This window comes from Electrona antarctica (assembly GCF_951216825.1).
Source record: "Electrona antarctica genome assembly, contig: scaffold_25, whole genome shotgun sequence".
Taxonomy (NCBI): domain Eukaryota; kingdom Metazoa; phylum Chordata; class Actinopteri; order Myctophiformes; family Myctophidae; genus Electrona; species Electrona antarctica.
The window spans coordinates 596,878-741,056 of NW_027637034.1; the positions used below are offsets into that span (position 1 = coordinate 596,878).

Consider the following 144,179-nt stretch of genomic DNA (forward strand, 5'->3'; position numbering starts at 1 on the left):
AGCCCTTGTACAGGGTTTATTTGACTATGCATGCACCTCCTGGTACCACAGCACCTCAAAAGGCCCTTAAAACCAGGCTCCAGACTTCCCAAAACAAGCTGGTCAGGCTCCTACTTGACCTAGCCCCCCGAACCCACCTCACCCCTGCCCACTTCGACAGGCTGGAATGGCTTAGGGTCGACGACAGAGTACAGCATCTTGCAATGGGTCTGGTCCACAAGATTCGATACACCACCAAGATACCCATGTACCTGTCTAGATACTTCCTTAATGTTAACGAAGTCCACACCCACAACACCAGAGGGAGTGCAACGAACCATGTACAACCCAGATTCGGCACAAACAAGGGACTAAATTCTTTTCGCTCCTATGCCACCAAAATGTGGAACGCCCTACCAACTGTCATTAAGACATGCGAATCCCTTGACTCCTTCAAAACCGCTCTCAAAGGGCACCTACGGACGGCTGCAATTCGAAACTGGCCCCTGTAAAATCGGAATCCCTCAAACACGAACGCAAGGACAACACAAGAGACGGTCGCGGCCACACAGCCAACTCAAGGTATGGCCACTGAGCCGACTTGGGGACCCATCGCAAGGACAACACACGTGACGGTCACGGCCACACAGCCAACTCAAGGTACGGCCACGGAGCCGACTTGGGGACCCAACGCAGCTCCTCCAAGGAAAACAAACAAATAAACGGAGCTGAACGTGAATCCCCCCCACCGCCCACCCCTTTTTTTCCCTCACTGTATATGTTTCTTTTCCCTTTTTACCTCCTTTATGATGAATTCCTGTTCTGTCTATAGAAGTGTCTATTTGTACGTCTCTAAATGTTTTGATGATTTGAACATGGTGGACCCTATTGGAAACAAGTGTAATACCCCCACACGGTAACTCTGTCATTTCTCAACCGTTTTGGACACAGGGTGGCTCGCCGGAACCGGGCCGCCACCCCGGGTGTGTCCCTGGGGTCTGGATGTTCCGGGGACCCCCACACGGTAACTCTGTCATTTCTCAACCGTTTCGGACATGGGGCGGCTCGCCGGAACCGGGCCGCCACCCCGGGTGTGTCCCTGGGGTCTGGATGCTCCGGGGACCCCCACGGGCCCCCCGGGGACCCCCACACGGTAACTGTCATTTCTCAACCGTTTCGGACATGGGGCGGCTCGCCGGAACCGGGCCGGCACCCTGGGCGCGTTCTTGGGGGTCTGGATGTTCCGGGGACCCCCCAGGGAACCCCCGGGGACCCCCACATGGTAACTCTGTCATTTCTCAACCGTTTTGGACACAGGGTGGCTCGCCGGAACCGGGCCGCCACCCCGGGTGTGTCCCTGGGGTCTGGATGTTCCGGGGACCCGCACAGGGTAACTCTGTCATTTCTCAACCGTTTCGGACATGGGGCAGCTCGCCGGAACCGGGCCGGCACCTCGGGCGCATTCCTGGGGGTCTGGATGCTCCGGGGACCCCCCGGGGACCCTCACAGAAACTAACAAAAGTATAGTTGCACCACTCGATTTTATGGTAAAATAATGTATTTCTATCATTTATAGGCCTGTCAGAGACAGTTTGGTCTGACCAGACGACGGACTGGCATCCAAAGATCCTCCCCTTCACTGCCACTCCCGGGCCTCGTGGTGCTGCTGCTGAGCTCCAGTCGGACAACCCTGCCGACTTCCTGGACCTGTTGCTAACCAATGAGCTGCTCACACACATGTGTATAGAGACCAACCTATATGCTGAACAGAGAACCCCGACAGACCGGCCACATTCCAGACACCACGCATGGGTACCAGTCGAAGTCATGGAACTGAAGCGTTTCTTTGGGCTGCTTTTTCTGACAGGTCTGGTACAGAAGCCAGAACTGGAACTTTACTGGGCAACAGATGAGCCAACAGCCACCCCATATTTCAACAAGACCATGTCCAGGAACAGGTTCCAACTCATCTGGAGCAACCTGCACTTTGCGGACAATACCAATCTGGCACCAAATGACAAATTGTGTAAGATCCGCCCTGTCCTTGACTACCTTCTGGAAAGGTTCAAGGAGATGTTCATGCCAGAAAAGGACATCAGTATTGATGAGGGGACGCTTCTCTGGCGTGGTAGGCTGGGGTTTAAAGTTTACAACCCTCTGAAACCCATTAAATTTGGCATCAAGTCATACATTTTGGCCGACAGCAGGACAGGGTATTGTTGGGCCATGAAGCCATACAGTGGCGGGCCTGTTGTAGCTCTTACTGGGCCTCGTGACGTACCTTTGATTCAGGAGGTAGTTGTCTTCCTGCTGGAAGGGTTGACCGGTTTCGGTTACCGGCTCTGGATGGACAACTATTATAACTCGGTGCGCCTCTGTAAAGTGCTCCTGGGTCTGCAGATCCACAAGTGTGGCACTTTGAGGAAATGGAGAGGGGAACCAGAGGCTATCACAGTCTTGACACCGGCCATGTTGAAGATGGGGGAAACGGTCATGCGCCATGATGACGATGTCATGGTGGTGGCATGGCGTGACAAGAGGGTGGTGAAAATGGTCACTACATTCCACCAGCACGGAATAGTAGAAGTCCTGGAGAAGCAGGCAGGCCAGAGAGACAGGGTGGCAACAACAAAGCCAGTGTGCGTAGCGGAATACAACCTCTGCATGAACGGGGTAGATAAATTGGACCAGAACCTGGCCTACTATTTTTTTATAAGGAGGACCTGCAAGTGGACAAATAAATTTGTGATGTATCTGCTTCAGATTTTGATGTTCAACGCCTTTGTCCTTTACAAGGTGAAGAACCCGGCCAGCAAGAAAGCCCTGTATGGGTTCATTCTGAATGTGGTGACGTCGTGGACCACCCTGAGAGAGAACAGGAGTGAGGAAGAGGAAGGGGAAGGGGAAGGAGAAGGGGAAGGACCGGGGGAAGAGGAAGGAGACGGGGAAGGAGAGTGGGAAGATGAAGGAGAAGATGAAGAAGGAGAAGAGGAAGAGGATGAGCCCGGGCCCCAGTACCAATACTGCCCGAGGGCACCACACTATGACCCACCTTCCAGGCTGGATGGCAACAAACGGCTCCATCAGCTACTTCACATACCAGTGACAAAAAACAAGAAATACCCACAAAAGGCTTGCAGGGTACCCATGAGACAGGGGAAGCGCCGCAGATCCACACGGTTCCAGTGCAGCCAGTGTCAGGTCCCCTTGTGCAGAGGCCTCTGTGACTTGTGGTACCACACCAAAGCCAACTACCAGGACTTTCATGTAGACTAAACTGTTTTTTGTCCCCCCCCCCCCCCCACACACACACACACACACACACACACACACACACACACACACACACACACACACACACACACACACACACACACAGTGTTGATTTTGACCCAGTGTTGTTTTGACTGCAGATTTTGTTTTAGTCATCTGTTTCCATATTTTATTTTATTTATTGTATTTATTTGGGGATCATTGGGGTTGGATTCCACAATTCCATGCTGTATTGTTGGTACTGTATAAATACAGGCTGCAGCCCATATATTATTTATATTATTTATTGTATTTCCATATATTCTTTGCTGTATTGTTGGTACAGTATAAATACAGGCCACAGCCCATATATATTATTTATTGTATTTCCATATATTCTTTTATTTATTTATTGTATTTATATGGGGATCATTGGGGGTTCCATGCTGTATTGTTGGTACTGTATAAATACAGGCCGCAGCAGTGCAGTCTGGTACAGTACAGTACAGTACAGTACAGTACAGTGCACTATGGCACAGTACAGTATGGCACAGTACAGTATGGCACAGTACAGTGCATTATGGCACAGTACAGTATGGCACAGTACGGTACAGTACAGTATGGCACAGTACAGTATGGTACAGTACAGTATGGCACAGTACGGTACAGTACAGTATGGCACAGTACGGTACATTATTGCACAGAACAGCACAGTATGGTACAGTACAGTATGCTACAGTAATAAATAATAAATTATCAATTTGAATGTAAGTATGTATATAGTACAGTAGTTGAAGTGTGATGTGTGATGTGGCTAAAATAAAAAAGGGTCACTGTCAGATCACAGTGCTGTCTATTCTATTCACTATTCCCATGTTATTGATTGGACAAAGCGGTATTCAACTGTGAATTACATAATGGAGCATGGTAGAAACTCACTTTCTTTTGGGATTACAGTAGACATTCTAAAGGCCTATTCATAGTCTGGATTTTCGGTGGTGAGGTGACCACCGCTCCGGTGGTGAGCTGACCACCGGAGCTGAAATAACGTTGAGCGGTGGTGAGTAAAAACAGAGGTGGTTTGCTCTTCACCACGGCTCGTGACGTCATGTTGTAGTTCGGTGGTCACCCCACCACCGAAAATCCAGACTATGTATGAGCCTTAACCTGTCTGCTAAGATATAGCATGTTAACAAAGTCCTAACAGAATGGATGTGAACTGATTTCTGCGAATGCATCCACAGAACATCATCTGCTGGGACTACGTGAACATACCATATCTCAAATGAAAGATTAGGATGTCCACTTGAATACAAAAAAAAAGTGAGTCTCTAGCATTTACCATTGTGAAGTTATAAGATGTCAAAAATAATTCGGTGTCACAGACCTGTCACTCGCTGAAATACCATGCTGCATTCAGAGGCTAATATTTACACAATGGAACATAATGGAATAGATTTCTCTTTTCTACATTAAAGTAGACGAAATTATCTTTAATTTGATATATGGCATGTGTATGTAGCCATAATAGAACCTAGCCTAGCTAACTACAAAACTTCAACTGAATTTATCTCAGAATAGTGTTTTCAGGGCCATGTTTTTTGTGAAACCACAATGTATTCAAGTGTTGATACCTACATAACAGAACATAGTTATCAACTCAGTTTATTTTTTCTATGAAAGCAGACATTATAATTCTTCTTTTGAGATATTCCGCGTCCTTATAGCCCCACCAGAGAATATTCTATAAATTCTAAAAGTATTGGAATTTGCCCCTAATCCCTGGCATTAGAACTACCTATTTTGACAGATCTCTGGCGGCTAATGGGTTAAATAGGCCAAGGCCCTCAAGGTGTTAACTATGGAATCGCACATTTCCCATCAGTTATATATGGTGGTAGGGGTGAGAGAGCGTGTGACATCACATGACATCATCAGGGATGGAGCACGTGACATCAGGGATGGAGCACATTACATCACATGACATCATCAGGGATGGAGATCCCTGATTTCATCAATATTAAGCCCATACTGTAAATGGAGATCCCTGATGTCATCAATATTGGCCAGCAACTCTACATCTGACCTCAAACCCTAAGATCTCTATATATGGAGCTGACCTGTTCTGACATGCCATATGTTGATCCTACATGATCCTTCCTCTTCGATGTCTCCCTTATGACCGATACCTGTCCATTTAAACTCTAGATGGGCCTGCCCCAAAGTTATTAGTGCAGCCACGCCCGGCAGCCAGCGAAAACTAGAGTTCTTAACAGGCCCGAAAATTAAGATCTTTAGATGCCAAAGCGCCAGTGCTCGCCCAGCAATCTGCTGTCACCCAGGTGGATGCGTGCACGTGACCTGAGGTCGCTTCTCGCCCTCAGGCGTCTTACTGGCACTGAAGTAGAATTAACTGGAAAGCTTATGTGAACCCATTAATACTTTTACTGCCGAACCGGCGTCCCATTCATAATACATTTTGATCAAAGCAGGGGTTAATGCATCAACGCATTCACATTGTTAATGCTAAAATCGATAACCGATTCATATCGGTTCATCTTTACACTCTCAGTACCGACCCACTTTCACCAATAAAACAAATAAAGACAAAAAGTTGTGGCTGGAGAACTGATCTTCACCTGCAGACTGGACTCCACACACTGGTCTGGAATGAAGGTGACATTAGTAACAACTTTAATAATAAGGTTGTTCATGTGTTATAAACAGCATAACACTCCTGTAGAAAACTGAACCAGACTAAATTGATTTATATTATGAACCAGAATGATTGACTTAAACAAATATATATAAAATCAGACCCGTCTGAACAGAGTGGCGCTGTACTGTACTCGTGCTGTAGTACTGTACTGTACAAGCCGCCCTCCCTGGTGTGTGTGTGTGTGTTAGGCTGCGCAACAGTGACACTTGGTAGTCAACAAACGCTATAATGTTATTTCCGTGCTTGGACGGACAGACAGACCCAGCCAGGGAGTCAGGGACACACATTGCTGTGCATTGGAGTGGCTGCACCACTTAAAAATGAAAGAACAAAATGAAAGCACATCTAGAAACTAAAGCAGTATTTTTTCGTTGCATAATTGAAACAGCCAATCAGCTTGATAACAGATTAATGATCCTGAAATAGATATGAAATAGATATGACAGAGTAGCAGCATCTCTGCCTCCCAGCCTCCACATCAGTGTCCAAACACACATTTATATTGGCAGGCAATGTCCACAACGCTAACAACATTGATTTCTGCAGGTCTCCGGACATCTCAGCCATTCTCCATCGGAAATGAGGAGGTGGAGAGGGTTTCTAACTTTACGTTTATGGGCGTGACTGTGGCCGACGACCTGTCCTGGAGGACCACCATCACCTCTGCTGTGGGGAATGCACAGCAGAGCCTGTTGATCAACTTCTACCACTGTGCTCACCAACTGGTGTGGTTTTCCAGCTGCACCAGGGCAGAGAAGGAGGGCCTCCACAGAGTGGTCAAGGCTGCAGGGAGGATCATTGGGACCAGCCTCCCAGAGATCTCCACAGTCTTCACCTCCCGCTGCCTACGCTGTGCCAATAACATCCTACAGGACCAGTTCCACCCAGCACACCATCTTATCCAACGTCTGCCCTCTGGTAGGAGATACCGATCTATCCGGTCCAGAACCAGCAGACTGACCAACAGCCTCTACCCACAGGCTGCCAGGGTGCTGAATGAACAACCTGCCCCCCGCCTACCCCATCCCTGACCCTCCTCTATAGTATTATTGTACTGGACTTGGACTATGCATTAAACTTTGCATTGCTGAACTCTATTATTATTACACTGCACTATTACGTTGCACTTTGGGTATTATGTATTACAGTGCGTTTATTTGTATGCCAGTGGTGAAGCTCAACTTGCATTGTTTCGTGCAAGCAATGGCAATAAAGATCTATCTATCTATCTATCTATCTATAGTATGTAAACATCAGGTGAAATTGAAAATTATATTGAAAAAAGTCAAGAACTAACACAAATACCAGATCTACAAGCTGCTCAACGTGTGTGGTATCGTGAGCTAGTAAAACATGGCATAATAGTTTGAAATGTATTTCAAAATGTAAAAGTATTTCTTTAAGCAGTATTTAGTTAAGCAGTATTTTTATTGCGTATTTGAAAACAGTCATTGACCCACCAGCTTCTTCTGGTCTTTGAAGTAGCTCCTCTTGTTCCTTAATCTGTGGAGGTTGTGGTTCCTCCTGGACCAGACTGGAGCTCCTCTCCTCTTCAGGTGAGACCTCCTCTTTACACACAAGAATGTGCAGAAAGTCTAGGAAAAAATACAAAGACTCTATAAAAGGTTTGGATCTTGTACCTCAGTGCGGAGTAGTGGCTGGAAAAAGTATCAACAGATTACTCTTTGGCCACATTTTCCTAAATTGAACTTTGATGGTGCGCTGACTGCGCTTTGTGCTGTATGGCCGTTTGTTTACATTGTAGTGTTCTCATAGAACACTACAGAACACCACAGAACAGATATTCAACCTGAGGATTATCTGCGAGAGATATCTGCAGCATCAACAACACCTTTACCACGTGTTCATAGACTTCAAGAAAGCCTTTGACCGGGTATGGCATGCTGCGCTGTGGGCGACCATGAGGAAGTATAACATCAGTCCTAACCTTGTCAATGTCATTCAACATCTGTACAACAAAGCTACCAGCGCAGTTATCTACAACGGAGCTATCGGAGACTGGTTCAGGACAACAATTGGAGTGCGCCAAGGATGCCTTCTCTCACCCATTATCTTTAACATTTTTCTGGAGCGTATCATGACGGATGCCCTGGCAGACCATGAAGGAACTGTCAGTATTGGAGGCAGACCAATCACCAACCTCCGCTTTGCGGATGACATTGATGGGCTTGCCGGAGAAGAAAACGAACTTGCCAGCCTAGTGGAAAGGCTGGACATCACTTCCCGAGCCTATGGAATGGAAATCCATGCAGAAAAAACAAAAATGATGACCAACAACGTCAGCGGCATACGCTCAGACATCCAAGTAAACGGACAGTCACTGGACACGGTCTCCAGTTTCAAATATCTTGGAGCAATCGTGTCCGATGAAGGATCCAAACGGGAAGTCCTTGCCAGAATTGCGCAAACAACTGCTGCCCTGGCAAAACTCAAGCCCATATGGAAAGACAAAAACATCAGTCTGGCATCAAAGGTGAGACTACTGCGATCACTTGTCATGTCAATCCTTCTTTATGCTTGTGAAACTTGGACCCTTACAGCTGAGCTACAGAGGAGGATACAGAGCATGGAGATGAGATGCTACAGAAGACTCATGGGTATCTCCTACACCCAACATGTCACAAACGAGGAAGTACGGCAAAAGATCAGCCAAGCCATCGGCCCACATGATGACCTTCTGACCACTGTCATCAAGCATAAACTGAGGTGGTATGGACACATCACCAGATCCTCAGGCCTTGCAAAGACCATCCTGCAAGGCACTGTACGAGGTGGCAGGAGAAGAGGGAGACAAAAGAAAAGATGGGAAGATAACATCGGAGAATGGACACACTTGAAACTCAGCGAGGCAATGAGAGCTGCCGAGGACAGAGAGGGATGGAGAGAGCTGGTCAACAGATCGTCTGTGGTGCCCCAACGACCCTCCGGGGTTACGGGATAGGTGAAGGTGAAGGTGTTCTCATAGAAGATGTGAGACAAGCTGAATGTTAGGTCAGTGAGTCTTCTTCAGCAGGTTAGTTAATACTGAAGTAGAATTAACTGCAAAGCTTCAGTGAACCCATTCATACTTTTACTGCCGAACCGTCGTCCCATTTATAATAGGCTACCATCAATGTAGTCACATTGTTAATGCTAAAATCGATAACAGGGTCATATCGGTTCATCTTTACACTCTCAGTACTACCCACTTTCACCAATAAAACAAATAAAGACAGAGTAATTTAAACTTACTGAGAGCCAGGTGGTCTTCAGGTTCCTGTTTGTCTTCAGGTTCCTGTTTAAGGTGGTATTCAGGTTCCTGTTTAAGGTGGTCTTCAGGTTCCTGTTTAATAGAAACAGTCGTGGCTGGAGAACTGATCTTCACCTGCAGACTGGACTCCACACACTGGTCTGGAATAAAGGAATACAATACATAATTGAATAAGGAATTTGATGTGATATTAATAACTTTCATAAAAAGGCTGCCGCTGATCATGTGTCATGAATAAGGACTAATATATTTATGATATTAAACTTTATAAACAGCTCCTGTATAAAACTGAACATGACTAAATTAATTTAAATTATGAATCAGAATGTTTTTTGGTTTGTTTTTAAAAAATGAAAGAACAAAATGAAAGAACATCAGAACAGTATTTTTTCATTGCATATTTGAAACAGCCAATCAGTTTATTAACATATTATTGATCCTGAAATAAATAACACAAGTAGGTATAATATTGTTGCTGTGAGGTGGAAACCTCTTATGTCCAAAACTGTTACTTTTCAGAAAATGAAATGAAAAATAAAAATGAAAAGCTTGTAGATCGGCTATTTTGGTTACTTTTGGGTGACACTGTAGAATGATGATTAGGACATTAATTTACAAAAAAACAGGTTAAAGGTTAAATTATGTGAGAGAGAGCGAGTGCATTTTCTGGCACCAGCGGCAGCATTCTGACACACCCCAGACCCAAACCTCACAGGGAAGACACGGCTGTTTCGGGAGCCACGGGTGAGTTTTAACCAGCGACGCTCACAACCCAAACCCTAACCCTAACCTCACAGGGAAGACACAGGTGATTTTTAACTGGCAACGCATATCGGGAGCCGCGACTGTTGTCGGCAGTTGCTGCGTCGGCCGCGAAACGAACCAACACTGCCACGGAACTCCACTAATCCCCCCACCTTCCCGGGCAGGTGCGTCTGATCGCCGGTGCCGGAGAATGCACTCGCTCCTTCTGAATTATGGAGATACAAGGTTTCTCTGCCCGGCAGCAATGATAAAAAAGTAAACCTAGCTGATATGATAGAACAGTGAGAATCATGTAGATCTCAGGATTCACATGGAAACGGTGAACACAGAACGGAGACCAGATCATTTACGAAATGAGACCCTGTCCCACATTGTGACAATGTGACTGACAGGCATCAATGTTCAAATGCCCTAATATAGTTAGTCCCCTAATAGTTGGCTTTCTGTTGTAAGGCTCTCTCAATGTCTCTTTTCCTGATAGATGCATTTTTAAGCCGTTTTAAGCCTTTAAAATAACATTAGCAATATCTCCTAAGCTACAGTACCAAGTCGGCCACACCACTTATGACCACATTTATTTAAAAAAAAAAAAGAAAACAAAGGTGAGATGCCAGAGGGGTTTAATAACAAAATGATATGCAATATTAGGCCCATCAGGCGCGCGCGCGCACGCACGCACGCACGCACGCACGCACGCACACACACACACAATTGGTGAGGACAATAAGCTACTGGGAAATGTAGTTCAGTTCAGCTAGCTTAATGCTACCTGTAGCTAAGCTGGTGTTGTTCAGAGTTTACTAACCTGCAGTATGTAGTTTGGTGGTGGTGGTGGTGTGTGTGTGTGTGTGTGTGTGTGTGTGTAACACACATACCTGCAGTGTGTAGATCGATGTCCATATCAACATCAATGTCCAGCACTTTGTTTTGTTTCTCCAGCAGAGTTTCTAGTGTCTCCATCTCTCTCTGGAAGAGGTTGACCATGACCTGAGCAGCCAAACTGAGGCGCTCCAACACAAACACTCTGACATCAAGCTTCACACAACAAACATCAGCACCACCACTCTGCTGCTGTTTGTCCAAAACACACAATATGTCCTCTCCCACCGACGTCATGTGTTCATTTATCTTCACCCGTACAGACTCCATTTGACACGTTTTGACGTCCATTATGAGACGTTGTTTTTAGTAGCACTCCCTTTATTTCACACCACGATGAAAAACAACCACAGAGCTAAAGGCTAACAACCACCATGCTGCTACCATGCTGCAGTGCTAAACGCTGCTAGACGCACAACCCTGCTTCCGGGTCAACGTGTTTCACGCATGAGCAATGAACAATCCACATACTGTTGGCTTAATGTCTTTCGCCCCCTGGTGGTGGAGGTTTGTTGCTGTGACTAAATGATAATGATAGATCTAATATGTAAGGTTTGCGTTTTGCAACTGTCTTCAAATCCCACTATGGATTTTCTATGGGGTTCAAGTCAGTAGACTGTGATGACCACTGTGGAATAGTGGAAAATAGACGATCTACAACCTCACAGCGAGTTGTGGTGTGACACACTTTGAGCTTGTAGATCAGCTATTTTCACATTATAGGCCTATATAATTTGGACAATTACATATGAATCCAGCAATGCATTGATATTAAAATGAAAAAGTACTTTGTAATTTGTAAATTTTAATTCTTGAGTATACGTCCTTTTTCCACCACTGATGAAATCAGGGAATCTAAGTTAAAGTGGCCGACATGTGGATTATTGTTATATAATTACCATATGGTTATTGTTATAATAATAATAATAATGTCTAATTAAAGCAGTCATAATCACTATGGATCCTGGTGGATCTCTAGTCTACGGTGACACAGGCGTGGGTTGGGTGTAGGGTTGTTGTTTTTTTGTCTCTGATTAATGTACTGTTAAACTGATAACTATGCTGAGTATCTCAAAGGTTGTGCTGTGAGAAGGATGCAGGGCACTTATAAGCTTTTAGCTTCAGCCCAAGCCTTTTGATCACCTTCACAGGGCTGTTTGTTTTTTCTTTGCTGATGTAAAATGTGTACTTGATTCTGTGAAGATGTTCAAATAAACTAAACTAAACATATATGGTCATGCCTTGTGACATCACGCCTTGTGACACGTACGTCACGCCACCTCATCATCACTGACCTCATCTAACCATGGATAACCATACATGGATAAGTCTGGATCATCACCTAGATCTGCATATATGGAGCCAGCCAGCAACTCTACATCTGACCTCAAACCCTTAGATATCCATATATGGAGCTGACCTGTTCTGACATTCCATATGTTGATCCTCCCCACACATCCTTCCTGTTCTGACATTCCATATGTTGATCTGACCTCATCAAACCCTGTACACTCAAGACACGCTCCATTTATGACCAGTAAAATTACATGACAGGCAGATGTTGGTATGCAGATGCTGGTGCCTAAGCGCCAGCTGTAGCTGAGAGCCATCCTGGCCTTGCCCCTTGCTCACCAGGTAGTGACCCCCAGACTCTGCAGCAAAGGCTGCATGGCAGCCTTTGCTGCCATGAAGCCGATGTCCCTCAAGAAGCGGTTTGTTGAGAGGCCAGCATAGCCACGGCAGCCAACTCCCACTGCATAAGTTGTTGCTCTCCAGCCTTTCTCTTGGCATTCTGCCACTAACTCTGCATACCGAGCCTTTTTCCTCTCGTACGCTTCCTGGATGTTCTGCTCCCAAGGGACCGTAAACTCGACTAACAGGACTCGCTTCTCGGTTGATTACAAACTGAACCAGCTGCCTCTGTTGGGATGTTGACTTCTCGTTGGCCAGGACTCTCATGCTCTGTGTGTTCCACCAGCTTCCTTAGTACCTGGTCATGACGCCACCTGTAACGACCCTGGGCCAAGGCCATCTGGCAGCCACACAGGATGTGGCGGAGATTTCCCTTGCCTGTTTCACAGAGACCACAGTTGTCCTCAGAGCCATACCATCGTGCCAGGTTTGTTGGACTAGGAAGGGTGTCATACGTGGCTCTGATAAGAAAACGTAGTCTTGCCTGAGGCGTCTTCCACAGGTCACTCCATTTCACTGACCTTGGTATGAAGCCCTCCCACTTTGTCCACTGGCCTTGCTGGCATTGGCCAATAGACTTGGCGAAGAACCTGTCTTCCTCCATCCTTGTCACCTCTGTGACCACCATATTTTTCCTTTCTTTCAATTAACTACATAATTAATTGCATATGTTGATCTGACCCCCCATGCCAAAGCGCCAGCGCTCACCCAGCAGTCTGCCGTCTTCCGTCACCCAGGCGGATGCGTGCACGCGACCTCGTCACTTCTCACCCTCAGGGCGTCTTACTGGTTTTTAGTATGTGTCTGTTATTGAGCACTTGTAGAATGTGTGGATTTGTGTGCACCTCCTGTTATTGTTATGTATAAAAATAATAAAGAAGTGAAACATTAATCAGCTGATCAGTCAGTCTATCAAATAAATACAAACTAAAGAGCTCATGCAGCATGATGCTCTGCTTTGTAAACCACAGTACTGTACAGCACTGTAAGCCTATACTTAAACACCTTTTCATGTATTTTACTTAGTATTTCTGATGTTGAATACCTTAACTTCTACTCCAGTACATCTCAGAGGCGCTGTGGGCTTGTAGATCGTCTATTTTCCATTATTCTGACAGTGGTCGTCAGTCTTCTGACTTGAGCCCCGTAGAAAATACAGATATATAGTGGTATTTGATGGGCCGTTGCAAAACACAAGGCCAAGAATATCAGTGAACAAGAGGCCTTTAATTTGAACATGAGTAATGGACTAAACCTAATAAATAATAATATTAATACATTTTATTTATAACGCACTTTACATTTGAAACAAATCTCAAAGTGATACAAAAAATAAAAATAAGAATAAAAACAATTAAAACATTCTGTGAACACCTAAACAGCTAGACGGTTAAAAGAAGCACACAGGGCATCTTAGAAGTCCAACTAGGCAAATGCCTTCCTAAAAAGGAAGGTCTTTAGTCCCTTTTTAAAAGCATCTACGGACTGTGGTGCTCTCAGGTGGTCGGGGAGGGCATTCCACAGCCGAGGAGCAGCTGAGCAGAAGGCCCTTTCCCCCATGGTGCAGAGTTTTGTTTTTGTGGTTTTGAGTGCGTTTGATGTACCAGAGCGGAGGGAGCGGGTGGATGCACTGATGGGTGAGGAGGCAGACCTTGTATTCTATCCTGAAGGAGACGGGAAGCCCGTGAAGGGAATGGAGTATGGGTGTGATGTGTTCATATTTTCGCACTCTCACCAGTATCCTAGCAGCACTGTTCTGGATGTACTGGAGGGATCCCGGTGAGGTGTAATAATGAGGACTAAGACTACATTTACCACATACTTCTTATATTATAATATCATCTCTAAAGCAGGGCAAGCTAAGGCTTTCCTGCCACCTTGTGGTGATAAGGGTTAATAGCAGCAGGCATGTCTACAGTTAAAACATACAATGATGTGACTGTGATGTCAGTATGGAAGTGTTCCCTATAGACCAATTATTTGTTTACAAACATTGGGACTGGGCGCACGGGTGAATGTTTCATGTAATAAATTCCCAACAGATCTCAAAACCTGTTGTTTTGGGTAGCGCTGGTTTCAGTCCATTCAACCTCATCTTGTGTGTTGGCTAGTGAGATGCACCCTAGGAGGCATTTATACTTCAAAGCGCAACAGAATTGCGCACAGAGAACAGCTGATAAAAGCTCACATCGCATCGCGGATGTGACTGCATTTGTGAGCGTGGAGGTCTGCGTGCACGACACCATCGCGGTACGAAGCAGAAATTACACTTGATCGGTTGCAGGTGCGCGTGCAGCCATGGACAAACATGCTCTGCTGCCGTGATCATGAGAGGCAGGGTTCTTGCGCTGCCGGTATGCGTGCGCATGCTGTTACTTATCAGTGTGACGTCGTCTGTTGAGGCGTCTATATGATGTTTAGTTTGCTTACTCATCCTTGTTCACTCTACCTTGTCCTTGTGGCTGGGTTAGTGTGTGTGTGTGTGTGTGTGTGTGCACGTGCGCGCGTGCGTGTGTGTGTGTGTGTGTGTGGGGGGGGGGGGGGTCAACAACGTGGTTCATATAGCATAAAAATTACCATTTACATTTAACCTGTTTTATACATAGGATATTTGAAGATAGGTGCATGGTGTATTGTGAGCTATTTACAAAATAAATACAAAAAAAAATGTGTTTAGATTTGGGAATAATGTAAAATGTTAACATAGACTTTCTTAACCGGCCCTGTATGTCGGACTAAGGGGAATCCTAAAGGTCTATTCATAGTCCAGTTGTCGGTGATGAGGTGACCACCGCTCTCACCGAAAACTACAACATGACGTCACTGAACGGCGGTGAAGAGAAAAACACAGCTCTCCCAGCCCTTCTCTCTGTTTTTACTCACCACCGAAACGGTGGTCACTGAGACAATGTGATTGGTCTAGAAGTTGTTATGGTGTGTGCTGGCTATAGTATACTTTATAATAGTTGAAATGAGAGCTCAGCTCGCAAAACAATCACGGAGCAAAAGCCGGGCAGTGCTGTCCTCTTGGCCATGACGAGTGTGTGTGGGGGGACAGAGGAACGGGGAGGTGGGGTTTGCAGGCTCGCAGTATAGCCAGCAAACGCAAACTAATTTTCCTACACTGCCTCCCGTAGCTCCTCCCATTCCCCCGCCTCCCCGTTCTTCTATCTCCACACACACACAGACATTCGTCACGGCCAGGAGGACACAGGAGTCGACAGCACTGCCCAGTGCAGCTTTGCAGCGAGCTGAGCTCCCGACGTAAAAGCAAACAAACTCCCGAAACTGAGCAGCAGGAGAACGACAGAACAAAGGGCTGAAATAATAGAGACATAGAAAGAGAATAGGAAAGGAATAGAAAAGGACCAGAATGAAATAACAGAGAGGCAGATAGGCAGTAGAGAGAAAGCAGAGGGAAACAATGGGCGGATTTGGAGGGTAGGAGATATGAGCGGCTCCATCAAAGAGGTGGTCACCTCTTCACCTAAATCTGGACTATGAATAGGGCTTTAGGCCCCCTGAACCCCAGAACCTACAGTGAGATCCATAACATATATATCACTGCAGGGCCGTGCAGAGAGCACTGAGGGGACAGGTGCTCAAAGCCCACAAAACGGCACATCTGTCGGTTTTTGGGGTGGTCTTTTTGTGGGGATCCCTCGTGCCATTTCACACCAGAAATGTAGTGCATTGGATGTCTTATTCTAATGGGGAAAGGTGTTTCACTTGGTCCATGTCATTGGACCGTAAAATAAGCAATAGGCCTGCGTTCTCATTACCATGTACAAATGAAAAGGGCCATGTTAGGCAGGCCATTAAAAAAAAAGTTTTTTCTTTTGGCGGGCAAAGGGGCAGGCACCAAGAACCCCCCCCCCCCCTCCCCCCACACACACACACCACTAGGATGTTGGTTATTGTGCTGTAACATATAGTGTGATAAAACACTGCTAGGACATTGGTCTCCCCAAGATCCAGACGTACAAAAACACCCATTATGAACAAACTGATGTGTAATGTATACACTATTTAATAGAGAAAATAGCAGATCTACTTATTGTTTACCTATATATAATAAATGGGTGCCGTTTGTTTTTTCCTTTTTTTCTTGTTTACCTTGAATGTCTGGTTTGGTAATGTGAAATAAGGCTGAAAAAGGCTAAGTTATACTTTTTATTCACGGATATTAAATCATTATGATGATAGTTAAATAGAATTGTTTAACTAAAGATGTAGCAACACCCTGATCTACACAAACCCAGCAGCTTGTGAGCACTTTACTGCACCATCATTTACTTAAGCAATAAGCCACGAGAGGTCTCAGGTTACCGGGTATTTTACAATGGCTGGGGGCGTAGGCAGACCCGACGCGGAGCGGAGGGTCTTCTACCCCCCAGCCATTGTAAAATACCCGGTAAGCTGGGGCCTCGAGTGGCTTATTGCTTTTCTAAAACGGTTACAAACATATAGCAATATTAACCTAAATACAACTATTAAATTCACAAAAGTAGCTACGCTTTGCACCACCAGAGCGAGCCACATCACTTCCTTGTTTTGCTCGGCAAGTAGCCTATGTGACGGGAGAATAGCGCTTGATGTCTTTACGGGGCTGCCTGGAGCCACACATTCACAGTCATATGAGCCGGGCGGCGCTTAGACGCCCGCACGGCATGGGTTTGTAAGGTAATCAAGCGCTCCCCTTCCCCAGTACAGCTACAGAGATGCGGAATCAGGTGCGAATGATATAGTGATTGAAGGTGTGGGTTATCGGTGAAATTTACACCGGTCACGTGACGGTAACCAGCCAATCAGAATCAAGTATTGGGACTAACCGTTTTAGAATGCATATCAATGAACATAATTATTGCATGAATGTTAATGCATAAGACTTGTTAAATACTGACAAATATGGACACACACTGATGCTCATATTGTACTACCAGTAACCTATGAGCTGGAGGGAATAATGCAACCTAAAATAAAAATAAAATTCCATCATGTTGAATAGAAAATAAGATCCATACACAAGATAAAAATTAAACTCCAGCTCAATAAACTATTAATGCGTATTTTATTCAGTCATGTTGATTTTGTCAATATAATTTCTCTGCTTTTGCATCATTGTCATCCTGGATTTGACTGACTGATCATTATGACTTAAACTAAAGGCTTTTTTTCTGTATGAGTCTTCATGTGTCTTTTTAGATTACTTGTGTTAACACAGCCTTTACCACATACTGTACAATAAAATGGCTTTTCGCCTGTATGAGTCATCATGTGTCTTTTTAGATGACCCGTCTGAGTAAAGCCTGTACCGCAAACTGTACAAGAGAATGGCCTTTCGCCTGTATGAGTCATCATGTGTGTTTTTAGACGACTTCTGTTAACACAGCCTTTACCACATACTGTACAAGAAAATGGCTTTTCGCCTGTATGAGTCATCATGTGTGTTTTTAGATTCCGCTTTAGATTAAACATTTTGCCACACTCTGTACAATTAAAACTTTTCTTCCCTGTGTGACTACTCTTGGAGTGAGTTTGTTTCGATGAGTTCAGGTCCTGGGACAGCTTGTGCTGTCCTCCCACATGTGTGTTTTGTGATATCAGTGTGTTTAAAGCTGACTGATCTCCCCTAGTCTCCTCCCAATCATCACTTTCATCTGTGTCAGATTCAGAACAGTGTGAAGAGAGGAGCTGGTTGCCACTAGTTGGTTGTGATAATCCACAGTCCTCTACATCAGCTTGTGCTTTCATGTGTACAGTTGAGGTGCCGGCTACAGGCTCTGTGTCTCTGTTTTCATCATCATCTTCACTTTTCACTGCTAGTAATGTTAACCCTTGTCCACCAGCCTCTTCTGGTGTGTGAAGTAGCTCTACTTGTTCCTCTTTAATTTCTGGAGCTTGTGGTTCCTCCTGGACCAGACTGGAGCTCCTCTCCTCTTCAGGTGGAACCTCCCGTTTACACACAGGGACGTGCAGAAAGTCTACAAAAAAATACAATGTGTTACGACCCTTATGGTCTAGGAGCAAAGGCCCTGCAAATTATTCAAAAATAAGGACAACCAGATTAGCTTGTAGAGCGGCTATTTTCAGTGCAAAGGATACACTTGGCTTTACACTAGGGATGTCGGGGGTTAACCGGCTAGCCGGTTAGCCGACCGTTAAGAAATATCCGGGTATGCTTATCAGCTTTACGGTTAATTTGCATAATAATAAATGCGTGTTCTGATCTTAAATCCCTTTTATTTTAGATCGTTTTTAGTAATAGTACAACATAAACATTACAGAGACTGTAGTTGTCACTGTACAATACTTTAAAACAGTTGTCATGTTGCACACATGCCTAAAATTGCTGTTATTTGCGCCGGCCAGCTTGTCACACTCCAGGCTGCATGAACAGCAGCGCTCGGGCGCTGTTTTCTGCCCCCGCAATGTCGTTGTCCCAAAGTTCTCTGTTGTACTTCAAATGGCTAGTTGGCTACAACGGTAGCTTTGCGGTAGTCAAAACTTAAGCGAGTGACAGCGAGACGAGATTAACACAACATGTCGACCGTATCAATGCAGAGACCTACTTGGCGGACCTCTGTACTGTAGACGCGCAGATGCATGCATGCAGATGCGATGCGTTGTTTATTGATGATTAAGCCTACAACAATTTATTTATATTGTTAAATGTTGCTTTTTTGTTTGTCTTTTTAAAAGGAGCATAAATAAATGTATACCATTTCGTCTACCAACTTTAATTATGTAGCCTATACATGCATATTACATTTGGGGTAGGGTAAAAAAAAAAATCAACCAATTATCCGTTAATGACCCGGTTAATCCTGTCGGCTAACCGGATGGGAAATTATCCGTTACCGACATCCCTACTTTACACATCAGGCATTTATATTTTGCCTTATGGCGGAGTTGCTCGCTGAAAGTACCTGACCTAAAAGCAAGCTCACAGTGCGTTGTGATGAGACACGCTGTGGACTTTCTTTCGGCAGAGCGATATGGGGAGAAATATGTCTCAAAAGTATTCACAAATATTCCATGATTTACAAATGTGTTTCCAAGATTTACAAATGTGTTTCCAAGATTTGCAAATGTTTTTCTATGATTTGCAAATGTTTCTCCATGATTTACAAATGTATTTTGTATTTTTACAAAAAAAGAATAGATTTGTGTGTGCGTTTATCCTAAAATACCATTTGTAAATCCTCAATTGTGCGTGTGAATTGTAAATCTGCATTTGGCATTCCTTTTTCCTGTTGAATCATTTTGAGACAAACGTCACGCTTTTTTATGATAATTTTTACAAATGTATTGTCCTATCCACAAAACAACTTGTAACTTGTAAGTTGGCATTTAAATACATGTGCTATGATTTTTACAAATATATGACAATTTGTAAAAAATATATATATATATACTTGCAGGCGCATTTATCAAAAAATATCATTTGTAAATCATCAACTCTGTGTGTCAATTGTTGCCACTGCATTTGTGGATTTTCTCAATGCATTTGTGACACCAGCCACTTGTGGATTTTCTCAATGCATTTGTGACACCAGCCACTTGTGGATTTTCTCAATGCATTTGTGACACCAGCCACTTGTGGATTTTCTCAAAGCATTTGTGAAACCAGCATGCGGTAAAGATTTCTCAAAAAGGTGATTGGCTGCCTTGTTGCTAGGCTGCCTCTAAGCCAATGGGAGACTTACCATAAATCCTATAGTCTGAAGATCATAAAAACACACAGCAACATGAGCTACAAGCCGAGGGAGGGCGAGGTGAATTTGCCGGTCGGCCCATGGGTCGGCCGGTCAGCCCATGGGTCGGCCGGTGGCTCATGGGTCGGCCGGTCAGCCCATGGGTCGGCCGGTCAGCCCATGGGTCGGGCGGTCAGCCCATGGGTCGGCCGTTCTGCCGCATGGGTTGGCCGGTGGCTTATGGGTCGGCCGGTCAGCCCATGGGTCGGCCGGTCGGCCCATGGGTCGGCCGGTCAGCCCATGGGTCGGCCGGTGGCTCATGGGTCAGCCGGTCGGCCCATGGGTCGGCCGGTGGCTCATGGGTCGTCTATTAAAGGAGCATTCAGTGATTTGGAAAACTCCCCGGTCCGCCCCGGTAACAAGATGGGGTGACACGCGACAGGCCAACAGCACGCACACCAAGGCCCGCCCCCGCTCGATCGGCGGAAGGCCCCTCTCTATCCTGATTGGATGAAGGCTGGGCCACCTAGCCAAAAACGAAACCTACGGTTTTTTGACCCCAGGGGTTAACTGGGGACAGAGAGGAACTCCTTATATGGTCAGCACACTCTATAGTAGGGCGGATTATCACAACAGAACAAAAAAATAAGTGATATTTGAATTAAAGGAGCATTCAGTGATTTAGGTGATTTGGAAAACCACCCAGTCCGCCCCGGTAACAAAATGTGCACATGCACACGCACTACAGTTGGGGGAAGTGCAACAGGCCAACAACATGTGCACCAAGGCCAGCCCCCACTCGATCATGATTGGAGGAAGGCCCCTCTCATCCTGATTGGATGAAGGCTTTGCCACCCGCCACCAAAACTGAAACTAGGGTTTTTAGACCCCAGGGGCTCACTGGGGACAGGGAGGAACTCCTTATATGGTCAGCACACTCTATAGTAGGGAGGATTATCCCAAAAAAAAAGGAAAAAAAAGTGATATTTAAATCACTGAATATACCTTTAAGTGAAATCACTGAATATACCTTTAAGTGTAATAGTGTAATAGGATAACATGTGTAATAGTGTAATAGGATAATGTGTGTAATAGTATAATAGTGTAATAGTATAATAGTGTAATAGGCTAATAAGTGTAATAGGCTAATACGTGTAATAGTGTAATAAGTGTAATAGTGTAATAGGCTAATAAGTGTAATAGTGTAATAGGATAATATGTGTAATAGTGTAATAGGCTAATCAGTGTAATAGTGTAATAGGATAATATGTGTAATAGTGTAATAAGTGTAATAATGTAATATGCTAATACGTGGAATAGTGGAATAAGTGTAATAGTGTAATAGGATAATATGTGTAATAGTGTAATAGTGTAATAAGTGTAATAGTGTAATATGTGCAATAGTGTAAAAGGCTAATAGGTGTGATAGTGTAATAAGTGTAATAGTGTAATAGGGTAATAAGTCAATAGTGTAATAGGCTAATAAGTGTAATAGGGTAATATGTGTAATAGTGGAATATGTGTAATAGGATCATACGTGTAATAGTGAAATAAGTGTAATAGTGTAATAGGCTAATAAGTGTAATAGGGTAATAGGATAATATGTAATAGTGTAATAATGTAATAGTGGAATAAGTGGAATAGTGTGATAGGGTAAAATGTGTAATAGTGTAATAGGATAATTAGTGTAATAATGTAATAAGTGTAATAGGCTTACACTATTAGACTTATTACGCTATTACACTATTGCATTATTATCCTATGACATGTATTAGCCTATTACACTATTAGACTTATTACGCTATTACACTATTACATTATTAGACTTATTACGCTATTACACTATTAAACGTATTACGGTTTTACACTATGACTCTTATTACACTATTACACGTATTAGCCTATTACACTATTACACTATTACACCGGTCGACCCATGCGGCCGACCCATGGGCCGACCGGCTGACCCATGAGCCACCGGCCGACCCATGAGCCACCGGCCAACCCATGCGGCCGACCGGCCGACCCATGGGCTGACCGGCCGACCCATGGGCTGACCGGCCGACCCATGGGCTGACTGGCCGACCCATGGGCCGACCGGCAAATTCACCTCGCCCTCCCTCGCCTTGTAGCTCATGTTGCTGTGTGTTTTTATGATCTTCAGACTATAGGATTTATGGTAAGTCTCCCATTGGCTTAGAGGCAGCCTAGCAACAAGGCAGCCAATCACCTTTTTGAGACATTTTTACCGCATGCTGGTTTCACAAATGCATTGAGAAAATCCACAAGTGGCTGGTGTCACAAATGCATTGAGAAAATCCACAAGTGGCTGGTGTCACAAATGCATTGAGAAAATCCACAAGTGGCTGGTGTCACAAATGCATTGAGAAAATCCACAAGTGGCTGGTGTCACAAATGCATTGAGAAAATCCACAAATGCAGTGGCAACAATTGACACACAGAGTTGATGATTTACAAATGATATTTTTTGATAAATGCGCCTGCAAGTATATATATATATTTTTTTACATTGTCATATATTTGTAAAAATCATAGCACATGTATTTAAATGCCAACTTTTTTTTTGTGGATAGGACAATACATTTGTAAAAGTTATCATAAAAAAGCGTGACGTTTGTCTCAAAATGATTCAACAGGAAAAAGGAATGCCAAATGCAGATTTACAATTCACACGCATAATTGAGGATTTACAAATGTTTTTTTAGGATAAATGCACACACAAATCTAATGTTTTCTTTGTAAAAATACAAAATACATTTGTAAATCATGGAAACACATTTGTGAATCATGGAAACACATTTGTGAATCTTGGAAACACATTAGTAAATTGTGGAATATTTACAATACATTTGTGAAAATTATCATAAAAAAGCGTGACGTTTGTCTCAAAATGATTCAACAGGAAAAAGGAATGCCAAATGCAGATTTACAATTCACACGCACAATTGAGGATTTACAAATGGTATTTTAGGATAAACGCACACACAAATCTATTCTTTTTTTGTAAAAATACAAAATACATTTGTAAATCATGGAGAAACATTTGCAAATCATAGAAAAACATTTGTAAATCTTGGAAACACATTTGTAAATCTTGGAAACACATTTGTAAATCATGGAATATTTGTGAATACTTTTGAGACATATTTCTCCCCATAGAGACACTGTCGTCAGAACTTCAGTTCGGTCATGACTGTCGTTTGAGGTAATGCAACAAAGTTGTAAGAACGAGACAGCATATTATCAATTGTAGCATATTTGTACATATTTAGTACTTAAACACATCGTTTAGAATGGTATGGCGCTGCACTAGTATAGCCTTTGCGTTATTGACATGTTTGCGGCCTAGCGGCTGGAATTTTGTGATGCGTGTTACCTTTCATGACTTATTGACTTTGATGTTTCAAAAACCACTGCTTGCAAATTATGACTCATGATTTCACACCTGATTGTGTTCCTTTAAGTAGCCTACCACAGCCGGAGTGAGTTTTTGGGGGCTTGCGTTCTTGTATACTTGATATCGGATCATACAAACCCTGCCGCGTGGTCAGATCAGTCAACGCAGGGAAGCTGGAAGTACATTCACTAAAGACGCCAAGACAACGCTCCACACAACCCAAACTGTTCTCCCTTATGGCTCCAAAACTATGGAATGGGCCTGAGCTGGCTTAGCGGTCCAGGCACCTTGGCTGGTAATCCAGCATGACAATATGTCGCGGGTTCGAGTCCCGATCTTGACAAACATTACTGTGTGTCTTTTCTGCCCATCTCTCTCCCCGTTTTCTGTCTACCTACAGTAAATCTATCAATAGAGGCAGAAAAGCCCCAACAAATATCTAAAAATAAAAAACAAACAACCTATGGAATGCACTTCCCATTGCAATCAGAACTCCTGACTCACTCCCAATCTTCCGCGGTAGCCACCACTTCAGACTCCATCGTCCGTAGCACTTGCCCTAGCCTCGACGACCTTACAGGCCTATGCAAAGGCTCAATTTACGTAACTTAGATAGCATTTTATGTAGACATTGCACATAGTGTATACACAGTTTCATTATATACATATTCCAATGTTAGGTTCTTAGCTTACGTATGATTCTTGATTTGTATTCATGTATTTGATGTATTACCATGTTTTGTTCTTGCTTACTGTACTCTGGATTAAGAGTGTCTGCTAAATGCCTAAATTGTAAATTGTATTCAACTTTACTACAGGTTTAAACCACAGTAAATAAAACACTACATACCTGTGTTGTACAATTTGACTACAGGTTTTATCCTTGCATCAAACAGTCCATGTCTCTGGTCCATCTCTGGCTGTTCCTCTGACGATGTTGAATGTCTTTTGGAGGCCATCTCTCTAGATACTGTAGACCTCTCCCTGTGGTGCTCTGTGGAAATCACCAGTAGAAAGACCTTTCATTATAATACATATTCAAATCAAACTTTACCAAGTCTATTGTCTTGTTCAGTATAAAGGAGCAGTCACTAGTTGTTTGAGTGCTAAAATAATTATCCCCATCCTGATGTGAACATCAGCTGAAAATAAATTGTATATTGAATTTGTAAAAGGGAAAGAAAAGTCAAAAAGTAACACAAATAGCCAATCTACAAGCTGCTCAAAACGTGTGGCATCATGAGCTTGTAAAACATGGTAAAATATTGGACATAGTTTGAATGCTGATTAATCGTGATTAATACATTTTAAACTAAGATGCATTCGATTAAAATGTTTATTCATTTGACAGCCCTACTCAAAATGTATTTCAAATTGAAAGAAGTATTTCTTTAAGCAGTATTTTTTTTTGCCTATTTGAAAAATGTCAACAGTCATTGACCCACCAGCCTCTTCATGTATTTGAAGTAGCTCCTCTTGTTCATATTTAATCTGTGGAGGTTGTGGTTCCTCCTGGACCAGACTGGAGCTCCTCTCCTCTTCAGGTGGAACCTCCTCTTTACACACAGGAATGTGCAGAAAGACTAGGAAAAATACAAAGAGACTTGTACCTCAGTGCAGAGTAGTGGCTGGAAATAGTATCAACAGATTACTCTTTGGCCACATTTTCCTAAATTGAACTTTGATAGTGCTCTGATTGCGCTCTGTGCTGTATGGCCGTTTGTTTACATTGTAGCGTTCTCATAGAAGATGTGAGATGAGCTGAATGTTAGGTCAGTGAGTCTTCTTCAGCAGGTTAGTTAATACTGAAGTAGAATTAACTGCAAAGCTTCAGTGAACCCATTCATACTTTTACTGCCGAACCGTCGTCCCATTCATAATATGATCAATGTAGTCACATTGTTAATGCTAAAATCGATAACCGGGTCATATCGGTTCATCTTTACACTCTCAGTACTACCCACTTTCACCAATAAAACAAATAAAGACAGAGTGATTTAAACTTACTATGATCCAGGTGGTCTTCAGGTTCCTGTTTAAGGTGGTCTTCAGGTTCCCGTTTAATAGAAACAGTTGTGGCTGGAGAACTGATCTTCACCTGCAGACTGGACTCCACACACTCTGGAATAAAGGAATACTTTAATAAGGAATTTGATGTGATATTAACAACTTTCATAAAAAGGCTTCCACTGTTCATGTAGTGAAGAAGTGGTCCGCACACAGGCTTTGCTCCAGTAGTGTTTTATTGTGTTAAAACACCATAAATTAAGACACAACGTTTCGGTCGTGAACGGCCTTCATCAGGTGATAGTAGTTAGTATGTGACAGCCTCCCTTTTATCATGGTCGTCACGTCAAGTGACTGATGTTGACTGGGCAGGTCATTTGCAAACACCAATGAGTGACATGAAATGTATGAATAACCACCACAGCAAGCAAGTTTACAATAATACAACACAGTTGCCGCTGTATAATTTATCATATTAAACTTTATAAACACCTCCTGTATAAAACTGAACCAGACTAAATAAATGAAAAATGAAACAACAAAATGAAAGAACATCTAGCAAGCAGTATTTTTTCATTGCATATTTGAAACAGCCTGAATCAGTTTATTAACAGATTAATGATCCTGAAATAGATAACACAAGTAGGTATAATATTGTTGCTGTGAGGTGGAAACCTCTTATGTCCAAAACTGTTACTTTTCAGAAAATGAAAATTAAATGAAAAATAAAAATGAAAAGCTTGTAGATCGGCTATTTTGGTTACTTTTGTCATATATTAATGTGATTGTTCATCATAATAATAAACATACAGTCGTTGTCCGCCTCATCGATACATCACAGGTGACACTGTAGAATGATGATTAGGACATTAATTTACAAAAAAACATCAAAGGTTAAATTATGTGAGAGAGAGTGCATTTTCTGGCACCGGCGGCAGCAGTCCGACACCCTACCCGAGACACTAACCTCACAAGGAAGACACAGGTGATTTTTAACTGGCAACGCATATCGGGAGCCGCGACTGTTGTCGGCAGTTGCGGCGTCGGCCGCAAAACGAACCAACACTACCGCGGAACTCCACTAATCCCCCCACCTTCCCGGGGCAGGTGCCGCCCATCCCCCCGGCAGTGCTGCGTCTGATACAAAAGTAAACCCAGCTGCTATAATAGAACAGTGAGAATCATGTAGATCTCAGGATTCACATGGAAACGGTGAGCACAGAACGGAGACCAGATGTCTCCCTTTGCATGGGACAGTCCCTCATTTACAAGACTTTTCAAGCGTCCCACGAAATGAGACCCTGTCCCACATTGTGACTCAGGCACGGATTGGCTAAGAAAATCGGCCCTGGCATCTGTGGTGGTCATGACGTCATTATGTCAAAACCACGCACAAAAATGTTGACATTTCCCATTACTTTTGGACAAATAGTTTTACGGTTTAAATAACAGTGTAAATAGTGTTCTAAATGTATATAAAATGAAACATATCATTGTGTTAGTTACTAGTTAATTGTATTTTGAATATTGCGTTTAAGGCTTAGTTAGCGTATATAATCTGATTGATATAGCTCTGCATGATTGCTGCTTCTGATTAGTTACTAACTTACTAGACAAATTTAAAATAGTATTAGATGTTTCCCGTTAATAATAACCTATGCTAATTATTACTGAACCATTTTAGATATTTATATTTCACCAACAGGCATGATATGAATTTATAGGCCAGTGGCCGCTGGCCGGCTCCATTTTGCGCAGTACGGCGCAATCACAGCTCAGTCCATTTTAATATCATAGCGCTCAGTTATCTATAATCAAATCATCTACTTGTACTCATTAATACTACAGTTTCATACTCTACAGAGAAAAAAAACAACAACTGCTGACTTCATCCAGTCAGCCAGGCACCATACTCCCACTGAGCATGGCTTTACGCATCATCATCAAATAGCCTATAAATAAGGCAAACGGAATAGTTACTCTTTCGCACGCAGACAAAGCGGCAAGAGCATGGCACAGCAGCAGCCAAAAACAAACACTGTAACGCACACACCAACATTGCACTGCGTATTCACACAACAGCTTCTACGTAATTATGATCAGACAACTTCACTAACATTAGGCCGCCTACCTGCTTCTTTTTCAATCACTTCAGCCTTAGCCGTAACATTATTATTCTCGTCCTGACTCAGACTCTCCTCCCCCGGTCCAAGTCCTCGGGCTCGGGGTCCTCGGGGATAACAATGCACGGTGGTGGCGGTGGAACCGGAGCAGCGCTTGGTGAAACACCACCACCGCCACCACCACCACCGTGATGATCCTCCGAAGCAGCGGTGCTGCTAGTGCTAGCCGGCTCCTCTGCAGTTTCGTCGCCGACAACAACACTCTTTTCTTGGCCTTTACCGGCTTTTTTTATCCATAATGTCACTTTGTCTCACCTGTTAATTTTCTTCACCGCGCCAGCCTTTTTTGAATTATCATACGTCAGAGTAAAACGGAGCAAACCACTTCAGCGGCCGAGGGGGAACAGAGGCTCCACCACTCCTCCACCAATGTCACAATCACTTAATTCAACCCCCCTATGAGATTATGGACAGAGTGGACTGGGGCCGGCAGCAGGCCGGTGTTTTTTGTTTTGTTTGTTTGTTTCTTTTTGTTAAGCCTGCGGCCCTTCTGGCAAATGCCAGAATTGCCAGACCGTCCAGTCCGGGCCTAATGTGACTGACAGGCATCAATGTTCAAATGCCCTAATATAGTTAGTCCCCTAATAGTTGGCTTTCTGTTGTAAAGCTCTCTCAATGTCTCTTTTCCTGATAGATGTATTTTTAAGCCTTTAAAATAACATTAGCAATATCTCCTAAGCTACAGTACCAAGTCGGCCATACGACAGAGAGATGCCAGAGGGGTTTAATAACAAAATCGCACGCACGCACGCACGCACGCACGCACGCACACACGCACACACGCACACACACACACACACACACACAGCTACTGGGAAATGTAGTTCAGTTCAGCTAGCTTAATGCTACCTGTAGCTAAGCTGGTGTTGTTCAGAGTTTACTAACCTGCAGTATGTAGTTTGGTGGTGTGTGTGTGTGTGTGTGTGTGTGTGTCTCTACATACCTGCAGTGTGTAGATCGATGTCCATATCAACATCAATGTCCAGCACTTTGTTTTGTTTCTCCAGCAGAGTTTCTAGTGTCTCCATCTCTGTCTGGAAGAGGTTGCACATGACCTGAGCAGCCAAACTGAGGCGCTCCAACACAAACACTCTGACATCAAGCTTCACACAACAAACATCAGCACCACCACTCTGCTGCTGTTTGTCCAAAACACACAATATGTCCTCTCCCACCGACGTCATGTGTTCATGTATCTTCAGCCTTACAGAATCAATTTGACACGTTTTGACGTCCATTATGAGATGTTGTTTTTAGCACCACTCTGAAAAAATATTTCACACCACGATGAAAAACAACCATAGAGCTAAAGGCTAACAACCTCCATGCTGCAGTGCTAACCTTATATAATCTAAGGTGCTAACAGCAACAACAACACGCATTTACTTCCGTTTCTGGATCAACGTGATTCGAGCGCATGCGCAGCAATGGATGATGGATCCTCCAGCCGTTTGCTCAATGCAAAGGCTCTGCCTTTCGCCCCCTGGTGGAGGAGGTGTGTAACTGGACGGACGGATTGAATACTTTATTAACAATAATCTAAAATAATGATCTAAAACCATTATCTAAAAGGATATAACATAAAAGCCCTGAGGGCTTGTTTCCAGACAGACAGACAGACAGACAGACAGACAGACAGACAGACAGACAGACAGACAGACAGACAGACAGACAGACAGACTAGAAATAAATACATACATACATAAATAAAAACACAGATTTAATAATAGGTAATAATAATAATGAATAAACAGAAAACAAGTTTAGATTAGTTTAGAATAATGGAGGAGAGCTCCAAAGGCATAGGTCAGGAAAAACATAGGTTTCAGCACATTTTGATAGTTTTAGTCATAGTATTTTGAATAAAATTCTATTTAGTTTTAGTCACATTTTAGTCACCTGAAATGTTTTTGTTTTAGTCTAGTTAAATATCATAAGATTTTAGTCGACTTATACGTGCCATTGTGCTGAAAATAACCGATCTACAAGCTCACAGCGTGGTCCGATGTGACGCGTTGTGGGCTTGTAGATTATTTTTCCGGACGCCACACCCACGCATAAAATGACTTGTCTTATTACTTCTACTGGATCTCTTATACAATAGTACCCCATAACATTTTTGTCTATAGTTATTTGTTGTCAAAATAGTTAGTTTTTGTATTTAGTTTTTGTCAGTGAAGAAAGAAAGAAAGAAAGAAAGAAAGAAAGAAAGAAAGAAAGAAAGAAAGAAAGAAAGAAAGTGGAAGTTACCCTGGGTAAATATAGTAACTTTGCTTTGCTTTGCTTTGGCTTTGTTTTAGTGGGTCCTACAATGTCTTTCTGATGGCCTGTAGGCCTACTTGAATTTGATTAAGTGATATTTGAAAGATTTGTTATGACTCAATAACAACTGACACATTTAATAATGAGCTACAGAATGGCCTACACAATATAGAATGTGATGGTCTGTTAAGAGTTTGCATTCATCTAATTACTCTGAAACGGAAGCCAACAACTGCCGTTCGCCACTGTCAATGTACTGTCATTACCATTAGTTGTGGTATGATCTCTGCCATAGACAAAATTACAGTTATCGTTCTTGGTGTGGAGGGACAGGCCTCTACACTTTACATCACACTTGTCATTGTGTAAAATGATCGAAAACACAGCATGAGCACCTCTTAGGGCCAGGTTACTTTTGGACGAAGCAGGGGTCAAACTGGCTGCCTTGGTCAAAGCGGGGATTGAACTGGCGACCTTGTGGTCCATACTTCCCCTGACCTTCTCAGAAATGATAAATGATAAAGGATTATACATGAAGCTGAATTAGAAATTAGAATCCATTCACTTGATTTCTCTCCTTTTCTCATTCTTGTCTCCACCAAGCCGAAGGCATGGGGAGAGAGTTTGTTTTGCACTACGTCCGTCCGTCCGTCCGTCCGTCCGTCCGTCCGTGTGTGTGTGTGTGTGTGTGTGTGTGTGTGTGTGTGTGTGTGTGTGTGTGTGTGTGTGTGTGTGTGTGTCCGCTAATCTCTGGCACCGTTGGCTTGATCGCAGCCATACTCTGCACACACACTCCCTGAATGCCAAAGCTGAACCTCTAATATTGTTCTAATATTACTCCTTCAGATTTTATCAAACACACACACACACACACACACACACACACACACACACACACACACACACACACACACACACACACACACACACACACACACACACACACACACACACACACACACACGTAAACATTTTGCCATACATCACACACGCTCCTATCCTCCTGGTGGAGACCTGTGCCCAGAAGGGCACTTTTTCTAGTTTCTTCTCTTTGTCTTCTCCCCCTTCTTCCCCCTCCATTTTTCTTCTACCCCCCTCTTACAGTCCATTGTTCCCCAGCTTCAGCTTGGGCTGAGCCCAGTTGGCAGCTGTTGAGTCGTTTGGTATTCATAGTAACCAATTGAATACACTCAAAGAGTCTGAAAAGGTTTGGGAAATCAGAAGTGGTCTTTCAACAAACCCTACCAATAGTCATTAAGACATGCAAATCCCTTGACTCCTTCAAAACTGCTCTCAAAAGGCACCTACGGACGGCTGCAATTCAAAACTGGCCCCCGTAAAATCTGAAATACTACTTTTGGTCTATAAAGCATGGCTTGGGGCCTCTGATCTTGTGTTATCAACCACCATTCATACCTCTGGTCATTTGGGAAAGGTTTGCTTTATGAACCTAAAAAAAAACATAGCATTCAGTTGAATGTGTAACATATCTGGAACAAACTCCCTGAAAATTGCAGCTCTGCAACAACTCTGTTATTTTAAATCACAGCTAAACACGCATGCATGTTTGCTGCTGCCTTAATTGAGATGGTGTAATTATTATTCTACACTGACATTTAATATAATTTATTTAACTTATTTCATTCATTTCCGTTGATTGTTTTTGTTCTTGTACTATTGCCTTTGCTCTGTGTCCTGAATATGTGATTTATATTATGGCAACATTGTTCAAATCCAGGGTAGAATAGGAAAGTTACACAGTGCAGCTTTAACTTTATATTTTTACTTAATCTAATTGCACTTTATGATTTCATATTTTCTTTTCTTAATGTTTTACATAAAACACATTGAATTGTCTTGTTGTTGTGAGCAGTGATTGGCCAGTTGTGTTCCATTGTTGGTGTGTCACGCCCCCCCCTCACTCTGATTGGATGACCAGGGCCCTCTGTTAGTATTTAACAAGAGTTTGTTCTGCCTTTAACTCTGGTAGTTGTTAAGAGCTGAACTTCTCCTTTCTGAACCAGCTGAAGCGTCTAGTTTTGGTTCTACTTTAGTACTTCGCTCTAGGCCTATTTAAAAATCTATTTGGACAGGTTTTGACTTGAGTTATGGCTTTACTACAAACATTGAAGTCCTTGGTCAACCAGAGACTATCTGCTGCTGCTGAAGAGATATTTGGGGTTGTTGGAAGAATTCTAACAGAGTACGAGGATGAAGCTTTCCACATCAAGCAAGAAACTGACCGCCAACGCAAACTACTGGATATGGTTCTACAACCAATCGTCAAACTACACAGAGCAGGTTGGTAAAACATTTACAGAGAGAGAGAGAGAGACCATTGCTGTTTAATTTTTTAAACAGCAATGGTGACTATTTGTAATGTAAGAGGAACTGGTTGAAACTTTGTGAGTTTGCATTGATAATAGTCAATAGTATTCTAGTTGTAGTTTCCTCCATTCATAAACAAATATTGACAACATAATCAAGTAGTAAGGAAGACTTAAATAAACTGTTGATCGTGTATAATCATAGACTATTTAAGGAAGAAATTAAATAAACGTGTTGCATTCCAAAACAACATCTGATAGCAGTAGGTTGTAGCTACTTACATTTGAGAAACAAGGAGTGTCTTGTTTTGGAAAAAAGGCAGTGTTGAGTTCAAAAACAATCATTTGAAGTTAGGACAGATATTAACTAACAGCAGAAGTTAATTCCTTCCAACCACAACTACATAACTGGTTGAGCACTCCAACTCTTGACTAATACATTACAAATACATATCTATGATAGACTGTAGGTCATGTTCAAACATGTTGTTGTGAATTATCTGCATGCTGTCTGAACGGCAGCCTCTGGTGGACATTCCCCATTCCCTGCATCCATAATGAGACACCTGTTTGCCATCACACCACTCAACTCATTAGCCAATCACAGTTTAGGTGTGCCACATATAAGCAGTCACTCACTCCACAGCCCTCACTCAGTTTCCAGACCTCATCCAAGCCACATGCAGAACATGCACTTCCCACTGAGACCACAGCCATGCGTACTTGACAAAATGTAAGCTCTTGTTTATTGTATTATTTACTTACTATATTATGCTCTGAGTTATGTTTTGAGTTACTTGATTTATTGCATTTACTTGACTTTACTGTTTTAAATGCTGAATATTGATATGCTCCATTTCTCTGTCTTTCTGTGTCAGAACCATGGTTTCTGGAATGTGGAAATAAATACAAACACCAACCTGAAAAGTCAATGTCAAGTCTTTAATCTGAACATTTCTGGGTGGTCAGCAATCTCACCGAACAACGAACTTTAAATGTAAAATATGGTCCTTCAATCCGGAGGCTGACTGCCCAGATAGACATTGACTTTGATACTACACTGAAAACATTGGAATTGAAAATATGCTGCAAGAGAAAGAAAGCGGAGGAACAGTGCCCAAGACCTACCCCGGCAGGGATAGACAGAAACCCCAGAGGTATGGGACGGCACAGCCCCCCGCACAAAAGGCCACACCGGCCATGGAGTCCCTGGCCAACATGGCCGAAGCTCTAAGAAGAGCAGAGATGGAGGGGAAGGAAGAAATGGAGACAATGAGGAAGAAAATGGAGGAGCTTGGCAGGCAAAGCAGAGAGACGTCCAACCTGCTATCTCACATTAGCACCCTGCTAATAAGTGGCAATCAACCAATGGAGGAGCCAGATGACCACCATATCAGAGCCGTAGGGGGAGCACTTCCCACCGGACTCCTTGTTGGAGCACAAGGGGGAGCACCTTCCCCCAACGCAGACGACGACCCTGAGGAGGTAGTGCATTTTAGTGCAAAAGAATACCTCAAATCCCTCAGTCATCAGAGGAGTCCAACACGGCCTGAAGAGAGGGTTGAGCCACAAGGGGGAGCACCTCCCCAGGATTACCACCTAACTGCACAGAAGCAGATGATGATCATATGCCCACCAGTTCAGGTGGTGCATTCACACCCTACTCTTCCCCAGTTGAGCCCAGCCTATTCTCAGCCATTCCTGCCATTCAGCCAGCTTAGTCCTCCACCTGTTCCAGCACCTCCCGACCTGGTGCCTCGTGCTGCACCTCCCGACCTGGTGCCTCGTGCTGCACCTCCAGTCCTGGTGCCTCGTGCTGCACCTCCAGTCCTGGTGCCTCGTGCTGCACCTCCCGTCCTGGTGCCTCGTGCTGCACCTCCCGTCCTGGTGCCTCCTGCTGCACCTCCAGTCCTGGTGCCTCGTGCTGCACCTCCAGTCCTGGTGCCTCGTGCTGCACCTCCCGTCCTGGTGCCTCCTGCTGCACCTCCAGTCCTGGTGCCTCCTGCTGCACCTCCAGTCCTGGTGCCTCGTGCTGCACCTCCAGTCCTGGCGCCTCCAGTCCTGGTGCCTCCAGTCCTGGCGCAAGTGGCGCCATCCAGTCCGGCGTGTGTATCGCCATCCAGTCCGGCTTGTGTATCGCCACCCAGCCCGGCGTGTGTATCGCCATCCAGTCCGGCGTGTGTATCGCCATCCAGTCCGGCGTGTGTATCGCCATCCAGTCCGGCGTTTGTATCGCCATCTAGTCCGGCGTGTGTATCGCCATTCAGTCCGGCGTGTGTATCGCCATCCAGTCCGGCGTGTGTATCACCATCCAGTCCGGCGTGTGTATCGCCACCCAGCCCGGCGTGTGTATCGCCATCCAGTCCGGCGTGTGTATCGCCATCCAGCCCGGCGTGTGTATCGCCATCCAGTCCGGCGTGTGTATCGCCATCCAGTCCGGCGTGTGTATCGCCATCCAGTCCGGCGTTTGTATCGCCATCCAGTCCGGCGTGTGTATCGCCATCCAGTCCGGCGTGTGTATCGCCATCCAGTCCGGCGTGTGTATCGCCACCCAGTCCGGCGTGTGTATCGCCATCCAGCCCGGCGTGTGTATCGCCATCCAGCCCGGCGTGTGTATCGCCATCCAGTCTGGCGTGTGTATCGCCATCCAGCCTGGCGTGTGTATCGCCATCCAGTCCGGCGTTTGTATCGCCATCCAGCCTGGCGTTTGTATCGCCATCCAGCCTGGCGTTTGTATCGCCATCCCGCCTGGCGTGTGTCCGGCCTCCAGTCCCGGCCCCGCCGCAAGCACCGGTCTTCCTCGTGGCTCCACTCCTCAGGGTTTCCTCATGACCCTCCTCCAGTATGGCCTCACCGGCGTCAGCAGTTTCCGGTCTGGCTCCCCTACCATGGTCGTCCGCCAGAGTGGTCGTGCCGACAACCGCAGTCCCCTGGGTGGTCCCAACCACCCAGTCACCATCTGCACCTGCGTCGCCCTTCGTTCCTGACTGGGGCGGCCAGTTCCGTTCCTATCCAGCCTCCAGGCCGTCCGCCTGAGATAACCCCCTGTCACCAGCCCAAATATCTGGTCAACACGGGGCGGCTGAACGCCTCCCTTCACCAACCCCAAGTTTTTGTTCCATGGGGTGGCTGACTGTCCGTCTTCCCAGACAACGTCCGACACTGAACTGACAACTGAACATTTATGTCCATCCCAGTACACTACACTCACTGCCACCCCAACAGCATCAAGACAATTCTCTATATTCACAGTAGCTGAGCTACCGTGGGGGCGGCTGTTGTGAATTATCTGCATGCTGTCTGAACGGCAGCCTCTGGTGGACATTCCCCATTCCCTGCATCCATAATGAGACACCTGTTTGCCATCACACCACTCAACTCATTAGCCAATCACAGTTTAGGTGTGCCACATATAAGCAGTCACTCACTCCACAGCCCTCACTCAGTTTCCAGACCTCATCCAAGCCACATGCAGAACATGCACTTCCCACTGAGACCACAGCCATGCGTACTTGACAAAATGTAAGCTCTTGTTTATTGTATTATTTACTTACTATATTATGCTCTGAGTTATGTTTTGAGTTACTTGATTTATTGCATTTACTTGACTTTACTGTTTTAAATGCTGAATATTGATATGCTCCATTTCTCTGTCTTTCTGTGTCAGAACCATGGTTTCTGGAATGTGGAAATAAATACAAACACCAACCTGAAAAGTCAATGTCAAGTCTTTAATCTGAACATTTCTGGGTGGTCAGCAATCTCACCGAACAACGAACTTTAAATATAAAATACATGTAATAATTGGGTTTCTCTTTTATATATTCTGTCTAGACGCCATACACCTCCTTGTGTGTAAAGAGGAGGTATTCCCTGAGCAGCGGGAGAGAACCTCCAGACTGGTCCAAGAGGAACCAGAGTCTCTACAGATTAATGAGGAACAGGAGGAGATAACCTCCAGTCTGGTCAAAGAGGAACCAGAGTCTCTACAGATTAAAGAGGAACATGATGAGCTACTTCAAAGATCAGAGGAGGATGGTGGATCAACAGAGATATCACTGTCAGTGAAACATGAACATGATGAAAACATACAAAGGGAACCTGTAGCCAGCACCTCATCTCAACACATGGAAACACAAGCTGATGTAGTGGACTGTGGAACATCACAACCAACTAGTGATGATCAGCTCCTCTCTTCACACTATTCTGAATCTGATATCACTGAAGACAGTGATGAGTGGGATGAGACCACGGATGACCACTCAGGTTTAAACACACTGAAATCACATAATACACAACACATGGGAGGAAATAGTTTGTGTTTGAGCAACAAGCTGCTCCATGACCTCAAATCACCAAAACAAAGTCACTCCACAAGGAGTCACATGAAACGTATGAAACGTTTTAGTTGTGCAGATTGTGGCAAAATGTTTAATCGCAAGGTATTTCTGGTGAGGCACGCAATGATTCATTCAGGGGAAAAGCCATTTGCTTGCACAGTGTGCGGCACATGCTTTAGTCAAAAGGGTACTCTGAAATTACACATGAGGACTCATACAGGGGAAAAGCCCTTTACATGTACAGTTTGTGGCAAGGGCTGTAGTCAAAAGAGTGATCTAAAAAGACACATGATGACTCATACAGGGGAAAAACCCTTTACATGTACAGTTTGTGGCCAGGGCTGTCGTCTAACGCATGATCTAAAAAGACACATGAGGACTCATACAGGGGAAAAACCCTTTACATGTACAGTTTGTGGCAAGGGCTGTAGTCTAAAGACTGATCTAAAAAGACACATGATGAGTCATACAGGGGAAAAGCCATTTACGTGTACAGTTTGTGAAAAAGGCTTTGGTCGGATTGGTAGTCTAAATACACACATGAAGACCATACATCAGACAAATGTGTTAATTAAATGATGAGTGTTTTTCCATTTTCTTCAAAGAAGGCATTATAGTTTGCTGATACTAATATAACAATATGAGAATCAGTGTTTGTCCACATGTCATCATGAATTAATGCACTAGTGGTGCAATTGTAACTCGTCTCTGTGTGTTGACATGTGTTGTGGGTTGTTTCGACTAACATTAGCATAGTGTATTTTGATCACTTAGTTTGATCATTTGTTTAGATTCTCTAGTATTTTGTCTTCATAGAATGCATTGTAAAAATCAATATTTACTCTGTCATACCTGTAAAAACACTGTCTGTAATTTATTTATTTATTTTTCAAATAAAGGTTTGACAGCTACAGATCCTTTATGTGTGTTCATTACAGAAAGCTCATCCACATGTGTTTCACCTCCTTTAAGTATGGACATCTTGTGCTGTGAACAATAGTGACAAGAACGGTATTGTCACATTAAACGGTATTGCTACATTAAACATGGTAGGATTAAGTCTAAAAGGTTCAGGAATACCAGTAATGACACAATACTCTGTAAAATACAAAATTAAATAAATAATACCCTTTCAAAGATATTTCTCAAAATGTAAACACTCTTTCTTTTACCCCTGAGTCACTTAAGGACGCCTATTATAAGTTGTGGGCCCACACACACACACACATTTCAACCAGCAAGGCCGGAATTAGCCTCGGTCCCAGGCTTACTTATCTGCGGGGCCGGAATAGGAGTAGTTCCACTGCAGACTCTCAGCACTTTTTGTAGTAGTAATTAATACTAATAGGCAACTGTAGCTGTACCACAGCTACAGCTACTGTAGGCTCAGCATCAAACTTCCATTAGGCTATGCCAAGTGCCAACTAACGCCAAATGTCCCGCGAATCATTTTAATATGACGACATCAAATTAATTATTAACCATACCGGTATTAACCCATTCAGGCCTGACGTCGAAATAAAAAAAAACATTCGCTCTGAAAGAATATATATTCAATGATTTGTGCCGCATTTTTACGATTTTTCAAAAAATAGCAGACCTACAAGTTCATAGCGCGCCACTCGGTGGCGCGCTATGAGCTTGTAGATCTGCTATTTTTCAATAGCTAAAGTATAACATAATGCTTAGTTAAAACACCAAAAGGGGTTCCCGCCCAAAATGGGTTAAAAGCTATAATATGACACAGATGCGTCCTCAGGTCTAAATGGGTTAAGCATACCGTGCGTATGGTTGAAATAGCTTGAAGAAAAATAATTCTGCTCCCCGTCCTCTTTATTTCAACCTATAAAACAAACAACGTTGTTGAGCAGAATTATATCCTGTGCTGACAATCCACTGTTTTCTTCATTCATTGTGTTCGCTTTTTGGGTCCAGCACCGTATTAAAAAACTGGGATGTGCATAATCGTTTCCCTTCTTTACTTATGAAATAGACCTACTGTCCAGAACAAATTAATTCCCCAGACATGATTCAGATATTAATCAGAGCTTCGTTAATCAATGCGGCTCTGATAAAAATATTGGATATCTTTGTTTACCTCTGCAAAGGCGAGTGTGCAATTTGTAGAAATGGCTCTTTATAAGCAATATAATTGCCAAGTAGGCCTAGGCCAGGGGTGCCCAAAAGGTAGATCGCGATCTACCAGTAGATCACAAGGGCTGTGCAGGTAGATCACATTAGCCATTACACGAAACAGGTCTTTCAGATTTTTCCGACTCCATCCTATATTGGCTAAGATTGTCTTCCAAATTTCGCAGGAGTGCTCTGTTTCAAACAAAATGCCGCAAATCATGAACACATTGTGTGATTTCCTTTTTGCACGCACATTCCCACTAGGCAGAGGAAGAAATGCCACTTGAACATTTTCAACCCAGCCTTATGATGGCGCTATAACTGGCCGATTCGTGTTTTTACCTATAACTGCACCGATCTGTGTAAAACCTTGTATGCACACTCCCTAGAGGCCAAGGAAAAACCTTTGCCTGGAATTTTTCACATCTGCTCTTTTCGCGCCACCAGGAGGCCCACATATACTCCTTCAGCTTTTATCCAAATGTCACCCAAATCGGTACACATGAGCACATGTGATCAAGACAGGTTTGTTGGATTTCTCATATCCCATCCTAATTGGCTAAGATGAGTTTTTACTCAGGAGTGGCCCGTTTGTACAAAAGGCCAAAAATCGTCAATGCAGTGTCCAGTTGCGTTGAAACTGTGCACGCATATATTCCCACTAGGCTGAGCAGAAAATGCTACTTGACATCTTTCAAATCAGCCTGATGGTGGCGCTCTAACAGCCCGAGGGGCACTTCTTCTAGTTTGTCATAGTTTACAGTGGATAAAATGAACACTGCAGGTTAATACCAACATGAGTTATAGTCTATACACAAAACGAAATCAGAAGATAAACAATGTCATAATGTGTATACTTTTGTGAAGGTGCGTGAGCTAGAGGCCGAGGTTAAAGCTGAACAGAAACGTGGAGCAGATTCCATCAAGGGTGTCTGCAAATATGAGAGGAGAGTGAAGGAGCTGACATACCAAGTATACTTTGCAGTGGTGGAAAAAGTACTCACTTTTTTAGTAGAAGTAACAGTATTGTTAATTGGAAACAAAGTACAAATACAAATACTTCACAATTGTACTGTCAGTGTTGGGAATAACACGTTCCTACCGCGTTACGTTACGTAAAGAAACTGTTTTTTGCAGTAACTATTAACGTAACTATTTACCATTCCAAATTCAGTAAAGTTATAGTTACTGTGATTGCTTTACCTGCGTTATGTTATGTGATCCAACCAAGCGTGCAGCGTGCACAGAACGAAAATACGTCGCTTGGATGCACCTGGGTCCCAAGGTCATCGGGGTTTCGGGTCTCGCGAACATCATACCCCGGGGTGATCAAGTCCAGACTTACGTCCCAGTAGCTACCCTCGATCAGACCCACTAGGGAAAGACCAGGGCCACACAATCCGTTGGGTCCACTCCGGAACTACTCTGCTGGGACTGGGAGGTACAATTCTGGCATGTGGAGGGACTAGGCTCTGTGGGTGACGCCAGGACCTGTGTGTTGCACCAGACTCCCAGCACCAGGGGAGCTTTTAAACTTGGAAATACAGCCATTATTTTGAATTTGTGAAGATAAAGTAGGCCTACCCTAAACATATCAAGGTAAAATTCAAGTTGTGTGGAGGACAGAAACCAAAGTCCACAGCGATAAAGAGCAATGCCAATTTATTAAAGTACCTTAACAAAGTTCATGGCGCGACAAAACTAGTCGCCAAAGACCCGACCTCTACCACCACCCCCACCAGTGACCCAGATGGCTACAATAAAGATGCCTGTCAAAATCTCTGAACATATCTTTGAGTTTTATTGTTCCACTACATTCCATAAGGTAAGCTACAATGAATAACAAAACCCAACGAAAACCCATTTTTAAATTGTTTTTATTATCATTTGTTTAAGTAAAGTAACTAATAACTAGTTACTTCACTGTAACTAGTTGTTAGTGATAGCACTGATAGCACTCTTATCATCATGACATACATCATCATGCATCACATTCCGTGCTCAACCAATCAAATCAATGCAAATGTCATTCCGGCCAATCACTTTTGGCGTCTTCACTCTTCTGCCCTCACTTTTATCTTCAATATGCACTTTGCTCATCCAATCAAATCATCACTATGGGGCGATCAGCCAATGACAAGCCAATGTTTGTGTTCACACAAACCCGGAAAGCTGGGCATAGCGCCCCTCAAATAATAACAATAAGTGTAAGTAGCTCTATGGACTCAATAGAGACGGAAAGAGGGGGACAGGGGGGACATTCCAGGTACGAAAAGAAGCGCAGTCATGTCGCATTAAGCTTGAGATGGTGGGATTACGTCCACTGTGAGATCTCAAGCACGCAGGCATGAAGAACATTGAAGACCCCTTGTCGAGTTTATTCCGTGAGTGGGATCATTATAATATTAAGTGCCGGCCCAGCTTATATTTGTAACTTCATGTTGTGTCAGTTATGTATAGAATGTTGGTGCTATTATGAAGTTCACTGCCTATACAGTAAATACTCTGTGTTATATAAGAACAGAGATCCTCTTATCACCCAATTACAGTATGTCTCAGGGATGTAGATATTAATACAGCTAATTGGGGGGTAAATGTGTTACTAATACTATATACCAGGAATGCGAGTTCATACTAGGACAGGACATGGTATGGGGATAGGAAGTGTCGGGTGACAGAGGAAGGGGCGAGCTATACCAGGGGGCACGATGTGTTCGTTCATTCATACAGAAACAATGTAGCAAATGGGATGACGCGTTTAAGTAAGTCCTTTTAATGTGTTATATGTTCGTTAAATGCTCTAAATTCAGTCATAAATGATGCATCTATGCAGTCGCTATATCTGTGAATTAATAGTATGTATCTTGTGTTTCTCTTTGTGTTTGCAGTTATTACCTAAACGCCACGGTCTCAGATTCCTTTGTTGTAATGATCATCATGCTATTGTATTAGATCTAACACGGGCCAGACAAGGCAAATAAGGCTTTATACTGTACACAAGTGTAGTAGAAGTATGTTTGTACGTGTGTGAGTGTGTTATGAGATAATAGTAATAAAATGGCCAAAATCAAGTGATTGTTTACGGGCATTATTGCAACGTCGAGGCTATGTGTGTTTGAGTAATATAAATGTTACCTTGGTGTGTGTTAAATCACAGTTACCAGACCTGTTTGTTATAACCCCTTTGCGGAGGGTCTGAATCAGTAATTAAGCAAAGCTATGAAACAGCAAAGTTTAGTTATATCCGTACAGTAATAATTAAATGCTCTGTAATTCACCAGAGTAATAATTAAATGTGGTGTAATTCACCATAGTAATAATTAACCGTGTGTAATCACCGGTGAGTAATAATTCATTGCGGTGTAACCCACCGACGGATTGCTGAAGCAACGGTACTTAATTCACCGTGGCTAAGCAATACGAGCATTGTGTGATCCACATGCTAATGAAAGCCATTGGCCCGTGTTAGCTTAGCTGTTAGCTTAGCTACTACGTGATCAATGGTGGTTGTCTGCTGTTAGCGTGACGCTAGCTGGGAAGCAAGACAACGAAGGGACGGCCATCCAGCGTTTGCGGCGGAGCATCGCTGACCCGTCATCGATCGCCGTGTCCAAGGACCAGCGACCGAAACCCGTAGGCTGCCCGGAGGTAGCTGATATCTGCGGGAATCATCCGTGCCGTACCAAGGTGACCTGAGTTGACTCGGGAAAGGATGCTAGCAGCGTGATCCTGCTGCTAAGGAGGTTGTGCCCTGGGTGCTAGGAAGCATCCGGTTTTGCCGACCTAAATAAAGAGTTTCAGTGCCCACATGAGTGCTTGTGCATTGGGGGGAATATCGCTGGAATTGTGTGTTGCAGAAAGGAACTGTGCATTGACTTTGGGGGGTATACCAGACCAAGCTAAATTGTAAACAAGCAAGGAGCTAGCCACCTTCCCATTGACATTGCATTGTGCCTAGCAACCAACTAGCATTAGGCTAACGGTGGCTAACTGGCTGACTGACGCTAATGCTAAGCTAAAGGAGGGCTGACTGACGCTAATGCTAAGCTAAAGGAGGGTAACTCCAGTTGATGTTGTTGGGCTAGCCTAGCCAACGCTAACGCTAATAGCATAGGGGTTGGGGCTACCACATTGTGTATGTTTCACAGCACGACTGGCCGCCAGAGAGGAACGCCGAACCGGCCATCTAAAAAGAGAGACAAGGTTGGTGGGGGGGGGCGAGCGAGTAGCCTCGTGTAACCATGGCAGCCTTAGATGCGTTAAAGAAAGCGCGCTCGGCGAGCCAAGGCGCGTTAACAAGGTTAACGACCAAAGCCAAAAGTACGGCTGCCCATAAGTCCGAAAGTGAACTTAAGGCTTTACTGAAAGACATGGATATAGGTTTTGATGAGCTTCTAACCTGTAGCACGGATTATAAAAGTGCAATGGAAGAGGCTGATGAAAACGCTATGGACATAGCTACCGTTAGTACGAGACTCAATGCCGCAAAGATATCCTATCTTTTGGCTCGGACAGAATTGCAGGAAAACTTATGGAAGCGGTTCATAGATGAGTCTGTGCAGCGCGCCCTCAAGTGGGCGGCAGAGGCAGCAGGCAGAGCGCGTCCTGACCGTTACGAAGAACAGGATATTAACCTAAGTCTTATTTACGGGCTGGAGAGTGTAATTGAGCGATCATTAACAGACATGCAGACGTTACTAAACTCTTGGGAAGGTTGCATTTCTGACGAGAATTTGGCCAAGGTATTAGCTGAGATATATGCTTTGAAAGCACTTAAGAGTGCCAATCTCCAGGATTTAAAGCACAAAGGCGAAATAGTAATAGAAATGAAAGAGGAAATTAAACAAGAAAGTGTACCTCTCGCCGTTGACAATGGAGGAAAGAAGTCAGCCGGTAGCAAACTGGCTGCTCAGCCTATGAAATTACCCCAATTCAGTGGGGAACGCATGTCATACTTCAGATGGAAGAAACAGTGGCATAGGATTTATGGTAACAAGACAACTCACCCCTTTTCTGTTTTCCTCCCGGAATTTTCCCCAGTGAGGGGTGGGAGAGGCTGGACAGCAGACGGCTGGACTTTGAATTTATCTAACTATAAACTTTCACGACAGCAGACAGCCTAAGTACAAATATAATTTATGAAAAGCTACTACAGTGAAGTCTGTTCACAGAAGTTGTTGTAGGCTATGTGGGTTTATCTGACGAGGTACCATTTGAGTGGGAAAAATCTTACATATACTAAATAATACTAAATTGTTTATAGGGTCAATATAAGTAAAATAATATAGCCTTTCCACAGGAGTATCTTTTTATATTTGTCCAAAAAGAATACAAACAGCCAATAGCATATTACAAAGTTATCCCCTTCACTGGGGAAAATTCCGGGAGGAAAAACGGGCAAGCACCGGGGTGAGTTGTCCAGTATTCGGATTTATGCACTCTTTGACAATCCTGGATGGGGTGATGACATGCGTTACCAGCTACTGATTGATTCCATTGATAAAAGGATAAATGATGAATTGAGGCTTGATTATTGCCAGACTTCAGATGAGGTCTACCAGAAATTAGAACTCCACTATGGAAACGTAGGACAGATTGTCAAGGAGATTATAATGAAGTTGGAAAGTGTGCCCGCTGTAAGCAGTGGCCAGCCAAAGGAGACATTAAATCTTGTTAGATTAATAGAGCAATCGGTGCTGGATCTAGCGGATCTTAATGCTGGCGACGTCATTCAAAATCAGCTCGTCATTCACAATTTAGAGGCTAAATTGCCGCCAGAAATGCAAGAACGGTGGCTTGTGATGCGTTGTAATCCAAATAATAATATTGATAGCCAAAACAGGTTCCCGCATTTCATTGCCTTCTTACGCGAGCATACAAAAGTGCTCGTTGAACAAGAACAATTAAATGCAAAAGGCATAGGGACCAAACGAAGTGATCCGAGCCCACGTAGCCGTAATAATGACCGACAGAATGATAAGCCGGGGAACGGGGCGCGCGAGAAGCGTGCTTCGACAAGGGCTACGTTTAGCGGCGAGGAGGCGCGGGGTTCGTGCGTAATCTGCGGAGAGAGCGATCACTCAGGGGCATTGTTCCGTTGTAAAATGTTCATGAAAGCCAACGTTGAAGGCCGGCGTGCGTATGCGAAAAAACATAAAGCATGCTTTAAGTGTTTATATCTACATGACGGCCAATGCAGAGTGCGCAATGACAATTTCCTGTGTAGGTTAAGTGAGTGCAAAAGGGACGGCTCGTCGCCTCCTCATAATTTCAAGTTGTGCCCCAAGGCGCGTCCACGTAATGGGGATAGTAGCACTAGTAATAATAATAGTGACAGCGCGAGAGGGGGGGCTAGTAGCGTGGGGAGGGACTCACGTGGGCCTACACATGAAATTGAACTTAAGCTTGCTGAGGCCGAGTTGACGCCAAAGCAACTAGCTATAGTGCGCAAAGCTTACACGAACAATACAGCCGCGACAGGCTGCACTGAGGGCGGAGAGCTGCCTGCTCTGATGATGACGTTGGAAGTAACCACGAAAAGTGGTGATTGGGTGGGGGCTTTGATTGACCTCGCCTCTGATACGAATTATATCACCCACAAAGCTGCAGACAGGCTCGGGCTGAAAGGAAGACCTGTCACTCTGAGCGTGCAGGGCGTTGGGGGGATGAAAAAGACATTCAAGACGAAAAAATACTCCATTAAGTTGAAGACAATGGGGGAGAAGGGCTCTTCTCCACTGGACCATGACATGACTTGTTATGGTCTGGATGAGATTGCAAAGATCAATTGTCCAGTTAATCCTAGGCGCATTGCAGATCTTTTTCCGGGCACCGATCCGGAGGAGTTGAGACGTCCACTGGAAGTGGAAATACTTATCAGTGCGCGTGAGGGTCGTTTAGCCCCACAGCGGTTGGCTAGGTGTGGAGATTTGGTACTGTGGTCGGGGATTTTGGGTAAGACGGTTAGCGGATGTCATCCGTCTCTATTCGATGCCAGTGAAATGATCACAGGACAGTGGGCGTCAACCCATTTTGCTCTTTCAATGAGAGGTGGAGCCGTTGAAATTAAGGCTGCTACGTGCCATACTGACACCAGCGCGGCACTGTCTTGGTGGCGGTGGGACAGTATTGGGGCGGCATGTGATCCCCTGTGTGGGGGTTGTCGTTGTGGAAAATGCGCCCCTGGTGGAAAAGAGATGTCTCTCGCTGACGAGAGAGAAATGGAGATTGTCAAGAGGGGCCTGACTTTTAAGACAAGCGACTCTCACAGCGATGAGTCGCATTGGGACGCGAGCTATCCTTGGAAAGAGGACCCGTCTACTTTACCAAATAATAGGGCGGCGGTTGAGGCCACGTTCTTAAAGTCTGAGAAACGTCTCAGGCGAGATCCCGTGTGGTACCAGGCCTATGCTAGCCAGGTGCATGAGATGCTCAAAAGAGGTGCTGCTGTCAAGCTGTCTAAAGCTGCCATGGACATGTGGGGCGGGGCTGTTTGGTGGATCAACCATCTTATGGCACCAAACCCACACTCAGTTTCCACGCCAGTTAGGATAGTCTGGGACAGTAGTCAAGAATTCCGGGGCGTGAGTTTGAACAGTATCCTGCTAAAGGGGCCCGATGTTTTGAACCCGATCCGAGCAGTGTTGCTGCGTTTCAGAGAGGGGGAATACGCCGCCATTGGCGACGTAAGCAAAATGTACCACTCCGTTTGGCTAGAAGAGCGGGAGGTACATTTGCACCGGTTCCTATGGAGGGACTCAGTTGACAGCAAAATTGAAGACTATGCAGTTGTACGGGTCAATATGGGAGACCGTCCAGCGGGTAGCATAGCTCAAATAGCGATGCGCGAGACAGCGTATCTACCTCAGTTCACCCACATGGTTGACGAGAGGGACGTAATCGTGGAGAACGCTTACGTAGATGACATTTTTCTATCTCACAACTGCCCCCAGAGGCTGGAGGAGGTACTGGCGGGGGTTAAAACCATTCTGGCTACCGGGGGGTTTCACCTAAAGCCCTGGGTACGGTCAGGCCAAAGTGGGAGGGAAGGAGATGGAGAAATGAAACCAGAGACTATGTTGTTTCCGAATCAGATGAGAGAGGAGGACAATAAGGCTCTGGGGGTTGGTTACCATGTGAAGGAGGACAGCCTCTTCATCATGGTTGCCATAAACTTTTCCGCCAGAAAAAAGAAAGTGCGGAGCGAGGAAAACCTTGCTCTGAAGGAGGTGGCGGAGAAGACGCCAGATCCTCTGACTCGGCGTATGTTGCTGAGTCAAGTAGCGGGGCTGTATGATCCCATTGGCCTTGTGGACGCCAGAAGGGCGTTATTCTAGTCAGGAGGGCGTTCCAAGAGGCGGGGTCATTGACCAAAGACACTTGGGATCAACCGTTGTCTAGCGATCTCCGCGTGAGAGCGGTTGAACTTTTTGAGGAATACGCAAAGCTGAGTGCGATCACGTTCCCCAGGTGTATCACTCCGCCCGGATGGGTGGGGAAACCCTGGGGCATCACCTTCTCCGACGGGAGCTCAGAGTCCTACGGAGCGGTGCTCTACCTGCGGTGGGAAACTGCTAGCGGGGTGGAGACTCGTCTGGTGGAGTCAAAAGCCAAGTTGGCTCCTCTAGACCAAAAGGGTGATGCAGTGAAAGCTGAAATCTGCGGTGCTGTCTTTGCCGCACGACTGAAAGGGTACGTGCTGAAGCATAGCAGGCTGACAATCGAGAAGTGGTATCACTTTGTCGACAGCCAGACAGTGCTGGGTGCCATTCAAAGGGACAGTTATGGGTTCCAAACGTTCTTCGCCAATAGGGTTGGGGAAATCCAGAAGGCGGGGCCTGTGACTGACTGGTGGTGGGTTCCCGGGGTGGAAAATGTAGCTGATCTAGTCACGAGGGGGGGTTCTCCTGAGCAATTAGACAGTGATTCCCTGTGGCAAAAGGGACCAGAGTTCCTAGCCAGACCAGTCGACCAATGGCCTATGAAGTCTGCTGCTGAGGTGGCTTCTTCATCGCGGGAAATCGTGAGTACATTGCAGAGAAAAGTGTTCAAAATGAAAGCATTCTCTGCTGCTGTTACTAGATCCCAAACTAAGAACCAGGGGTCCGCGCCACTGCCAGACAGTGGCGGGTCCTCGCCAGTCAGTGGCAGATCTTCACCAGACAATGGGGGGTCTCCAGCGGTCAGCAGGGGTCCTTCACCAGTCAGTGATGGGGGTTCTGTGGCAGCATCTAATGACGAAACTGAACAGCTGTGGGGGTCAGGCCTTGTGAACCAAATGGACTTGGCTAGATGCAGCACACTGTCAAAACTCTGCGGGGCAGTTGGCTACGTCCGCAGAGTGTTGCACGGCCACGGAGGCTTATTCAAGTCCGGCAGTCGTGTACAGTGGGGGGCGGTGCTCTCTGTCGGAGAGCGGGACACAGCATTTAAGGAGCTGTGCCTTGCCGCCCAAGAGGGAATTTCTTTCCCGACAACGACACTAAACCGTCTTGTAGTTAGTAAGAACGACAAGACAGGTCTCTTGCTATGCCGAGGCCGGGTTCAGACCGTTGACCAAGAAAGCCAGGGCGTGCCCATCATTCCTTACGAGGCACGACTCAGCACACTACTGTGTGAGGAGGCCCATCGTGCAAACCACGAGGGCGTGGCTGGGACACTCCTGCGAGTCAGGAAGAAAGCCTGGGTGGTTCAGGGGCCAAGGGTCGCACGTAAGGTGATCGACTCTTGCCTGTTTTGTCGCAAACGGGGGGCTAAGCTATCCAGTCAAGTGATGGCTAATCTTCCTACAGTGCGCACAAGTCCAGCAGCTCCGTTCGAGTACACAACGCTGGATTTGTTCGGTCCTTACACTGTCAGGGGCACTGTGAAGCGACGCATTAAGAGAAAAGTCTGGGGCGTGGTCTTCAGTTGCATGGCCTCACGGGCTGTCCATGCAGACCTAGTTGAGGACTTGTCTACAGAAGGCTTTCTGCAGACCTACCAGCGATTCACTGCTCTGAGAGGCCATCCAAAAAAGTTGTGGTCTGATCAGGGTACGAACTTTGTTGGCGCGAGGCCAGCACTGGAGGATCTATACAAGTTCCTAGGGGACATTGACAAGGAGCAGATCCAGCAAAGAGCAGCAGTTGCAGGGACCGACTGGGCATGGGAGTTTAGCCCAGCGGACTCACCGCACCGGAACGGGGCGGCCGAAGCTGCCGTCCATGTTCTGAAAAGGGCGTTGAGCAGCGTCGGCGACACCGATGATCTGTCGGCGTTGGAGTTCCAGACTCTACTCTACCTTGCTGCTAACCTGGCCAACGAAAGACCCATCGGAGCCAGAACTCAAGTCGACGAGGATTCCGTGGACATCATCACTCCCAACTCTCTGCTGTTGGGGCGGGCAGGGCCCAGGGGAGACATCCTGGGCTTTGACTTCCCTAGCTACCCGTACAGTCGTCTTCGGGCGGTCCAGCGCGAGGTGGACAAGTTCTGGAAGCGGTGGAGCCAGTTGGCGGGCCCTCATCTCTTCATCCGAGAGAAATGGCACGTTCCAGCACGGAATGTGGCCGTCGGCGACCTGGTGTGGGTCGCGGACCAGAATGCTCTACGAGGTCGATTCCGGATGGGTCGTGTCGTGGAGGTGAATCCAGATAACCAGGGTGTCGTCAGGGACGTAAAGGTGCGGACATGTCCAGGTCTGCCCATCAGTTGGTCGCAGGTGGTGAAAGACGTGGTGGCATGGCCATCCGTCATCCTCCATCGTGATGTGCGGCGGCTGGTTGTCCTAATCCCGGTTGAAGATCAGTAAATTAGACTAGAAAGTCCTCTTGAGAAATACCCTAACGAACTCTTCCATATGCATGCTGCGCGAGTAAGACTAGTCAGTGGGTGTTTACTTGAGGCAGCGGGGTGATGAGGCATACTTGTCACTCAGTAAGGAGCAAAGCGGTGGTGCCTACCTCCTACAGTCAGATTGAGATCAAAATTAATTCAGTGCATGAAAGTAAACTAGGTTTATTATTTCATAAGTTCAGCTGGTGAGTGCCATCCGGAGGCGTTCATCGATTAGAAGCATGATTGATATACTTATTTTTTATTTTTGTTTGAATGTTTTTGTTTGCAAATGATTGTGGGGAATCTATTTAGCCTACTGGGTTTATTTCAAACCGTAGCCTAAAAGTGGGAGGTGTCGAGTTTATTCCGTGAGTGGGATCATTATAATATTAAGTGCCGGCCCAGCTTATATTTGTAACTTCATGTTGTGTCAGTTATGTATAGAATGTTGGTGCTATTATGAAGTTCACTGCCTATACAGTAAATACTCTGTGTTATATAAGAACAGAGATCCTCTTATCACCCAATTACAGTATGTCTCAGGGATGTAGATATTAATACAGCTAATTGGGGGGTAAATGTGTTACTAATACTATATACCAGGAATGCGAGTTCATACTAGGACAGGACATGGTATGGGGATAGGAAGTGTCGGGTGACAGAGGAAGGGGCGAGCTATACCAGGGGGCACGATGTGTTCGTTCATTCATACAGAAACAATGTAGCAAACGGGATGACGCGTTTAAGTAAGTCCTTTTAATGTGTTATATGTTCGTTAAATGCTCTAAATTCAGTCATAAATGATGCATCTATGCAGTCGCTATATCTGTGAATTAATAGTATGTATCTTGTGTTTCTCTTTGTGTTTGCAGTTATTACCTAAACGCCACGGTCTCAGATTCCTTTGTTGTAATGATCATCATGCTATTGTATTAGATCTAACACGGGCCAGACAAGGCAAATAAGGCTTTATACTGTACACAAGTGTAGTAGAAGTATGTTTGTACGTGTGTGAGTGTGTTATGAGATAATAGTAATAAAATGGCCAAAATCAAGTGATTGTTTACGGGCATTATTGCAACGTCGAGGCTATGTGTGTTTGAGTAATATAAATGTTACCTTGGTGTGTGTTAAATCACAGTTACCAGACCTGTTTGTTATAACCCCTTTGCGGAGGGTCTGAATCAGTAATTGCGAACGCAGTGAGCATTTACTATGAGACCCAGCAGATCACGTCTGTGTGTGTGTGTGTCTGTCTGTGTGTCACGCTGTAACACCACCCGCCCACCACCAGAGGGCGCAGCTGTATCACACACAAAAACACACACACACACACACATGCACGCACGCACGCACGCACGCACACACACACGCACGCACGCACGCACGCACGCACGCACGCACGCACGCACGCACGCACGCACACACACACACACACACAAAAAACGTAACTTAAAAAAAAACTTAACTTAAAAAAAACTTAACTTAAAAAAAAAACTTAAAAAGGAAAAACGCACACACACAAAAAACTTAACTTAAAAAAAAACTTAACTTAAAAAAAAACTTAACTTAAAAAAAAAAAGGAAAAAGGAAAAACGCACACACAAAAAACTTCACTTAAAAAAAAACTTAACTTAAAAAAAAAACTTAAAGGAAAAACGCACACACACAAAAAACTTAACTTAAAAAAAAACTTCACTTAAAAAAAAACTTAAACAAAAAACTTTAAAAAAAAAAACCTAAAAAAGAAACACGCACGCACGCACACATACACACACTAAAAAAAAACTTGAAAAAACATTTAATTTAAAAAAACTTAACTTAAAAAAAACCTTAAAAAGTACGTAATTTATTCTAATTGTTGTTATTGCAATTTACGAGCTGCGTTCGCTTCCCGCGTTTGCGCGTCTTACTTGTTAAGCAAAGCTATGAAACAGCAAAGTTTAGTTATATCCGTACACCCCTGCTCTAATTGAAAGATGCTCTTTGTATCTCTCTTTCCACACATGCGTACCGACATGGTGATGGGCCCCAGTGCAAATATTTTGTTTATATGCTCATTCTAAACCTATTGTTGCTGTTTTTCACAGAACAGCCAACTATAGCTGAAGACATTACAGATTTGAGGCATTAACCGCTTTTAATTCATGTTAATGGAAGATGCTTCTAAACTTGTATCCTATTCCTAGTTTTATTACATCAAATACACTTTCGACTTAAAATAGCTAATGACCGTAAATAGCCGATCTACGAGCTCGACGTGTCGTGAGCTTGCAGATCTGCTATTTTCAGTGCACAGCATGCTTTCACAGAAGACACTGCATGGAATCTAAATGACTGAAATCCGTCGTGGCGACTGAGAACTTGAATCCACGTTTACGCGCCTGTCTCTGTCACATTCCAGGAGGAAGTGGCCAACGTGCATCTGTCCAAGTGCAGGAAGATCCAGCATGAGCTGGAGCAGGCAGAGGAGCGCGCCGACATGGCTGAAGCCCAGCTCAACAAGATGAGAGCTAAAAGCCGCCATGCCGCCGGCAAGGTAAGTGCATCGTGCAATATTACTGATTTATCGTTATCATTGCTTAAGATTTAACTAAAGATGAATGTTGAATGTGGTCTAAAAGTTATTTAGTTATTACTCTTTTCACAGGGAAAATAAGGTTCTTTAAACTTTCAACTGAAGTAGGTTATTTTAAACTCAACATACAATGTCATAAAATATGATATAGTTGTATTCAATAAAGGTAGCAAAAAAAAGGTATGTTGTTGTTTCTTATATTAATTACTTGGTACTGTTGTCAGTTACTTTATTGTCAGGCTTGTCAGAGTATTCTAGGTCCAACTCACATGTCCCATAGCAATTAGTGATGCACAATATTATCAGTAGCATATTGATATATCGGCCGATATTTAATTATAAAAGCATTATTGGTATTGAACCGATTTTCTCCACCAGTATTGACTGATTGACTTCAGCAATGAGCTCAATATAAATATAATATCTAACAATGTAATATATCGGTATCGGACGATTTGACCCTGCTGCATATTATTGGATATCGGATCTCTGTAATTAGAGATGAGTGTGTGTGGGGACAGAGGAACGGGGAGGCGGGGTTCCCAGGCTCGCAGTATAGCCAGCACAACGCAAACGCGCTATTCCTGCCTCCCGTAGCTCCCCCTGTTCCCCCGCCTCCCTGTTCCTCTCACCCTGGGCAAGACCTACGCTGAAAAGACTATCATTTGTTTGGGCGGAAGTTGTGGGATTTCAGCGGAAGTATCGCCCAAGGAATGACGTTGATGCTTTACAAATCAGTTTACATTCTCCGCGAATGAAACAAGTGTTGTGATTGGTCGGGAAAATATCGTATCCGGGGGAAATCTTTTCGCAGATAAGTAAGCCTACGTTCCTCCTCTGCCCCCCACCCCTTCCACCCACACACGTCATGGCCAGGAGGACACAGGGGTCGACAGCAGTGCTCGGTGTGGCTTTGCGAGCTGAGATCCCGACGAAAAAACAAACAAACTCCCGAAACAGAGCAGAGGGAGAACGACAGAATAAATGAATGAAATAATAGAGACAGCGACAGAAATAGAATAGGAAAGGAACAGACAATGAACAGAATGGAATAGAGGCAGATATGCGGTAGAGAGAAAAAGCAAAGGGAAAACAATGGACGAATTTGAGGAAGTGTTGGCCATGGAGTGTAGGAGATATGAGCACGGTGATGGAGTATGAGCAGCACCATCAAAACCACCGTTCTGGTGAAGAGGTGACCACCTCATCACCTAAATCTGGACTATGAATAAGGCTTTAGGCCCCCTGAACCCCCAGAATCTACCGTGAGATCCGTAACATATTACTGCAGGGCCGTGCAGAGAGCACTGAGGGGACAGGTGCTCAAAGCCCACAAAACGCCACATCTGTCGATTTTTGGGGTGGTCTTTTTGTGGGGATCCCTCGTGCCATTTCACACCAGAAATGTAGTGCATTGGATGTCTTATTCTAATGTGGGGAAAGGTGTTTCACTTGGTCCATTTCATTGGACCGTAAAATAAGAAATAGGCCTGCGTTCTCATTACCATGTAAAAATGAAAAGAGCCATGTTGGGCAGGCCATAAACAAACACACACACACACACACACACACACACACACACACACACACACACACACACACACACACACACGCTGTAACATAGTGTGATAAAACACTGGTAGGACATTGGTCTCCCCAAGACCCAGACGTACAAGAACACCCATTATGAACAAACTGATGTATAATGTATATTTAATAGTGAGAATAGCAGATCTACAATTGTTTACCTATAATAAATGGGTGCTGTTGTTGATGTTTGTTTTTTTCCTTTTTTTCTTGTCTACCTTGAATGTCTGGTTTGGTAATGTGAAATAAGGCTAAGTTACACTTTTTGTTCACAGCACACACCTGACAAAAGAGCATTGATATTAAATGATGATAGTTCAATAGAATTGTTTAACTGTGATGCATATGTGGCTTTGTTATGGTCTGAAGGTACATTATGTAAGATGTAGCAACACCCTGTTCTACACAAACCCAGCAGCTTGTGAGCACTTTACTGCACCATCATTTACTGCATAGCAATGAACATAATTATTGTATGAATGTTAACACTAGCATGCCTGATTTAAAATCTCTACTAGTAAGACGGCTAACGGTCGGGCTGACCGTGTTTTTCGTGTGATTTGATTGGCCATTATCTCCCCCACTCGTCTAATGATTTTCACACCTCCCTGCACCCGTTGACGGCTTGCCATTGTCTTCTAAATGTTACATTCCAACTAATTCAAGGCAGCAGTTTCAACTGACAGGACAACTCAAGTTATTTTTTATTTTTCATTTCAGTTTACCAAACTATAATTATAGTGACGATGTGAGCGCTATATATTCAATATAGCGCTCACATCGTCACTATAATTAATTACCCTTGCGCAGCAAACACTGTCCGACTTTGTATTGAGACAATAAAATAGGCTAACACACGTTATTGTAACAGCCAGAGCCAGGCACACACAGAGAAATACGACATTAGCGTTATATATTGTCATTTTTATATAGAGGGGATTGGGGAAACACTATAGGGAGGGAGGTCTATCGCGTTGGAATGATTCATGTCATTTTTACATTGTTCGTTTAGCGTGCCCTCCGAAAAATAAAGTCACAAACAATGTCTGTTTATTTCTCCCGAAAATGTTTTTTTGGGAAGGCGAAGCCTTGCCTAGCCTTACAGACCCGCTGCCTATGATCGATGTAATTTATATATATTTGATTGATTGTGCCAGCAGAGAGGTCCGTAGCAGAAGGTTTATAGCAGCACGGTTTATATATACACCATAGGATAGAAGAAGTCATGTGACGCATCGCCGCCACAAATAGTGCTACAGGGTTATCTAAAATGCACTTCCGCATACCTCACCGGTAGTTACTTGGATCCATGAACATATTCTCTCCCTCTCTGCGGGGGAGAGACGTGATGCATGAAAATCAGTTCCACTTGCAGAAAAGTTTACAGACAAAGAAGGACGGACAGAACTGTTATCTTTTCACTGACAAAACATTTAGAGGTTCGGGACATCTATCGGGTTGGACTGATTTCAAACACTGTCATTTTTATTTGGAATCGCGCATCGGCAAGCATTCTCGCTCCAAGGAAAGGAAATGTCGGTTGGGTCAAACAGACCATGCTATAAACTTTATTATTAAACAACATTTAGTCTATGCTGTGAGTACATTCGTAATGTAAGTGTGCCTACATGTGGCAGTTGGAATGCAAATGACACATTAGCTTGAAACCGAAAAAGAGAAGACTTAGTAGTAGAATTATGTCTAAAATCATATTTCCAAAACGTTTCAGATGAAAAAAAAAACAGAGATGGTTTGAATCGAACATTTAGAAAAAGTCATGCAAGGGGAACTTTCTCAGGACTTCATGGGCAAAGAAAATCCACTTCAAAATGTCAAAATCGGTCAGCCAGACCGCTCCGAAGTGCTAGTGTTAATGCATGAGACTTGTTAAATACTGACAAATGTGGACACACACTGATGCTCATATTGTACTACCAGTAACCTATGAGCTTGAGGGAATAATGCTAGATTAAATACAATTAAATTCCATCATGTTGAATAGAAAATAAGATCCATACACAAGATAAAAATTAAACTCCATCACAATAAACTGTATTTTATGTTGTGTATGTCATGTTGATGTTGTCATATTATACATATAATTCCTCTGCTTTTGCATCATTGTCATCCTGGATTAGACTGACTGATCATTATGTCTTAAACTAAAGGCTTTTTGCCTGTATGAGTCTTCATGTGTCTTTTTAAATCACTTGCCTGAGTAAAGCCTTTACCACATACTGTACAAGAGAATGGCTTTTCCCCAGTGTGAGTCATCTTGTGTAATTTTAGATTACCCTTTTGATTAAAAGATGTGCCACACACTGTACAAGCAAATGGCTTTTCCCCTGAATGAATCATTGTGTGTGTCTTCAGATTCCCTACCTTTGTACCTATGTGACTCCTCGTGGAGTGACTTTGTTTTGGTGATTTGAGGTCATGGAGCAGCTTGTTGCTCAAACACAAACTGTTTCCTCCCATGTGTTGTGTATTGTGTGATGTCAGTGTGTTTAAACCTGGCTGGTCATCCATGGTCTCATCCCACTCATCACTGTCTTCAGTGATGTCTGATTCAGAATAGTGTGAAGAGAGGAGCTGATCATCACTAGTTGGTTGTGATGTTCCACAGTCCACTACATCAGCTTGTGTTTCCATGTGTTGAGATGAGGTGCTGGCTACAGGTACGTTGTTGTTTCTTATATTCATTACTTGGTATTGTTGTCAGACACTTTATTGTCAGGCTTGTCTAGGTCCAACTCGCATGTCCCATAGCAATTAGTGATGCACAATATTATCAGTAGCATATTGATATATCGGCCGATATTTAATAAAAGCATTATTGGTATTGAACCGATTTTCACCGATATTTTCCGTCGGTATTGACTGATATTTCAGCAATGACCTCAATATAAATATAATATCTATTAATGTAATATATCGGTATCGGCCGATTTGACCCTGCTGCATATTATTGGATATCGGATCTCTGTAATTAGAGATGAGTGTGTGTGGGGACAGAGGAACGGGGAGGCAGGGTTCCCAGGCTCGCAGTATAGCCAGTACAACGCAAACGTGCTATTCCTAAACTGCCTCCCGTAGCTCCCCCCGTTCCCCCGCCTCCCCGTTCCTCTGCCCCCCACCCTTTCCACCCACACACGTCACGGCCAGGAGGACACAGGGGTCGACAGCAGTGCTCGGTGTGGCTTTGCTCCGTGGTGGTTTTGCGAGCTGAGCTCCCGACGGAAAAACAAACAAACTCCCGAAACAGAGCAGAGGGAGAACGACAGAATAAAGGAATGAAATAATAGAGACAGCGACATACATTTTTGCCTTTATTGATAGTTACAAGTGAAGATAGACAGGAAAGAGGGAGAGAGAGAAGGGGGAGAGACATGCAGCAAAGGTCGTCATGAGCGGGACTCGAACACGAAACGCGCTGTCAGGCCAGAGCCTATATGTGGCATGGGCCTGGACCACTAGGCCAGCGGGCCTAGTGGTCTAGTATAATTTGTATAATTTGTCAGGATTCATTGTTCCTTGTCATTCTGAAGAGATCAATAAAAAAGGCTATTTATTTATTTACTTTACCTCAAATGTCTGGTTTAGTAATGTGAAATAAGGCTAAAACAAGGATAAGTTATACTTTTTGTTAACAGCACACACCTGACAAAAGAGCATTGAAATTAAAAAATGATAGTAAAATACAAATAGAATTGTTTAACTGCAATGCATACATGTATGTGGCTGGTCTGAAGGTACATTATGTAAGATGTAGCAGACACCCCTGATCTACACAAACCCAGCAGCTTGTGAGCACTTTACTGCACCATCATTTACTGCATAGCAATGAACATAATTATTGCATGAATGTGAATGCATAAGACTTGTTAAATACTGACAAATGTGGACACACACACTGATGCTCATATTGTACTACCAGTAACCTATGAGCTGGAGGGAATAATGCAAGCTAAAATAAAAATGAAATTCCATCATGTTGAATAGAAAATAAGATCCATACACAAGATACAAATTAAACTCCATCACAAGGAACTATTAATGTGTATTTTATTCAGTCATGTTGATATTGTCAGATTAGCAGATTGGCAGATTCCTCTGCTTTTGCATCATTGTCATCCTGGATTAGACTGACTGATCATTATGACTTAAACTAAAGGCTTTTCGCCTGTATGAGTCTTCATGTGTCTTTTTAGATGACCTTTGGTAACACAGCCTTTACCACATACTGTACAAGAAAATGGCTTTTCGCCTGTATGAGTCATCATGTGTGTTTTTACATGACACGCCTGAGTAAAGCCTGTACCACATACTGTACAGGAGAAGGGCTTTTCGCCTGTATGAGTCATCATGTGTCTTTTTAGATGACCTTTGGTAACACAGCCTTTACCACATACTGTACAAGAGAATGGCCTTTCGCCTGTATGAGTCATCATGTGTGTTTTTAGAGTACCTGCCTGAGTAAAGCCTGTACCACAAACTGTACAGGAGAAGGGCTTTTCGCCTGTATGAATCCTCATGTGTGTTTTTACATCACTTGTGGTAACACAGCCTTTACCACATACTGTACAAGAAAATAGCCTTTCGCCTGTATGAGTCATCATGTGTGATTTTAGGTTACACACCTTAGTAAAGCCTGTACCACAAACTGTACAAGAGAATGGCCTTTCACCTGTATGAATCCTCATGTGTGTTTTTAGATTACTTGTGTCAACACAGCCTATACCACATACTGTACAAGAAAATGGCCTTTCGCCTGTATGAGTCATCATGTGTGTTTTTAGATGACCCGCCCGAGTAAAGCCTGTACCACAAACTGTACAAGAGAAGGGCTTTTCGCCTGTATGAATCCTCATGTGTGTTTTTAAATTCCCCTTTAGATTAAACATTTTGCCACACTCTGTACAATTGAAATGTTTCTTCCGTGTGTAACTCCTCATGGAGTCAGTTTGTTTTGACGATTTCAGGTCCTGGGACAGCTTGTGCTGTCCTCCCACATGTTGTGTGTTTTGTGATTTCAGTGTGTTTAAAGCTGACTGATCTCCCCTAGTCTCCTCCCAATCATCACTGTCTTCAGTATCAGATTCAGAACAGTGTGAAGAGAGGAGCTGGTTGTCACTAGTTGGTTGTGACGTTCCACAGTCCTCAACTGTACACATGGAAGCACAAGCTGATGTAGAGGTGCCGGCTACAGGCTCTGTCTCTCTGTTTTCATCATCATCTTCACTTTTCACTGCTAGTAATGTCAACCTTTGTCCACCAGCCTCTTCTGGTGTGTGAAGTAGCGCCACTTGTTCCTCTTTAATCTCTGGAGCTTGTGGTTCCTCCTGGGCCAGATTGGAGCTCCTCTCCTCTTCAGGTGGAACCTCCTGTTTACACACAGGGACGTGCATACTTTCTACAAAAAGAAATACAATGTGTTACGACCCTTATGGTCTAGGAGCAAAGGCCCTGCAAAGTATTCAAAAGGAGGACAACCACATTAGCTTGTAGAGCGGCTATTTTCGCTGCGGGACCCCGTCATATAGCAAAGGATACATTTGGCTTTACACTTCAGGCATTTATATTTTGCCTTATGGCTGCGTTGCTCGCTGAAAGTATCTGACCTACAAGCAAGCTCACATATGGACGTTATCTTTCGTCAGAGCTACACTGTCGTCAGAACTTCTTCAGTTCGGTCATGACTGTCGTTTGAGGTAATGCAACAAAGGTGTAAGAACGAGACAGCATATTATCGATTGTAACATATGTCATTTACACTTAAACGCCTCGTTTTGAATGATGTTGATATGGCGCTGCACTAGTATAGCCTTTGCGTTATTGACATGTTTGTGGTCTGGCGGCTGGAATTTTGTGATGTGTGTTACCTTGCATGGCTTTGATGTTTCAAAAACCACTGCTTGCAAATTATGACTCATGATTTACCTGATTGTTGAGGGGCACTATCCCCTCCTATATACAGGTTTAATGTTTGTTTTTAGTTCAATGTTTGTTTTAAAAACACCACTGACAATAAAGAGAACTTAATGTTTGTTATGTCTCAATGTTTGTTTTACATCATGTTGTAAGATGATAAGAGCGCCCCTCACTTCACACAGGTGTGATTGTGTTCCTTTAAGTAGCCTACCACACCCGGAGTGAGCACGTTTTTTGGGGGTTTGTTTTCTTGCATTCTTGTTATCGGACCCTACAAACTCTCCCCCGTGCTCAGATCAGCCAACGCAGGGAAGCTGGAAGTACGTTCACTAAAAGTGCCGGGACAGCGCTCCACACGTCCCAAACTCTTCTCCCTTCTGGCTCCAAAACTATGGAACCTTGGCTGGTAATCCAGCATGACAGTATTTTGCGGGTTCGAGTCCCGATCCCGACGAACTTTACTGTGTGTCTTCTCTGCCCATCTCTCTCCCCGTTTCCTGTCTACCTACTGTAAATATATCAATAAAGGCAGAAAACCCCCAAAAAATATCTAAAAAGAAAAAACAAACAAACGAAAACTATGGAATGCACTTCCCATTGCAATCAGAACTCCAGACTCACTCCCAATCTTCCGTCGTAGCCTGAAAACCCACCACTTCCATCTTAGTCCGTAGCACTTGCCTTAGCACTTGCCCTAGCCTCAACGACCTTACAGGCCTATGCAAAGGCTCAATTTACGTAACTAAGATAGCATTAAATGTAGACATTGCACTCTATAGTGTATAAACATAGTTTCATTATATAGATATTCCACTGTTAGGTTCTTAGCTTACGTATGATTCTTGATTTTTTTTTAATGTATTTAATATATTACCATGTTTTGTTCTTGCTTACTACAAATCACTCTGGATTAAGAGCATCTGCTAAATGCCTAAATTGTAAATTGTATGCAACTTTACTACAGGTTTAAACCACAGTAAATAAAACACTACATACCTATCTTGTACAATTTTACTACAGGTTGCATCCTTGCATCAAACAGTCCATGTCTCTGGTCCATCTCTGGCTGTTCCTCTGACAACGTTGAATGTCTTTTGGAGGCCATCTCTCTAGATACTGTAGACCTCTCCTTGTGGTGCTCTGTGGAAATCACCAGTAGAAACCTTTCATTATACTACATAATCAAATCAAACTTACCATGTCCTGTTCAGTTGAAAGGAGCAGTCACTGGTTGTTCACGTGCTAAAATAATTATCCCCATCCTGATGTGAACGAATCAGTTGAAAATAAATTGTATATTGAATTTTTAAAAGGGAAAGAAAAGTCAAAAAGTAACACAAATAGCCAATCTACAAGCTGCTCAAAATGTGCGGCATCGTGAGCTTGTAAAACATGGCATAATCTTGGACATAGTTTGAATGCTGATTAATCATGATTAATAGATGTTTAAACTGAGATGCATCTGATTAAAATATTTAATCATTTGACAGCCCTACTCAAAATTAAAGAATAATTTCTTTAAGCTGAATTTGTGTTGCCTATGGGTCATTGACCCACCAGCCTCTTCAGGTGTTTGAGGTAGCTCCTCTTGTTCATCTTTAATCTGTGGAGGTTGTGGCTCCTCCTGGACCAGACTGGAGCTCCTCTCCTCTTCAGGTGGAACCTCCTCTTTACACACAGGAATGTGCAGAAAGTCTATGAAAAAATACAAAGAGACTCTATCCATACAAGGTTTGAATATTGTACCTCAATGCAGAGTAGTGGCTGGAAAAAATATCAACAGATTACTCTTTGGCCACATTTTCCAAAATTGAACTTTGATGCTGCGCTGACTGCGCTCTGTGCTGTAAATAGTGTGGCTGTTTGTTTACATTACAGCGTTCTCATAGAAGATGTGAGACGAGTTGAATATTAGGTCTTCTCCAGCAGGTTAGTTGTTAACTATGGAATCACGCATTTCCCGTCAGTTGGTGTGTCGGCACCATATATGGTGGTAGGGGTGGGAGAGCGTGTGACATCACGTGACATCATCAGCGATGGACCACGTGACATCAGTGATGGAGCACATGACATCACGTGATCAATATTAAGCCCATACTTAAAATGGAGATCCCTGATGTCATCAATATTGGCCAGTAACTCTGACCTCAAACCTCAAACCCTTAGATCTCTATATATGGAGCTGACCTGTTCTGACATGCCATAGGTTGATCCTTCCCCATCCATCCTTCCTCTTCCATGTCTCCCTTTTTACTGATACCTGTCCATTTAAACTCTAGACGGGCCTGCCCCAAAGTTATTAGTGCAGCCGCCCCGGCAGCCGGCAAAAACCAGAGTTCTTAACAGGCCCGAAAATTAAGATCGGCCTCAGGCGTCTTACTGGTACTGAAGTAGAATTAACCTTATTAAGCCTTATGTGAACCCATTAATACTTTTACTGCCGATTCATATCGGTTCATCTTTACACTCTCAGTACCGACCCACTTTCACTAATAAAATAAATAAAGACAGAGTGATTTAAACTTACCGAGATCCAGGTGGTCTTCAGGTTCCTGTTTAAGGTGATCTTCAGGTTCCTGTTTAAGGCGGTCTTCAGGTTCCTGTTTAAGGTGGTCTTCAGGTTCCTGTTTAAGGCGGTCTTCAGGTTCCTGTTTAAGGTGGTCTTCAGGTTCCTGTTTAAGGTGGTCTTCAGGTTCCTGTTTAAGGTGGTCTTCAGGTTCCTGTTTAATAGAAACAGTCGTGGCTGGAGAACTGATCTTCACCTGCAGACTGGACTCCACACACTGGTCTGGAATGAAGGTGACATTAGTAACAACTTTAATAATAAGGTTGTGTTATAAACTACGATTAAATTGATTTATATTATGAACCAAAATGTTTTACGTTTTTTTTTAAATGAAAATCAGACCCGAGTGGCACTGTACTGTACTCGTGCTCTAGTACTGTACTGTACAAGCCGCCCTCCCTGGCACGCGCGTGTGTGTGCGTGCGTGTGTGTGTGTGTTAGGCTGCGCAACAGTGACACTTGGTAGTCAACAAACTCAATTTCCGTGCTTGGACGGACAGACAGAGACAGACCCAGCCAGGGAGTCAGGGACACACATTGCTGTGCATTGGAGTGGCTGCACCACTTATAAATGAATGAACAAAATGAAAGCACATCTAGTAGCAAGCAGTATTTTTTCATTGCATATTTGAAACAGCCAATCTGTTTGATGACAGATTAATGATCCTGAAATAGATATCACAAGTAGGTATAATAGTGTTGCTGTCAGGTGGAAAACTCTTATGTCCAAATAACTGTCACCCGTCTGAAGTGAGTGGTACTGTACTGTACTGTACTGTACTGTACTGTACTGTACTGTACTGTACTGTACTGTACTGTACTGTACTGTACTGTACTGTACAGTTCTCAAACTCTGCCCGAACCTGACCTGGCCCGATAAGTACCGACCCGACCTGACGTTATCGGGCCGAGCCGGGCCCAAAAATATGCTGATTGTTCGGGCCGGGCCGAGCCTCGGGCTCGGTGATTTTCCGTGATTTTGTTATTTTTTCTCTCTTTTTTAAAGACTGTTATTATAATAAAAATAGCAATTCTGTTATTGATGTAATGTGATTGTGTATACATCATGTAGCCTATATGTATTTATTATGAAGAGGGCTGCGCTAGGCGATTCACTTGTGACAGGAGGAGGACTGGAGGCGGGGGTCGCATCGCACTGGCATTTCAGACTCAGAGGCCTCGTACACACATGTCAAACCACGTGACTTCCATTGGAAAAGCATTGAGCCTGAGGCGGCCATGAAACACAGAAAGAACAGATCATGTCCGTCCGGCATGTGTGTACGAGGCCAGAGCAGCATGCAGCCCGCTGCACTGCGCGCAGGCAGTACAGTAGAGAACAGTGAACCGTGTGAGACTTGCTTGCTACCGCTGGATTCCCTCTGGTTTGCGCACCAAACAAGCTACTAACCACCAGTTCACTTGCCAAAGGCAATATGCTTAAATGTTTTATAAAATCAATCGGATTATCACACGATATAGCTGAACGAAGCGTCAGGTTTTCGTCATGTTGCACCGAGTCTCGTTAACCCAGCTGGCTGCGATGAATAAAACCTAATTATTAATCAACGTCACCAAACGATCCATGGCGATATAACTTAAACGATACACCGTAAAGCAACTACACTTCAGAGGAAACTATGGGAGGGACCTGCAGCAGCTATTCGTGTTTAAACCAGTCACCACCACCACCACTGTATGCAATCCATTAGAATGATTGGAAACAGAGGCGTTTCCAGGAATTACATTTTGGGATGGCAAGAATTACATTTTGGACAGGCAAGATGTGTTAATTGTCGTCTCCCCGCGCACAATCGTACTCGCCAGACGAGTAGGATACAAAGGCTGAAAGGCTTGCATTTACATTCCAATGGGAGATTGAGGGTCGTGCTCTACCGCGACGACCAATCAGCTGTCCACTAATAGTTCTCATGTCTTGTTTTTGTCCTCTTTTTTCTCATTGTATGGATTTTGGCCAGGCCAGAAATGGATTTGGACAGGCGGACGCCTGCCCTCGCCTTATTGTAGATACGCCTCTGATTGGAAATGGAACATGAATAACCTATTCTAACGTGAGTTACATACATCCTTTATTTCGATAAGTACTTTGATCTACGTTCTCACTTTCACACTGAAACACGGCGCCGCCGCGCCGCCATTTAGTGGCGTTTTTTTCCCTTTTTTTTGTCAGGCTTTTGTCGGGCTTCGGGCTTAACATTATTGTAATTTGTAGGGTCGGGCCGACCCAGTTAGGGTAGGGTCGGGCCGGGCCTTAATTTTTGGGCCCGTTGAGAACTTTACTGTACTGTACTGTACTGTATTGTACAAGCCCTCCTCCCTGGCCTGTGTGTGTGTGTAAGATGTAGCTGTAGGCAGAGAAGGAGGCCTTCCACAGAGTGGTCAAGGCTGCAGGGAGGATCATTGGGACCAGTCTCCCAGAGATCTCCACAGTCTTCACCTCTCGCTGCCTACGCCGTACAAATAACATCCTACAGGACCAGTTCCACCCAGCACACCATCTTATCCAACGTCTCCCCTCTGGTAGGAGATACCGATCTATCCGGTCCAGAACCAGCAGACTGACCAACAGCCTCTACCCACAGGCTGCCAGGCTGCTGAATGAACAACCTGCCCCCCGCTTCACCCATCCCTGACCCTCCTCTATAGTATTATAAGTGTACTGTACTGGACTTGGACTATGCATTGAACTTTGCATTGCTGAACTCTATTATTATTACACTGCACTATTACGTTGCACTAGCACTGTTGCACTTTGGGTATTATTTATTTATTTAAGCACTTTGTAATGCAAATTTGAAAGGTGCTATATAAATAAAGTTGTATTTATATTATGATGTATTATTACAGTGTGTTTATTTGTATGCCAGTGGTGAAGCTCTGAACTCAACTTTCATTGTTTCGTGCAAGCAATGACAATAAAGATCTATCCATCTATCTATCTATCTATCTATCTATCTATCCTTCTACACTCTACAGTATGTACACATCAGGTGAAAATAAAAATGATATTGAAAAAAAGTCAAAAAGTAACAAATACCTGATCTACAAGCTGCTCAACATGTGTGGCATAATCTTGGACATAGTTTGAATGCTGATTAATCGTGATTAATATATTTTTAAACTGAGATTAATCTGGTTAAAATGTTTAATCATTTGACAGCCCTACTCAAAAAGTATTTCTTTAAGCAGTATTTATTTAAGCAGTATTTTGTATTGCATCATTGACCCACCAGCCTCTTCTGGTCTTTGAAGTAGCTCCTCTTGTTCAACTTTAATTTGTGGAGGTTGTGGTTCCTCCTGGACCAGACTGGAGCTACTCTCCTCTTCAGGTGAGACCTCCTCTTTACACACAAGAATGTGCAGAAAGTCTAGGAAAAAATACAAAGATACTCTATAAAAGGTTTGAATCTCAGTACCTCAGTGCGGAGTAGTGGCTGGAAAAAGTATCAACAGATTACTATTTGGCCACATTTTCCTAAATTGAACTTTGATGGTGCGCTGACTGCGCTCTGTGCTGTATGGCCGTTTGTTTACATTGTAGCGTTCTCATAGAAGATGTGAGACGAGCTGAATGTTAGGTCAGCGAGTCTTCTTCAGCAGGTTAGTTAATACTAAAGTAGAATTAACTGCAAAGCTTCAGTTAACCCATTCATACTTTTACTGCCGAACCGTCGTCCCATTCATAATACGATCAATGTAGTCACATTGTTAATGCTAAAATCGATAACAGGGTCATATCGGTTCATCTTTACACTTTCAGTACTACCCACTTCACCAATAAAACAAATAAAGACAGAGTCATTTAAACTTACTGACAACCAGGTGGTCTTCAGGTTCCTGTTTGTCTTCAGGTTCCTGTTTAAGGTGGTATTCAGGTTCCTGTTTAAGGTGGTATTCAGGTTCCTGTTTAAGGTGGTCTTCAGCTTCCTGTTTAATAGAAACAGTTGTGGCTGGAGAACTGATCTTCACCTGCAGACAGGACTCCACACACTGGTCTGGAATAAATGAATTTGATGTGATATTAATAACTCATAAAAAGGCTATGGACTATAATATACTTATGATATTAAACTTTATAAACAGCTCCTGTATAAAACTGAACCAGACTAAATTAATTTAAATTATGAATCAGAATGTTTTTTGGTTTGTTTTTTTTAAATTAAAGAACAAAATTAAAGAACATCTAGCAAGCAGTATTTTTTCATTGCATATTTGAAACAGCCAATCAGTTTATTAACATATTAATGATCCTGAAATAGATAACACAAGTAGGTATAATATTGTTGCTGTGAGGTGGAAACCTCAAAACTGTTACTTTTCAGAAAATGAAATGAAAAATGAAAATGAAAAGGTTGTAGATCGGCTACCTTGGTTACTATTGGGTGACACTGTAGTATGATGATTAGGACATTAATTTACAAAAAAAAACATAAAAGGTTAAATTATGTGAGAGAGAGCGTACATTTTCTGGCACCGGCGGCAGCAGTCCGACACCCTACCCCAGACCCTAACCTCACAGGGAAGACACGGGTGAATTTTAACTGGCAACGCATATCATGGGCGTTGGCCACGAAACGAACCAACACTGCCGCGGAACTCCACTAATCCCTCCACCTCCCCCCGGGCAGGTGCCGCCCCTCCACCCGGCAGTCTGATCACCGGTGTTGGAGAATGCACTCGCTCCTTCTGAATTATGGAGATACAAGGTTTCTCTGCCCGGCAGCAATGATAAAAAAGTAAACCCAGCTGCTACAGTGAGAATCATGTAGATCTCAGGATTCACATGGAAACGTTGAGTTGCCTCACGGAATGGAGAACAGATGTCTCCCTTTGCGTGGGACAGTCCCTCATTTACAAGACTTTTCAAGCGTCCCACAAAAGGAGACCCTGTCCCACACTGTGACTGACAGGCATCAATGTTCAAATGCCCTAATATAGTTAGTCCCTAATAGTTGGCGTTCTCTCTCAATGTCTCTTTTCCTGATAGATGCATTTTTAAGCCTTTAAAATAACATGAGCAATATCCCCTAAGCTACAGTACCAAGTCGGCCATACCACTTATGACCAAGTGAGGTGCCAGAGGGGTTTGATAACAAAATGATAGGCCCATCATGCAGGCATGCACGTGCACACACACACACACACACACACACACACACACACACACACACACACACACACACACACACACACACACACACACACACACACACACACACACACACACACACACACACACACACACACACACACACTGCTGCAATTGGTGTCGACAATACGTTTTACTCCTATGTACCTGAACACAAGATTTAACAATAAAGAAAAACGTGAAGCTACTGGGAAATGTAGTTAAGTTCAGCTAGCTTAATGCTACCTGTAGCTAAGCTGGTGTTGTTCAGAGTTTACTAACCTGCAGTATGTAGTTTGGTGGTGGTGTGTGTGTGTGTGTGTGTGTGTGTGTGTGTGTGTTACGGCTGCGCAACAGTGACACTTGGTAGTCAACAAACGCTATAATAATATTTCCGTGCTTGGACGGACAGACACAGACCCAGACCCAGTCAGGGAGTCAGGGACACACATTGCTGTGCATTAGAGTAGCTGCACCACTTAAAAATGAAAGAACAAAATGAAAGCACATCTAGCAAGCAGTATTTTTTCATTGTATATTTGAAACAGCCAAACAGTTTAACATATTAATGATCCTGAAATAGATAACACAAGTAGGTATAATATTGTTGCTGTGAGGTGGAAACCTCTTATGTCCAAAACTGTTACTGAACTGAAAATTAAAATGAAATGATCTGAAATGAAAAGCTTGTAGATCGGCTATTTTGGTTACTTTTGGGTGACACTGTAGAATGATGATTAGGACATTAATTTACAAAAAACATAAAAGGTTAAATTATGTGAGAGAGAGCGAGTGCATTTTCTGGCACCGGCAGCAGCATTCTGACACCCAACCCAAGACCCTAACCTCACAGGGAAGACACAGCTGTTTCTGGAGCCATGGGTGAGTTTTAACCAGCGACGCTGACACCCAAACCCTAACCCTAACCTCACAGGGAAGACACGGGTGTCGGCAGTTGCGGCGGCCGCCACGAAACGAACCAACACTGCCGCGGAACTCCACTAATCCTGTCTGATCGCCGGTGTGGGAGAATGATTGATTGATTGATTTAAATATTTATTAAGAATTTGCAGAATTACAGTATATTTCAAGCACAAACTCAATACAAAGACTGTTAACTGTGAGTGGATGACCCAATTAAGCATTACACTTGTTTACAAGAGGGTCCACCTTGTTCAATTCATCAAAACATTTAGAAACGTACAAATAGATACGTCTATATAGTCAAAGAACAGAACAGGAATTCATCATAAAGGAGGTAAAAAGGGAAAAGAAACATATACAAACATATGCACTCACTCCTTCTGAATTATGGAGATACAAGGTTTCTCTGCCCGGCAGCATTGATAAAAAGTAAACCCAGCAGCTATAATAGAACAGTGAGAAACATGCAGATCTCAGGATTCACATGGAAACGGTGAAGGCTTCACAGAACGGAGACCAGATGTCTCCCTTTGCGTGGGACAGTCCCTCATTTCCAAGACTTTAAGCATCCCACAAAATGGGACCCTGTTCCACATTGTGACTGACAGGCATCAATGTTCAAATGCCCTAATATAGTTAGTCCCCCTAATAGTTGGCTTTCTGTTGTAAAGCTTCACTCATTGTCTCTTTTCCTGATAGATGCATTTTTAAGTCTTTAAAATAACATGAGCAATATCCCATAAGCTACAGTACCAAGTCGGCCATACCACTTATGACCACATTTAAAAACAAAACAAAAATGCCTGAGGGTTTTAATAACTAAATGATAGGCAATATTAGGCCCATCAGGCAGGCGCACACACACACACACACACACAGGTTTTCAATGTAATGGGTCCCGGGATGCACAGGTGGTCATTCAACTGAGTCCCAAAAAAAATCACACCTGTGTGAAGTGAGTGGTGCAACTCCGTGAGGGGGTTCGCGGGGGGTGGGGTAGTTCCAGACCCCCAGGAATGCGCCGAGGGGGCCGGGCCTGTTCCGGCGTGTTGCACCGCGTCCGAAACGGTTGAGAAATGACAGAGTTACCGTGTGGCGGTCCCTGTACTGTACTGTACTGTACTGTACTGTACTGTACTGTACTGTACTGTACTGTACTGTACTGTACTGTACTGTACTGTACTGTACTGTCACTGTAATGTATTGGCACCCCCCGAAAGCATCATATATACAGTTAATACGTGTGTTTGTGTGTGCGTTAGGTTGCGCACAGATGGTGAAAAACAACCATGCTATTTTTGTGCTCATACCCAGACACCCAGACACACACATAGCTCCGTAAGGGACTCAAAAATAATAATAAAACATTTTTTATTTTTTATTAACAATATATATATAAATATCAAATAGGCCTATACAGTATATGTTTTTATGTAGGCTAGTAGTATTAGCAAGCACAACTCAGTAAGAAATACTAATAGTGGGCAACAGTGGATTTAACATAGCTTAATATACCAACCAAAAGTTGTTTGCAGTTGCAATTATTGTACTTAGCCAAAATGCAAATAGGCTTGCCATTGTGGATGTAAAATAATTTCTTTGGAAAAGTGGAACTTAGAAGTCACTTGAGTCCCTAGTCTTTCGGTCAACACAGTGTGTGACCGAAAGAGTGCTAGACTTCCACGTAGAACAGTGTGTGACCGAGAGAGTGCCATAGTCTTCAGTGCAGCCAGGATAAAGTTGCGTCCACAGGACGCAGAGGTTGTTGGTTTATTGCGTCCCATAACTATAAAGTGCGTTTTGGGACGCAAAACGCACCCTATTTACATCACTACACACACACACACACACACACACACACACACACACACACACACACACACACACACACACACACACACACACACACACACACACACACACACACACACACACACACACAGCTGCAATTGGTGACACACACACACACACACACAGCTGCAATTGGTGACAACAATAATCTACTGGAAAATGTAGTTCAGTTAGCTTAATACTACCTGTAGCTAAGCTGGTGTTGTTCAGAGTTTACTAACCGGCAGTATGTAGTTTGGTGTGCGCGTGTTTGTGTGTGTGTCACACATACCTGCAGTGTGTAGATTGATGTCCATATCAACATCAATGTCCATCACTTTGTTTTGTTTCTCCAGCAGAGTTTCTAGTGTCTCCATCTCTCTCTGGAAGAGGTTGACCATGACCTGAGCAGCCAAACTGAGGCGCTCCAACACAAACACTCTGACATCAAGCTTCACACAAAAAACATCAGCACCACCACTCTGCTGCTGTTTGTCCAAAACACACAATATGTCCTCTCCCACCGACGTCATGTGTTCATTTATCTTCAGCCGTACAGACTCCATTTGACACGTTTTGACCTCCATTATGAGTTGTTTTTTTTTAGCAACAATCCGTTTATTTCACACCACGATGAAAAACAACCACAGAGCTAAAGGCTTCTTCTTCTTCTTTTAGTTTCCGGCAGGCTGTACACTGGTATGTGTAATGCTGCCCTCCTCAGGCGATGGGAATACTATCTCTTACACTTTGGAATATAGATCAGTGTAGTGGAGATAATTCAAGACTATCCGTCCAACACTTTGGAAGTCTGCCCCTGGAGTAAAAATAGACTTGAAGGAGAATACTTCAAGTCCCTGGTCTGCCAGTTCCAAAAACATCTGCTGCCTCTCATGCCTATATCTCTCACAAGAGAACAGTACATGGTGTACCGTCTCTGTCTGTCCACACTGACAGAGCTCATCCGGGTGTTTCCCTATGACTTTTAGACAGCTGGCCAGGCCACAGTGACCCAGTCTCAGCCTGGTCATAACAACGTCGTCCCTCCTCCCCGAGTTCATGCCCGTATTCTTTTTCTTTATCGACGCTTGTATGGCATAGTACTGCCTCCCCCTTTCCTCCTCTGCCCACTCCTTTTGCCACTGGCTTCCTAGTTGCTCTCTGCATATACTGAAGCACTCAAGCTTTCCTAGCCGTACCCTCAGGTCTATTCTTTCTTCAATAAAGCATCCAGGCACTGTTGCCTTAATGCCTTTCGTCCCCTGGTGGTGGAGGTGTGTAACTGTCAGATAGATAGATAGATAGATAGATAGATCGATAGATCGATAGATAGATAGTGTTATGACCTGGCTCTTGGGCCATAACAAAGGAGGAAGACACACAGCTGTTTAAAAGTGCACAAACCAATATTGATTTACAATATAATAAACGTATGCATCAAACAATACTAAAGTATTAAGTGGCTTGTGTTAATCAGTAGATCAGTAGTGTAAGTGAGTGGATGTGTGGTAAATGTAATGTAGGGTGTTGAATGGTGCAAACAAATGCTGCTGCTCTCATGGAAGGAGAGAGAGAGAGACCTGGCTCCCAAGAGAAGACAGACTATGCACACACTGCACACAAAACGAGGTAGAGACTGAGCTACACTTCCTAACCGTCTGTCCACTGTACCAAGACATCAGAGACATGTACTTCCCTGCACAGATTACAATCACCCAAGGAGAGTTTTTGTTTGCTTAAAACATTGAAATACTGCTGTTAACTTTAAAAAGTATAAAACGTCTCGGATGTATAGGCTAACTATATATGACAGAAAATGCACAATCTTTTATAGTCTCACAAGATAGTATTACTCAAAGTGTTAATATAACACAGCTATGTTTACATGTTTATTGTATTGTTTTATCTTGATTATTTTGTTCCACTTTTGCTTTGGCAATGTAAACGTTTCTGTTTATGTTTTCTCATGCCAATAAAGCTCCTATGAATTTAATTTAATTGAGTTAGGCCGGCCAACTCCCAGCCCTTTATAGAACACACTGGGACCACTGGCCAGGTGCTCCCAATGCACTGATTGGTAATTGCTCAGGACCTGTGGGAAGCAAAGACCTAGGCCTATAGGAATACACACAGGCCCTAGTAGGCCAACTACAGGGGCTGTGACAACAGACAGACAGACAGACAGATAGATAAGCTATTTGCACACTTTTGACAATTTGAATCCATGATGCATTGATATTAAATGGAAAAGGTACTTTGTAATTTCCCTAATTTGTCATTAAAAGGAATACTTGAGCATACGTAGGCTACTTTATCCACCACCGATAACTGGACACCAACATCAGGTAGTCTAAATTATTATCTATGTATTAGTACTAATTACCTAGTAATTATTACTGGTGGTTCATCAGCTGGTGGTTCATGAGCTATGCCTGATTTTCAATCGAGTGCTACAGCGCCACCCTTTGTCCAATGGTTGTGGGCTTTGTGTCTAAGCAGGGTGACATAGCCCTCTAACATATTGCCACATTTCGTGAAAAACAACTGCATGGTTTGGCCTGGAGTGCTGACATAAGAAAATATGTATAATTCAAAATAGTGGGTGATCTAATGCTGCATTCACATGGAATCGGGCAAGCGGTAGACGGCAAACGGCAAAACCTGCTGGACGGCACGGTAAAAAGATTAAATATTTTAACATTGATGCCGTCTGCCGCTACCGTCACCGGATCTGGCTGCCAGGCCGTCCTGTTCCGTTTACCGTCCTGCTCCCGTCCACTAAAATTACTTACGGTTTGCCATCTACTGCTTGACTGATTCCATGTGAATGCAGCATTAGCCAGGGTCAGGTCAAAAGTCAGAACACGAAAGTTGTTCGACACGAGGAGACGCATATGTCTATCCAAGTTTTATTGTTGACGGTCAAACGGAGCTATACCTATATATCAAATTTTGCATTTTTGATTGATTGCTATAGCGCCACCCTTTGGCCAATGGCCGTGGGCTTTGCGTTCTCACCGTTTTGCATACCCCTCTACCATATTGCCAAGTTTCACGAACACCGACTGCACGGTTAAGCCAGAAATGCATTCTTTTTTTAAGGGGCCAGGCACTTCGAGCGCAGCCCCTTAAAAACAGACAACTACAATATGGGACCATAGTCCATTTAGCTTGGCCCCTTAATAACTTGTGAAAATTAATTTCTAATCCTTTCTTAGATAGGTGACGATTTGGCACATTTTGAATATTGTATATTTTCTGTAAAATGTCATATTTTTTAATTACATTTGACGCAGTGATGGTCTCATAATATAATTTTTTCTTGTTTTTAGTTTTTCTTTTGGAGGTTACAAAAATACCAGATACTCTGTATAGACTGTGTTAGCAGAGCTGCCATTACAGCGATAAGGAAGAGTCTAGATAGCCTGGAGCTAGTCGGAATAAACAAACATAACGGAGGAAAAGAATGAGGACTCAGCACTTACATTCAGCTAGTGACCATAATAACTCGAGCATCTTTATTAGCAGCGTCATTATATACACATTGGGTAACAGGCATATCCGGTACTTCCGGTGTGGCACTTCAGAATAAGGGTTTATCGTTTACATATATACAGACAATAAAGATCACATCTTAACAGACTGTCATCATGGGAATGTGTCGCTGCACTAAGAGGTGTTGGTAGAAAGAGTGAGACGACAGCATGTCATGATGGATCAATCCACATCTTTAATGTCAACCCTCCGGCCTGCCAGCCAGGAGAAGACCCCCAAAACACTTCTCACAGTGAACAGGAGTATAAATGTGGTCACTTCATGTCGTACTGTATTCTAGGTCCACTGGTGACCGTTAAGAAAAGGCAGGCACGTGCATAGGCTTCAGCCCCTGCCCCTTTACCCGTCTGTAAAAAAACTGCCCTCTCCAGTCCATGAAAGTAGCATTTACTATGGTGAAATAAATGCAAAATGTGGCCATTTTAAAGACGTTTTGGCCAATCTGCTCAGTTCAAAGCTTGTTGAATGTGTGACTTAAAAAAAAAAATATATATATATATATATATATATAAATACCACAACAAAATGGTCGTGCATCTGTTCCCAACGAGGCAGCCTGCTCATATCTCACCTTTGGAAGAGAGCTGGCTTGCAGAGCATGGCTTAAAATTCAGGCTGATCGGCTGTGGGGCTATACTGTAGGCTACTGTATATTGATCACAACATGAACGCCAGACATGCATGCCTCGGTAACTCCAAATGTCCCGTGAATCATTTAATATTTCATGACAACATATCATCACAAGAACGCATCAGTGGACTTACCATCTGACAAAGAAATTATAGCTGTGTCGTGTGTCCAGATTTGATCCATTTCCCCAGTCATTCGGACATAAGACAGTGATATGATATTAATCAAATAGACAGATTCATAAGCTCTGATGAAATCCGATATATTTCTTACCTCTGTGTAGCACCCAGTCAAGACCTGGCCCACAACAGCCCTCAGTGCCAATCAGGCTCAGCCCTGTTGGCACGACAGGTTGTGTGTCGGTCTGGCGAGTGGGAGACCGGGGTTCAATCCCTGCTGCATGAGAAACACTACATCTGCAAAGGTAAGTGAGCGAGCAATTGTTCAATAAAAATCAGTCCGTCTGAAGTGAGTGGTGCTGTACTGTACGGTACTGTACTGTACAAGCCCTCCTCCCTGGCCTGGTGTGTGTCTGTGTGTTAGGCTGTGCAACAGTGACACTTGGTGGTGAACAAACGCTATAATGCTATTTCCGTGCTCCGACAGGGATACAGGGACACCGGGACAGACCCAAGTCACACACATAGCTGTCTATAGGAGTGGTTGCACCACTCAAAAATGGCTTTTATAATATTCTTGCCAAGTTGTATTAGCCTTTAGTCTTGAGGTTGAAATTAAATAAATTAACTTCTTTCTCATTATACGTGAGAAAAAGGATATTCTACAGATTGCTACTTTATTAACCAGTGGATCCCTAATAATAATAATAATAATAATAATAATGGATGGAATTAAAATAAGTTAATTAAAATACCTTGAGTATAGTACAGGTTAAAGAACAAAATAAAATAAAAATTAGAAAAACTAGCAGTTGTAGGCAGTGTGCAGAATATGAAAGAACCTTCATTCCAATGGACCCAAAATAGTTAATATTTAGTCACAAGCTCTTGTACATTTACCATTGGTTCAATATTTATAAAACACAGACACATAAAAGCACTTTCGCTTTCCAAATCCTGCAAAAAAAAGAGAAAGAAAGAAAGAAAATACTGAAGAAACAAATCTACAAGCTCACAATGTGCAGCAAAATGTGTTAACATAGCATCACACTTGGTTTATGAATCTACAAGCTGACAATGATGTCATGTGTGGGATACACCCATGACAAATGTGACAGATCTCTGCCAATGCCAAACTTTATTTTGCTATAGAGAGTATGCACATTCTTAAAGTGAATGGCACATCGAGTGGCAAATTGAGTGGCAAAGCAACAGGCAAAGTGAGTTTAACATTGTTTAATGCAATCAGATAAGACTTTTCTGTGTGGATGTATGGGCTGTCAAGGCCAGAAAGTAGTTTTTTGCCACTCAGTAGGCGTTGCTGCATAACTTCCTGGTTTGATGATGATGTCACACGCATACCCTCTATTGTGTTCTGTTTTGAGTTTCCAAACGTATAAAGGTATAACGTCTGAAACATCCAACGGTATAATTAAACAGTGTTACCATAGTGAAATAATCTACTAATATAAACATACAAAAAGATACAGAAGAAACTAAATTGTGATGTCTTTAATCACTCATGTTGATATCGGGCATCGCATTGCACATATCGGTGAATATCGAATTATTTGTCCGGCCCAACATTTGTTGTTCATGATTCGTCACCATCCGAGTTGGCTTTTTCCAAGGCTTAAAAGGTCTTTAAATAAATACTTTATGAAATGTCTATGGGGAAATTAATGGGAAATTCTTATGGTGCCCTCTTCGTTCTGAAAGGGGCGGGGCTGTGACGCTCTATTGTCAGATTATGTGATTCCACTGCTTTAGTATCTATCTGTCATTGTCATCCTGGAATAGAATGAATAATCATTCAATTGTCTGTCAACTCAAATGGGTTCATGGGGAAAATGTGCATTTATTACTATTACAACTAACCACTTCTTCCCTGTATGATTCCTCCTCATTATCCTCAGATGTGCATTTTGACCCAAGCATTTGGCACCAACTGCAACTAAAGGGTTTCCTCCCTGTATGAGTCCTCATGTGTCTATGGGCTTTCCCCTTTCATGAGTCCTCATGTGTCTTTTTAGATGAACACTCTGAATAAAGGCTTTACCACACACGTTACAAGTAAAGGGCTTTTCCCCTGTATGAGTCCTCATGTGTCTTTTTAGATGACCACTCGTAGCAAAGCCTTTACCACACACGTTACAAGTAAAGGGCTTTTCCCCTGTATGAGTCCTCATGTGTGTTTTTAGATGACCACTCATAGCAAAGGCTTTACCACACACGTTACAAGTAAAGGGCTTTTCACCTGTATGAGTCCTCATGTGTCTTTTTAGATGACAACTCCTAGCAAAGCCTTTACCACACACGTTACAAGTAAAGGGCTTTTCCCCTGTATGAGTCCTCATGTGTGTTTTTAGATCACCACTCATAGCAAAGGCTTTACCACACACGTTACAAGTAAAGGGCTTTTCACCTGTATGAGTCCTCATGTGTAATTTTAGAGTAACACTTTGAGAAAAGCCTTTACCACACACTTTACAAGTAAAGGGTTTTTCTCCTGTATGAGTCCTCATGTGTGTTTTTAGATCACCACCCTGAGCAAAGCCTTTACCACACACGTTACAAGTAAAGGGCTTTTCCCCTGTATGAGTCCTCATGTGTAATTTTAGAGTAACACTTTGAGAAAGGCCTTTACCACACACGTTACAAGTAAAGGGTTTTTCTCCTGTATGAGTCCTCATGTGTGTTTTTAGATCACCACCCTGAGCAAAGCCTTTACCACACACGTTACAAGTAAAGGGCTTTTCCCCTGTATGAGTCCTCATGTGTAATTTTAGATTACCGATGTGAAGACAGCCTTTACCACACACGTTACAAGTAGAGGGCTTTTCCCCTGTATGAGTCATCATGTGTGTTTTTAGATTACCACTCATAGCAAAGCCTTTTTCACACACTTTACAAGTAAATGGTTTTTCCCCTGTATGAGTCCTCATGTGTGTTTTTAGATTAACACCCAGAGCAAAGCCTTTACCACACACGTTACAAGCAAAGGGCTTTTCACCTGTATGAGTCCTCATGTGTTTTTTCAGATCACCACTCTGAATAAAGCCTTTACCACAAACTGTACAAGTGAAGGGCTTTTCCCCTGTATGAATCCTTGAGTGCTTAGTCAGATTTGCCTTACGATTAAAACATTTGCCACAGTCTGTACAACTAAAGCGTTTCTTCCCTGTGTGGCTCCTCATGGAGTGAATATGTTTTGATGATTTTAAATCCTTGGACAGCTTGCTGCTCAAAGACAATCTTTGTCCTTCCACATGTTGTGTCTTGTGTGACTTCAGTGTGTTTAAAGTTGACTGACCTTCACTGGGCTCCTGCCACTCATCACTGTCTTCAGTGTCAGATACAGAACAGTGTGAAGAGAGGAGCTGGTTGTCACTAGTTGGTTTAGATGTTCCACAGTCCTCTACATCAGCTTGTGTTTTCATGTGTTCGGTTGAGGTGCCGGCTACAGGCTCTGTCTCTCTGTTTTCATAATCATGATCATCTTCACTTTTCACTGCTAGTAATGTCAACGTTGACCCATAAGCCTCCATTGTTCTTTGAAGTAGCTCCTCTTGTTCCTCTTTATTCTGTGGTGGTTGTGGTTCCTCCTGGACCAGACTGGAGCTCCTCTCCGGTTGTTCAGTGAAAACCTCCTCTTTACACACAGGGAGGTGCGGGGCGGCTAGAAAAAAGACACAAAGAGAGAAAAACATTTAATGTTTGCATTGTTGGAGGAACATCATCTTCTCCATTTCTAATCAAAGACAGTTTTCAGGGCTTGACATTATATTTTTGAGCCACTTCTCATTTGGACAAGAACATTTACTTACTTGTCCAAGTAAAGATTTTAGAAGACATCTTTTGTTTGTATTGATTATAATGTTGCATTTAAATAGTTACAAATAAGTAATACGTGTTCAACAGAAGGTTATGACAAAATGACACTACAAGAAAAAAAGAAAAGACAACTGAAACAAATGACTCAAACTGGTTGTTGGAAGTTTCAACAAACATGTTCCAATAATACAATGATTTTTGAGTGTGTCATACATATAGTGTGTAGTGGTGACTCCAGGTCTCAATCTTGAGATAAAAACAAAACAAAAAAAAATACAATTTTTACTAGGACTCCCACCCGTGGGTCCTGGGACCCACTGCAGACCTAACAACATCACTGTGGTACATTCTGTTTCCTAGACAGGCTCTCTACCCATTCAGCTATGGCTGTCCCCCTCTAAGGCAGGGGTACTCAACGGTTTTGGCCGGGGACCCCCGGAAATGCTTTGGCAATGTCTCGGGACCCCCGCCCCGCCCCCTCCCGACCCCCAATATAAATTGACTGCTACAATAACATTAATAATAGAGACAATACACCATAAATAAATACTGAAACCAGATATAATCATTAGGGAGGTGTGAAATAAAGGTATAGGGGAAAGGATAGGTGCTGGGGAAACAGTTTGTACTCGCTCTGGAGTGTCGGTCAGAACACTGAATGATGAGGCCAGATATAGAGTCCAACCGGTTTACTGGGGTTTAAGTTGGTAGCATGGACAGCATACAGATGCACAGGTTTTGCGTGAGTGGGTATGTGTGTGTGTAGGTGTGTGTGTAGGTGTGTGTGTGTGTGGTTTCTGTGAATAAACCCAGAGAAACATATGTCAGCTCTGTATACTGTACTAAACATAATGTTAAGCATTTAACACAGAAATAATCAGGTAAAACACAATCAACCAAAATATACATATTCAGCACTGTGGTTACCCTCATAACATACTAAACATACAGTTACTAATAATGTTCAATACACATGGGTTACATTTCCAAGCCACTGACGATACTACATGAACTTTAGTTACGTTCAGGTTACTAAACTAGAGCGACCGCGACGCGGCCACTGTAGCAGCTGTCGGCAATTATTGGCAATTATTGGCAATGATTAACATGCGGATGCAGAGCACCCGCAAATGTAAAGAGGGGAATATATATAGACAGTAACATACATTCCAAACTCTAAACTGTAAAACAATACACAACCCAGGTAATGCTGTGGAACAATCCAGGCAGGTACAATGTCAGGAAATAATGTTGCCTAAATAGCGTCATGTCCATATCGCAAATCAGCGCATGAGCACACTGACCGGGTCATATGATAAGTGACAGTAGGAAAAGTAACGCTCGAGAATAAAGTCCAACATCACAGAAACATGTAGCACAACTCACCACTGTTCAAAGACGCACACAGGTAAAGGAAATAAAGGAGTATGAACAGGAATGTCCGTGGTGAGTTTGTGAGCAGAAAAACTCTGACGGGAGAAAACACAGTCTCTTGGCGTCACTCTGTTAGACTACTAATTGAAAGGTGGGCGCACTTCCGCTACCTGCCTGCGGGGCACGCTCATGCATGCGCCTTGGGAGCGTGCCTGTCATGTCTCATTGAGTAGCAATTGTGCTCCCTAAGGAGTGGGCAGGGATGAATCGCCAGGCGAGGGGCTGTCGTCAGGTAGTTCAGGGAGAACGATGAGTCGGACAACAGGGCGCGTGTAGACACGATCTCCGATCTTCACTTCCGCTGATCTGACTCTTCCATCTGCGCCGGGGTTCACTTTGGTGACACGGCCGATGGACCAGAGTGCACGAGGCAGTTGAGGGTCTGCCATCATAACGACGGTGTCCACTGCGAGGTTATCCGTTGACTTCTGCCACTTCTGCCGTGGTTGCAGGTTTGGCAGGTAGTACCTGACAAACCTAGACAGGATTTGGCTCTGCCTCCAGCGCTTTCGGCTCAGGAGCTCCGATTGCGGGTAGACCACTGGAGGTAGGGAACTGCTAGGCCGCCCCATGAGAAGGTGATTCGGGGTGATAGGGTCGAGGTCAGAGATGTCCGAGGAGACGTAACCTAAAGGCTTCGAATTCAGGATCCCTTCCACCTCTATCAAGACGGTCCGGAGGACCTCCTCTGTGACAGTCTGCGCTCCGATCGTGGCTCTGAGAGTGGACTTAACGGAGCGAATCTCACGTTCCCACACTCCTCCAAAGTGTGGGGAAGCTGGTGGATTGAAATGGAACTCAATCCTGTGGTTCCTGGCAAGGATCTTCTTCAAGTCAGGGTGCATATCCGCAAAGGCCGTAGCCAACTCCTTCTCGGCCCCACGGAAGTTGGTGCCCTGGTCTGAATAGAGCTCAGCCGGAGCTCCACGGCGAGCAGTGAACCTTCGGAGAGCCATGAGGAAGGCATCGGAGTCGATGGAGGTCAGGAGTTCCAGATGCACGGCTCGTGTTGTGAGACATTTGAAAATGAGACCCCACCTCTTCTCCGTCCGGCGTCCTATTTTTACCTGGAAGGGCCCGAAACAGTCCATGCCGGTGGAATGGAAAGGCGGCTTGAACAGGCGGAGTCGGGCAGGTGGCAAGTCAGCCATGAATGGAGCTGAAGGCTTAGCTCTCCATCTTTGGCACTCCGGGCAGGAGTGTTGTTGCTTCCTGATGGCTTCGCGTCCGCGTAGAATCCAAAGGGAGCGCCTGAGCTCAGCGAAGACTCGCTCAGGCCCTGGATGGCGTAGTCGGCAGTCAAAGTCTCTGATCAGCAGCATAGCAATTCTGTGATGCGGATCCAGGACGACAGGATGTGCTGCTGAAGGATCAAGCTCTTCTGCACGGCGCAGCCTGCCTCCGACTCTGATAAGTCCAGTGGCGGTGTCGAACTCAGGGGACAAGGTGATAAGACGACTGGTAGTAGGCACAGTCTTGCCTGCCCGCAGTAGAGCGTAGTCATCAGGGAAGCGGTCGATCTGAGCTCGTTGTAGGATGAGACTTTCGGCCTGTTGGTACATGGCTGCGGAAGGTGATGCTCCTTGGCCAGCCGCCCCGTGAAGCTGCTCTGCCGTGGCGTTGACCAAATCTTTCCATGTGTCATACTTTTCTGGATCCGGCACAGCTGGGTCTGGACGGATGGCGGTAAACCCACAGAACATGGATCGGCGAAGCTCTGAGGTATCCTTGACTGACTCACTCACTGGAGACTTGGGCCACTCGGTTGGTGGCTGCAACAGGAAGGGAGGTCCATCACTCCAACGATTGGGTCCAGCCAGGTCCAGCAAGGGTTTGCCTCTGGTTAGGTCATCAGCAGGGTTGGCAGCTGAGTTGATGTATCTCCAGGGTTCAGAGCCTGTGAGTTCCTGCATCTCGGCTATCCTGGTCCCCACAAAGACCTTAAACCGACAGGAGTCGGACTGCAGCCAGGTGAGCACTGTTGATGAGTCACTCCAGAGTACGGTCTCTCGGATAGGCAGAGTGAGCTCAATCTTCAGCAACTTGGCTAGCTGGGCCCCAGTGAGAGCGGCACAGAGTTCCAGCCTAGGAATGGAATGTTGCTTCCATGGTGCAACCCTTGACCTGGCCATCAGGAATGCCAGGTTGATGTTGCCATCACGGTCTTCAGTGCATAGGTAAGCCACCGAGCCATAGGCCTGCTCGGAGGCATCACAAAAGACGTGGACATCATGGGTTACATCTGGATGATCCATTTGGGCAGGAACATAGCCGCGAGGCAGGCTTATCTTGGGCAGGGAAGAGAGTTCGGTTACCCAGGCGTTCCATGCTGCCAAGAGCTCCTCAGGAAGCAGCGGGTCGTCCCATTCTCTCGGCTTGTCCCAAAGGCGCTGAACAATGACTTTGGCCCTCGTGGTGAAGGGAAGGAGGAGTCCCAACGGGTCGTACTGACTGACTGGCCAGCACACGGTATACATTACGCATGGTAGGTGGACCGTGGTCCACTGTCCGCTGCTTGTAGCCGAGGGCATCAGAAGGGCAATGCCCAAGGGTGGTCTCTTGTATGTCCACACGGTCTTGGGAGAGCCAGAGTTCTGTGTTGCTAGAGAGCGCTGCCTGGGGCAGGTGACTGACCACGGAGGGAACGTTGCTGGTCCACTGTCTGATCTCAAAACCTCCGGAGGAAAGGAGAGCTCATAGCTTTTCCACCAACTGTCTGGCGTCCTCTGCTGAGGGCAAGCTCTGCAGGCAGTTGTCGACGTAGAAGCATCTTTCAATGGAGAATCTGACGTCTTCACCTGGGCTGCTGTTGTCAGTAACATGCCGCTGGAGGGCAAAGGTGGCACAGCAGGGTGAGCAGGTTGTGCCGAAGGGTAGCACTTGCCACTCATAGATGTCAGGAGGCATTCTGGAGAGGCTTGGAAGTGGGGCGCAGTCTTCCTCCTGAGCATGGGTGTGGCTTAACGGTAGATACCATCAACGTTGACACGTACCGTTTTGTTCTCCAGGAGAGCGATGGCCTCGTGGTCTTCCTTTGACCGTGTCACCAACTTCTCATTACGGAAAGGTAGCGTATCAACTTGCCAGAGTCGCTCGACATTACGGAGAAGTTCTGTTGTAGCAGGGTTGGTGGAAGTCAAGAGGCAGTTCTGTGACGGGCAGTACTGTGGCAGGCCCCTGGCTGGGCCCTGCAGGGTCCATCCGAGGTTGGTCTTGATGGCTGCAGGTCCCCCTGGTGGTCCGCTGCGCACTGGCTCAATTGGTGTGATTAGGTGGGTCTGATCGCTGCCAATGAGCAGTAGAGGGCTGACTCCGTCAAAGGACTCTAGGGGCAAACCCCTCAGGTGCTTGTACTTCCTTTGTAGGGCAGACACGGGATAGGAATGGTCCGCAAGGCTCAGGTTCTCGGAGGTAAAGGCACCCACAATGTGGTATAGCTGTTGAGGGTGAGTAACTGGAGAGATCTTGAAGGAGACGTTGGCTCCATGGATAATCTCGATGTCCTGCCGGACCGTTCTCAAAGGCAAATCTTCAGGGGTGCCCCAAAGACCCAGTTTGGCAGCGGCAGTAGATAAAAGCACAGTGCGTTCGGAGCCGTCATCAAGGACTGCATACGTGTCTAAGGTGCGATTCTCAGAGTGTAGCTGGACCCTGATGACCTTCAGGAAGACACGGCTGCAGTCGGCTGGCCTGCCCAGATACAAGGACGTCTGGGCGGCTCTGACCGGGTTGTCCTTCGCATTCACGTTGTGCAGAATCTGAAGGTGCTTCTCCTGACAGATGTGACACGGCTTCTTCAGGTTGCACTGCTCGGGAGAGTGTGCTCGACCACATTTAGGGCATCGCTTGTTATCCTTCAGCCATTTGGCGATCTGCTCCATTGTGAAGGACTTAAAGGTATCGCATTGACTGAGGAAGTGATCTGTACTGTCGCAGTAAGGGCAGAACGGTTTGGGCTTGTTCTTCTGGCCTTTCTCTCCAGTAAAGGGTTTGGCAGATGGAGCAGGATTGGCTTTCGAGGGGGTCTCAGCGCCGTGGAGGATGGTCGCTGTCCTAGGATGGATGAAAGGCTCCCTCCGTTGTGCCTGCTTGTGGGAGACAGGCTTCTCCTTGTCATTAGGCTGCTCCTCATTGCCTTGGCACCAGGCTTCATACTGGAGCCACTGGGAGAACTCAAGGAGGGTGTAGATGTTCCCGGGTTTGTGAAACATCTGTCTGCGGAAGGCTGCACGCAGCTCAGTAGGTAGTTTTCCCAGAAGCCTGGCCACATGTGACCCGCAGCTTAGTTCGATATCCCCCTCGGGGCCGAGGGTCTGCAGTATGCCCACCAGGGCAAGGATCTGCAGAGCGAACTTCTCGAAAGCTGCGGTGTCTCCCCACCTTATGTCAGGGGAATCCATCACCTGGGATATCATCTTCAAGGCCAGCATATGAGGTTGCCCGTATTTCTCATTTAACGCCCACATGGTATCAGTGCATGGAGTCGCTGAATTCAGGTAAGAGTCGGCAATAAGGCATGCATCCTCCAGCTTCAGGTGGTCCACAAGGATTTGATACTTGAAGAGCTCGGTACCGTCGGGTGGCAGGAGATTCTCCAAGGCGATCTTGAGTCGGGCAAATTCTCCAGGGTCCCGATGGACGAAACACGGTATGCTTGGCCTTGGTCCACGGTAGCTCCTCTCATGATCCGCTGACGGCCATAGCTGGGAATGGCCTCGAGGTGTATGGGCTTGAGCAGGGGTACTCATGGAGGCATAAGCCTGAGTGGGAGGCCTTGAATGAGCATGCGTTGTCTGAGGATACATAGGAGGCTGATGACGTGAATTATGCCAGGGATATGAAGCCGTCGCTCTAGGTGGCGGCGGATAGGCTGACCAGCCTTGGTGGTCAGGCAGCTGCAGTGCAGGATAAGAACCGTACTGATAGGTTCCCGCGGCAGCAAGGTTAGCCTGAACCGGATAGCTCTGAGGTGGCTGTTGCTGATCATGGTATGAGGAATGTGTAGAGGGGGATGTCATGTAGCTCTTCATTGTCTGCAGCTCATGCATCATCCTCTCAAGTTGCTTCATCATGGCATCTTCAGGTCCCTCTGGTTCCCGACGTCCTCCCCCATGGGAGACAGGATTATAGCTTCTGTCTGCAGGCTCCTGCCTTCCCTGTTCGGTGCTACGATCCTGCTGTGCTCTCCCGTAGGAGGCAGGATTGTAGCCTCTATCGGCAGGTACATGTCTTGCACGTTCAGCGCTGGGCTCCTGCTGGGTCGACATAGGGGGTCGGCTGATCACAGGTGCATAGGCCGTTGCTTGAGCCGATAGAGCATAGGGCCACCTCTCCATAGAGGCTGCTTGCGGATTTGGCTGCAAACTGACCCGTTCTTCCACCGGGATTGGTGGTCGGTTATCAAACTGCCTGCTCGACCTGGAGCCGAGTTGGTCCTCTTGCTCAAGGGTGTCACGGTCATCATCATGAACGCTGGATGCAGCTGAGGGTGGTCCCAGTCTAGCTGCTGCCATGTTGAATAAATTCAGTAGGTTGTTCGTCGTCCTGTCCATTAAGGGCTCCTCTCCTACTCCTTCTTCTACTGGCTTATCTGTATGCTGTGCTACGTGATGTAAGTTGGGTGCAGATTTACGTCTGACACGTCTCAGAACGTAGCCTGCGAGGTGTCCTGGGGGCTGAGTCTGACGTTTAGGTCGGACAGACTGTTCGGGGACATCAGTCTCAGGACCGGTAGACTCCATTATAACCCAGGGTGAGCACAGCTATCCAGCTCGAAGGACCACAATGAAATAAAGGTATAGGGGAAAGGATAGGTGCTGGGGAAACAGTTTGTACTCGCTCTGGAGTGTCGGTCAGAACACTGAATGATGAGGCAAGATATAGAGTCCAACCGGTTTACTGGGGTTTAAGTTGGTAGCATGGACAGCATACAGATGCACAGGTTTTGCGTGAGTGGGTATGTGTGTGTGTAGGTGTGTGTGTGTGTGTGTGTGGTTTCTGTGAATAAACCCAGAGAAACATATGTCAGCTCTGTATACTGTACTAAACATAATGTTAAGTATTTAACACAGAAATAATCAGGTAAAACACAATCAACCAAAATATACATATTCAGCACTGTGGTTACCCTCATAACATACTAAACATACAGCAGTTACTAATAATGTTCAATACACATGGGTTACATTTCCAAGCCACTGACGATACTACATGAACTTTAGTTACGTTCAGGTTACTAAACTAGAGCGACCGCGACGTGGCCACTGTAGCAGCTGTCGGCAATTATTGGCAATTATTGGCAATGATTAACATGCGGATGCAGAGCACCCGCAAATGTAAAGAGGGGAATATATATAGACAGTAACATACATTCCAAACTGTAAAACAATACACAACCCAGGTAATGCTGTGGAACAATCCAGGCAGGTACAATGTCAGGAAATAATGTTGCCTAAATAGCGTCATGTCCATATCGCAAATCAGCGCATGAGCACACTGACCGGGTCATATGATGTGACAGTAAGAAAAGTAACGCTCGAGAATAAAGTCCAACATCACAGAAACATGTAGCACAACTCACCACTGTTCAAAGACGCACACAGGTAAAGGAAATAAAGGAGTATGAACAGGAATGTCCGTGGTGAGTTTGTGAGCAGAAAAACTCTGACGGGAGAAAACACAGTCTCTTGGCGTCACTCTGTTAGACTACTAATTGAAAGGTGGGCGCGCTTCCGCTACCTGCCTGCGGGGCGCGCTCATGCACGCGCCTTGGGAGCGTGCCTGTCATGTCTCTTTGACTTTGTAACAAGGTGTATGCATGCACTATGTGTACCATGTAAACTCTTCATTTCCATTTTCCAGCCAATCAGTTGCAAAAAAAAGATTATTTTGGGGACCCCCCAAAAGAATTTGGCGACCCCCCGAGGGGTCCCGGCCCGCAGGTTGAGAACCCCTGCTCTAAGGAAGGACAATATCATTCACTAGAACCTGGGATGGGTGTTTTCTATTTATCTACGATGGTTAAAATGGAGTTTGAAGTTACAATGGACTTGTCTGATATAAATAAATATAGTAGACGATAACATTACCCACAATTATTTTGAAAGTGAAATATCCCTTTATGTAAGTAAGTAAACAAAAAAGCACATACCTATACGGTACAACTTTACTACAGGTTGCATCTTCGCATCAAACAGTCCACGTCTCTGGTCCACCTCTGGCTGTTCCTCTGACAACGTTGAATGTCTTTTGGAGGCCATCTCTCTAGATACGGTAGACCTCTCCCTGTGGTGCTCTGTGGAAATCACCAGTAAAAACAACTTGTACTTATCATTCAATAAGGGTTTACTGAACAACTGAACAACCAGGAGTAGTCTGGTGACCACCGGAGAGACGGGTGAAAGCCAGAATGTAGACGGCACCCGGGAGCAGTATGGGTTGGCGCCCCAGCCTGTGTCTTCCGTGAGAAGGAAGCCCAACACACCCACGGTGAGGCCTTTAGGAGGGCCATTCAAGCTGCAAGCGGAGTCTGCAGCACCACCGTTGCCCAGGTGGAGCCTGCAGCACCACCGTTGCCCAGGTGGAGCCTGCAGAACCATTGTGGCTCAAGAATCCACTGTCTGGTGCTGATTGATGATTAGAACCTTCCTGGACAGATCACTTAACCCTTTGAGTGGACCAGTACCATGTCTCGTGCTTAAAATCTTAAAAGTCTCACGCACAAATATCTTAATAGCTAAACATGATTATGGGTACAAACTTGTTGTTCTATACTTATGTAGTGGCACAAGCGGAAACATGCTGTGTGTCTGTGTCTTTTAGGGGACCATGAGTTACCAAACTATATTTTTATCCTTACAGTTTCTGAATAACCCTTTAGTCTTGTTAGAATAATACTAATAAAAACATCATTGTGTTTTACCTGATAGAGTATATTGCACCACATCTTCCTACGTAGTAATGTCAAAGTTGACTCACCAGTCTCCTCTTCCTGTTCATCTTTAATCTGTGGAGGTTGTGGTTCCTCCAGGACCAGACTGGATCTCTTCTCCTGTTGTTCCTCTTTAATCTGTGGAGGGTGTGGTTCCTCCAGGACCAGACCTCCTCTCCTCTCCTCATATTCAGATGAAACCTCTTTACACACAGACAGGAGGAGGGGAGAGACGGTAGCATGAGCAGAGCAACTCAAAGTGCTTTTGTCAACTCAAAGATTATTCTCCTATTCATTTTGTCAGGATCGTTTAAAAAAAGAGTGTCTCGAGTCTCTTCACAATGCCTCACAGAGCAAGGTGTTGAGTAGAGCCCGACATCGGTCTCAACGATGTATCCGTCATTGTTGGCGCCGATGCCCGACATCGGACATTATTTCACCGATGTGGCCAAAACATTTTTTGAATCATCATTAATGTAATCTACCCCCAACCACCCCTTTCCCCCCTCACTGTATATTTCCCTTTTTACCTCCTTTATGATGAATTCCTGTTGTGTTCTTTGGAAAAATAGAAGTGTATATTTGTACATCTCTAAATGTTTTGATGAATTGAACAAGATGGACCCTCTGGTAAACAAGTGTAATGCTTTTATTGGGTCGTCCACTCATAGTTAACAGTTTTTGTATTGAGTTGTGCTTGAAATGTAGTACTGTAATTCTGCAAACTGTTTTTGAGTGGTGCAAACCACTCCAACAACTGGCTTTGTTAGTTTACGTGTCCACGTGTTTGTTAGTACCAAAAAAATCACCCCCGTGTGAACTGAGTGGTGTAAGGTCTTATATAGCCTGATCAGCTGTGGTCACTGACGTAATGTCTCATTCCGGCCAATCACAATGCACCATGCTCATTTTTTGGTACGAACAGACACGTAAACTAACAAAGCTGAAATCACACCCGGGTGAACTGGGTGACCATAGCAACCATGCTCATTTTTTGGTATGAACAGACACGTAAACTAACAAAGCCAGTTGTAGGAGTGGTTTACACCACTCAACTAACAAAGCCAGTTGTAGGAGTGGTTTACACCACTCAAAAATGAGCATGGTTGTTATGGTCACTAAGTTCACACGGGTGTGATTTCATTACGTCAGGCATTACGTCAGACCACAGCTGATCAGTCTATATAAGACCTTGCACCACTCAGTTCACACGGGTGTGATTTTTTAAAAGCCACTGCGTGTGCCGTGCCTGTGACTGACCATTTATGTGACTCTCACCATTTATGCCAAATATCTTAATAGCTAAACATGATTATGGGTTCAAACTTGTTGTGCTATACTTATGTAGCGGCACAAGCGGAAACAACATGCTGTGTGTCTGTCTGTCTTTTAGGGGACCATGAGTTACCAAACTATATTTTTTATCGTTACAGTTGCTGGATAACCCTTTAGTCTTGTTAGAATAATACTAATAAAAACATCATTGTGTTTTACCTGAGAGAGTATTGCACCACATCTTCCTACGTACTAATGTCAAAGTTGACTCACCAGTCTCCTCTTCCTGTTCCTCTTTAATCTGTGGATGTTGTTGTTCCTCCTGGACCAGACTGGATCTCCTCTCCTCATATTCAGATGAAACCTCTTTACACACAGACAGAAGGAGGAGAGAGAAGGTAGCATCAGCAGAGGAACTCAAAGTGCTTTTGTCAACTCAAAGATGACATTTATTCTCCTATTTGTTTTGTCAGGATAACCATCGTTTAAAAAATAAGTGTCTTGAATCTCTTAACAACGCCTGGCAGAGCAAGAGCAGAGTAGAGCCTGACATCGGTCTCACCGATGTATCCGTAATTTTTGGCACCGATACCCGACATCAGACATTATTTCACTGATGTGGCCGAAGTTTTTTTTATCATCATTAATGTAACCTACACTTGTCTTTTAGAATGTAATAAGCCCTTATTAAACGCGCTCTTTTGGTTTGATATAAATTTCTTGCAGCTGCAGAGAATGAATTTAAAAGGCACTGTGCGCACCGTGCCTGTGACTCTGGAGCCTAGGCTGCAGCAGAAAACCCTGCCCTGCGAGTGACTGTCATACATGGAAGTCCAGCTGTCATTACGGACCCCTCGCCCTGAGAAAATGTCGTCCGTGTGCAGCCCGGGAAAATATATGAGAGATGTTTGAAAAGATCAGATATTTGAATAAACAAGCGTTTCTGCCTGAACTTTTACATGGATGTGAAACTAGAGGACAATATCTCACTCCACGTCTTTGGAATTATTTATTGGGTGAGTACAAACGGAGCGCAGAGCACATTTATGCCACCCATGTCTCCTTGCTCACTGGGAGCGGAGGCATCCGATCTTTGGCTGTTTATACAGGAATATATGTAATTTATGTATGTTCACAGACATTCTAGGGCTAGTATAACTACTGGTAAATGTAGTTCAGTTCAGCTAGCTTAATGTACACGCACGCACGCACGCACACGCACACACGCACACGCGCAATTGGTGACGACAATCCGTTTTACTCTTATGTACCTGAACACAAGATTTACCAATAAAGAAAAACGTGAAGCTACTGGGAAATGTAGTTCAGTTCAGCTAGCTTAATGCTACCTGTAGCTAAGCTGAGTTTACTAACCTACAGTGTGTAGTTTGGTGGTGTTGGTGTGTGTGTGTGTGTCTGTGTGTGTGTGTGTGTGTGTGTGTGTGTGTGTGTGTGTGTGTGTGTGTGTGTGTGTGTGTGTGTGTGTGTGTGTGTGTGTAACACACATACCTGCAGTGTGTAGATCGATGTCCATATCAACATCAATGTCCAGCACTTTGTTTTGTTTCTCCAGCAGAGTTTCTAGTGTCTCCATCTCTCTCTGGAAGAGGTTGACCATGACCTGAGCAGCCAAACTGAGACGCTCCAACACAAACACTCTGACATCAAGCTTCACACAACAAACATCAGCACCACCACTCTGCTGCTGTTTGTCCAAAACACACAATATATCCTCTCCCACCGACGTCATGTGTTCATGTATCTTCAGCCGTACAGATTCCATTTGACACGTTTTGACCTCCATTATGAGACGTCGTTTTAGCAGCACTCCGTTTATTTCACACCACGATAAAAAAACAACCAGAGCTAAATGCTAACAAACTCCATGTTGCAGTGCTAACCGCAACAACAACGGCACTGTTTTTTTTGGCAAATCTAAGGGAGCAAATATAAGACTTCCGGTGGACGATCTCTTCAAAATAAGAGTATACCCTCTAGAGTATTGAAAAAAAGATTCATTTGCACATTAAAACTACAAATGAAGCATTTAAATGATGCTATATGATCGATGCTATAAGACACACATTATGTTTCTGTGTAAAAATAAGTAATTAAATAACGTAAAAAAGTTATCTAAATGTATAAATGCTATTCACTGGAGTGCATGGACTTTATAAAGTGGACAAAAGACGGCTCCGCGAGGCAACTGTTGTGACATATGCACGCGTTCAGGGAGATGTCCTCTACCACACCCCACTCTCCGCTAAGCGGGAGAGGTGTAAAATTCCGAGCAGCAGACCTTCTACTGCTGTCAACGGTAAAAATTGTGCCGTTTCCAGACCCAGAGTGGACACTGGACAAAAGACGGCTCCGCGAGGCAACTGTTGTGACATACACACGCGTTCAGGGAGATGTCCTCTACCACACCCCACTCTCCGCTAAGCGGGAGAGGTGTACAATTCCGAGCAGCAGACCTTCTACTGCTGTCAACGGTAAAAATTGTGTCGTTTCCAGACCCAGAGTGGACACTGGACAAAAGACGGCTCCGCGAGGCAACTGTTGTGACATACACACGCGTTCAGGGAGATGTCCTCTACCAAACCCCACTCTCCGCTAAGCGGGAGAGGTGTAAAATTCCGAGCAGCAGACCTTCTACTGCTGTCAACGGTAACAATTGTGCCGTTTCCAGACCCAGAGTGGACACTGGACAAAAGACGGCTCTGCGAGGCAACTGTTGTGACATACGCACGTATGCATACGCATTACTTATTTTTACACAGAAACATAATGTGTCTTTACAATAACTAATGTAATAATAATACTATAATGTAATGTAATAATTATTTAATTAACGGCACTTTTATTCTGAAAGCAACCGGATGTCTTAAATTTGCTAGCTCTCAAACAGGAAGTTCTAGATTTGCCAAAAAGACGGAGCCAAAAACAACACGCACTTACTTCCGTTTCCGGATCAACGTGTTTCGAACTTTCGAGCGCATGCGCACCAATGGATCCTCCAGGCCGTTTGCTCAATGCAAAGGCTCTTCCTTTCGCCCCCTGGTGGAGGAGGTGTGTAACTGTACGGACGGATTGAATACTTTATTAACAGTTTGTGAAAGAAAGGACAGAAGTTATACAATAAGCTAAAATAATAATCTAAAATCAATAATCTAAAATCAATGATCTAAAACCAATTATCTAAAAGAATTATATAAAAGCCCTGAGAGCTGGGGGCTTGTTTCCATTTCAGACAGACAGACAGACAGACAGACAGACTAACACCAAAATACAATATCATGAAAATATATAAAACAGTACAGTATGTATAGGAATACATTAATAGATAATTGAGTCATTTCACGAAACCGGTACGATTTGGCCTTTTCTAATAGCCCACAATATTATGGACATCTTTAGCTATCAGAAAAACATAATTTCCCATCTCAGGCATTCAATTAATATTTGTATGTATTTTTATATAGAATAATATAGTAACGTGGTTGAAAATTATAACGGGGTTGTGTCAACCCCGTTGTTCACGGGGTTGTGATTTTTTACTCAAGAAGGCCACTACTCTACCTGTGGTGATTAAGAGGAGACCACATGGCATGCATGAGATTGGAGGGGAGAATGACTTGTGTAACGGGGTTGAGTGTGATTGGGTGACAGAGCTATATAATGCTAATTTAATGATTAATCATCTATTTATTCAAAAACTAAACATGACCAGCAATAAAGCACTGATAGATTTACATGTGAATGGCATAATTTATGGATTTTTGTACATTTTTAATAGTCATATCTCAAGTCCACTTTCATCGAAGGCCATTGGGGACATGAAAAAATGGACACAATAGGGGGTGTCTACTGAAAGATAGCAAGATAATTTCTGATATGAAGATAAAATCCATGTACTATTTACACAATATTAAAGGGAACATTTAAATTGATGAAAAAAGCTTTTAAAAATAAGATGTGGTGACTCAATCGATAAAATACACCTTAAAAGGTCATAGGGACTGCAAATCGTACCGGTTTCGTGGAATGACTCAATTAAATACATAAATAAAAACACAAACAAACAGAACAAAGGCTATGTATTAGTTTGGTCAGCAGCTTCAGTGAGTTTCACGTCATTTATAATTAATACAATCAGATTCAGATTAGACTTTTCTGTTTGGATGAATGGGCTGTCAAGGGTTGGTATTGCAACTCCGAACACGCCCTATATGCCAGATAGCAGAAATAGCACAAGAGACAATTATGTCTACATATTTACACATAACTCCATATCCATGGAGCAGATGGTTTATACTGGTTTATCATGACATGATGAAGCTTTGTTTCATCATATTGTACAATGTAGCCTACATTCCACACAAATATAAGATTATACTCTATTTGCAGAGTAATGTGCTAAATTGTATGAATAATCTATTTTACACACTGTGACTGAACATTGAACAAAAGCAACACTCGGAGACTGTAGAAGTATGTTGAAAGCAATTTAGAAAAATGGAGGAGAGCTTTAGAAAAATGGAGGAGAGCTCCAAAGGTAAAGTAATAAGGTCAGGAAAAACAAAGATTTCCGCACATTATTATAGTTTTAGTCATAGTATTTTGAATAAAATTCCATTTAGTTTTAGTTACATTTTAGTCATCTGAAGTGTTTTAGTTTTAGTCTAGTTTTAGTCGACTTATACTTGGCATTGTGCTGAAAATAGCCAATCTACAAGCTCACAGCGTGGCCCGATGTGACGCGTTGTGGGCTTGCAGATTCTATTTTCGGAGGGAGACACCACACCCACGCATAAAATGACATGCCTAATTACTTCTACTGGATCCCTTATAGTACCCCATAACATTTTTGTCTATAGTTTTTATTTGTTGTTAAAATAGTTCGTTTTTGTATGTATTAGCTGGGTCCCAATTCATTAAAATCGTGCACTTGGTGACAAGTTTTAGATTTTTGGCATGGTGGCAGGTATGGTTATAAGGTTTTCAAAAACCATCGCAAACGAGTTGGGCTCGCCCCTAGTGGTCCGTTTGCAATGAATCTAATATTAAATGGGTCAGTATATGGTTACAAATCAGAATAATTGATTAATTAGATTTTCCAATGGATTATATTAGTATTGTGTATGCTAATTGACATACAAAAAAATTGGGGGAAAATAACTTCTGGAAAGGCATCGTTTTCAAGATGGCGTCCACGGGGGCTGCAGTGAGCTTAAAATGCCTATAAACTGGGATTTAATACATAAAAAACATAACAATTATGCACTTGGTGACAAGTTTTTGATTTTTGGCATGGTGTTAGGTATGGGCATACGGTTTTCAAAAACCATCGCAAACGAGTTTGGCTCGCCCCCTAGTGGTCCGTTTGCAATGAATCTAATATTAAATTGGCCAGTATGGTTAAGAACCATAATAATTGATAAAATACAAATTTCAATGGATTCTATTAGTATAGGCCTATCTCACACGGTTTTTGAACATAGTAAAAATGTAGGAAATAATAACTTCTGGAAAGGCATAATTTTCAAGATTGCATCCACGATAGCTGCAAAATGCCTATAAAGCTGGGATTTAATATGTAAAAAATCACATCAATTATGCACTTGGTGACAAGTTTTAGATATTTGGCATGATGTTAGGTATGGGCATAATGTTTTCAAAAACCATCACCATTCGAACATCCTTCGAATACCAAGCCAACATACTAGCAGGCCAACAGTCAGTTTTAATGATTAATTTCTACCGCCCTCCAAAGAGCAGCAAAGCCCTGTTTCTAACGGAAATAGGAGAGCTCTTATCTATCTGTTCCACTGATTTTGACAGAACACTGATCACAGGAGATGGAAATCTGCACTTGGACCACCATTCAGATACCACGGCTATGAGTTTTATTCAGCTACTTCACTCCCTCGACTTTACCCAACACATTGTTGGGCCTACTCATGATCATGGCCACACCCTGGACGTTGGGATTTCTAGAGGTCTCATTGTTAATGTTGACAAGATTATTGATCTGATCACTGTTTGCTCTGTTTTAACATGAATGTCTTTGGCCTAGAGAAAAACAACACTGAATACACTGTCAAAAAACGATTCTTTAACCCATCTGCAGCCAATGATTTTTCTCGCCAATTTGCCCATACAACCCCCCTGCCTGATACTCTGTCAGTGAATGATATGGTGCAACACCTAGCCGCAATTTGCAACTCTAGATTATTTATAATGGGATGAATCTAGAGTTGCAATACCCTCCATTGACTCCCCACTCATCATTTTGCGTTTGTGATCTGCTTGTCTTAAACAACGTTAAACTCACCAACATTGCAGCTGTAGTCCAAGCTTGAATTATTCTCTTTCAATCTGCAAAGCTTGTTTTTCATAAAAATCCCCCGTAGACATGTTATGAGCTACTTTCTGTCAAGAAGAAGAAATGTTGGAGTTTGGAAGCGCTCGTTTTTATTAAGGGGTCGCGCTGCTGCCTCCTGCATTATGTGCAAATGCGAAACAGATGCATGCAGGGACGTTCAGTGACTTACGACGAGCGCTTCCAAACTCCAGCATTTAGAAAAAGAATCACTTGCACAGAATTTCTTGACAGAAAGTAGCTCATAACATGTCTATGGGGGATTTTTATGAAAAACAAGCTTTGCAGATTGAAAGAGAATAATTCAAGCTTGGACTACAGCTACAATGTTGGTGAGTTTAACGTTGTTTAAGCCAAGCAGATCGCAAACGCAAAATGATGAGTGGGGAGTCAATGGAGGGTATTGCAACTCTAGATTCATCCCATTATAAAGAAATCTAGAGTTGCAAATTGCGGCTAGTGCAACACCTTAACCTTAATTTAGAGTCTGCCCTTGACACAGTAGCCCATATGAAAACAAAAAATAAATCCAACTCCAGAACAACACCCTGGATCAATGACCACACCCGCTCATGCAAGCAGAAATGCAGAAAAGATGAACGTGTTTGGAGAAAAAATAAAACCATTATATAACCTAGACATTCTTAAGTCATCAACAGCTGCATACAACAGAGCTCTGCGCCTGGCAAGGCAAGCCTACTTCTCCGACATCATCAATAAAAATAAAAAAAATGCCTATTGGCTGTGGGGCCAATAGTCCTATTCTCCACCATCGAACGTGTTCTCAACCCTCCCCAGTCCTACAAACAATCACTTCCTGCCTCCACTGCACTGTGCAATGAGTTTGCATCCTTCTTCGACAATACAATTATTAACATTAGAGCTGGTATCACAAATTTGGCCGCCAATACTAAAGGTCATTACACACTGGCGAATTAGCGACGCGAACAAAACGGCCTGGCCAATCAGCAGCAGCTAGAAGCTAGAAGCTGCTGCTAGAAGCTAGAAGCTGCTGCTAGAAGCTGCTAGTAGCTGCTGCTGATTGGCAAGGCCGTTTTTTGGCCGGGCATCAAGTCTGCCTGAGAGTTCCCAGATGGGAGCAGGAGGGGGGAACCCAGTGTACTCTCTGCTGCCCCATCTGGCGGAGTCAGGTTAGTTCTGATGTGCAGGTGTTGTGAATTCTGATGCAGTGTTCTGACTGTTCTCATGTGTAGTGTTCTGATGTGCACAGTGCAGGTGTTCTGATGTGCAGGTGTTGTGAATTCTGATGCAGTGTTCTGACTGTTCTCATGTGTAGTGTTCTGATGTGCACAGTGCAGGTGTTCTGATGTGCAGGTGTTGTGAATTCTGATGCAGTGTTCTCATGTGTAGTGTTCACACAGACTAACAGAAAGGACTAAGTAAGAGCTAAGACCAGACCAGAGGAGTCTGGAAAAAGAGGTTTAGGGAGAGAGGGATGGAAGGAGGGGGAGAGAGAGGGGGGGGGGGGGGGGGGGGGGGGGGAGGACTTTGCTCTGTATCGTCAATCAATTCAATGGTCAAATAAATATTTGGTTAAGCAATATAATATGCCTTTTTGTATTATTTCTGTGTATCAGCTAAATGTATAGATTTTTATGTTAGACATTGAGGGAAATTAAGATTCTCTGATTTTTTTACAAACCGCCGCTTAACAACTAACCGTCACGGCCCGGGCTCATGGCAGGTGACGTATGTTGCTCAGTACTAGTTACTGATGTCTGCTCAGGAGGGTTGAGTGTTTGCTCAGACCGAAAAAAAATTAGAGGGAACATTGCATCTGTTCCCAATGAGGCAGCCTGCTCATATCTCACCTTTGGAGGAGAGCTGGCTTGCAGAACATGGCTTAAAACTTAGGCTGATCGGCTGTGGGGCCAATAGGGCTATACTGTAGGCTACTGTATATTGATCACAACATGAACGCCAGACATGCATGCCTCGGTAACTCCAAATGTCCCGTGAATCATTTAATATTTCATGACGACATATCATATCATCACAAGAACGCATCAGTGGACTTACCATCTGACAAAGAAATTATAGCTGTGTTGTGTGTCCAGATTTGATCCATTTCCCCAGTCATTCCGACATACGACAGTGATATGATATTAATCAAATAATAATCATAAGCTCTGATGAAAGATATCAAGACCCGGCCCACAACAGCCCTGACAATCAGGCTCAGCCCTGTTGGCACGACAGGTTGTGTGTCGGTCTGGCGAGTGGGAGATTGGGGTTCAATCCCCGCTACCTGCGAAACACTACATCTGCAAAGGGGAATTTATAAAAATTAGCCTTTAGTCTTGAGGTCAAACTCAAATAAATTAACTTCTTTCTCATTATACGTGAGAAAAGGATATCCTACAGATTGCTACTTTATTAACCAGTGGATCCATCGGCTAGGGGCTTGCTTGCCAAAATAAGCTGATCTACAAGTGTAACGCGGTGCACAACAGACACGCTGTTATCTTGTAGATCTGTCCATTTGAAACATGTTAGTCCCGACAGCAACCATAAACATCATCACGTTAGATTAAATGGCCGTGTATGTTCTACGCGAGGCAGAACCTGCAAGGTGGAAACGCTTGGTAAAGAAGGAGTCCGCTGACTGTCAGGTTCATGAGCTATACCTTTTTTATATTCGAATTTTCACTTGAGTGCTATAGCGCCACCCTTTGGCCAATGGTTGTGGGCCTCACCGTTTAAAGTAGCATAGCCCTCTACCATATTGCCAAGTTTTGCAAAAAACGACTGCACAGTTAAGCCAGAACTGCAAGTTTTGGCAGCCTCAGCCGATCTGCGTTGCTGATGCAAATAAATGAATAAATAAATTGTGCGTGGCTGCGGCGTGCGTCTGTGGGAACCGATAGGGACAATTTTTTTTTATCTTTTTGGGTGGTTACCCGGCCGTGTTGTTTTTGGCAGCACATTTCTATTTTAGTTTAGTCATAGTCTTTGGACTGAAACTTCATTTAGTTTTAGTCATATTTTAGTCTCCTGGAATGTTTTGGTAGTTTCAGTCGACTAAGTGTCATGCAATTTGAGTCGACTAAATCTACAGTTGATTTAGTCGACTAAAATTTGTTTTGGCGGGCCTTGATGCCGTCGTAATGACAGATTTTACACTTGCTGAAAATAGCTGATCTACAAGCTCACAACGCGTCGCAGCGCGACAAGTGAGCTTGTATATTGGCTATATTCAGCATGCGAACCAAGTGTAAAATGACTTTACTGCATCTTTTGTCCACTAGTCCCTTCCTAACATTTTAGTCTATTTTTTATTTGTTGAAGAAAGTGTCAATATATTTAGTCTTAATTTTAGTCACCAGAGCTTCGTTTTAATTTAGTTTCCATTTAGTTTCCGTCGGTGAAAAAAGGTAGTTGACGAACTATTTCCGTCTTAGTTTTAGTAGACGAAAACAACACTGGTACCCGGTTCCCCAGCATGTTGTTATCGGTTCCTGCTTGGTCACGAGGTTCCTTACCCCCTCTTACCATATTGCAGAATTTCGTGGAAGACGAAAGCACAGAACTGTCAAAATTGTGAAAAATGTCAGAGACCATACGATCAATAAGAGATCTTTGCCGATTTAGGCTTGATCCCTAATAATAATAATAATAATGGATGTAATTAAAATAAGTATAGTGCAGGTTAAAGAAAAAAATATGATATAAAATATGAAAGAACCTCCATTCCAATGGACCCACAATTGTTAGTTATTGATTTAGTCACAAGCTCGTTAGAACTTTTACCATAGGTTTTAATATTTATAAAACACAGACACATTTAAACACTTTCACTTTCCAAATCCTGAAAAAAAAGATGAAAACAGAAAGAAAATACTGAAGAAACAAATGTAAAAGCTCCCAATGTGCAGGAAAATGTGTTAACATAGCATCACACTTGGTTTATGAATCTACAAGCTGACAACGAACATGCACATTTGTTGTGGATACACCCACAACAAATGTGACAAATCTCTGCCAATGCCAAACTTTCTGTTGCTATTGAATTGTTTTGAGTTTCCAAACGTATAAAGGTATAACGTCTGAAACATCCAACGGTATAATTAAACAGTGTTACCATAGAGAAATAATCTACCAAAGACAAAAACTTTCTCTGCCATGTTTATATAAGTTTTACATACAAAAAGATAAGAAACTTAATTGTGGTGGTCTTTAAATTCGGATGGTGACAAATAATAACAATAAACAAAGACTAATTGGGCCAAACAAATTAGAAGAAAAAAAAGGTGAGGGTAACACTTATTTCTAATTATTTGTCCGACCCAACATTTTTTGTCATTGTCATGATTTGTCACAATCTGAGTTGGCTTTCTCTGAGGCTTAAAAGGTCTTTAAATAAATACGTCTTGATATGTCTATGGGGAAATGAATGGGAACTTCTCTTCTGGTGCCCTCTTTGTTCTGAAAGGGGCGGGACTGTGGCGCTCTATTGTCAGATTATGTGATTCCACTGCTTTAGTATCTATCGGTCATTGTCATCCTGGAATAGAATGAATGATGTTATATCATGTGTCAACTCAAATGGGGAAAATATGCATTTATTACTATTACAACTAACCACTTCTTCCCTGTATGATTCCTCCTCATTATCCTCAGATGTGCATTTTGACCCAAGCATTTGGCACTAACTGCAACTAAAGGGTTTCCTCCCTGTATGAGTCCTCATGTGTCTATGGGCTTTCCCCTTTCATGAGTCCTTGTGTGTGATTTTAGAGCACCACCCTGAGCAAAGCCTTTACCACACACGTTACAAGTAAAGGGCTTTTCCCCTGTATGAGTCCTCATGTGTGTTTTTAGATGACCACCCTGAGCAAAGCCTTTACCACACACGTTACAAGTAAAGGGCTTTTCCCCTGCATGAGTCCTCGTGTGTCTTTTTAGATGACCACTCATAGCAAAGGCTTTACCACACACGTTACAAGTAAAGGGCTTTTCCCCTGTATGAGTCCTCATGTGTAATTTTAGATTACCGGTGTGAAGACAGCCTTTACCACACACGTTACAAGTAAAGGGCTTTTCCCCTGTATGAGTCCTCATGTGTGTTTTTAGATCACCACCCTGAGCAAAGCCTTTACCACACACGTTACAAGTAAAGGGCTTTTCCCCTGTATGAGTCCTCATGTGTAATTTTAGATTACCGGTGTGAAGACAGCCTTTACCACACACGTTACAAGTAAATGGTTTTTCCCCTGTATGAGTCCTCATGTGTGTTTTTAGATTAACACCCAGAGCAAAGCCTTTACTACACACGTTACAAGTAAAGGGCTTTTCCCCTGTATGAATCCTTGTGTGCCTTGTCAGATTTGCCTTAAGATTAAAACATTTGCCACAGTCTGTACAACTAAAGCGTTCCTTCCCTGTGTGGCTCCTCATGGAGTGAATATGTGTTGATGATTTTAAGTCCTTGGACAGCTTGCTGCTCAAAGACAATCCTTGTCCTTCCACATGTTGTGTCTTGTGTGACTTCAGTGTGTTTAAAGTTGACTGACCTTCACTGGGCTCCTGCCACTCATCACTGTCTTCAGTGTCAGATACAGAACAGTGTGAAGAGAGGAGCTGGTTGTCACTAGTTGGTTGTGATGTTCCACAGTCCTCTACATCAGCTTGTGTTTTCATGTGTTCGGTTGAGGTTCCGGCTACAGGCTCTGTCTCTCTGTATTCATCATCATGATCATCTTCACTTTTCACTGCTAGTAATGTCAACCTTGACCCATCAGCCTCCATTGGTCTTTGAAGTAGCTCCTCTTTAATCTGTGGTGGTTGTGGTTCCTCCTGGACCAGACTGGAGCTCCTCTCCGGTTGTTCAGTGAAAACCTCCTCTTTACACACAGGGAGGTGCGGGACGGCTAGAAAAAAGACACAAAGAGAGAAAAACATTTAATGTTTGCATTTTTGGAGGAACATCATCTTCTCCATTTCTAATCAAAGACAGTTTTCAGGGCTTGACATTACATTTTTGATCCACTACTCATTTGGACAAGAACATTTACTTACTTGTCCAAGTAAAGATTTTAGAAGACATCTTTTGTTTGTATTGATTATAATGTTGCATTTAAATAGTTATCAATAAGTAATACGTGTTCAACAGAAGGTTATGACAAAATGACACTACAAGAAAGAAAAAATAAATAATTTTTTTACTAGGACTCCCACCCGTGGGTCCTCGGACCCACTGCAAACAACATCACTGTGGTACATTCTGTTTCCTAGACAGGCTCTCTACCCATTCAGCTATGGCTGTCCCCCTCTCTAAGGAAGGACAATATCATTCACTAGAACCAGGGATGGGTGTTTTCTGTGTATCTACGATGGTTAAAATGGAGTTTAAAAGTTACAATGGGCTTGTCTGATAAAAAATAAATATAGTAGACGATAACATTACCCACAATTATTTTGAAAGTGAAATATCCCTTTATGTAAGTAAGTAAACAAAACAGCACGTACCTATACGGTACAACTTTACTACAGGTTGCATCTTCGCATCAAACAGTCCACGTCTCTGGTCCACCTCTGGCTGTTCCTCTGACAACGTTGAATGTCTTTTGGAGGCCATCTCTCTAGATACTGTAGACCTCTCCCTGTGGTGCTCTGTGGAAATCACCAGTAAAAACAACTTGTACTTATCATTCAATAAGGGTTTACTGAACAACTGAACAACCAGGAGTAGTCTGGTGACCACCGGAGAGACGGGTGAAAGCCGGAATGTAGACGGCACCCGGGAGCAGTATGGGATGGCGCCCCAGCCTGTGTCTTCCGTGAGGAGGAAGCCCAACACACCCATGGTGAGGCCTTTAGGAAGGCCATTCAAGCTGCAAGCGGAGTCTGCAGCACCACGGTTGCCCAGGTGGAGCCTGCAGCACCACCGTTGCCCAGGTGGAGCCTGCAGAACCATTGTGGCTCAAGAATCCACCACTCCTGAATGAAGTGTCTGGTGCTGATTGATGATTAGAACCTTCCTGGACAGATCACTTAACCCTTTGAGTGGACCATTACCATGTCTCGTGCTTAAAATCTTAAAAGTCTCACGCACAAATATCTTAATAGCTAAACATGATTATGGGTTCAAACTTGTTGTGCTATACTTATGTAGCGGCACAAGCGGAAACATGCTGTGTGTCTTGTCTTTTAGGGGACCATGAGTTACCAAACTATATTTGTATCCTTACAGTTTCTGAATAACCCTTTAATCTTGTTAGAATAATACTAATAAAAACATCATTGTGTTTTACCTGAGAGAGTATTGCACCACATCTTCCTACGTAGTAATGTCAAGTTGACTCACCAGTCTCCTCTTCCTCTTTAATCTGTGGAGGTTGTGGTTTCTCCAGGACCAGACTGGATCTCCTCTCCTGTTGTTCCTCTTTAATCTGTGGAGGGTGTGGTTCCTCCAGGACCAGACTGGATCTCCTCTCCTCACATTCAGATGAAACCTCTTTACACACAGACAGGAGGAGGGGAGAGACGGTAGCATCAGCAGAGCAACTCAAAGTGCTTTTGTCAACTCAAAGATTATTCTCCTATTCGTTTTGTCAGGATCGTTTAAAAAATGAGTGTCTCGAGTCTCTTCACAATGCCTCGCAGAGCAAGGTGTTGAGTAGAGCCCGACATCGGTCTCAACGATGTATCCGTCATTGTTGGCGCCGATGCCCGACATCGGACATTATTTCACCGATGTGGCCAACGTTTTTTTTTTAATCATCATTAATGTAATCTACCCCCAACCACCCCTTTTCCCCCTCACTGTATATTTGCCTTTTTACCTCCTTTATGATGAATTCCTGTTGTGTTCTTTGGAAAAATAGAAGTGTATATTTGTACATCTCTAAATGTTTTGATGAATTGACCAAGATGGACCCTCTTGTAAACATGTGTAATGCTTTTATTGGGTCGTCCACTCACAGTTAACAGTTTTTGTATCGAGTTGTGCTTGAAATGTACTGTAATTCTGCAAACTGTTTTTTTTTAAAGCCACTGCGTGTGCCGTGCCTGTGACTCTGACCATTTATGTGACTCTCACCATTTATGCCAAACATCTTAATAGCTAAACATGATTATGGGTTGTGCTATACTTATGTAGCGGCACAAGCGGAAACAACATGCTGTGTGTCTGTCTGTCTTTTAGGGGACCATGAGTTACCAAACTATATTTTTATCGTTACAGTTGCTGGATAACCCTTTAGTCTTGTTAGAATAATACTAATAAAAACATCATTGTGTTTTACCTGAGAGAGTATTGCACCACATCTGCCTACGTAGTAATGTCAAAGTTGACTCACCAGTCTCCTCTTCCTGTTCATCTTTAATCTGTGGATGTTGTTGTTCCTCCAGGACCAGACTGGATCTCCTCTCCTCATATTCAGATGAAACCTCTTTACACACAGACAGAAGGAGGAGAGAGAAGGTAGCATCAGCAGAGGAACTCAAAGTGCTTTTGTCAACTCAAAGATGACATTTATTCACCTATTTGTTTTGTCAGGATAACCATCGTCTTGAGTCTCTTCACAACGCCTGGCAGAGCAAGGCGTTGTGAGTAGAGCCTGACATCGGTCTCACCGATGTATCTGTAATTTTTGGCACCGATGCCCGACATCGGACATTATTTCACTGATGTGGCCGAAGTTTTTCATTAATGTAACCTACACTTGTCTTTTAGAATGTAATACGCCCTTATGAAACGCGCTATTTTGGTTTGATATAAATTTCTTGCAGCTGCAGAGAATGGATTTAAAAGGCACTGTGCGCGCTGTGCCTGTGACTCTGGAGCCTAGGGTGCAGCAGAAAACCCTGCCCTGCGAGTGACTGTCATAAATGGAAGTCCAGCTGTCATTCAGGACCCCTCGCCCTGAGAAAATGTCGTCCGTGTGCAGCCCGGGAAAATATATGAGAGATGTTTGAAAAGATCACATATTTGAATAAACAACCGTTTTCTGCCTGAACTTTTACATGGATGTGAAACTAGAGGACAATATCTCACTCCACGTCTTTGGAATTATGTATTGGGTGAGTACAAACAGAGCGTGGAGCACATTTATGCCGCCCATGTCTCCTTGCTCACTGGGAGCGGAGGCATCCGATCTATGGCTGTGTTTACAGGAATATACAGGGCTGGACTGGCCACAGGGCATACCGGGCATTTTCCCGGTGGGCCGCGACCGTAGGGGGCCGCCATGATTAAAAAAAAACAGGCAGGCAGGCCAATAGGCGGCAGGCCACCAGGAAAGGTCCGGGCGTGCTGCCAGGGCTTGTTTGTGTGTGTGTGCCTCGACGGAGTGGGTGGTAGAGTTTCTGCTATCTGCGAGCTGGTTGTGGTGGGCCGGTCTGGGCCAAATCCACGCGAAAATGACCGGGCCGAATTTTTGTCCCAGTCCAGCCCTGGGAATATATGTAATTTATGTATGATCACAGACATTCTAGGGCTAGTATAACTACTGGTAAATGTAGTTCAGTTCAGCTAGCTTAATGCTACTTGTAGCTAAGCTGGTGTTGTTCAGTCTACTAACCTGCAGTGTGTAGATCGATGTCCATATCAAAATCAATGTCCAGCCGTTTGTTTTGTGTCTCCAGCAGAGTTTCTAGTGTCTCCATCTCTCTCTGGAAGAGGTTGACCATGAACTCTCCCACCGCGCTGAGGCGCTCCAACACAAACACTCTGACGCTAAGCTCCACACTACAAACATCAGCAGCGCCACGCTGCTGTTTGTCCACAACAAACAATATCTCCTCTCCCACCGACGCTAGCTGTTCATTTATCTTCAGCCGTACAGACTCCATTTGATGCTTTTCACCTCCTTTGGGAGACATTTCCACCAAGCTTTCTGTTCCTACTGTAATATAGAATGTGTAATAAAGGCTTTATTTGTTTGTTCAACAACATTACCGTGGAAAACTGGCGTAGCCACGTGATGCAAACAAGTACTTCTGACCGGGTCAAAGTTTTCACGCATGCGCAATAAAGAATCCAGGCACTGTTGCCTTAATGCATTTCGCCCCCTGGTGGTGGAGGTGTGTAACTGTCAAAGATAGATAGATAGATAGATAGATAGATAGATAGATAGATAGATAGATAGATAGATAGATAGATAGATAGATAGATAGATAGATAAGCTATTTGCACACTTTTGACAATTTTAATCCATGATGCATTGATATTAAAAGGAAAAAGTACTTTGTAATTTCACTAATTTGTCATTAAAAGGAGTACACTACTTTGTCCACCACCGATAACTGGACACCAATATCAGGGAGTCTAAATTATTATCTATGTATTAGTACTAATAACCTAGTAATTATTACTGGTGGTTCATCAGCTGGTGGTTCATGAGCTATGCCTGATTTTCAATCGAGTGCTACGGTGCCACCCTTTGTCCAATGGTTGTGGGCTTTGTGTCTGAGCAGGGTGACATAGCCCTCTAACATATTGCCACATTTCGTGAAAAACAACTGCATGGTTTGGCCTGGAGCGCCAAAATATGTATAATTCAAAATAGTGGGTGATCTAATGCTGCATTCACATGGAATCAGGCAAGCGGTAGACGGCAAACGGCAAAACCTGCTGGGCGGCACGGTAAAAAGATTCAATATTTTAACATTGATGCCGTCTGCCAGTCTGCCGTGCCGTCCTGTTCCGTTTACCGTCCTGCTCCCGTCCACTAAAATGACTTACGGTTTGCCTGATCTACTGCTTGCCTGATTCCATGTGAATGCAGCATTAGCCAGGGTCAGAAGTCAGAACATGAAAGTTGTTCGACATGAGGAGACGCATATGTCTATCCAAGTTTATTGTTGACGGTCAAACGGAGCTATACCTGTTCAAATTTTGCATTTGAGTGCTATTGATTGAGTGCTATAGCGCCACCCTTTGGCGCTATAGCAATATTGCCAAGTTTCACGAAAACCAACTGCACGGTTAAGCCAGAAATGCAATTTTGTTTAAGGGGCCAGGCACTTCAGGCGCAACCCCTTAAAAACAGACAACTACAATAAGGGACCATAAGCCATTTAGCTTGGCCCCTTAAAGGGGCAGGACACCCTATATCACCTTTTCTAGGATTTTAACAAGTATAAATGTGTAACTTGTCATAGGGAGCAATGATATGATACAATTTCCTCATAGTCTTGTGGACTCAGAGCTTTCTGCTGTTTCTGTAGCTGTTTTGGTGTACTTCCGGTTTTTGGGTGGAAAATAAATCTTTGGCGCCACTCATTACATATTTTATCAGACCGTACGAGGGGTGCAGCGTGACGTAATCGTATTTGCCTTACGGGGCGGAGTCAGTCGAGTGAAACAGCGACAGAAAAGCTGTCCGCCTCAAAAATGCGACTTCTGAAATCAAAATGAAAACTAGGTATTGTAGGAAAAAATAAAATACAGATTCCGCAACTTCATGGTATATTTACCGCTAAATATTATAAGTAGTTTACAAACAAGCCGTCAGAGGTTTGAATCGAGGATCTACTTTTCTCCTCCCGTGTACGGCTCGCCCTGTCCGGCTACGAGCCGTCGCTCGTCACAGCAGCCTGGCTCCCTGCTTCCTGGTTTACCTGGCTGAACACAACAACACACTTTTCCTACCACTGCCGCGATGGGCCGTTCGTGTTCTTTCTTTGAATGCAAGGCCACCACGGGACTCCATGCCTTCCCCAAGAATCGTGATATAATCGTGTTGTGGTTGAGAGCGATGGGTCGGTCTGTGACCACCACCAACACCATGGGAATGTTCGCTTGTAACAAGCATTTCAGCGCCGAAAGTTACGAGAACTATGGAATATTCCAGATGGGGTTGATTGTCCAAAGTCAGCTACGAGTCAAAGCAGATGCTGTACCGAACGCTGCATATTTTGCCCTGCCTTCAAATTCAGTAAGTTCATTTTGTAATCTTCATTATTTGAGTTGGAGAATTATTTATCAGTAACGTCAACGATAAGTCATTTCCCCATAAAAAATACACTACACACGTTGTGAGCTGTGCGGGGAACACACGCATGTGAGTTTAGAGACAGATGAAGCAGGGACCCCTTAGCTGAGAGAGAGATGAAGCAGGGACCCCTTAGCAGAAAGAGAGATGAAGCAGGGACCCCTTAGCAGAAAGAGAGATGAAGCAGGGACCCCTTAGCAGAAAGAGAGATGAAGCAGGGACCCCCTTGCTCAGAGAGAGAGATAGATGAAGCAGGGACCCCTTAGCTGAGACAGATGAAGCAGGGACCCCTTAGCAGAAAGAGAGATGAAGCAAGGCAAACGTTTTTTGTGCTGTGTAAATTCATGTTTATTTGTTTATTTACACATTATCCTTTCTATTACTATGTTGGATTCATATATCTTAGTCCTCAATATAGTAAACGTGACCCTGGGGTCTGTAGCCTACTTGTGATCTCCCCCTGCTCTACACAAACGTCTTTGCAGAAAATACAATACTGATCTACAAGCTTACAACACGTTGCCAGAATAACCAGAATGGGTTACCATTGGCTGGGGTACCAAAACGTTCCTATCACAAAGATTTGGTGGCCTCTCAGTGGTAACTCTGAGAACCCCTATCTTGATTTGTCCTAAACCAATGCAAAATATGAGCATGAACAAACGTTTTTGTGAGCTGATTTATGTATTGTATTGTCTTGTCATGTTTTCTATCATTGTCAAAAGTGTCAGCTGATCAGGTATAATTGTATTTACAACAGCCTAAGGCATGCCAGGACATGGGGTGCCAGACAGAACCCACTACCAAGGAGGTTGGGTGCCAAACCTCTCCTAGCACTAGAGATATTGGTTTTCAGCACCACAAGAAGCCAGAACGAAGAAGCAAGAGTGAGTTTCATATTGTACCCATACGATACCATATTCATGTTCCAACTAATGTCTTGATTTGTGTGTAATGCCCCTTTGTAATGTCTACTGTCATAGCTACTCAAGTCATCTTGCGTGTCAAGGAAAAAGCATCCAGCACTGATCCTGCAATAACACTTGTACAAGGTAGGGCTGGGCCATATCTATCTATCTAATAAATGCAAGTCTGTCTGTACGTCTGTGTGTAATCCACGTAACTCGAGAACCGTTTGCCCCACCGGCTTCAAATTTGACACACGCGTGCCACACCACCACAGGGGGTGCAGTGCCCGATGTCGAGTCGGTCGGACCCACGGTTGTCCAGAACCGCCCCAAAAAGGCCTCTGGCCGGGCTCTGGACAGGGCCCCTGCCCAGGGTCCATATATGGAGCTGGCCTGTTCTGACACCATGCTGACGTCTGCATATACTCCATATTTGGGTATGCCTGACAAATAACTCCATATATGGGCATAAAAGGGACACAGACATAATATCTGAGTGGGGCATGCATTTCCAACTTGCATAATTCGAAGTAGGCCAGTGCCCAACAGGCCTCGATATTATGGGCCACTGCTGTGTCTGTCTGTCTGTCTGTCTGTCTGTCTGTCTGTCTGTCTGTCTGTCTGTCTGTCTGTCTGTCTGTCTGTCTGTCTGCCTGCCTGCCTGTCTGTGTCTCTAATTTTAACTTCTGGGTCCAAAATGAACTGGAGATTATCTTTGTACCATGGTGGTGTGCAGTTTTCATTTTTCATATACTGGTAAATATGAATGAAGGCAACGTTTCACTCTTTCTAATGTTGGACTTTAATCTTGTATTAGTTCTACCGCTGGCAGCCTCCACTCCAATTTCGACTCCAGCCTCCAGTTCCGACCTCTCTTCACTTGCCTCTCCTGCCAAAAGGCCAAGAACAGAGGACGACCCTGACTATCGGCTAGAGGAGACGGGCTCTTCAGCTTACAATGACAGGTAGGTCTCAATATTAGTAGTATAGTATCATTTCACTTTTCATGGAGCAATGACATGTTTTACTTGGGGGTCATCAATATGTCCATACACAGACAAATGTGTCCGTGCCATGGCAAGACTTCTTTGAAGAAATCTTTAGATTTATACACATTATAATGTTCTTATTTTGATCACAAGACTCAATTACTGAGTGTTCTCGGAATATGTATTTTGAGCAATTGTTTTCTAACTTTTTATTTGCAAGGACCCTCTTAATTCAGACCTGTAATAGGGCTAGCTCTTTATGTGTTTGTCCACTCATTTTGTATGTCCATGGCAAAATTAAAATTTTGACAATGTCCACCCCATGCCACCATGGCGATGACCCTAGCCGCAATTTGCAACTCTAGATTTATTTTATAATGGGATGAATCTAGAGTTGCAATACCCTCCATTGATTCCCCATTCATCCAATTTGCTTTTGCGACCTGCTTGTATTAACCCATGTAGACCTGAGGAAGATTCTACAAATGCCTTCTAAATTCTGACATTTTCATGTCAAGGACCCCCCAAAAAATATGCAATTGGCCGCCGACCCCCATGTGAAAATATGTTGTTCCAGCCAGGCACTCCCCAGAGGCAAAGATTTGAGTTAACATTCGCTGTGAAAGAATATATATTAAAGATTTTTCAAAAATGGCAGATCTACAAGCTCGTAGCGCGGCACCAAGTGCCACGCTATGAGCTTGTAGATCTGCCATTTTCAATAGCTAAAGTATAACCTAATGCTTAAAACACCAAAAGGGGTTCCCGTCCAGAATGGGTTAAACAACCAACATTGCAGCTCTTAGGCCAAGCTTGAATAATCTGCCAAGCTTTTGTTTCATAAAAATCCACCGTAGACATGTTATGGGCTATTTTCTGTCAAGACATTATGTGCAAGTGTTGGAGTTTGGAAGCACTTGTCGAAGTCACTGAACGGCCCTGTGTACCACCTGTTTCGAATTTGCACATAATGCAGGAGGCAGCAGCACGACCCGTTAATAAAAACGAGTGCTTCCAAACTCCAACACTTAGAAAAGAATCACCTGCACAGAATTTCTTGACAGAAAGTAGCTCATAACATGTCTACGGTGGATTTTTATGAAACAAAAGCTTGGCAGATTGAAAGAGGATAATTCAAGCTTGGCCTAGAGCTGCAATGTTGGTGAGTCGTTTAATACAAGCAGGTCGCAAAAGCAAATTGGATGAATGGGGACTTTGGGGAGTCAATGGAGCGTATTTGCAACTCTAGATTCATCCCATTATAAAAAAATCTAGAGTTTCAAATTGCGGCTAGTGATGACCCCTGGTTTCACTTCATTCTAAACCTTCACCGTACAATCATGATTTTCCTTGACACTGCCACAATGTATCTTTTCTATAGCACAATAACAGATACCCCACCTCAGACGATGAGAAAATTCATTGTTTATGAAGAGAACTTGATGGAGCTGTTCAGGAAATGCCCTGTCTGCTCAAGATCATGTACTCCGAGGACCAGGACGGTGGGAACATTGCTGCATGTGGAGCAAAAGTGTGGTCACTGTGATTATCACTACCAGTGGGACAGTCAGCCATATGCCCAAAACATACCGGCTGGAAACCTACAGCTGGCTGCAGCAGTGCTTTTCACTGGGTCGTCCTTCTTAAAAGTGGAAAAGGTGAGAGCAGTTTTGTTATTACTATTATTTTAAATATGTATGTGCTGTGTCATATTTGTTGTGGTCAGTCATATTTGGTGTGTGTGTGCGCGTGCGTGTGCGTGTGTCTGTAGTTCATGAAGGCATTTCACATCGTGGGGATTTGCCATACGACATACCTCAAGCACCAGAGAAAGTTTCTCTTTCCAGCCATCAACTGGCATTGGGCAGAAGAGCAGAGGCACATCATTAGAGAGGCCATTGCCAGAGGGGATGTTATTCTTGGAGGGGACATGCGCTGTGACTCTCCTGGTATGTACTGTACATTATAGTGACCAACGTTTTGTTTGTTTTTATGTATATTTATTTTTTAAAGATCAACCGTCCCCTCCCTCCCCCAGGATACTGTGCCAAGTATAGGACCTACAGCGTAATGGATCTTCGTGCCAACAAGATGATTGACGTTCAACTGATTCAGGTAAAGGTTTACTGTTACAATGTACAATACCCTGAAGAAGGCAACTTGTTTGTCGAAACGTTGGTAACCCAATGAAAAGTATTTTTAGCATCGTGACTACGAGCTGTGCGACCTCTCCTTTCTATTTTAAACATGTACATGCATAACATTTTTCATCTGTCATTACAGTTGGAAAGTTATTTGTCATTTTGTATTTGATTTGTAATTTCAGAGCAATGAGGTTGGAAATAGCGCACGGATGGAGAAGGAAGGTCTTATAAGGAGTCTTGACCACCTGAAAAAGAATGGGATGAGCACTATTAAAAGAATCGTTACTGACAGGCATTCAGGAGTTCAGAAGTTCCTCAAATCGAAGCCCGAGATAGACCACCGCTTCGATCCATGGCACATGGGAAAAGGTATCCATAATTTGCTTATATTTATCAAATTTCTCATGCCCCTGGCAGGTAAATAAAACTTCCCGGGCAAGTACAGTTTGCTTTGCTTTCAGGTTGTGCTTTTTTTAGAGGGGATGCAACTGTCTGTAAACACAACACAAGTCTTCTGGTCTGTACAATGTAAAATAAGAGCACTGTGTCTATACATGTTAAAATAGGCGTACCCATAGTCATATTCTTAGCTAGTATGTCGGTATTTGGCATACAAATTGACGTGTAACATTTTTTTAATCAAGAAGAAAAAGTGCTAAATTGAACTGGCAAGACCTTTTGGGCAAGTAGATCATGACCTGAACTTGCCACAGCTGAAATACGTGACAATCGTGTAGACAATGTTACGCTCGAAGTGTTAAGTAGCCAAATGTGCCGGGGACCCCAAAGGCAAAGACACTGAGACAGGAGTAACAAAAATGGAATTTATTTCAAACTTGATTTGTTAGGAGCATGAGGGGAATCCTGGAAGGAGCGGTGGAGCTGGGAGACACTGGGTTTGTGGAGGGAGCCTGGAACAAAACAGAGGAACAAAGTTAGCACAGAAAACAGCAGATCTACCACTGGAACAACTCAAAGCAAAAATAGCAGATCTACAATATGCACGCTAATAGTACGCTAGGAACTGGAACTAAACTGCCGGTAACACTAACCACAGTAGTCAACGTCCAAGCGTCGGGCGCCGGCTCTCAGCAGTTTATATTGGCAGCTTCTGATGTTGATTGTGGAGCAGTTTGGCTGATTGGAATCAGCCCCACCTGTGCTGGCTGCTGGCTGAGGAAGACGCCCGGCCCTTGCCCTATGATGTCGTGCAGGGGAGGGACTAGGAACGTGAGGAGCTTGTGGCACAACAGTACCCCCCCCCTGAGGGGAGGCACCGGACGACCGTCCCGGAGCACCAGGATTGTCCCGATAGAAGTCGTCCAATAGGGAGGGGTCCGCAAGGTAGGACCGGGGCACCCAGCTACGGTCTTCAGGGCCGAAGCCCTCCCAGTCCACGAGGTACTGGAAACCTCTTCCCCGACGACGGACGGCAAGTAGCTTCCGAACTGTCCAAACAGGGTCACCATCAGCCAGGACTCGAGGGGGCGGAGGAGCTGAAGCCGGGGGAGACAGGGCGCTGGAGGCCACCGGCTTAAGCTGGGACACATGGAACACAGGATGAACCTTGAGAGCGGGAGGGAGATCCAGACGGACTGCAACAGGGCTGATTATATGGCTCACGGTGTACGGGCCAACAAACCGGGGATTTAACTTGCGGGTAGACGTCTGGGAGGTCTGGAGGGGCAGGTCCCGGGCCAACAGCCAAACTTTCTGGCCAGGTTGGTAGACAGGGGCACGCACCCTCCGTCGGTTGGCATTACGCTGAGAACGCGCAGAGGCACGGAGCAGCGCAGCCCGGGCAGCCTTCCAGATGCGACGACACCGGCGGAGGTGTGCCTTGGTGGACGGAACAGCCACCTCCAGCTCTTGTTGGGGAAACAGAGGAGGTTGGTAACCCAGCGAGCACTGAAAAGGTGACATACCGGTGGCAGAGCTCACCATGGCGTTGAGGGAATACTCCACCCAAGCCAGGTACTTGGCCCAGGAAGAGGGGTTGCTGGCGGCAACGCAGCGAAGAGCCGCCTCGACTGCCTGGTTGGCACGCTCCGCCTGTCCGTTGGACTGCGGATGGTACCCAGAGGAGAGGCTGGCTGTGGCCCCAATTCCCTTGCAAAAGGCCTGCCACACCTTGGAGACGAACTGGGGACCACGGTCGGAAACAATGTCAGAGGGAATTCCGTGAAGGCGGACAACATGGAGCGTGAGGAGGTCTGCCGTTTCAGCAGCAGAAGGGAGTTTGGGGAGAGAGACGAAATGGACCGCCTTAGAGAACCGGTCGACCACCGTCAGAATGGTGTCGCAGCCGTGGGACATGGGGAGCCCTGTCACAAAGTCCATAGCTATGTGAGACCAGGGCCGACTCGGAATGGGAAGGGGTTGCAGGAGGCCTGCCGGAGGGCGATGGGAAGCCTTACTGCGGGCACAGACGGTGCAGGCGGCTACGAACTCCCTGACATCCTTCTTAAGGGTGGGCCACCAGAACCTCTGGCCAATGAACACTGCTGTCCGGCGCTCTCCGGGGTGACAGGCAACACGACTGGAGTGACCCCACTCCAACACCTGAGGCCGGACTGCATCAGGAACAAACTGCCTCTTCTGAGGACCATTACCCGGGTCTGGCTGGGCCTGCAAGGCCTCCCTCACCACCGAGTCGATGGCCCAGGTGACAACACCCACCACCCGGGCAGGGGGAAGGATGGTGTCGGAAACCTCCTGGACAGCAGGGCTTTCACCAGGGAACTGACGGGAAAGAGCGTCAGCCTTGATGTTCTTGGAGCCCGGGCGGTAAGTGAGAGTGAAATCGAAACGGCTTAGGAACAGGGCCCAACGGGCCTGTCTGGAGTTCAGCCTCTTCGCCGTCCTCAAGTAGGTCAGATTCTTGTGGTCCGACCACACGATGAACGGCAGCTTCGCTCCCTCCAACCAGTGTCTCCACTCCTTCAGGGCGTCGTGGACTGCCAGCAGCTCCTTGTTGCCCACGTCATAATTCCTCTCAGCGGGGTCGTAGCTTCTAGAGAAATAAGCGCAAGGATGCACCCTTTGGTCCTCCTCAGACCGCTGGGAGAGGATGGCTCCAGTGCCCGTATCTGAAGCATCCACTTCCACAATGAATTGCCTCGCCGGGTCCGGGTGGATGAGCACAGGTGCCGTAGTGAACAGGCCCTTGAGCTTGGAGAAGGCTGCATCGGCTTCGGGTGTCCAGGAAAAGGGCCGTGAGATGGAGGTTAGGGCATTGAGGGGGGCAGCGATTTGACTGAATCCCTTAATGAAGCGACGCACAAAGCCTGTGAAACCCAGGAAGCGTCTCAGCTGAGTCCGGTCAGTGGGACGTGGCCACTCCTCCACTGCCATGACCTTGGCAGGGTCAGCACGCATCTGTCCAGCTTCCACAATGTTGCCAAGGTACGTCACAGAGTCAGAGTGGAAGACACACTTTTCTGCCTTGACAAAGAGGCGGTTCTCCAACAGCCGTTGGAGAACCAGTCGGACATGCTGCTGGTGGTCGTCCAAGGACCTGGAGAAAATGAGGATGTCATCCAGGTAAACCACCACAAAGATGTTTAGCATGTCTCTTAGCACATCATTCACGAGGGATTGGAAGACTCCCGGGGCATTGGAGAGGCCAAAAGGCATAACCAGGTACTCAAAATGGCCGAGATGGGTGTTGAAGGCCGTCTTCCATTCGTCGCCCTCCCTGATCCGGACTAGGTGGTAGGCGTTGCGGAGATCAAGCTTAGTGAACACCCGGGCGTGAGTAAGTGGCTCAAAAGTGGAACTGATAAGAGGGAGTGGATACTTATTCTTCACCGTGATGTCATTAAGCCCGCGGAAGTCAATACAGGGCCTCAGGCCGCCATCCTTCTTTGCCACAAAAAAGAAGCCTGCCCCAAGGGGAGAAGACGATGGTCTTATAATGCCTGAGAGCAGGGACTCTGCAATATAATTGCGCATCGCCTCCTTCTCCGGAAGGGAGATGTTGTAGAGCCGCCCCTTTGGATGGGACGCTCCAGGGAGCAGGTCGATGGCACAATCATATGGCCGGTGAGGGGGAAGTGACAGGGCTTTATCCTTACTAAACACCAGGGCAAGGTCATGGTAAGCAGGGGGGACACCAGTGATATCAGGAGGAGAGGACACAGGCCTGGGACCACTGGGAGGAGACAGGGCGGAGCGCAGACAGGTCGCATGGCATGCTGTGCTCCAACCCAAGATCCGACCAGAAGCCCAGGAGATGTGAGGTTCATGCCTCTCCAACCAAGGTCTACCCAACACCAGGGGGGCCGTAGGAGCGTGAAGAACGAAAAAGCGGATGGACTCAGAGTGGTTACCAGAAAGAGTGAGCGTGAGAGGCTCAGTAGAATAGGAAATGGTACCCAAGGAGTGCCCGTCGATAGCCCGGGGAGACAGAGTGCGGTCTAAGGGAACTAAAGGGATTCCCGCCTGGTGAGCTAAGGAAATGTCCATAAGGCTCTCGTCCGCACCAGAATCAATGAGGGCACTAACAGACAGTGTCTCTTGGTCCCAGGCCAGGGTAGCGGGGAAAAGACGGTTGGGGCTATTCTTGGGCTCAGGGGAAGTTGCTTTGCTCACCAGTATAGCCCCTACAGGCGAGCTGGATCTTTTGGGCGGGTCGGGCAGGTTCGAATGAAATGTCCTGACTCTCCACAGTAGAGGCACAGCTGGTTGCTCCTCCTATGATCCTTCTCAGCTCGTGAGAGCCGCGAACGGTCAATCTCCATCGGCTCCCCAGCCCCGGAAGAAGAAGGAGTCGGGGGAAACATAAGCACTTGAGAGTTAGGAGTAGCTGTGAAAGACGGTGAAACAGGAGGCACTGAAGCGGAGCGGCTGGGCATACGTTGGGCTCGGTCTGCATGGCGCTCCCGAAGTCGAGTGTCCATCTTGAGAGCCAGGGATATGAGCTCGTTAAGGGTCGTCGGGCTGTCACGGACAATGAGATCCTTAACAGAATCACTCAGCCCCTTGCGATAGACACTAAGGAGGGCATGGTCATTCCAACGGCTTTCGGCAGCAAGGATCCGGAACTGCAGCGTGTACTGAGCCACTGAACGTGACCCCTGGCGGACAACTAGCAAACGGCTAGAGGCATCTTGTCCATCAGCAGGGTGATCAAACACAGCTCGAAACTCACTTCTGAACTGTGAGTAGTCAATGGCAAAAACAGGGTTGTTCTCTACTGCTGCGATAGCCCAGTTGAGGGCCTCGTCAACCAGGAGGGACATGATAAGAGCGATCTTCGACCCATCTGCGGTGTACTTGGAAGGCTGATGAGTAAACAGTAACTCACACTGTGCCAAGAAGCCCTTGCTCTGATCAAAATTTCCATTGAACGGCCTAGGAGTGACTAAGCCAGGCTCAGGCTGAGGTTGATGGGGGGCAGGAAGAACAGGGTTAGCAGGCAGGTTGGGAGAACTGGGGCCAGAAACGGGAACAGGATTAGGATTTCCGCTGACAGGGAATTGGGTCCTAAGCGCATCCAGGGACTGTTGTATGCCTGCCAAGGCCCCAGATATGGAGTTAACCTGGGCAGAAAGTGTAGCCACAGAACCGACAGTGGTTTGTGATGTCTGCTCAAGAATAGCAATTTGGGACTGGACAGTGGGAAACGCCTTCTTTAATTCCTCCTGCAGTACGGAAAGTTTAGTAGCCTGGCCCAACACTAGCTCACGTAACTCTGGGGATGTCTGCTTCTCTGCCCCTGGAGGCCCGGCTTGGCTCATTTTGGCTTGGACGTTCTGTTACGCTCGAAGTGTTAAGTAGCCAAATGTGCCGGGGACCCCAAAGGCAAAGACACTGAGACAGGAGTAACAAAAATGGAATTTATTTCAAACTTGATTTGTTAGGAGCATGAGGGGAATCCTGGAAGGAGCGGTGGAGCTGGGAGACACTGGGTTTGTGGAGGGAGCCTGGAACAAAACAGAGGAACAAAGTTAGCACAGAAAACAGCAGATCTACCACTGGAACAACTCAAAGCAAAAATAGCAGATCTACAATATGCACGCTAATAGTACGCTAGGAACTGGAACTAAACTGCCGGTAACACTAACCACAGTAGTCAACGTCCAAGCGTCGGGCGCCGGCTCTCAGCAGTTTATATTGGCAGCTTCTGATGTTGATTGTGGAGCAGCTTGGCTGATTGGAATCAGCCCCACCTGTGCTGGCTGCTGGCTGAGGAAGACGCCCGGCCCTTGCCCTATGATGTCGTGCAGGGGAGGGACTAGGAACGTGAGGAGCTTGTGGCACAACAGACAATCCCATAATGTCAGTGTCCGTATGTAAATCGTTGCAGTTTGTTTATTATCAGAGTTCAACCTAGAGGTGTTTAGGCCACGACCTCCTTTTGTAAAGTCCACAAGATGGTCACAAACTTCTGCAGGTCACCAATTTCACCATAACACCGCCATGCTGGAGTGAGCGAGTGTGAGTAAACGAGTGGCTGACATTTGGGGTATTGGAATTTGGCCTTATTGTCACCATGTTCTGTATTTTATGTGTAGGAGTTGGCAAGAAAATCGATGCTCTTGCAAAAACGAGGGGTTGCAAAGAAGTTGGCCCCTGGAAGAAAGGGGTGGTCAACCATATGTATTGGTGTGGCTCCTCATCATCATCTGGGCGAGAGATTGTAGCCAAATGGAAGTCAGTGGCAAATCATGTGCAGGATGTTCACTCGCACGACAATGAGGACTTTCCAGAATGCCTGCATTTGCCTCTTGTGGGTGACCAGGCCAGACACTGGCTCAAACCAAGTATGTCCCAAATGATTTGATGTAACATTGGCAATTAATTTTATTTACACAAACTGATGGTAACATCTATTATACAATTGAAAAGGTGTGCCCAAAACGCTGTTCCCACCCAGGAACAAAAGGCACCAGCTACTACGTCACTGACACACTGCAACACACACTGCAACAACCCACTAAACACACTAACACGTCACAGACTTACCCTCCGCGTCAATCCTCCGCTATCTCCTCATGTCGCGCCGCACGCCCACACTCAACATCACCCGCGTAAAAATTGTCATTGCACTGCCACTAAAGCCGCCTCCCGTCCAGACTCACAAACAATATCAATATCAATAATAAACACAAACACGCCACAAGCACCGACACCCCCGCCTAATTTGTTGCCAGGTCTATGAAAACAAGCCCAGAAAAAATGCCATTCAACACGCTACTTACAACTCGCTTACAATTCGCGGACCTGGCAACACTGCATCCTGTTGTCCCATTGGCTACGGTTGCTACAACACGCATTTGCACTGCATGATGGGAGCAACACAGCTTAATGTAGGGGTCACCGATTGCTGTGCTACATCCCCCTCATGTTCTCACCACCCCGTTCGGCTACACCACACACACTAACCTACACAATTCTCCACATGCAACACAGGGCCCTTATTGGCTAGCCCCCTCACATGGCGATCCCCACGCAGCAAAACACAGGCCAGCCAGCCACACACACACACCCACACACACACAACGGCCACGTTTGGAAATATCGCACTGAGCGCACTGTGCAAATGCAATGCAAACTAATAGGCGACTGTGCTTCGGTGCGGTATTTCCCAACGCGCCCATCTCATCGACACAACGCGCGCAGTCGGATGCCAAGCTCTTCCGCGCATTATTCCTTTCCCAGTCTCACCACACCACGGACTCATTGTAACCTCGCATCAGTGTCACTGCAGACACGTAATCACACTGTGGAGGATTTGTGACTGAGTGACTGTGTGTGTGTGTGTGTGTGTGTGTGTGTGTGTGTGTGTGTGTGTGTGTGTGTGTGTGTGTGTGTGTGTGTGTGTGTGTGTGGTTTGATTTCAGCATGTTTTACACTGCACAGTTGCGCAGTGCACACCATGGGACAAATCGGCTTTTCACCCCCTGCCACTGTGCCCACAAACGCATGTACAAGAGGAAAACAATCTAAACATTATATACTAACGTCAGCATCGGGCAGATTAACACACACAAGCGTTATTAGTTGAGTTTTCTTATTGAAGTGCCTCTGAATTGTAACTGTGCGTTTATGTCAGTCAGCGATGCGATCCGTTGTTATTCAGCCACCAGCAGCACCATACGCACGGACTGGAGAGAGGCGACGTGTTTCTCTCCCTTCGGCTCATGTAGCCCTCATTGTAACTACAAATATTGTTCCCGAAGAAACAATGTGGGGTCACTGCAATCCAAAAGATTGTAGGCCTACTATAATGCAGTCAAGGTCCCCACAAAAATATACTACAGTATGTTCTGCTCCATTCTCAACATCTTTTGGTTTCCAAAAACAGTAACTTATTGTAAGTAAACCAAAACAGTAAAAAGCAGTTTCATGTGTGCTTATTTTAATTTAATTTAATTTGCTTTGATGTGAAAATAAAATACAACAAATAATAATAATACCCATCCGTTAATACATGTGAAGGGCACAATACTGGGTTTAAAAACACAGCTGAAACATGAAGTGGAGTCTGTCAAATCTCGCAATTTCCTTCTTCCCATTGCGCTGCAACGGAACTAGGATGAGCCGCCCGAAGGGCGGCGAAATTCTAGTAAATTACATATTATTTAGTTTTTCTGTGTTGCAACTATTACTATCCTTTGAGCTTTTCTGAACTAATCTTGATAAAAATCTCGCATACTGTACTACACCTGAGCCAAGTTATCCTCATGTGTGGCAGGTACGGCTGCATGCGAAAAGTTGACTGATATCATCAAGGCCCCCAGGCTGTTGAAGGATATGGAGAAGATGAGCACTGACTTCCAGACCTCCTCAATCGAGTCCTATCACTCGGTCATACTGAAGTTTGCCCCCAAAAGTGTCGCTTTTTCATTCATCGGGATGATGTGCAGGTATAGTTTATTAGTGGGCAATCAGACTATAATAATTCTAATCCTAAACTTTGATACTCTACTTGTCCCACAGTTTTGATGGCGTCGGGAATGGTGTGCTTGTATTTTGCTAAGAGAAATGTTGTATAGTTTAATTGATATACATTTTTAACCATCTGCCTCCATCTCACCGTGTTTCCTCTTCTCTCACACCAACTAACTTCATGTCCTCTTTCACTACATTCATAAATCTCCTCTTTGGTCTTCCTCTAGGCCTCCTGCCTGGCAGTTCCAACCTCGACATCCTTCTAACGATATACTCCTGTACATGTCCAAACCATCTCAGACTGGCCTCTCTGGCTTTATCTCCAAAACATCTGACATGCGCTGTCCCTCTGATGTTCCTGAGAACCTCAACATTTTACTCTGTTACCTCCACTTCTAGTCTACTTCCTGCCTTTTTGACAGTGCAACTGTCTCTAAACCATACAACACCTTCCCTTACATTACATAGCGTCCCTATTTGTACATGTAATTCAACACAAGACATCATTGTTTTCCAATTACGGTAGTCATTAGTCATATATTACAACAGCATTGTAAGCTACTAGCTCTCAACACGTCTCAACGCTTGTTCTGTAGCTCAGCTATTCGACACAGATTTGGAATAACATTTTCGATATGCAAGACATTGTGAAAATGTGTTTTACATCGCAACTAATGCACTCCTTATCCTTTTTTAGAAACTCAGTTGGCAGCCGTTCACTACAATGAGAACTCCAAGCGGATTCAAGCAACAACCAGGGAGGGCGAGCTCAGATGGCACATTCTCTACCCACGGTACAAGCGGGGGGACTACTCAGTGCGACCCTTGAAAACCAATCCCACATTTAGTACGTTTTTGTATTTTCATAGTGACAAAACTATCAACCCCTCATATTAGATATTGCAAATGTTCACATTATCTTTCTCCTACTGCAGAATATGTTGACGAGCTGCAAGACCTGGTGTTTGATGCTGTGCTGGACCAGCCTGAGACTTACCAGGACTTCCTCAGACAGATCCCGGTTCCTGCTGACCTGTGTTCACAGTTTTACCAACCAGACAAGCAAGAGGCTGTGGCTCGACACACATCACGATTATTTCTTTCAAATAACTAAGATGATATTTTTGGTCATGTTGATGTGCATTTTCAAACATGCATGCATTACTTAGTAAACGTGAACTTTGGTGCTGTACTTCTGTCTGTTCTTTTTTTCTCTCTACACCTGTGGTTTTCAACCAGTGGTCTGTGGACCACCAGTGATCCTTGAGGTTCCAGGTAATCTAACTGTTGAGTGTACCATGCAAACCGAAAGGACCCCAAAGGGTCTAATTGGTTTCATGTTACGCTCTCGTGAGTTGCATTACTTTACAAGAAGTCTACACAATTAGATAATGTAGAATAATTGTTATTTTGATCATTTGCCTGTTCTCTCCTATGGTTCCACATCAATACAGCATAGAATAAGAAATCGTATCCAATGACAACAAAACATTCTTTAGTTTTGGGTCTGAGAGACTAAATCTCATCAAATGGTGGTCCGTGGCTCAAATGCCCAATACATAATTGGCCTTGATATGAAATGGGTTGAAAACCCATGCTCTACACCAGTGGCTCCCAAACTGTGGTGCGTGCACCCCATGTGGTGCGTGAGCGCCTTCTAGGGGGTGCGCGACATGAAAAGTAATGGTGCTATATGGTTTTATTTTAAATAGGGTGTATGTATATATGAATATATTATTCCAATATGCAAGTATATGCCGAACATAGCCTATGCTGCATATATGCCATATTCAGATTCATATATGTGGATAAATAGGAAATATGTCTCTATATAGCTGCTTAGGGATGTCCCGGTACACTTTTTTTCGCTTCCGATCCGATCCCGATACCTCAATTTCTGTTAGCCGATACCGATACCAGTGTTGTGATCTCACGTTTTGTTTATAGCTATATATCTCGTGTTGTGTTCATAGCAGTCTCTTCACTCATATAGTGCACTTGCAGTTTGGGCAATTCCAAAGCAAACTCCACATGTCCCAACATTTTATTTACCTGCCAGTGTCACCCCTTACCCGTGTGTCGGATCGGCGGTTAGACTAGCATATTCACCGATACCTATGACAAATATGGGCCGATCCAATACTTCTACCGATACAGTATCGGGACATCTCTGTAGCTTATGCAATTTGTATTTCCATGTGGGGGGGGGGGTCAGCTAAGTCGGGAGGTAACGGGGTGCGTGGCCAAAAAGGTTTGGGAACTGCTGCTCTAAACTGCTGCTCACCAAACCTCTTCACCAAAAATAGCTGATCTACAAGCTCACTTTGCAGCTTGACCTTTGTGAGCTTGTACATCTGCTATTTTCTGCTAATGTTCCCTCCAGATCGAGTAGGTGAAAAAAGAGAAGTTGCTATCAAAGTGGACGCAGTCATACATTTTAGTAATGTAGCTGTCTCATTGATGTTTGCTGTTTTTTCCTCAGAAGTCACTGCAGATTGGGGTAACTTCAGTGCCTCCTGCCTGTCAGGGAGAAACCACCTAACTCCAAAATGTTCATTTATCTGGAAATGAAAAATATACATTTTCCAGAAAATAAAGAGAACCTTATATTTTTTAAAACAGTGCAATACTGCCTCATCAACATTGGTATTGTGACTTTATATATTGTATAATTACTGTTTTAGCAGGCAGTTTGAAACGCCTTTTAATTACTTTTAATTTGTTCAATATTTTTTAACCAACACACAGACGTAAAGGGTGTTCAATAGAATTGATTTATGAAAAAAGAAAATCAAAAACCTAAAATGGAATTAGGTGGTTTGCACTGGTTTCCTCCGGACAGCAACAATATGAAATATTGAAATATATTACTTTACAAACTTCACTAGTGTGGGAACGTATTCTACCAATAAAAAACAGGAATACTTATTTAGTAAAGTAAACATTGCTGGAGAGCAACTTTTATTCAAAGCCAAGGGGGGCAAAAATCCCTTGTATGGTGAACCAGGAGCATTGGGGAATTCCTGTCTCACCCGGGTCACCACACAGGATGGGAGGACAACTCGGACTTTGTCGCCCAGGTACCCCCAACACCAACGGACGAAGTTCCGATACCCCAGGTGCCTGTAACAACTGCAGAAATGATCTGGTGTTAAATTACTATTTGTAATGGAATACTGTCTTCCATTGACTACAATATTACACAGAATAAATCTTTGACGGGCACACATTCATGTACTAACTTGTTTAAAATGGGGTCTTCCATTGGTCCATGCTGATGCAGGTATTGGCCATACGCTGCCTGCAGCACAAAAGGGTTCAGTGCTACAGGTGAAAATCCTGGGTGGACAGTCATGCACTGCACCCCCCCAACCTGATCGCATCTGAACACCTTTATTTGGAAAGACATGTTTAGTGATTCATAAAATACTAGTGTCTAGTGATACATTTCAATTACTTATCATCATAATACAAAATTAGTTTGTCTATTTATACTGCAAACATGTATCGACTATGTTGATTGCGAACGCAGTGAGCATTTACTATGAGACCCAGCAGATCACGTCTGTGTGTCTGTGTGTGTGTGTGTCTGTGTGTGTGTCACGCTGTAACACCACCCGCCCACCACCAGAGGGCGCAGCTGTATCACACACAAAAACACACACACACACACATGCACGCACGCACACACACACACACGCACGCACGCACGCACACACACACACACACACACACACACAAAAAAAACTTAACTTAAAAAAAAACTTAACTTAAAAAAAAACTTAACTTAAAAAAAAAACTTAAAAAGGAAAAACGCACACACACAAAAAACTTAACTTAAAAAAAAATTAACTTGAAAAAAAACCTTAAAAATGAAAAACGCACACACACAAAAAACTTAACTTAAAAAAAAACTTAACTTAAAAAAAACTTAACTTAAAAAAAAACGTAAAAAAGGAAAAACGCACACAAAAAACTTAACTTAAAAAAAAACTTAACTTAAAAAAAAAACTTAAAAAGGAAAAACGCACACACACAAAAAACTTAACTTAAAAAAAAACTTAACTTAAAAAAAACTTAAACAAAAAACTTTTAAAAAAAAAACCTAAAAAAGAAACACGCACGCACGCACACATACACACACTAAAAAAAACTTGAAAAAACATTTAATTTAAAAAAACTTAACTTAAAAAAAACCTTAAAAAGTACGTAATTTATTCTAATTGTTGTTATTGCAATTTACGAGCTGCGTTCGCTTCCCGCGTTTGCGCGTCTTACTTGTAGTACAGGTCATGGCGGGGGTATAGGTGGCTGGCCAAGTATGTGATGCTTTAGTGCATGGGTCGGCAACCTTTTTGACATGTTTTTATTTCCTGATGGTGTGTCATATCAACATGAAGTGGCATCACATTCAAATTCTATATTTCCAATATTTCCAACTGATTTTGATTTTCTAAAAGGCAATACATGTAACATGACCTTCACTTATTTTTTATCCTTTAGAAATATTTTCTTTCACTTCAGGATGTAGCCTAATGATCATTTGCATCAGAGCAATAACCCACATAGATCCCAGAAAGAAGTCAGGATGTACTTTATAAATGTGAGTGTAATATATATATATATATATAAACCTTATTACACTTATGCCAATGATCACCCCCCTCCACTGTGCCAATGTTGGCTCTCCATAGTCATAGACAAATAAGGGGACCATACCTTGGCCACCTCTCTGCAGCAGACGTTTTCCTTTGGGGACAGTATCTCACAATGCCCACATGTGCACCTGTTGGAACAGATACTGTTACTAGATCAACGTGACGTTCATTTTCCAAGTGATTATATCGGTATTTTTATGAGTAGTACGAAATAGTTGGGCAGTTGTGTATATATTTACCAATCTGTGTCACCCATCCGATGATCCGCTGCCATAGCTTCACCTCCGACGGCTCCATCGTCGGCTTCCATAGCTGCTGGGCCAGGGCCGCCAGAAGCCATGGGCTCAAATTGGTAGGGCAGTGGTGGACCTGTTGCCCCACTCACTTGATTCCCGTGACCGGGAGATTCTGGGGGGGAGAAATCTTCCACCTCAGGCTCATCTGAATCTTCTCCGGGTGACTGGGGAGGTGAAAAGTCTTCGACTTCTAATGATCCGTCGGTGCTAACTGCGGTTCGGACTGATTCTGTGTCACTATCCATTGCGAGCAACAATAATAATAATAAATACTGGTGTGAACGTGACGTGTGTGAGAGACTGTGTGTGTGTGTGTTTGAGAGAGATGGAGAGGGGATGAGCGTGGTGGGTGTCTGTAGGTGTATCAATTCAATTCAATTCAAAGGGCTTTATTGGCATGAGAAAACAATCAAAACATACGTTTACATTGCCAAAGCAGAAAGAACAATACAGCACTACAATCAAAACAAAAATGATGTACATTTGAAAGTCAGAATCTTCAATATTCATATCTTCATATTTGTCTCCCTTGTGGGAGACAAGTGACCGCGGACCCCCACCTGGGCACGAGACCGACGGGAGCGCGTCCGGGACGGCGGCCCGGTTCGAACGAGATTCCCCCCGTGCGAAACGGACGAGGGACGGCCGAGATAGGGCCGGGGACCCCCGCGGACCCCCTCCGCGGACCCCCGGCGGACCCCCGGCCCTATGGAGGGGCCGTGAGCTCTGGGGCTCCGGTCCCCTGTCCCCTGGCCGCGAGGCCAGAGACCCAGACATCCGTGACTCCCAGGGGCGAAACTCTGTTTCGACGAGGCTCCGTTTTGGGGTAGAAGAGTGGAGCGAGTCCCTGGCAGAGCCTGGAAGTCTGTCGTAGCCCAGCAGGTCTATCAGTCTAGCCGAAGAGAGTGCCTCACAGCACGGGAGGAGAAAATAAAGTGCCTGGATACGATCTCTGACGGCTTGTTTGTATAACAACTTATATTTTTTAGCGGTAAATATACCATGAAGTTGCGGAATCTGTATTATTTTTTTCCCTACAATACCTAGTTTTCATTTTGATTTCAGAAGTCGCATCTTCGAGGCGGACAGCTTTCGGTAGTAGATTTAGAAATTAGTATGCACGTTCGACTCCGCCCCCTCCCCCAGAACCACACCTACATTTCAGGTTTGTTTTCGTTTGTCAATTCTGAGCAAAAAGAAAAGAGGGGGGGTGTCCTGAACCTTTAATTGAGATTAATTAATCACAAAGCCTCCAATTAATTAGATGTTTTTTAATTTAAAGTTTTAATGAAGAAGCTATAGATCTAGCTTCAAATAAAAAATCTAAAAAAGGTTAAATGTGTCAGACAGATGAGTGCTGTCATGTGTGTTTTTAAAAGTATATTGGGTTCAAAGAAGTTTTACTCTGTCAAAAGTATAATGTGTTTGGTATCAAAGACGTTTTACTATATATATATATATATATATATATATATATATATATACATACATACATACACACACACACATGCACACCCCCGTATATCTAGGTGTGCCCCGAGATTTTTAGGCTATGTAAAATGAAAGAACAAAATGAAAGAACATCTAGCAAGCAGTACTTTTTTCATTGCATAGGCCTCTGTGTGGGCGTCCCCGGGGAGTTCCCGGAAGTTCCAGACCCACAGGAATGCGCCCAGGGTACCGGGCCGGTTCCGGCGAGCCGCCCCACGTCCAAAACGGTCGGGAAATGACAGTTAACGTGTGGGGGTCCCTCTACTGTACTCTACTGTACTGTCACACCCGAAATCATCATATATACAGTTATTATGTGTGTGTGTGTGTGTGTGTGTGTGTGTGTGTGTGTGTGTGTGTGTGTGTGTGTGTGTGTGTGTGTGTGTGTGTGTGTGTGTGGCTGCACAACAGTGACACTTGGCGGTGAAAACCAACCAAACGCTATTTTCATGCTCGGACACAGCCAGCCAGCCAGCCAGGGACCCAGGGACACACATAGCTGTCTATAGGAGAGGTTGCACCACTCAAAAATATCAGATCAAAAGCTTGTAGATCGGCTATTTGTTACTTTTGGGAGAGAGTGCATTTTCCGGCACCGGCGGCAGCAGTCCGACACCCTACCCCAGACCCTAACCTCACAGGGAAGACATGGCTGTTTTAAACCAGCAGCACACGTAGGGAGCCATGGGTGAGTTTTAACCAGCGACGCTGACACCCTACCCCAAACCTCACAGGGAAGACACAGGTGATTTTTAACCGGCAACTCATATCGGGAGCCGCGGCTGTTATCGGCAGTTGCGGCGTCGGCCACGGAATGGACCGACATTGCCGGGAACTCCACTAATCCCCCCACCTTCCCGGCAGTGCCACGTCTGATGGCCGGGGACGGAGAATATACTCGCTCTGAATTACGGAGATACAAGGTTTCTCTGCCCGGCAGCAATGATAAAAAAGTAAACCCAGCTGCTATAATAGAACAGTGAGAATCATGTAGATCTCAGGATTCACATGGAAACAGTGAAGGCCTCACAGAACGGAGACCAGGTGTCTCCCTTTGCGTGGGACAGTCCCTCATTTCCAAGACTTTAAGCGTCCCACAAATTGAAACCCTGTCCCACATTGTGACTGACAAGCATTACTGTTCAAATGCCCCAATATAGTTAGTCCCCTAATAGTTGGCTTACTGTTGTAAAGCTCTAACATTGTTATATTTTCCTGAATCCTGATAGATGTATATCGAGCAATATCCCCTGAGTCTCAGAGGAGGAGGAAGAGAGGCTCACTAGGACAGATTTAACAGAAATGACACAGACACAGAGAAGGCTCAAACAACCCACCTTGACTCAATAACACCAGAGTAAGGCCAAGTGTGGACAAGGACAGATGCATGCACACAGCACAGACTTAGGCTGCGTTCGAATTCATTCCCTATGCCCCATATAGTGCACTACTTTGGGGTTCCGCCATTTTGTTATAGTGTCCGAATATGTAGTGAGCATTTTTGCACCCTAATGTAGTGGACTGAAGTATCCCACAATGCACCGGGAATTGTAGGGACCATCCGATGGTCACTACAAAAACACAGCGAAGCAAATCTGCCCCATAATGCATTGCGCAAGCTCGCTCTTGACCGCACATGCACGCGTTTGCGCGCACGTGCGCTGCTTCTGCATGTTGAACCAGCGAAAGAAATCAACACAAATGTACTTTTTAAACTTTTCCCCTCTCTTTTCTTCCCTGGCGGATCTCGAAGCTACAGATCTCGAGACAAATGATCTGTGCATTTATTTGCAATTGTTTTGTTTTATTTATTTATAATAAAACAATTCATTTGCAATAGTATTACTATTACTAATCTGATTCATTGTATCACCCAGGCCCAGCGCATGACGTTAGGAGAGGAATGAGTTGCTTGCTGTAGAAGGCCTTATATTTTAATAGTTTTTGGATTAAGGTTGGTGAGGTTGTAAAGCTATGTGCTAAAGTCATTCATTATTATTATTATTATTCATTATGTAGGCAGTAATTTATTGGACTGCTGTTTCTGTTAACGTCCGTATTGTGAGCAGAGCTTGTAGATCGGCTACTTTTGGTAATTCTTTGCCAAAAGTACCCGATCTAAAAGCTCACAACACGGACGTCGCGTTGCTTATAGATCGGCTATTTTTCCGTATCCCCCCCCCCAGGATTAGCGGGGGTTCATAATCATGCTGCTGATATTTTCATATTGTCAAGGTGGTGCACTGTTTTCATATTGCTGGATAATGGATATAATATTAATTTATTGATAATAATCATAGGCCTATGTTATTTTAAAAGAATAACCTTTTTATGATCATTTCAGCAGCAGACTGTTTTTTTGTAGTCTTCATATCCAAATGAGTGAAACGGCCGGGATGATTTGTTTATTTTTCATACAGTTCTTTATGAGGCGATCTGAAAAAACCCTATGGGGATTACGATGCAAATAAAAAGTACATGAACCCGCGGACCTATAGCGCCCTCTACCGATATTGACGTCAGAGTCGGTGCTCCCCATACAGGGAGTATTGTCCGAATTAATCACTATTTGAGCCCACTGAGTCTGGGTCCCCGTATGGGGAGTAGGGAGTAGGGAACAACCCTAGCAATTCGAACGCAGCCTTATAGTCTGGTGAGACGTAGGACCCTAGGCAGGTCGCAAACCAGTCCTAGAAACCTCTAAGTGCCTGCAATGCCAGAAGAACACACAAGGCAGGTGGAGCCTACTGTTGGCTCTGGCATAGAGAAAGGACAATAGCTGGAAGCCTGGATGAGAGGGCCAGTGATTTGGCCAATCACTGCTGACCTTGTGGTGGTCGAAACACTCTAAAAAGTTTGGGGACGGTGGCACAGTCGGTAGTGCTGTCGCCTCACAGCTAAAAGGTCCTGGGTTCGATTCCCGCTGGGGACGCTAGGCGTGTTCTCTCCTCTGCGTCATCAGTGCGCATCCCCGAGGTGGGGTTGGCGAAAGGGCCTTTCTGTGTGGAGTTTGCATGTTCTCCCCATGTCCCCTAGGGTAGGTACCCTCACATGTTCTCCCCGTGTCCCCTAGGGTAGGTACCCTCACAAAACAACATGCAGTAATCCTAGTCTCTAAACTACCTCCCCCTGGCCAGGCTTTATCCATTATGGATCTTTGATGTATTAACAAACAAACTTGGGCCTTTAAAATAACATGAGACATATCCCCTAGGCTGCAGTACCAAGTCAGCCATACCACTTATGACCACATTGCTTTAAAAAAAACAAATGTGAGACTGAGGGGTTTAATGACAAAATGATAGGCAAGGCCCATCTGTCGGACACACACACACACACACACACACACACACACACACACACACACACACACACACACACACACACACACACACACACACACACACACACACACACACACACCATTTATTTATGTCCACACAAAGGATATTTACAATTTAGGCATTTAGCAGATATGCATACAAGGACACAAATATTATAGGTGCATTAAAGTTACATCTGCAAAGTCATGGTATGTGTTTTCATGATACAACAGGCATGTCACACAGTACTCTATGGGTATAAGTAACAGCGTCCGGCTGCCAATTATAGCAGAGACACCACAATACTTTGCCAGCCTTTTTGCCTCCTTTTTGGGCATCCCAAGTTGTTGGAACCCTCTAACAACCAGTCTGTGCATATGCCCTAGGCTGCCAAATATAAAGACAAATAGTCTGCACCTATAGCCCAGCTCTGAGATGTTATGTAGAAGTGGTTGGTATTTTATGACCTTGGTCATAAAGGCTTCCTCTAGGCTGTGGTCAAAGGTGCAGGCTATCTCTAATACAGACACCTCTCTGGACTCTTCATCAACCACAACAATATCTGGTGTATTAGCTGCTAGAGATGTAAAGGTATCTGAGTTATCACTGAGTTGGAACATGGATGGAATGACCCTGGAATGTTTGTACATTCTCACTGAAGAAGATGCATGGTATTTTGATATATCCTTTGCTATGAGTTCCACTATTCTATCATGGCGTGCTATGTACACACACACACACACACCTGAAGTGAACACAAAATGTAACAATAAAGAACTTGAAGCTACTGGGAAATGTACTTCAGTTCAGCTAGCTTAATGCTACTTGTAGCTGAGCTGGTGTTGTTCAGAGTTTACCAACCTGCAGTGTGTAGATCGATGTCCATATCAACACCAATGTCCAGCACTTTGTTTTGTTTCTCCAGCAGAGTTTCTAGTGTCTCCATCTCTCTCTGAAATAGGTTGACCATGACCTGAGCAGCCAAACTGAGGCGCTCCAACACAAACACTCTGACATCAAGCTTCACACAACAAACATCAGCACCACCACTCTGTTGCTGTTTGTCCAAAACACACCGACGTCATGTGTTCATGTATCTTCAGCCGTACAGACTCCATTTGACACGTTTTGACCTCCATTATGAGACGTTGTTTTTAGCAACAACCCGTTTATTTCACACCACGATGAAAAACAACCACAGAGCTAAAGGCTAACAAACTCCATGCTGCAGTGCTAAACGCTGTACACGCACAACCCTGCAGCCGGGTCAAAGTGTTTACGCATGCGCAACAAAGGATCCATGCACTGTTGCCTTAATGTCTTTGTGTAACTGTCACTAGATTAAAATGATACATCTAATATGTAACAGGGGTTGCGTTTTGCAACTGCCTTCAAATCCCACTATAGTAGGGCCGTGCAGAGAGCACTGAGGGAGCAGGGGCTCAAACAGCAGAAAAGGGCACATGTGTGTGTGCTCGTAGCGCACGCCGATTTTTGGGGTCTTTTTGTGGGGTCCGTCCCTTGTGCCATTTCATGTCATTGGACAGTAAAATAAGCAATACGTTATCATTAGTCTGAAACTAAAACTGACTGATGGCAGCCAGCACATTTAAAGTATAATTATAAATAATAATTATAAATAATAATTACGATAGTGGAATTATCATTAGGCCTACTTGTCAAATGTTCGTCTTGAAGGGCCCTAAGGCTCCCCACATAAGCCCATGGGCTTGGCTCCCACATAAGCCTTATTGGCCCCCCGGGGCCCATTGGCCGCCCACATGCCCTTATGTGGACAGAAAAAAATAAAGATAAATCTTATGATTTGTTTTTTTGTTTTTTATTTGGAAGGGGCACTTTGAGGCAAAAGGGCAGGGGCTCAAGCCCCCCTAGCCTGAGGTGTAAAAACAAATCACACCCGTGTGAAGTGAGGGGCGCTCTTATTATCGTACATCATCATGAATCATCTTATACTGGCCAATCATTCAGAATGCCTGTTGCCACAAATTTACATCATATTTGGCAGACATTTCACCTAATTTCTCCTTTCATTGTCAATGGCAAATATTGAGACGGGTGGGGTCAAAAGCTGTATATAGGAGGCCCTCAAAAATCACACCTGTGTGAAGTGAGGGGCGCTCGTATCATTGTACATCATCATACATCATCTCATTCCGGCTAATCAGAATTTACGTCCTCACCTTCGTCTTCAATGATTGTGTTTACGCAATGTTTGTGTTTCCACAAACACTCAAAGCTGGCCATTCATTATCAATGGCATAGAATGTGTATGTTGGGACAAACACTCAAAACTAGTCATTCATTTTCAATGGCATTTAATGTTTGTGTTGGGACAGTTTGTGTTTACACACAACCTCAAAGCTGGACATACTGTAGGATGGGCTAGCGCCCCTCAAAATAAATAAAATAAAGATACAAGTTGCTCAGGACGTCAGCTAGAGTGAGCAACCTCACAGACTCCATATTTGGACTTAATCTTCGACACTAAACTCTTTATATGGGCAGATATCGACTATCGGTTTGTCATCTAAAACCCTTGGACGCAATTTATCACAGTGCACTCCGCTTTATTACAGGAGCAGGTTTCAGAACACATCACTGTGCATTATATACCTCAGTTGAATGGTCTTCTCTGGCTCTTAGAAGGAAACAACATGCTACCCTGTTCACGTAAAAAACTTGAATTGGTAAACTACCTCTGTATTTAACAAAACTGCTAGATCTCAATACATCAGCTTATGGTACTAGATCACAAGATATGCTTTTAAAAACTACTACTACATTGGGAGATACTGCCTTCAGGGTGTATGCTCCACATTTATGGAATAATTGTCAAAACAAACTGAAGTTGAATGTTTTTGTTTCATTTACTACTTTTAAAAGACTCTTAACTGACCTCACACTAGAGGAAGGCATATGCACCTGCTTTCTGTGACATTTGGTTACAAGGTTTTGTTTCTGTGTGTATGTGCTTGCTTATATTTGTTGTACTGTGTGTCCATGTCATGTATGTAAAATCATTGCTGTAAATGTTCTTGCTTGTATACAGGGCGCCATTGAAAAAGAGACCCTGGTCTCAATTGGATTCCCCTGAAATAAAGGTTTCAATCAAAATTAATCATCAGCCCTAGTTACTTCATGTGTCAATCATGAAAATAGCTCACAATGCAATGTGTTCTGACCTTGTAGATCGCCTATTTCCGCAGAACAAACTGTGTGTGTGTGTGTGTGTGTGTGTGTGTGTGTGTGTGTGTGTGTGTGTGTGTATGTGTGAGCGCCAAGGCCGTGCAGAGAGCACTGAGGGGGCAGGTGATCAAATCCCACAAAAGGGCACATCTGTCGGCTTTTGGGGTGGTCTTTTTGTGGGAATACCTTGTGCCATTTCACACCAGAAATGTTATACATTTGGGGCTCAATTTTCGTCCATGCTATACTCCTTTTCCCTAAACTTCTTTGCCTTTTTATTTATTTATTTATGTTTTTACCATTTTGAAAAACTTTTTGAATAGTTAAAAAATAAAAAGTTTTTCAAAATAGTAAAAAGAAAAAAAAGGCAAATAAAATGGGGAAAGGTGTTCCACAATAACTTGGTCCATGTCAGTGGCCTACATTCTCATTACCATGTCAAAATGAAAAGGGCCACGGATGTTGTGTTAACACTTTCATCGCCCTCATGTGATGTTACCGCAGGCAGACAGGCAATATCTGTGAATTTGCGCCAACTACTTCCGGGGCACACAGCCCAACACAGCGAGAGGAGCATCAAAATCCTCTGGCGGATTGGACAAAAACAACAACTTTCCTCATGATGGGGAGAACGTAGGCTGTGTGTAGCAGCCTGGACAGCACGAAAGGTTAGTTAAGAGCTTCGGCTGCTTGGAATTTATATAAACCTATATAACCCGCCATATTTGTTTTACCTCAAATGTCTGGTTTGGTAATGTGAAATAATTCCTTTTGTTCACAGCCCACACATGACAAAGGAGCATTGATATTAAATGACGATTAAATAGAATCGTCTCAAATATGATGCATATGTGGCTTCATGGTCCGATGGTACATTATGTAAGATGAAGCAACACCCTGATCTACACAAACCCAGTAGCTTGTGAGCACTTTACTGCATATCAATGAACATAATTATTGCATAAATTGTAATGCATATGACTAAATACTGACAAATGTGGACACAGACTAAGGCTCATATTGTACTACCACAACATATGAGCTGGAGGGAATAATGCAAGATAAAATGAAGTTCCATCATGTTGAAAAGAAAATAAGGTTCATACAAAAGGATAACATTAAGCTCCATCACAAGGAACTATTAATGTGTATTTTATTCAGTCATGTTGATATTGTCAGATTATACATGTAATTCAGATAAAGAAAGAACAAGTGTGCTTCCTCTGGAGACTCCCCTTTGTTTAAGGCAGTGGGTGCTCTGCTTTGAAAATAACTTAAATCATAAACAAACTAAATGGAAAAAGCGGCGCTCCAAAATAAACTGGCTCAGATGCAATTTCTCACGCGTTTCGGTAGTAGCCTTCTTCAGAGCAGACTAAAAAGTCTGAAAAAATTTAAATACTTTGTAGTGGATTCGACTGACCATATGTCTTAAACTAATGGCTTTTCGCCTGTATGAGTACTCATGTGTTTTTTTAGATTACCCGCCTGAGTAAAGCCTGTACCACATACTGTACAAGAAAATGGCCTTTCGCCTGTATGAGTCATCATGTGGGTTTTTAGATTACTGGTGGTAACACAGCCTTTACCACATACTGTACAAGAAAATGGCCTTTCGCCTGTATGAGTCATCATGTGGGTTTTTAGATTACTGGTGGTAACACAGCCTTTACCACATACTGTACAAGAAAATGGCTTTTCACCTGTATGAGTCATCATGTGGGTTTTTAGACTACTGGTGTTAACACAGCCTTTACCACATACTGTACAAGAAAATGGCCTTTCACCTGTATGAGTCATCATGTGTGATTTTAGGTGACACGTCTGAGTAAAGCCTGTACCACAAACTGTACAAGAGAATGGCCTTTCACCTGTATGAATCCTCATGTGTGTTTTTAGATCATTGTTGCGAGGAAAGCCTTTACCACATACTGTACAAGAAAATGGCCGTTTGCCTGTATGAGTTATCATGTGGGTTTTTAGATTACTGGTGGTAACACAGCCTTTACCACATACTGTACAAGAAAATGGCCTTTCGCCTGTATGAGTCATCATGTGGGTTTTTAGATTACTGGTGGTAACACAGCCTTTACCACATACTGTACAAGAAAATGGCCTTTCGCCTGTATGAGTCATCATGTGGGTTTTTAGATTACTGGTGGTAACACAGCCTTTACCACATACTGTACAAGAAAATGGCTTTTCACCTGTATGAGTCATCATGTGTGATTTTAAATTCCCCTTTCGATTAAACATTTTGCCACACACTGTACAATTAAAACTTTTCTTCCGTGTGTGACTCGTCATGGAGTCAGTTTGTTCTGACGATTTCAGATCCTGGGACAGCTTGTGCTGTCCTCCCACATTTAGTGTGTTTTGTGATTTCAGTGTGTTTAAAGCTGACTGATCTCCCCTAGTCTCCTCCCACTCATCACTGTCATCAGTGTCAGATTCAGAACAGTGTGAAGAGAGGAGCTGGTTGTCACTAGTTGGTTGTGATGTTCCACAGTCCTCTACATCAGCTTGTGCTTTCATGTGTACAGTTGAGGTGCCGGCTACAGGCTCTGTGTCTCTGTTTTCATCATCATCTTCGCTTTTCACTGCTAGTAATGTTAACCTTTGTCCACCAGCCTCTTCTGTTGTGTGAAATAGCTCCTCATGTTCATCTTTAATCTCTGGAGCTTGTGGTTCCTCCTGGACCAGACTGGAGCTCCTCTCCTCTTCAGGTGGAACCTCCTCTTTACACACAGGGACGTGCAGAAAGTCTACAAAAAAATAATACAATGTGTTATATGGTCTAGGAGCAAAGGCCCTGCAATGTATTCAAAAATACATCCAGATTAGCTTGTAGAGCGGCTATTGTCGGTGCAAAGGATACATTTGGCTTTACACTTCAGGCATTATATTTTGCCTTATGGCGGCGTTGCTCGCTGAAAGTATCTGACCTACAAGCAAGCTCACAGTGCGTTGTGATGAGACACGCTGTGGACTTTATCTTTCGGCAGAGCGAAACTGTCGTCAGAACTTCTTCAGTTCGGTCATGACTGTCGTTTGAGGAAATGCAACACAGTTGTAAGAACGAGACGGCATATTATCAAATGTAGCATATTTGTCATTTACACTTAAACGCCTCGTTTTGAATGATGTTGATATGGTGCTGCACTAGTATAGCCTTTGCGTTATTGATTGTTTGTGGTTGGTGGCTGGAATTTTGTGATGTGTGTCACCTTGCATTTCAAAAACCACTGCTTGCAAATTATGACTCATGATTACACACCTAAGTAGCCTACCACACCCGGAGTGAGCATGTTTTTGGGGGGGTTTGCGTTCTTGTATTCTTGTTATCGGACCCTACAAACCATCCCGCGTGCTCAGATCAGTCAACGCAGGGAAGGTGGAAGTTCACTAAAAATGCCGGGACAGCGCTCCACACATCCCAAACTCTTCTCCCTTCTGGCTCCAAAACTATGGAATGGGCCTGGGCAGGCTTAGCGGTCCAGGCACCTTGGCTGGTAATCCAGCATGACAGTGTGCCGCGGGTTCGAGTCCCGATGCCGACAAACTTTACTGTCTGTCTTCCCCCATCCCTCTCCCTGTTTCCTGTCTACCTACTGTAAATCTATCAATAAAGGCAGAAAAAACCCCAAAATATCTAAAAGGAAGAAAAAAAAAGACGTAACTTAGATAGCATTTTATGTTGACATTGCACTATATAGTGTATACACATAGTTTAATTGTATAAATATTCCACTGTTAGGTTCTTAGTTTACGTATGATTCTTGATGACAATTGACCTGTAGCTAAGCCCCTCCCCAAACTGCTATGGTCCAATCACAGCTAAGCATAACATGGGTTAGACAAAGCTCTCCACCAATAGTTTCCCTATGTGATAAAACATTGTTTTAAAAAATAAATGTTGCACACATATTTTTCAGTGCATATGGCAGGCCTTGTTGACGGATTTGTTAGAGATTTTGAAGGTCTGGTTCCAAAAATGAACCAGTATTTAATGTGTAAAATCCATATTTACATTGGAATGAATGAGCCTGGCTGGAAAGTGTCTAAGTGGGAGAGGGCTTTGCTAAAGGTGAATATTTGATGCATTACCATGTTTTGTTCTTGCTTACTGTAAATCACTCTGGATTAAGAGCATCTGCTAAATGCCTAAATTGTATTCAACTTTACTACAGGTTTAAACCACAGTAAATAAAACACTACATACCTATCTTGTACAATTTTACTACAGGTTGCATCCTTGCATCAAACAGTCCATGTCTCTGGTCCATCTCTGGCTGCTCCTCTGACAACGTTGAATGTCTTTTGGAGGCCATCTCTCTAGACACTGTAGACCTCTCCCTGTGGTGCTCTGTGGAAATCACCAGCAGAAAGACCTATCATTATACTACATATTCAAACTTTACCAAGTCTATTGTCTTGTTCAGTATAAAGGAGCAGTCACTAGTTGTTCGAGTGCTAAAATAATTGTCCCCATCCTGATTTGAACATCAGGTGAACATACATTGTATATTGAATGTGTGGTATCGTGAGCTTGTAAAACATGACATGGCATAGTTTGAATGCTGATTAATCGTGATTAATACATTTTAAACTGAGATGCATCTGATTAAAATGTTTATTCGTTTGACAGCCCTGCTCAAAATGAGTAGAGCTAGTAAGTATTTCTTAAAGCAGTATTTTTTAATACCTATTTGAAAGATGTCAACAGTCACCCACCAGCCTCTTCTGGTCTTTGAAGTAGCTCCTCTTGTTCATCTTTAATCTGTGGAGGATGTGGTTCCTCCTGGACCCGACTGGAGCTCCTCTCCTCTTCAGGTGGAACCTCCTCTTTACACACAGGAACATGCAGAAAGTCTATGAAAAAATACAAAGAGACTATCAAGGTTTGAATCTTGTACCTCAATGCAGAGTAGTGGCTGGAAAAAGTATCAACAGATTACTTTTTGGCCACATTTTCCAAAATTCAACTTTGATGGTGCGCTGACTGCGCTCTGTGCTGTAAATCAGAGGTTCCCAAACACTGGTACTAGTACCACTGGTGGTACTTGAGCCTCCCTCTGGTGGTACACAGAGGAGTCGCCCCAAAAAAGGAGAAAAAATACAAAAGTGGAATGAAATATTTACATTACTACAGGTAGTTCTTCTTGTTGAAATGAGCATGACAGCACACCTAGCCATTAATAGAAGATTTGAGAACGGATTAATCACATTACAAAATATCATCAGTTGTGCTGACTAGATTAAACATAGTTTTGTCAGAGCAGCAGCATTATTGGCTTTCGTAACTGTACCAAAGCCCGCCCATATTGCATACCGTGTCCAGATTGGCCACACCAGTTCTCTGGTGTAGGAAATGGGCGTACAATTGAGCCTCTCCAGACCGTAATCCGCCGGCAGGCAATTTTTTGATTCGGTCTGGCTTATTAGCCAGGCTACTCAGATTAGCCAACACAGGGAAGCTGGAAGTACATTCACTAAAAACGCTGGGACAGCGCTCCACACGTCCCAAAGTCTTTTCCCTTATGGCTCCAAAACTATGGAATGGGCCTGGGCCGGCTTAGTGGTCCAGGCACCTTGGCTGGTAATCCAGCATGACAGTATGTTGCGGGTTCGAGTCCCGATCCTGACAAACTTTACTGTGTGTCTTCTCTGCCCATCTCTCTCCACGTTTTCTGTCTACCTACTGTAAATCTATCAATAGAGGCAGAAAAGCCCCAAAAAATATCTAAAAAGAAAAAACAAACAAACAAACAAAAACTATGGAATGTACTTCCCATTGCAATCGGAACTGCAGACTCACTCCCAATCTTCCACCGTAGCCTAAAATCCGAACGAGTTGAATGTTAGGTATTCTCCAGCAGGTTAGTTGTTAATCGCACATTTCCCATCAGTTGGTGTGTCGGCACCATATATGGTGGTAGGGGTGAGAGAACGTGTGACATCACATGACATCATCAGGGATGGAGCACGTGACATCATCAGGGATGGAGATCCCTGATTTCATCAATATTAAGCCCATACTGTAAATGGAGATCCCTGATGTCATCAATATTGGCCAGCAACTCTACATCTGACCTCAAACCCTAAGATCTCCATATATGGAGCTGACCTGTTCTGACATGCCATATGTTGATCCTACATCCATCCTTCCTCTTCGATGTCTCCCTTTTGACCGATACCTATCCATTTAAACTCTAGACGGGCCTGCCCCAAAGTTATTAGTGCAGCCGCGCCGGGCAGCCAGCGAAAACTAGAGTTCTTAACAGGCCCGAAAATTAAGATCTTACCCCCCATGCCAAAGCGCCAGAGCTTGCCCAGCAGTCTGCTGTCACCCAGGTGGATGTGTGCACGTGACCTGAGGTCGTTTCTCGCCCTCAGGCATCTTACTGGTACTGAAGTAGAATTAACTGCAAAGCTTATGTGAACCCATGTGAACACATAATACATTTTGATCAAAGCAGGGGTTACTGCATCAACGCATTCACATTGTTAATGCTAAAATCGATTCATATCGGTTCATCTTTACACTCTCAGTACCGACCCACTTTCACCAATAAAACAAACTAGAATTTCGCGGGCCTTCGGCCCGCTCATCCTAGCGCCACACCTCGCAAATGGGAAGAAGGCAATAGCGGAAGGGCGATACGCGATACTGTTATTTTGTTTGTTTTTTTTACTTGGAAAAGCAAACATGGCAACCATGTTTTCATATATCCAGTTGCTTCGAAAGCGCAAACTTGTCAACCTGGCTGAGTGGCCCTATTGTTTGTTTTGCTTGTTTTTATTTCCATCTAAAAGCAAGAATTGCAAGTGGCAATGTTTCTATATACCAAGTTGCTTGGATGTCGTAAATGTGGCAACCTAGCGGGAATAGTATACTGTACTCCACTGTACTGTACTCCACTGTGCTGTACTCCACTGTACTTTGCTGTACTGTACTGTACTGTACTGTACTGGACTGGACTGGACTGGACTGGACTGGACTGTGCTGTACTGTACTCGGATGTACTGTACTGTATTCCACTGTACTGTACTGTACTGTACTGTACTGTACAGTGATGTACTGTACAGTGATGCACTGTACTGTACTGTACTCGGCTATACTGTACTGTATTACACTGTACTGTACTGTACTCCACTGTACTGTATTTCACTGTACTGTATTCCACTGTACTGTACTGTACTGTACTGTACTGTGCTGTACTGTACTGTACTGTACTGTACTGTACTGTACTGTACTGTACTGTACTGTACTGGACTATACTCCACTGTACTGTACTGTACTGTACTGTACTGTACTGTACTGTATTGTACTGTACTGGGCTGTGCTGTACTGTATTCCACTGTACTGTACTGTACTGTGGTGTACTCCACTGTAATGTACTCCACTGTACTGTACTGTACTGTACTCGGCTGTGCTGTACTGTACTGTGCTGTACTCCACTGTGCTGTACTCGGCTGTACTGGACTGTACTGTACTCCACTGTACTGTACTGTACTGTACTCGGCTGTGCTGTACTGTACTGTGCTGTACTCCACTGTGCTGTACTCGGCTGTACTGGACTGTACTGTCCTCCACTGTACTGTACTGTACTCCTCTGTTCTGCTCTCTTCTCTTCTGTACTGTACTGTACTGTATCATACTGAAGTGTGCCATACTGTACTATACGGTACTGTACAATACTGTACGGTACAATATTGTCCCGTACTGTACGCTACTGTACTGTTCCATACTGTACTGTGCTGTGCTGTGACTTACCATACTGTACTGTACAATACTGTGCTGTACCATGCTGCGTTGCCCTGTGTATGTGCGTGAACGTGCGTGTGTGTATGTGTGTGTGTGTGTGTGTGTGTGCAGTGAAAAGGGGAGGTGCCGAGGAATGAGAAAGTTGTGATGTAATTTGCATCACAGCGAAATGTTGCGCAATAAGTGTGTGTGACATAAGTAATATTTGTACAGTAAATATGACAGTTGCGTGGATGCAATGTAGTGCAGTTGGATTCTGGGAGCGTGCAGATTTTTTTTTGCATGGAGAGATGTGTGTTAACAGTGTGGTTTGGTGGCCCAGGCGGTGGCGTAACAGTCTGGGCACCCGACTGGTAATCCAGTCGCAGTGTGCCGCGGGTTCGACTCCCGAGCCCGACACGGCCTTTACTGCATGTCTTCCCCCATCTCTCTCCCGTTTCCTGTCAGCCTACTGTCTGTCCCTTCAAAAAACAATAAAAGGTGTAAGCCGCAAAAAAAAAAAAAAGTGTGGTTTGGTAGGAGAAGGAGCACGGATAGACGGCCATGTGCTTGTGTACCCCCTGTCTATAGAGCGTCGCAGTCCCGCCTCCTACCCTGGACCAGGAAATGAAACCAAATGCATTTTCCTCATAGACATTTCTTAAAGTATTTATTTAAAGACGGTTACGCCGCGGACAAAGCCAACTCGAGTCGTGACAACTCATGACAACACAAACAATATTTTGGACCAAACAAATAATTAGAAAGAAGAAAAAAACGGAAGGTTACAACACTTTTTTTGTTGTTTTTCTTCTTTGTAATTATTTGTTTGGTCCAAAATATTGTTACCATTTGTCCTGGTCCAGGGTAGGAGGCGGGACTGCGACGCTCTATTAGGGTAGAAGGTTAAGGACAGAGTGATTTAAACTTACTGAGATCCAGGTGGTCTTCAGGTTCCCGTTTAAGGTGGTCTTCAGGTTCCTGTTTAATAGAAACAGTCGTGGCTGGAGAACTGATCTTCACCTGCAGACTGGACTCCACACACTGGTCTGGAATGAAGGTGACATTAGTAACAACTTTAATAATAAGGTTGTTCATGTGTTATAAACAGCATAACACTCCTGTAGAAAACTGAACCACACTAAATTGATTTATACTGTATTATGAACCAGAATGATTTACATACAATGAAAATCAGACCCGTCTGAACCAAGTGGCGCTGTACTGTACTCGTGCTGTAGTACTGTACAAGCCACCCTCCCTGGTGTGTGTGTGTGTGTGTTAGGCTGCGCAACAGTGACACTTGGTAGTCAACAAACGCTATAACGCTATTTCCGTGCTTGGACGGACAGACAGACCCAGCCAGGAAGTCAGGGACACACATTGCTGTGCATTGGAGTGGCTGCACCACTTAAAAATGAAAGAACAAAATGAAAGCACATCTATAAACTAAAGCAGTATTTTTTCATTGCATAATTGAAACAGCCAATCAGCTTGATAACAGATTAATGATCCTGAAATAGATATGAAATAGATATGACAGAGTAGCAGCATCTCTGCCTCCCAGCCTCCACATCAGTATTGGCAGGCAATGTCCACAACGGTAACAACATTGATTCATGCAGGTCTCCGGACATCTCAGCCATTCTCGAAAATGAGGAGGTGGAGAGGGGTTTCTAACTTTACGTTTCTGGGCGTGACTGTGGCCGACGACCTGTCCTGGAGGACCACCATCAAATCTGCTGTGGGGAAGGCACATGAGGAGGTGGAGAGGGTTTCTAACTTTACGTTTCTGGGCGTGACTGTGGCCGACGACCTGTCCTGGAGGACCACCATCACCTCTGCTGTGGGGAAGGCACATGAGGAGGTGGAGAGGGTTTCTAACTTTACGTTTCTGGGCGTGACTATGGCCGACGACCTGTCCTGGAGGACCACCATCACCTCTGATGTGGGGAAGGCACAGCAACGCCTTTTCTTTCTAAGGAAACTTAGATGGGCAAAACTCCCACAGAGCCTGTTGATCAACTTCTACCACTGTGCAGTAGAGTGTGCTCACCAACTGGTGTGGTTTTCCAGCTGCACCAGGGCAGAGAAGGAGGGCCTCCACAGAGTGGTCAAGGCTGCAGGGAGGATCATTGGGACCAGCCTCCCAGAGATCTCCACAGTCTTCACCTCCCGCTGCCTACGCTGTGCCAATAACATCCTACAGGACCAGTTCCACCCAGCACACCATCTTATCCAACGTCTGCCCTCTGGTAGGAGATACCGATCTATCTGGTCCAGAACCAGCAGACTGACCAACAGCCTCTACCCACAGGCTGTCAGGCTGCTGAATGAACAACCTGCCCCCCGCTTCCCCCATCCCTGACCCTCCTCTATAGTATTATAAGTGTACTGTACTGGACTTGGACTATGCATTAAACTTTGCATTGCTGAACTCTATTATTATTACACTGCACTATTACGTTGCACTTTGTACTTTGGCATACAAATAAACGCACTGTAATACATAATACCCAGTGGTGAAGCTCAACTTGCATTGTTTCGTGCAAGCAATGACAATAAAGATCTATCTATCTATCTCTATATCTATCTATCTATCTATCTATCTATCTATCTATCTATCTATCTATGTAAACATCAGGTGAAAATTAAAATTATATTGAAAAAAAGTCAAGAAGTAACACAAATACCTGATCTACAAGCTGCTCAACGTGTGTGGTATCGTGACCTTGTAAAACATGGCATAATCTTGGACATAGTTTGAATGCTGATTAATCGTGATTCATATATTTTTAAACTGAGATTAATCTGGTTAAAATGTTTAATCATTTGACAGCCCTACTTAAAATGTATTTCAAAATGTAAAAGTATTTCTTTAAGCAGTATTTAGTTAAGCAGTATTTTTTATTGCGTATTTGAAAACAGTCATTGACCCACCAGCCTCTTCTGGTCTTTGAAGTAGCTCCTCTTGTTCCTCTTTAATCTGTGGAGGTTTTGGTTCCTCCTGGACCAGACTGGAGCTCCTCTCCTCTTCAGGTGAGACCTCCTCTTTACACACAAGAATGTGCAGAAAGTCTAGGAAAAAATA

The 144,179-nt window shown here is 44.2% G+C and overlaps 3 protein-coding genes and 1 long non-coding RNA gene across 5 annotated transcripts; 2 read left to right on the plus strand and 2 right to left on the minus strand.

Annotated features, from left to right (window-relative positions):
* Window positions 1-1,806: 1,806 nt before the first annotated feature.
* LOC306919374 (piggyBac transposable element-derived protein 4-like) lies at window positions 1,807-3,255 on the plus strand (the record flags this gene model as incomplete). Its single annotated transcript, XM_079532164.1, has 1 exon — window positions 1,807-3,255. The coding sequence occupies one exon, from the start codon at window positions 1,807-1,809 to the stop codon at window positions 3,253-3,255; it is 1,449 nt and encodes a 482-aa protein (XP_079388290.1).
* Window positions 3,256-16,934: 13,679 nt separating this feature from the next.
* Window positions 16,935-70,861, minus strand: LOC306919461 (uncharacterized protein). Of its 2 annotated transcripts, none has more exons than XM_079532237.1 (5): window positions 70,600-70,861; window positions 62,366-62,626; window positions 61,396-61,533; window positions 60,835-60,978; window positions 16,935-18,541 (listed from the first exon to the last, which is right to left on the minus strand). In XM_079532237.1, the coding sequence occupies exons 1-5, from the start codon at window positions 70,838-70,840 to the stop codon at window positions 17,715-17,717; spliced, it is 1,611 nt and encodes a 536-aa protein (XP_079388363.1). In that variant the 5' UTR covers window positions 70,841-70,861; the 3' UTR covers window positions 16,935-17,714. The 2 variants fall into 2 exon arrangements, 1 of the variants encoding a protein (XP_079388363.1); XR_013789537.1 differs by lacking the exons at window positions 16,935-18,541; window positions 70,600-70,861 and adding exons at window positions 58,700-59,320; window positions 65,656-65,767.
* A 3,946-nt stretch (window positions 70,862-74,807) lies between these two features.
* LOC306919375 (uncharacterized protein) lies at window positions 74,808-89,684 on the minus strand (the record flags this gene model as incomplete). Its single annotated transcript, XM_079532165.1, has 6 exons — window positions 74,808-74,829; window positions 77,901-78,291; window positions 87,031-87,174; window positions 87,858-88,013; window positions 89,359-89,451; window positions 89,648-89,684. The coding sequence occupies 6 exons, from the start codon at window positions 89,682-89,684 to the stop codon at window positions 74,808-74,810; spliced, it is 843 nt and encodes a 280-aa protein (XP_079388291.1).
* An 18,732-nt stretch (window positions 89,685-108,416) lies between these two features.
* On the plus strand, window positions 108,417-110,959 carry LOC306919442. Its single transcript, XR_013789527.1, has 3 exons — window positions 108,417-108,479; window positions 109,153-109,300; window positions 110,706-110,959. It is a non-coding gene; the product is annotated as an uncharacterized lncRNA (long non-coding RNA).
* The last annotated feature ends 33,220 nt before the right edge of the window (window positions 110,960-144,179 follow it).

What these genes read in the sequence shown, in the direction of transcription:
- LOC306919461 (XM_079532237.1), bottom strand. Translation starts at nt 70,840, where the DNA reads ATGACGTCGGTGGGAGAGGACATATTGTGTGTTTTGGACAAACAGCAG. An exon ending in CATCAATCTACACACTGCAG is followed by an intron (nt 62,627 to 70,599) that starts GTATGTGTGACA and finishes CCTTCATTCCAG; the next exon opens with ACCAGTGTGTGGAGTCCAGT. An exon ending in TGAAGACCACCTGGATCTCG is followed by an intron (nt 61,534 to 62,365) that starts GTAAGTTTAAAT and finishes ATTTTTTCATAG; the next exon opens with ACTTTCTGCACATTCCTGTG.